Source organism: Oncorhynchus tshawytscha, linkage group LG28, assembly GCF_018296145.1.
Source record: "Oncorhynchus tshawytscha isolate Ot180627B linkage group LG28, Otsh_v2.0, whole genome shotgun sequence".
NCBI lineage: Eukaryota > Metazoa > Chordata > Actinopteri > Salmoniformes > Salmonidae > Oncorhynchus > Oncorhynchus tshawytscha.
In genome coordinates, this window is record NC_056456.1 from 30574542 (window position 1) to 30680171 (window position 105630).

The 105630-nt window shown below is 42.7% G+C and overlaps 5 protein-coding genes and 1 long non-coding RNA gene across 12 annotated transcripts; all 6 read right to left on the reverse strand.

Moving 5' to 3' along the window:
- Positions 1-13039: 13039 nt before the first annotated feature.
- Positions 13040-27569, reverse strand: LOC112244648 (segment polarity protein dishevelled homolog DVL-3). The gene is made up of 15 exons (XM_024412376.2): positions 26984-27569; positions 24031-24100; positions 21888-22009; positions 19453-19565; positions 19034-19166; positions 18825-18915; positions 18663-18732; positions 18336-18475; positions 18038-18114; positions 16123-16190; positions 15831-15980; positions 15415-15546; positions 15059-15226; positions 14733-14954; positions 13040-14231 (listed from the first exon to the last, which is right to left on the reverse strand). The coding sequence occupies exons 1-15, from the start codon at positions 27142-27144 to the stop codon at positions 13861-13863; spliced, it is 2088 nt and encodes a 695-aa protein (XP_024268144.1). The 5' UTR covers positions 27145-27569; the 3' UTR covers positions 13040-13860.
- Positions 27570-33138: 5569 nt separating this feature from the next.
- LOC112244649 (piggyBac transposable element-derived protein 4) lies at positions 33139-39249 on the reverse strand. Of its 3 annotated transcripts, none has more exons than XM_042307963.1 (4): positions 38537-39249; positions 38287-38372; positions 37525-37683; positions 33139-35815 (listed from the first exon to the last, which is right to left on the reverse strand). In XM_042307963.1, the coding sequence occupies exons 1-4, from the start codon at positions 38603-38605 to the stop codon at positions 33631-33633; spliced, it is 2499 nt and encodes an 832-aa protein (XP_042163897.1). In that variant the 5' UTR covers positions 38606-39249; the 3' UTR covers positions 33139-33630. The 3 variants fall into 3 exon arrangements, with proteins under 3 accessions (XP_042163897.1, XP_024268146.1, XP_024268145.1); XM_024412378.2 differs by having other exon boundaries at positions 38287-38365; positions 38525-39249; XM_024412377.2 differs by having other exon boundaries at positions 38287-38365; positions 38537-39248.
- A 4198-nt stretch (positions 39250-43447) lies between these two features.
- Positions 43448-62071, reverse strand: copb2 (COPI coat complex subunit beta 2). 4 transcript variants are annotated; one of them, XM_024412382.2, is made up of 21 exons: positions 61929-62071; positions 55131-55268; positions 54926-55012; positions 54644-54770; positions 54365-54513; positions 54083-54229; positions 53625-53724; positions 53328-53470; positions 52896-53095; positions 52488-52598; positions 52232-52320; positions 51908-52014; positions 51538-51681; positions 51284-51414; positions 48684-48891; positions 48334-48444; positions 47771-47985; positions 44994-45270; positions 44724-44801; positions 44277-44441; positions 43448-44118 (listed from the first exon to the last, which is right to left on the reverse strand). In XM_024412382.2, the coding sequence occupies exons 1-21, from the start codon at positions 61929-61931 to the stop codon at positions 44023-44025; spliced, it is 2826 nt and encodes a 941-aa protein (XP_024268150.2). In that variant the 5' UTR covers positions 61932-62071; the 3' UTR covers positions 43448-44022. The 4 variants fall into 4 exon arrangements, with proteins under 4 accessions (XP_024268150.2, XP_024268149.2, XP_024268148.2 ...); XM_024412381.2 differs by having other exon boundaries at positions 44277-44444; XM_024412380.2 differs by having other exon boundaries at positions 44718-44801.
- Positions 62072-70319: 8248 nt separating this feature from the next.
- On the reverse strand, positions 70320-75468 carry LOC112244607 (retinol-binding protein 1-like). Its single transcript, XM_024412333.2, has 4 exons — positions 75199-75468; positions 74533-74711; positions 71422-71523; positions 70320-70595 (listed from the first exon to the last, which is right to left on the reverse strand). Exons 1-4 carry the CDS (start codon positions 75269-75271, stop codon positions 70545-70547), a joined length of 405 nt encoding a protein of 134 aa, XP_024268101.1. The 5' UTR covers positions 75272-75468; the 3' UTR covers positions 70320-70544.
- A 5272-nt stretch (positions 75469-80740) lies between these two features.
- On the reverse strand, positions 80741-84548 carry LOC112244608. The gene is made up of 3 exons (XR_006080202.1): positions 83586-84548; positions 82915-83111; positions 80741-81803 (listed from the first exon to the last, which is right to left on the reverse strand). It is a non-coding gene; the product is annotated as an uncharacterized LOC112244608 (long non-coding RNA).
- A 4515-nt stretch (positions 84549-89063) lies between these two features.
- nmnat3 (nicotinamide nucleotide adenylyltransferase 3) lies at positions 89064-97216 on the reverse strand. Of its 2 annotated transcripts, none has more exons than XM_024412331.2 (5): positions 97146-97216; positions 95613-95758; positions 94444-94627; positions 92393-92478; positions 89064-90295 (listed from the first exon to the last, which is right to left on the reverse strand). In XM_024412331.2, exons 2-5 carry the CDS (start codon positions 95719-95721, stop codon positions 89880-89882), a joined length of 795 nt encoding a protein of 264 aa, XP_024268099.1. In that variant the 5' UTR covers positions 95722-95758; positions 97146-97216; the 3' UTR covers positions 89064-89879. The 2 variants fall into 2 exon arrangements, with proteins under 2 accessions (XP_024268099.1, XP_024268100.1); XM_024412332.2 differs by lacking the exon at positions 97146-97216 and adding an exon at positions 96865-97110.
- Between the last annotated feature and the right edge of the window lie 8414 nt (positions 97217-105630).

A 105630-nucleotide genomic window follows, 5' to 3' on the forward strand; every position in this document is an offset into this window, starting at 1 on the left:
CCTTTACCTCCATTATGTCACCTCATTTGCTCACATCGTATATAGACTTGTTTCTACTGTATTATTGACTGTATGTTTGTTTTACTCCATGTGTAACTCTGTGTTGTTGTATGTGTCGAACTGCTTTGCTTTATCTTGGCCAGGTCGCAATTGTAAATGAGAACTTGTTCTCAACTTGCCTACCTGGTTAAATAAAGGTGAAATAAAAAATAAATAAAAAATATTTAAAAACCCGTCAAAGCCTCTCGAACCGGTGATGCCAATTTAGCAATGTTGTTGTTAGATTTAGCAACTTTTCAGACTACCCTGGCAACTTTTTTTTCAAACAGCACCTAGCAACAAATTTAGCTACTTTAAAACATTTATTTGGAACTTTAGCAACTTTTGAAAAGTGACTCAAATTCTAAAATACACTTATTTTCCCTCTAAATGACACAAAAACGATTTTCTGTCACACACTCAGTCACAACACACGTGCCTGGTTGCAAAAGTGCATTGTGAGTGACGTCACCAGCAGGCGCTCAGCTCGTGCACAGGCAGCAGCAATTTCAGCAAATTGCAAGTCATTGTTGGCTGGCTGCAGCAGTAATAGTACGGGTTCGACGAGGCAAACCCAATGAATATAGTTGGTCACGAATGTTTGATCTTGAACAGAACTTACAACATCAATTAACATGTCTCAATCAAAATTGTGCAGCCAGAAGTACAGAAAAGAGTGGAAGTCTGTCTGTACCTGAACAAATGTCAAGTCATATTTTTTGTAGAGATGGCCAGTCAATTTGAGTAACGTTACTGTGTATTCTACGTAATGACGCAGTTTTACGTTATCACGCAATGACATCACAGCGTTATTTAGCAACTTTTAGCAACAAATCAACCTGCCTTAAGCAATTTACCCTGAAAATGAGTTGGCAACACTGTCTCGAACCCCTCACACAATCTCTCCCTATCTACATCATACAGCTCCCAAAATATCAACACATACTCCATCGTTTCCTCCCCTTAACACTCATCACACAGACCTGTTTCACATCCACAACGTGGCATTCAACCCTGTGTGCCCAGCGGAACCCATAGTCTACTCCACACAACTTCCTACATCCCATACTTCCCACCTGTCCTTTACTGACCAGTGCACAAGGTAAAATTGTCCCTACTAGCCTATTGTGTCACACTCGCAAATGCTTCACAATGTATTTCTTTGTAGGCTATAGCCTTAAAATAATTGAAATAACATAGCCTACATAATTAATTGTCGTTCCTTCTTAGGCTCCCTGCCTGGTTTCTGACCTATTTGGATTGCTTATATGTTGTTTAATATAACATGTAGCCTATTTGAAATGATGAGTGCTTATGGGGCGGCAGGGTAGCCTAGTGGTTAGAGCTTGGACTAGTAACCGGAAGGTTGCAAGTTGAAACCCCTGAGCTGACAAGGTACAAATCTGTCATTCTGCCCCTGAACAAGGCAGTTAACCCACTGTTCCTAGGCTGTCATTGAAAATAAGAATTTGTTCTTAACTGACTTGCCTAGTTAAATAAAGATACATTCACCTTTTCATGTTTATTAAATAACTTTTCATTCATGTCATATGGTTTGGTTTCAATACTTTAAAACCAAATGGTAGGTCCAGGTAGTCACACAAATAGATGGGTGTTGGTTAAATTGTGATTTTTATGAATTGAATGAATTTGGAGAGGCATTTTATTTTCTTTGAACAAGGAGGCAAGGAGGTGGAGGCCCCAGCGCACCACTGAGCGGGATTTCCAACTGCTCAATTCTGCTCATGTACCAGCATCCCACTAGCAGACCAATGATACTCCTTCTTCTTTGTTGGTATCATGGTGTTCACACATTTTTGTTTGTGCAGACCTCCACCTACAGTCAGGTAGTGTATGGTCAATCTCGTTACATTTTGTGATATGAAAATAGAAAGTGGAAAAAAGAAAAAAATTGCACCACCAACTAGCCAACACCTATACCACTATTTCATAAAATAACAATCCCTACCCCATTCCACTACTTTGACCCTAACTGATCCTAGGTTGGGATTATTTTGTTCAACACACCTTGTAACTCTTCTGCAGTTGTCCAGATGTATTACGACCATGTGATTAGTGATGGAAATGGCAGCTTCCGTGGATCTTTTGGAGTGGTAGGCAAAATGGAGTGGGTCAGTGTGCTTGGCATGTTGGCCTTGATGTGGGCCATGACCAGGCTCATGAAGCACCTCATGACACATCTGGACACCTATTTGAGAATGCTGTTCATTGACTACAGTTCAGCATTTGTATATCTTTTGTATATTTGACCTGTCATATGAGTATCTTTTTCTCACACAAATAGGATTCCCTCAACATTGTTAACAACCTTAAGTTAATACTTTGTAGCGCCACCTTTTGCTGCGATTACAGCTGTAAGTCGCTTGGGGTATGTCTCTATCAGGTTTGCACATCGAGAGACTGACATTTTTTCCCATTCCTCCTTGCAAAACAGCTCGAGCTCAGTGAGGTTGGATGGAGAGCATTTGTGAACAGCAGTTTTCAGTTCTTTCCACAGATTCTCGATTGGATTCAGGTCTGGACTTTGACTTGGCCATTCTAACACCTGGATATGTTTATTTTTGAACCATTCCATTGTAGATTTTGCTTTATGTTTTGGATCATTGTCTTGTTGGAAGACAAATCTCCGTCCCAGTCTCAGGTATTTTGCTGACTCTATCAGGTTTTCTTCCAGAATGATCCTGTATTTGGCTCCATCCATCTTCCCATCAATTTTAACCATCTTCCCTGTCCCTGCTGAAGAAAAGCAGGCCCAAACCATGATGCTGCCACCACCATGTTTGACAGTGGGGATGGGGTGTTCAGGGTGATGAGCTGTGTTGCTTTTACGCCAAACATAACGTTTTGCATTGTTGCCAAAAAGTTCAATTTTGGTTTCATCTGACCAGAGCACCTTCTTCCACATGTTTGGTGTGTCTCCCAGGTGGCTTGTGGCAAACTTTAAACAACACTTTTTATGGATATCTTTAAGGAATGGCTTTCTTCTTGCCACTCTTCCATAAAGGCCAGATTTGTGCAATATACGACTGATTGTTGTCCTATGGACAGAGTCTCCCACCTCAGCTGTAGATCTCTGCAGTTCATCCAGAGTGATCATGGGCCTCTTGGCTGCATCTCTGATCAGTCTTCTCCTTGTATGAGCTGAAAGTTTAGAGGGACGGCCAGGTCTTGGTAGATTTGCAGTGGTCTGATACTCCTTCCATTTCAATATTATCGCTTGCACAGTGCTCCTTGGGATGTTTAAAGCTTGGGAAATCTTTTTGTATCCAAATCCGGCTTTAAACTTCTTCACAACAGTATCTCGGACCAGCCTGGTGTGTTCCTTGTTCTTCATGATGCTCTCTGCGCTTTTAACGGACCTCTGAGACTATCACAGTGCAGGTGCATTTATACGGAGACTTGATTACACACAGGTGGATTGTATTTATCATCATTAGTCATTTAGGTCAACATTGGATCATTCAGAGATCCTCACTGAACTTCTGGAGAGTGATTTTGCACGCCCAATTTATCAGTTTTTGATTTTGAAATATCCAATAAATGTCATTCCACTTCATGATTGTGTCCCACTTGTTGTTGATTCTTCACAAAAAAATACAGTTTTATATCTTTATGTTTGAAGCCTGAAATGTGGCAAAAGGTCACAAAGTTCAAGGGGGCCGAATACTTTCGCAAGGCACTGTATAAAAAACTCAGCAAAATAAGAAACATCCTCTCACTGTCAACTGCGTTTATTTTCAGCAAACTTAACAGGTGTACATATATATATGAACATAACAAGATTCAACAACTGAGACATAAACTGAACAAGTTCCACAGACATGTGACTAACATAAATAGAATAATTTGGCCCTGAACAAAGGGGGGGTCAAAATCAAAGATAACAAACAGTATTCTATTGTCAGTAATCTCCTCCTCATGGACTGCACCATATTTGCCAGTTCTTGCTGTGAGAGATTACCCCACTCTTCCACCAAGGCACCTGCCAGTTCCCGGACATTTCTGGGGGGAATGGCCCTAGCCCTCACCCTCCAATCCAACAGGTCCCAGACGTGCTCAATGGGATTGAGATCCGGGCTCTTCACTGGCCATGGCAGATCACTGACATTCCTGTCTTGCAGGAAATTACACACAGAACGAGCAGTATGGCGGGTGGCATTGTCATGCTGGAGGGTCATGTCAGGATGAGCCTGCAGGAAGGGTACCACATGAGGGAGGAGGATGTCTTTCCTGTAACGGACAGCGTTTCGTTTGCCGGCAATGACAACAAGCTCAGTCCGATGATGCTGTGACACACCGCCCCAGACCATGACGGATCCTCCACCTGCAAATCGATCCCACTCCATAGTACAGGTCTCGGTGTAACGCTCATTCCTTCGGTGATAAACGCGAATCCGACCATCACCCTTGGTGAGACAAAACCGCGACTCGTCAGTGAAGAGCACTTTTTGCCAGTACTGCCCATAGGCGACATTGTTGCTGGTGATGTCTGGTGAGGACCTGCCTTACAGGCCTACAAGCCCTCAGTCCAGCCTCTCACAGCCTACTGCGGACAGTCTGAGCACTGATGGAGGGATTGTGCATTCCTGGTGTAACTCGGGCAGTTGTTGTTGCCATCCTGTACCTGTTCCGCAGGTGTGATGTTCGGATGTACCAATCCTGTGCAGGTGTTGTTACACGTGGACTGCCACTGCGAGGACGATCAGCTGCTCATCCTGTCTCCCTGTAGCACTGTCTGATGCATCTCACAGTACGGACAATGCAATTTATTTCCCTGGCTACATCTGCAGTCCTCATGCCTCCTTGCAGCATGCCTAAGGTATGTTCACGCAGATGAGCAGGGACCCTGGGCATCTTTCTTTTGGTGTTTTTCAGAGTCAGTAGAAAGGCCTCTTTAGTGTCCTAAGTTTTCATAACTGACCTTAATTTTCTACCGTCTGTAAGCTGTTAGTGTCTTAACGACCGTTCCACAGGTGCATGTTCATTAATTGTTTATGGTTCATTGAACAAGCATGAGAAACAGTGTTTAAACCCTTTACTATGAAGATCTGTGATTTGGATTTTTACAAATTATCTTTGAAAGACAGGGTCCTATTTTCTACAATGTAGAAAATAGTAAAAATGAAGTAAAACCCTTGAATGAGTAGGTGTGTCCAAACTTTTGACTGGTATGTGTTATGGCTTTACATTCCCTGCTATATTGTGGATCGAGAGTTACCTGTCTAACAGAACACAGATGGTGTTCTTTAATGGAAGCCTCTCCAACATAATCCAGGTAGAGTTAGGCATTCTGCATGGCAGCTGTCTAGGCCCCTTACTTTTAAAAATCTTTACTAATGACCTGCCACTAGCTCTGAGTAAAGACTGTGTGTCTATGTATGCTGATGACTCAACATTATACATGTCAGCTACCACAGCAAGTAAAATCACTGCAACACATAACAAAGAGCTGCAGTCCTGTTTCAGAATGGGTGGCAAGAAATAAGTTAGTCCTAAATATTTCAAAAACTCAAAGCATTGTATTTGGAACAAATCATTCACTGAACCCTAAACCTTGCAATCTCCATAGACACACATTGGCAGTAGAATGGCCTTACTGAAGAGCTCAGTGACTTTCAACATGGCACCGTCATAGGATGACACCTTTCCAACAAGTCAGTTTGTCAAATTTCTGCTCTGCTAGAGCTGCCCCAGTCAACTGTAAGTGCTGTTATTGTGAACTGGAAAGTTCAAGGAGCAACAACGGCTCAGCCGCGAAGTGGTAGGCCACACAAGCTCATAGAACGGGTCCGCCGACTGCTGAAGCGAGTAAAAGTAATCTGTCCTCAGTTGCAACACTCACTACTGAGTTTCAAACTGCCTCTGGAAGCAACGTCAGCACAATAACTGTTTGTCGGGAGCTTCATGAAATGGGTTTCAATGGCCAAGCAGCCGCACAAAAGCCTAAGAATACCATGCGCAATGCCAAGCGTTGGCTTGTGTGGTGTAAAGCTCGCCGTCATTGGACTCTGGAGCAGTGGAAACGCATTCTCTGGAGTGATGAATCACGCTTCACCATCTGGCAGTCCGACGAACTAATCTGGGTTTGGAGGATGCCAGGAGAACTCTACCTGCCCGACCACATAGTGCCAACTGTACAGTTTGGTGGAAGAGGAATAATGGTCTGGAACTGTTCTTCATGTTTCAGGCTCCTTAGTTCCAGTTAAGGGACATCTTAATGTTCCAGCATGCAATGACGATTCTGTGCTTCCAACTTTTTGGCAACATTTATTGGGAAGGCCCTTTCCTGTTTCAGCATGACAATGCCCCCATGCACAAAGCGAGGTCCATATAGAAATGGTTTGTCGAGATCGGTGTGGAAGAACTTGACTGGCATGCAGAGCCCTGACCTCAATCCCATCGAACACCTTTGGGATGAATTGGAACACTCACTGTGAGCCAGGCCTAATCGACCAACATCAGTGCCCGACCTCACTAATGTTCTTGTGGCTGAATGGAAGCAAGTCGCCACAACAATGTTCCCCACAACAATGTTCTAGTGGAAAGGCTTCCCAGAGAGTGGAGGCTGTTATAGCAGCAAAGGGGGGACCAACTCCATATTAATCCCATGATTTTGGAATAAGATGTTCAACGAGCAAGTCATGTAGTGTATATTTCGTCTCCAATGTTTATTGAAACCATAAATCCATTTGACAATGAGCACCTGTCTCTCACATACATAGTTACAATTGTTGGCTAACTAGCTAGCACATTTTTCCATATTATAATGAACAGAAATATAAACGCAACATGTAAAGTGTTGGTCCCATGTTTCATGAGGTGGACAAAAAATCCCAGAAATGTTCCATTTGCATAAAAATATTATTTCTCAAATATGTTTGCCACACATTTGCTTACATCCCTGTTAGTGAGCATTTCTCCTTTGCCAAGATAATCCATCCACCTGACAGGTGTGGAAAATCAAGGAGTGGAATAAACAGCATGATCATAACACAGGTGCACCTTGTGCTGGGGACAATAAAAGGCCACTCTAAAATGTGGAGTTGTCGTCATACAACACAATGCCACAGGTGCCTCAAATGTTGAGGGAGTATGCAATTGGCATGCTGACTGCAGGAATATTCAACAGAACTGTTGCCAGAGATATGAACGTTAATTTCACTAAACCTCCAACGTCGTTTTATAGGATTTGGCAGTACGTCCAACCAGCCTCACAACCACAGACCACATGTAACCACGACAGCTTAGGACCTCCACATCTGGCTTCTTCACCTGCAGAATCGTCTGAGACCAGCCACCTGGACAGCTGATGAAACTGAGGAGTATTTCTGTCTGTAATAAAGCCCCTTTTGTGGGGAAAAACAAATTCTGATTGGCTGATTCTGTCTCTCCAGTGGGTGGGCCTGGCTCCCAAGTGGGTGGGCATATGCCCTCCCAGGCCTGCACCCTTGCCCAGTCATGTGAAATCCATAGATTAGGGCCTAATGAATTTAATTCAATTGACTGATTTCCTTATCTGAACTGTAACTCAGTGAAATTGTTTTATGTTGCATTTATATTTTTGTTCAGTAAGGCATGACATCAGTCAAAACAAGACATGGTATGAAGAACAAGTTAAAACTAGCTGAAACGAGCCACCTGATTCCCCACACGGCAACTTCTTGTCATGTTGCTAGCTGTCAGGCCATCCAGAATGAACAACACAGACTTCTTCACCATTGAACCATGTGCATCGTCTTTGTGATGTTGTTAGCTATACATTGGCTCCCGAGTGGCGCGGCGGTCTAAGGCACTGCATCTCAGTGATAGAGGCATCACTACAGACCCTGGTTTGATCCCAGGCTGTATCACAACTGGCTGTGATCGTGAGTCCCATAGGGCGGCGCACAATTGGCCCAGCGTCATCTGGGTTAGGGTAGGGTTTGAACAACAGGGTAGGGTTTGGCCGGGGTAGGCTGTCATTGTAAAATAAGAATTTGTTCTTTAACTGACTTGTCTAGTTAAATAAAAAATATACTGTAGATGGTCAGGATACATGTTGGTGATATTTTGGAAAAATGTGTTTTAAACGTGCTTGGTTTAAATCACACGCTGCAATAAAAGACTGCTTCCGGGTGAGAAGATTCTTACTGGTTAATGATTTTCAAATCAAATCAAACTTTATTTGTCACATGCGCTGAATACAACAAGTGTAGACTTTACTGTGAAATGCTTACTTACAAGCCCTTAACAAACAGTTAAAGAAGAAGAAAATATTTACCAACTAGAATAAAATAAAAAGTAATAATAAAAAGTAACAACTAGAATAATAATAATGAGGCTATATATAGGGGGCACCGGTACCGAGTCAGTGTGTGGTGGTACAGGCTAGTTAAGGTAATCTGCACGTGTAGGTGGGGGTGAAGTGACTATTCATAGGTAACAAACAAACAGCGAGTAACAGCAGTGTACAAAAGTGGGGGGTCAATGTAAATTGTTCGGTGGCGATTTTATGAATTGTTCAGCAGTCTTATGGCTTGGGGATATAAGCTGTTGAGGAGCCTTTTGGTTCTAGACTTGGAGCTCCGGTACCGCTTGCCGTGTGGTAGCAGAGAAAACATTCTATAACTTGGGTGACTGGAGTCTCTGACAATTTGATGGGCTTTCCTCTGACACCGCCTATTATATAGTTCCTGGATGACAGGAAGCTTGGCCCCAGTGATGTACTGGGCCATTCGCACTACCCTCTGTAGCGCCTTACGGTCAGATGCCAAGCAGTTGCCATACCAGGCGGTGATGCAACCGGTCAGGATGCTCTCAATGGTGCAGCTGTAGAACCTTTTGAGGATCTGGGGACCCATGTCAAATCTTTTCAGTCTCCTGAGGGGGAAAAGGTTTTGTCGTGCCCTCTTCACGACTGTCTTGGTATGTTTGGACCATGATAGTTTGTTGGTGATGTGGACAACAAGGAACTTGAAACTCTCGACCTGTTCCACTACAGCCCCGTCGATGGAAATGGGGACCTGTTCGGCTCGCTTTTTCCTGTAGTCCACGGTCAGCTCCTTAGTCTTGCTCATATTGAGGGAGAGGTTGTTGTCCTGGCACCACACCTCCCTATAGGCCATCTCATCGTTGTCGGTGATCAAGCCTACCACTGTTGTGTCATCGGCAAACTTAATGATGGTGTTGGAGTCATGTTTGGCCACGCAGTCGTGGGTGATCAGGGAATGCAGGAGGGGACGTAGTACACACCCATGATGGGCTCCAGTGTTAAGGATTAGCGTGGCAGACGTGTTGTTGCCTACTCTTACCACCTGGGGCGGCCGGTCAGGAAGTCCAGGATCCAGTTGCAGAGGGAGGTGTTTAGTCCCAGAGTCCTTAGCTTAGTGATGAGCTTCGTGGGCACTATGGTGTTGAAAGCTGAGCTGTAGTCAATGAATAGCATTCTCACATAGGTGTTCCTCTTGTCCACGTGGGAAAGGGCAGTGTGGAGTGCGATTGAGATTGCGTCATCTGTGGATCTGTTGGGGCGGTATGTGAATTGGAGTGGGTCTATGGTGTCCGGGAGGATGCTGTTGATGTGAGCCATGACCAGCCTTTCAAAGCACTTCATGGCTACCGACGTGAGTGCCACGGGCGATAATCATTTAGGCAGGTTACCTTTTCTTCCTTGGGCACAGGGACCATGGTGTAGGTATTACATACTCGGTCAGGGAGAGGTTGAAAATGTCAGTGAAGACACTTGATAGTTGGTCCACACATGCTTTGAGTACACGTCCTGGTAATCCGTCTGGCCCAGCGGCTTTGTGAATGTTGACCTGTTTAAAGGTTTTGTTCACATCGGCTACCGAGAGCGTGATCACAGTCATCCAGAACAGGATGATCTTGTTCAGTTCGCTGAGTGCTACCTTGGTATTTGCTTGTGGCAGTAAACACAGCTGTGATAACACACGTAAATTCCCTCGGCATATAGTGGGGTCGGCGTTTAGCATCAGAAACTCCAGGTCGGGTGAACAGGAACTCGAGATGTTTTCAACTTCGGTACACCAGGAATTGTTAATGAGGAAACATAACCCTCCCTGCTTACTGTTACCAGAAGCCGCCGTTCGATCCATTTGGAAAATGGGATAGCCGTCTGGTTGAATAGCTGAGTAGACTGCATCATCCATAAGCCATGTCTCTGTAAAAACACACACAGCACTCCCTGATGTCCCTCCACGATTGAAGCCTTGCTCTGAGTTCAAAGTTTATTATCCAGCAACTGGACATTAACCATCAGGATACTAGGAAGAGGTTGTGTATGCCGTCTTTTCAGCCTAACTTGGAGTCTGCCTTTCATTCCTCTTCATTGGTCATCTTGGTCAGCAGCAACAGGTAAACACGCTGCGCATGGAACAAAGCTACAAATGTAGTATTCCTGATCTGGAAGGCTGAGATAAGTGTGTAGCTTCCAATTCATGATCTACAAAGGTTTGTCAGTCATAGAAAATTATTGCATGAACATGAGCAAGCAAAGTAAGAATTCATGCAAAAATAGCCATAAAAAAGCTAAGCAGAGGAAGCTAGGAACGGAAAGAGGCGGAAAGCAATCTAGGAAAGAAAATGAGTACATGCATTTTAGGCCTCAATCCCTCCACCCATTCTGCCAGTCACATTCTGTTAAAGGTCCCCAGAGCGCACACATCCCTGGGTCGTTCCTCTTTTCAGTTCGCTGCAGCTAGCGACTGGAATGAGCTGCAACAAACACTCAAACTGGACAGTTTTATCTGTCTCTTCATTCAAAGACTCAATCATGGACACTCTTACTGACAGTTGTGGCTGCTTTATGTGATGTATTGTTATCTCTATGTTCTTGTCCTTTGTGCTGTTGTCTTTGCCCAATAATGTTTGTGCCATGTTTTATGCTGCTACCATGTTGTGTTGTCATGTGTTGCTGCCACGCTGTTGTCGTCTTAGGGCTCTCATCGTGGTGTTTTGTCCTATATTTTTTATTTTAATCCCAGCCCCCGTCCCTGCAGAAGGCCTTTTGCCAGTAAATAAGAATGAATTCTTAACTGACTTGCCTAGTTAAAGGTTCAATAAAATTAAAATAAATGTGGTAGGGAGATGGGGTTAGTATTGGTTTTAGTCACAGCTACTTCAGTGTTGCAGCTGGATACCATTGGAAAAAGGCACGGTTGAACTGAACTGGGAACAGTCAAACTGCACCCTGAAGATAATCACATTGGTCATTTATTCTGTCTACTGGAAAAGGATAGCAAAATCAATATTGTTTCCAGGACATTCAATTGTATCCCTACATAATATAAGGATTCCACATTAGTTCCATATATGAATGTGTAAGATGGCACCGGAGAAGAAGGCAGCCGATAGTGCCCCCAGCCGATAGTGTTTTTTTGTTTGTTTATTTGTAACTTATGCAATCTCTATTGCACTTCACACTGCCCTTTCCCACCTGGACAAAAGGAACACCTATGTGAGAATGCTGTTCATTGACTACAGCTCAGCGTGTAACACCATAGTGCCCTCAAAGCTCATCAATAAGCTAAGGACCCTGGGACTAAACACCTCCCTCTGCAACTGGATCCTGAACTTCCTGACCGGCCGCCCCCAGGTGGTAAGTGTAGGTAACAACACATCTGCCACGCTGATCCTCAACACAGGGTCCCTCAGGGGTGCGTGCTCAGTCCCCTCCTGTACTCCCTGTTCACTCATTACTGCACGGCCAGGCATGACTCCAACACCATCATTAAGTTTGCCGATGGCACAACAGTGGTATGCCTGACCACCGACAACGATGAGACAGTCTATAGGGAGGTGGTCGAAGACCTGGCCGTGTGGTGCCAGGACAACAACCTCTCTATCTCAATGTGATCAAGACAAAGGAGAGGATTGTGGACTACGGGGAAAAGAGGACCGAGCACACCCCCATTCTCATCTACGGGGCTGCAGTGGAGCAGGTTGAGAGCTTCAAGTTCCTTGGTGTCCACATCACCAACAAACTACCATAGTCCAAACAAACTAAACCAGTCGTAAAGAGGGCACGACAAAACCTATTCCCCCCTCAAGAGACTGAAAAGATTTGGCATGGGTCCTCAGATCCTCAAAAGGTTCTACAGCTGTACCATCGAGAGCATCCGGACTGGTTGCATCACTGCCTGGTAAGGCAACTGCTCGGCCTCCGACCGCAAGGCACTACAGAGGGTAGTGCGAACGACCCAGTACATCACTGGGGCCTAGCTTCCTTCCATCCAGGACCTCTATACCAGGCGGTGTCAGAGGAGGCCCTAAAAATTGTCAAAGACCCAGACAGTTCTCTCTGCTACCGCATGGCAAGCGGTACTGGAGCACCAAGTCTAGGTCCAAGAGGCTTCTAAACAGCTTCTACCCCAAGCCATAAGACTCCTGAACATCTAGGCAAATGGCTACCCAGACTATTTGCAGTGCCAACCCCTCACCCCCTCTTTACACCACTGCTTCTCTGTTGTCATCTACACATAGTCACTTTAATAACACTACCTACATGTACATATTACCTTAACTAACCAGTGCCCCCACACATGGACTCTGTATCAATCCCCCCCTGTATAGTCTCGCTATTGTTATTTTACTGCTGCTCTTTAATTACTTGTTACTTTTATTCTTAACCTTATTTTTTATATTTTTTTTATACTGCATTGTTGGTTTAGGGCTCGTAAGTAAGCATTTCATTGTAAGGCCTGTTGTATTCGGCACATGACTAATAGAATTTGATTTGATGCTACAGCAGTCCTACCAACTTCATCTCAAAATATGTATCCTGGAACTGCATGATCAAGTCATGCTCCCTTAGCATTTTCCCTTCATAAAGTGTCATATCCAGACCTTTACATTTGGAAGCTTTTTGATGCAGTGGATCAACCAGTTAAAAGGAAGCTTAAACACACACACACACACACACACACACACACACACACATAATGTCCTTCCCCAGGCTTCTTGACACACACACAAAAACACATTAAAGTCATAAAACTATATTTATAAATAAAAACACATTTCTCAATAAAAGAGTAGTGACAGTTGGTAAGAAAACCTTTTTTCTCTCCACTGTACATTATCGCAAGACAGAGACACAAATATACCTCTGATTAACAGACAAATGTACTTTAACAATGAGTCTAAACTGGAAGCTCATGTTAAGTGTTGAAAAAGAAACTACATGTATCTGCAACCAGCTATGATAAACACAAGAGAACAGAAAGGGCATCAAGTCTCTTGTACTACATTTTCATAGTCAAACAAAGTCATACAAATAAAAGTCCATTTAAGATTAGTGTTAATTTTCTATTTCTTTCACTTTGCAAACATAAATCGGTTGTTAAGGGACCATTTTAGGTGAAAGAAAGTATGTAGGGAGGGAGGGAGGAAGCTTTTTTAACCTTTGTCTCTGATGGACTGGGGTTGGGGGGGACAGAGGACGTGCAGATAAGGAGAGGAAAGACAGAAAACAACAAATTAAAAACATCCATGTAGAAAAGCGCCGAGTCATCCTCAGCTGTTTCCCCGGCCTCCCTCCCGGTCACGACCCAAACACAACTCGCCTCACAGGGAGGAAACTGACAGGGGGTTTCTTCACTGAAGAAAGTAGAGCAGAAGAGCAAGAGGACATTTCCAGCAGGGTTGGGCTCAATTACATTTTAATTCCGCCAATTCAAAAAGAAAATGGAATTGATCCAACAATGATTTCCTAGAGACCTCCTCCTCCTGTCTGTCCCTCTCAGCACTAAACAAAACAATTCCTATCCACCATTTTGTGGTGTGCCTATGACATGACCTGCGTCACATGACATCGACAAAGAACTCGCCAGAGTTGCCGACGGCTATGCGCAGGGACTGGCGGGAGCCGGTGAGCTCTGGGGCAGCGTTGGCCAGCTCTCGGCCTGGGGGTGCTCCAGGGGCAGCTGTGGCCAGGTGGAGGGGCTGAGGGGGCAGGCCTGGGGGGGCATAGACCAAGCCGGGGCCGTAGGACAGTGAGTGGGCGCTTCGATGGCTGTAGGAACTGCGGGTGCTGCGCTCGCTAAGGGCCACAGAGCGCTCACTGGGGGCCCGATGGCTCCTGATCTCTGACTCGCTGCCACTACCACCCGACTTGTTGGAGCCCCCGGCGCCGCCTCTGCCCTCGGTCTTACTGCAGTTGGAGCCGCTGCTGCCTGGAGTCAGGGGAGGAAAACAAACAAAGTGTGTGAACATCCAACTATTTGTCCTTCATACATGACTGCAAATGTTTTATATGATTGACCGTGTGTACGTTCTGGCTTTGCTGCGTGCATGACTTGTAGATATATTCAAATTAATTTATCTATTAGAGCAACACTCCTGTATAATCTTAAAATCTCCTTGAGGTTTTTCTATATAATTTATTTACACTGTGAACACAAGTCAGGCCTGGTAGTGCTGATTCATGCCGGGGCCAACACATATCATTGATAGACTGGCCAATAAGTTCAAATGCGCCAGATAAATAGCTTTTAAATCAACAGGAAATATTGTTACTATTGTATTATGATGCAGTTTAATTATTTTTTACAATGCGTGTTAACTCAAAGTGTTGCATTGTCCTAGGCTGTAGTGTTGGTTAACTGAAACTAGCTCCCCATCTCTCTGTGTCTGGGTTTGACTGAATTCTGCTGGTGAGTCACAGCTTTCCTCACCGTCGCTGTGCTGGCTGCCAGCGCTGCCCGCCCCTACTCCCGGGAAGCCCTGGGGCAGGTCGGGTTGGGGCTGGGGGTTGTAGGGGTGGGCGATGGGGAACTGGTAGGGCAGGGCCATGGGCCAGGGGGCCGCCCCAGGGTGGGGCAGAGGGGGCAGGGTGTCCTGGTCCGACGCCCCTCCACTGGAGCCGTCGTGGTCTTGCAGAGACAAGTGGGCCATGTCTGAGAGAGAGACACAGAGAGAGGTCAAGAACATAAATGTTGTAGTTTCGGACTAGGGGTTGTTTTCAAACTAGGAAATATGAGGATCTACTGAAAACACTCACTGCCACAAAGGTCTCCGAAGATGTAGTAACACTGCTCGGAGAAGGTGATCTTGTTGACGGTGTGGCGGATGTAGCCGGCCTTGAGCAGGTTACTGGCGTACTTCCTGGCTTCCCTGCGGTCCGAGAAGCCCTCCACGTGATGGAAGAGCCAGTCCACGACATCTGAGCCTGGGAAGACACACACAATGAGTCTCGACACAAACATACACATTCAATGGCAATTAACCTACAAAAAAGAAAGTAAGAACACAGGGAATTTAGAAAGATATCTAGACTAAATGAGAAAGTGAAAAACCAGAGAACAGGAAGACAGAGGGGAAGATAGAGAGAGAGGTAGAGGAAAAGAGTGAGCGTACCAATAAAGGCATTGGCGATGGTGATCTTTAGCCACATCCTGTCTCGCACCTCCAGGCCCGACTCCGGGGAAGCCATGGCCTTGGCAACGGTTGCCATGTCGCTGTGGATGGACAAGTGGAAATCGTCGAAGCCTGTGAGGAGCAAATGGGAGGTGTGGGTTACTGGGTTTAGCCAGGGTAGTTACCATGGCTTACAGGTTTAGAATGGGACAGTGGGACTCTTTAGTTAGGATGCAGGTTTCCCCCAGTATGACAGTTGTGGGTACTTTTCAAAGATTAGTAGAACTTAAAAGGCATCACATTAGGATCTCGTTCACATACTAGACTGTTGATTGCTTCATGACGCAATAAAAACAAGAGGTATTTTAGAGTGTTTCCATGAGTTTTGATGGAACCCAGGTGTATGTGTGACTCACGCTCAGTCTCAGGGATGGAGCTGCTGATGGAGGAGCTGGTGGAGGTGACCGTGGTCATCGAGGGGCTCATGCCATAGGCAGGGTACACCCCCGTCATTGCTGCAGTGTGGGACACCCACGCAGCAGGGTCAATGGGCCGGATCGGCTCACCTGGTGGGAGAAAAAGGGGGTTAGAGGGATATAGTACACAGATATCATAAAACCATTCATAAAACCACCACAAATATTCACAAACATAAACATATTTTGAGTTGTGTGTTGCATGAGGAAGAAACAGCAGGAGAATACTCACTTCTAGGCAGAGCAAAGCAGCTCCGGGGGTTGGGGTCCCAACACTTAGCCACAGTCAGAGTGATGGGACTGTAAACAGAGTTCACACACACACTTAACACAGAGCTGGCTATGCACACAACACACATATAGAGTGGGGCAAAAAAATATTTAGTCAGCCACCAATTGTGCAAGTTCTCCCACTTAAAAAGATAAGAGAGGCCTGTAATTTTCATCATAGGTACACTTAAACTATGACAGACAAAATGAGAAGAAAAAAAAATCCAGAAAATCACATTGTAGGATTTTTTATGAATTTATTTGCAAATTATGGTGGAAAATAAGTATTTGGTCAATAACAAAAGTTTCTCAATACTTTGTTAAATACCCTTTGTTGGCAATGACAGAGGTCAAACGTTTTCTGTAATTCTTCACAAGGTTTTCACACACTGTTGCTGGTATTTTGGCCCATACCTCCATGCAGATCTCCTCTAGAGCAGTGATGTTTTGGGGCTGTTGCTGGGCAACACAGACTTTCAACTCCCTCCAAAGATTTTCTATGGGGTTGAGATCTGGAGACTGGCTAGGCCACTCCAGGACCTTGAAATGCTTCTTACGAAGCCACTCCTTCGTTGCCCGGGTGGTGTGTTTGGGATCATTGTCATGCTGAAAGACCCAGCCACGTTTCATCTTCAATGCCCTTGCTGATGGAAAGAGGTTTTCACTCAAAATCTCACGATACATGGCCCCATTCATTCTTTCCTTCACACGGATCAGTCGTCCTGGTCCCCTTGCAGAAAAACAGCCCCAAAGCGTGATGTTTCCACCCCCATGCTTTACTGTAGGTATGGTGTTCTTTGGATGCAACTCAGCATTCTTTGTCCTCCAAACACGACGAGTTGAGTTTTTACCAAAAAGTTATATTTTGGTTTCATCTGACCATACCATATATTCTCCCAATCTTCTTCTGGATCATCCAAATGCTCTCTAGCATACTTCAGACGGGCCTGGACATGTACTGGCTTAAGCAGGGGGACACGTCTGGCACTGCAGGATTTGAGTCCCTGGCGGCGTAGTGTGTTACTGATGGTAGGCTTTGTTACTTTGGTCCCAGCTCTCTGCAGGTCAATCACTAGGTCCCCCCGTGTGGTTCTGGGAGTTTTGCTCACCGTTCTTGTGATCATTTTGACCCTAAGGGGTGAGATCTTGCGTGGAGCCCCAGATCGAGGGAGATCAGTGGTCTTGTATGTCTTCCATTTCCTAATAATTGCACCCACAGTTGATTTCTTCAAACCAAGCTGCTTACCTATTGCAGATTCAGTCTTCCCAGCCTGGTGCAGGTCTACAATTTTGTTTCTGGTGTCCTTTGACAGCTCTTTGGTCTTGGACATAGTGGAGTTTGGAGTGTGACTGTTTGAGGTTGTGGACAGGTGTCTTTTATACTGATAACAAGTTCAAACAGGTGCCATTAATACAGGTAACGAGTGGAGGACAGAGGAGCCTCTTAAAGAAGAAGTTACAGGTCTGTGAGAACCAGAAATCTTGCTTGTTTGTAGGTGACCAAATACTTATTTTCCACAATAATTTGCAAATAAATCCATTAAAAATCCTACAATGTGATTTTCTGGATTTTTTTTTCTCATTTTGTCTGTCATAGTTGAAGTGTACTACCTATGATGAAAATTACAGGCCTCTCATCTTTTTAAGTGGGAGAACTTGCACAATTGGTGGCTGACTAAATACTTTTTTTGCCCCACTTATATAAGGCAAAGCTGCTAAACTTACACCTGTCTTTTTACAGACTGAATACAATACCAAAGAAAGTGAAAGTATAAAATACAACATTCTTTCTATGTCCTAAGACTGTGGTTGCAACTTGTGTGTGTTTGTAAATGTGCTTGTGAAAGAACACAGGTGTGTGTGTGTGAGAGAATCACCCTGGCTTGTGTACGATGTCCCTCAGCACTCGAACCGCATCGTCGTTGTTCATATTCTCAAAGTTGATGTCGTTCACCTGTTAGGAGTGAAGAGACAATGTCTGATCTGGTTCGTACGCATTAGGTTTCACCGTAGGAAATTGTAGCAAAACATGCATTTCTTATTGGACATATTCAGGTAGTTCCACCCTGTTTCAGTCCATTTAATGCATCATGAACTCAACCCTGAATACAACTACTTGATCACTCTGCTCCAATGTTGAATGGGGGCCACACATTTCTGGAGTCACAGACACACCTGCAGCAGCATGTCTCCGGGCTCAATGCGTCCGTCTGCAGCCACAGCCCCTCCTTTCATGATGGAGCCGATGTAGATGCCTCCGTCTCCCCTCTCATTGCTTTGCCCCACGATGCTGATGCCCAGGAAGTTATACTTCTCTACAAGATAGAAAGATAGAGGAGGCACATTGAGACAGTGTAGGATTTCTACTTCATATTTGTAGTTAATTAGTTAATAATCCAGTTTGTCAAAAAACGCTTTGAGAACTACGAACAGAGAGGACTATCCAAAGTTTTATTACAATTTATCAAGAAAAGTGAGAAACACAGCAACAGAAATACTTACCCATGTTCAGTGTAACAGTGATGATGTTCAGAGACATGGTGGAGTCTGTGATGCTGCTGAAGGATGAAGACTACAAAGAAGGAGCGGGAGACAAAGAAGCGCGATGAAAGACGTAAGGTAATTTACATATCAAAATACTGTGTGCGTGTCCGCCCATCTCACCCTTTCCATGTTGGACGTTTTGGGTTTCCGCCGGCGCCGGCGGTGTCGCCTCATCAGACGAGAGGAGCTCTGCTCTGTGGAACTGCTGAAGCTGGGAGGAGAAAGCCCAAAAGGGTCACAGTATACATAAGGCAAAGGTTCCCACTGGAAGGAGGCAAGAAAGTGGAGGTTAGACAAACGTTGCATGACGGTTTGGTGGAGGGCCTCACCGGCTGGTGGCGTCGTCGTCCTCAGAGTCGAAGCAGCTGGTGGACTCCAGCTCACTGCTCATGAAGGACGAGCAGCTGTCATATTGGCTCAGCTCAGCCCCTCGGCCCACTCGCGAGTAACCGTTCCTCCCACCTGCAGGGGGCGACACGGCACTCAGCGAAAGGCCTCACGCTATAGGCCCAGGCCCTAGGAACGTCATGTAGTTTGGATAACTATAAAGCTGGATCGGTTAAAATGGTGGTAATAGTTTCCCACTGCCCCTTGATAGGTGCATAATCCACCAAGCTTATCCAAAAACTGTCATTTGTCACATCATCCACTAGGAAGTGGACAGTAGAGCTAAGAGAGTATGTCAAAGAGGAGTGGAAGAGAGATGCTGAGTGAGTGACTAAGTGGAGGGGACAGACTGCTCTCAGACCAGGCTGGTGAGTGGGTTTCCGGCGCGGTCGCTCCCTCTCTCTCCTCTGGGACACCATTGAGCCCGTCTCAGTCTCGTTGTCCAACGAGTCTCGTCCACCTGTGGCCTTCCCACTGCAGTGCGACATGGCAAAACGGATGGAGAAAAGGATGAGGGAGGGGAGAAATTGAGAGCGGGTCAGAGGGGGAGAGAGAAAAGAGTGGCGTGTCACAAAAGTAATAATTATTCCATTGAGCAAAAAGTTGTGCTCACGGTTGTCATGGTTTTTAGGCAGATGAAGCACAAAAACATTATTTGTAAATTCACCCTGTCAATCTACAGCAACTTCAGAGCTGGTTTGATAGAGCTAGAGCACAGAATAATTTAGGAAATGACAAACACCATAAACTTGGTTGTTATGGCAGGCTTAAGTAAACATTGGCAAAAAATATATTTGTGGCCAGTAAGCACGTTAATGTGAGTAAAGTCATACCGTATTTTAAAGAAAAATCACAACAGCTATGATGTAAACAGGAAGTTCCGGTAAAAATTGTACATGCCATCAGGTAATTTGTTCGTTTGACATGGTGGGGTCTTTTTGTGTCTGTAAAATAATTATGCGAGAAATGTAGGTGGAAACACCTTTATGCACAAATATTGATACCATCATATCAAAGTAGACTTGGGAGTCAAGCGATTATATGGTGTTCTTTCATTGTGTCTGGAAGCTAGTAGGTTTTGCAGTTAGCGTTGGGCCAGTAACCGAAAGGTTGCTGGATCAAATCCCTGAGCTGACAAGGTAAAAATCTGCCGTTCTGCCCCTGAACAAGGCAGATAACCCACTGTTCCCCGGTAGGCCGTCATTGTAAATAAGAATTTGTTCTCAACTGTTAAATAAAAGGTTAAACAATAATATAAACAATAATATATATATATATTTTTTTCAATTGCCACCTTTAGCCAGTTAACTTGGGTGCTTGACTGCCGTTGTTCCGAGTGTTCTAAACCTCACAATGTCCACCTCGGTCACTCTGACCGCACCAAGAACAAAACGCTGTGAATTTATGAATGGGCCCAGAGTGCACTCTGACACTTTAGGGTGATTTTACAAACACACCCTAAGACATATACAGAGTCTTGGAGAGACACAAAAACACACTTATTCATAAGCACACATACAACTTCTCTTACACACACACACAACCAAAAAAATAACAGTCAAATAGATGTGCTGTCATGACTGTACTGTGATGATCCAGATGGGTCAGATCAGCTTTGCATTGGGTGACTTCAACCAAACCCTCTCTCACCTACAGAGGGGGGAGGAGGGAACTGGTGGTGGGGGGTTGAAAGCTCATACCCTGCTGTAAATAAAGGATTAGAACTTTCAGCTGTCTCCCTCTCCAAATTCACACAGGAGTGCACCTTTGTTTCACAGAGGTTTTCTCGACAAAACTCTAAAACATCCTAGAGCAAATACTGGAACAACATCATTAACATAGAACGTGGGGGATGGTCAGAGGCGATCTTAAGAATAATAATAATGTCATTTTGGTTGTCATTTTGTGACATCATTAAATATTGTTGTAAAGGAAATACTGTAACTTGGAAAGTCTACATACTACATGTACAAAGTGTCCATCCTCTACATTGTGTATGAAATAGGACAAACAGAGTGTTTTTGTTAAGAGAGGGATGTGATCTTAGAAACTATAAGAGGAAATTATTTCTATAACTTTGTACAGGTGAGTAGTCACCACCCCCTTGAGTGAGAATTAACATGAGACCAGAGAGGCGTTGAGCTACAGCACACCATCCAAAGTGGATCGAACTCTGAAATCTCAACAAGGTAGTCACCTCCCGGACAATCACTGGTATGGCTGATTAGCTATCCTAAGTATCTAGAAAAGTGAATTTATGTGGGAGCATTCTACTACTCTTCTTAAATCACCGTATTCTATTACTCTCATCACCAATGGGAACCATCGACACGGCTGGCTAGCCTATCTTTCTCCATCTCCTTTGTAACAAGCCGCCATATTGAGTCAGTCCACTAGGGACCCGTTTCTAATGTATTAAGTGTATATATTTTTCCTGTAGTTAGCTAGTAAATAAATAATTAAACTAACTTGTGTAGTACTGAATCATAAGGCTGGGTTTTTTGCAGATGCAGGAGGGTACGACTGTTCAGAATGATGATATGATACGAGGTTATGATTAATCCGTTGACTGTTTATGGAGGTGATAGCTAAAGACCCTTAGAGTATAATTTGGGACATGGTAACTTTCGTGGTGCCCAAATTCCTAATGAGTTAATTGTTACATGATTACTTTAAAAATCGGGTAACAAATAAACATAGTTGATTAGATAAATAACAGTCATCAGATTAATGAAAGTAAAGTCACAACAGTACATTGCGCATACATCTGAACAGGCACACACACACACAACTAACTGGTAGGATGGTGGTCTGGAGTCCCCGATGCCCCCTGTCCTCTCCAGGGGGGGTGGCGGCAGCTCCAACAAACTCTCAACCACCGAGCCCCCGTCTGAGTGAGCACCGTCCCCTGACACCAGCTGAGGACAGAGAGACCAACAATGAGACCCCAACAATCATGCACCCTCAAATTATTTGCATTCACTATACAGCTATTTTTAGAAATGCATTTTACAGCAAACCAGGCCTGTAGCCCCAAAGACCAAGCAGAGGCGACAAACAGACATACACTGGAAAATAACTACTAATAATTTGTAGACTGAAAATTGACTGCAAAAAGCCCATACATATGTTAGACTAAAACAATAATTTCAAACCTTGCTTACATTTGTATACAATCACGTGGGAATACTTGGGAACAGATTTCTTAAATTAAAATCATTTGGAGCTGATTTCCTGGTGTTTGTACAGTCTTATGTCCAACAAGGGGGTCAGAAAACTTGGGGGGCCAAATTAAACCACCCGGGGGTGTCAGTTGGGGAACCCTACACTAGTTGTTAATGTCTCCAAAACTAATTTCTCAGTACACACACCATTTCCTTCTTAAACAAACCACCCTTTCACTCCTCACTTTCTTTTGCCACTCTCTGTGATTTAATATTCTCATTAGGTGCAGTGAAGTTCTTTATTTGAGAGAGATGTCTATGATCCTGTGATTTCAGTTTGTCTTAATCAGAACTCAATTGAGAAAAAGAGGACAAGCAATGAGGTGCAGAAAAACACATCTCAGTCATGAAGACACACACTGGTCTGTGTGTACTGAGAATGTATGAGTTGGAGACAAACAACAAGTGTGTATTTGGAAGACAGCTAAAAAGATTGACGACAAGTAAAGAGAATGAGAAACAGTGCGTGTGTGTGTAATTAGGGCCGGGACGATACCAGTATTGCGATATTTTTTTCAATGGCAAAAATGAAAACACGAAGCAGATTAAACTCTTTGGTCTTTTAAATCCCCTGCTCTATGTATACTTAACAAAAATCTAAAAACGCAACATTGAACAATTTCAACAATTTTACTGAGTTACAGCTCATAAGAAAATCAGTCAATTTAAATACACATTTTAGGCCCTAATCTATGGAATTTACATGACTGGACAGGCATAGGTCCATCCATTTGGGAGCCAGGAACACACACTGGAGAGCCAGGCCCAGCCAATTAGAACGAGTTTCCTCAGTTTCATCAGCTGTACGAGTGGCTAGTCTCAGAATATCCCACAGGTGAAAATGTTGAGCGTCTTCACTGCAAGTAGATTGCATGTCTTAATAAAATATAATAAAAAAGTTTTATTTTTAAGAAGCCTGGTATGAATATCCTGGGTTGGCGTGGTTACACGTGGGCTGCGGTTGCGAGACCAATTGGGCATAGTGACAAATTCTCTAAAGGAATGTTGGAGGCAGCTTATGGTAGAGAAATAAACATTCAATTTTCTGGCAACAGCTATGGTGGACATTCCTGCAGTCAGCATGCCCATTGCACGCTCTTTCAAAATTGAGACATTGTGGCATTGTGTTGTGTGACGAAACTGCAATTTTAGAATGGCCTTTTACTGTCCCCAGCATAAGGTGCACCTGTGTAATGATCATGCTGTTTAATCATCTTCTTGATATGCAATACCTGTCAGGTGCATGGATTATCTTGGCAAAGGAGAAATGCTCACTAATAGGGATGTATACAAATGTGCGAACAAAATTTGAGAGAAATAAGCTTCCTGTGTGTATGGAAAATTTCTGGGATCTTTTATTTCAGCTCATGAAACCAACACTTTACAAGTTGAGTTTCTAGTTTTGTTCAGTATATAATATTGTGTGCTATAGCTAGAAAAAATAAATAGATATGACCCTGGAGGACAACATAATGTTGTTTGTTTCCAACATTAGGGCTGTATTCTTAAGTTAATTATGCTTTGTGTTGTTTCATTGCCACAATACTAATGAGTATCGCAATACTGGTATCGTCCCGGCCCTAGTAATAATGATATTATCAAACAAATGAGTGAGGCTCCTCCCCAGAGACAGAGTGATGCTCGGAGACAATAGCAGCCACAACAGATGGGTGTCATTGACACTTAAGACAAAGGTGGTGTGTGTGTGTGCTTACCCAAGATACCACACGACCATTAAAACAAGGGAGTTTGGCATTGTCATCAGATATCTCTTCTTTCACCACCCTGTGAGGAAAAGAGAGAACAACATTTACTCAACATGTGTACACAAATGCTGGTAAAGAATGCACTGACACTAGGGTGAAACACTCCCAGTCAACAACAGGAAAACCAACAGTCTAAAACATTTATTTTAATTTTAATAATAATAATAATAATTTGCTGCTTTAGGCCAAACCCACAAAAGGCATTCTAATAATTCACCTCACGGTAGAAACATATGGGCCAAGATCTAAGTCTCAATTTTGTTAAATTACTGCGCTAGCTAGTTCAATTACTAAGCTTTGATTTTCAACAATGTGTGTGTCGTGTGCGAAACAAACCTGCAGTGCCAAATTCCAATTTAGCCTGGTGTCAATAGAGCACATTATTTAGCAGGCCGAACATACATACATATACACAGTGCATTTGGAAACTATTCAGACCCCTTAACTTTGTTACGTTACAGCAATATTCTAAAATGGATCCAAAAAATAAACATCTCATAAATCTACACAAACACAATACCTCATAATGGCAAAACAAAAACTGTTAGACATTTATAAAAATAAACTAATATTACATTTACATAAGTATTCAGACCCTTTACTTAGCACTTTGTTGAAGCACCTTTAGCAGCCTTGAGGCTTCTTGGGTATGACACTACAAGCTTGGCACACCTGTATTTGGGGAGTTTCTCCCATTCTTCTCTGCAGATCCTCTCAAGCTCTGTCAGGTTAGATGGGGGGCGTCGCTGCACAGCTATTTTCAGATCTCTCCAGAGATGTTCGATCGGGTTCAAGTCCGGGCTCTGGCTGGTCCACTCAAGGACATTCAGAGACTTGACCCGAAGCCACTCCTGCTTTCTCTTGGCTGTGTGCTTAGGGTAGAGACAACAGGTCGTTGTCCTGTTGGAAGGGGAACCTTTACCCCAGTCTGAGGTCATGAGTGGAGCAGGATTTCATCAAGGATCTCTATGTACTTTGCTCCGTTGATCTTTCCCTCGACCCGGTCTCCCATTTCATGCCACTGAAAAACAACCCCACAGCATGCTTCACAGTAGGGATGGTATTGGCCAGTTCAATCTTGGTTTCATCAGACCAGAAAATCTTGTTTATCATGGTCAGAGTCCTTTAAGGCAAATTCCAAGCGGGCTGTCATGTGCATTCTACTGAGGAGTGACTTCCGTCTGGCCACTCTACCATTAAGGCCTGATTGGTGGAGTGCTGCAGAGATGGTTGTCCTTCTGGAAGACTCTCCCATCTCCACAGAGGAACCCTGGAACTCTGTCAGAGGCGCCATTGGGGTCCTTCAACAGTTCAGAAATGTTTTGGTAACCTTCCCCATATCTGCGCACCAACACAATCCTGTCTTGGGGCTCTGTGGACAATTCCTTTGACCTCATGGCTTGGTTTTTGCTCTGACATGCACTGTCAACTGTGGGACCTTATATAGACAGGTGTGTGCTTTTCCAAATTATATTCAATCAATTTAAATTACCACAGGTGGACTTCAATCAAGTTGTAGAAACATCTCAAGGATGATCAATAGAAACAGGATGCACCTGAGCTCAATTTCAAGTCGTATAGCAAAGGGTCTGAATACTTATGTAAATAAGGTATTTATGTTTATATCATTTTCAATTTTTGGCAAACATGTCTAAAGACCTGTTTTGGATTTGTCATTATGGGGTATTGTGTGTAGATTGATGAGGACATTTTTTAGAATAAGGCTGTAGTGTAACAAAATGTGGAAAAGGTCAAGGGGTCTGAAAACTTTCCCAATGCACTGCATCTCAGTGGTGCATTCAGTCCCATTGCAGACCGGTTTGAGATCAAATACATAACCTGTCCTGACCCTCAATCTGAAGAGTTGGACTTCTACCAGGAGCTCAATCTGGCAAAGCCCTTTGGGAGTTCCCCACCGTCCAGATAGACAGACCTTTTTTTTTTTTACCTTTATTTTACTAGGCAAGTCAGTTAACAACAAATTCTTATTTTCAATGACGGCCTAGGAACAGTGGGTTAACTGCCTGTTTAGGGGCAGAACGACAGATTTGTACCTTGTCAGCTCGGGGATTCGAACTTGCAACCTTTCGGTTACTAGTCCAACGCTCTAACCACTAGGCTACCCTGCCGCCCCGACCTAAGCCATTCTCTATAAAACAGGCCATTGAGGTGTTTCACTTTTTAAAAAACATTTTACTCAACGAAAGTATTCAACACTGATGTTACCCATTTCTGACATGCACTGTATTTTGAAACATCCAAACGCTCTTAAGGAACACAAGATCTATCCAAATCACCTTACTGATAAGTTTAAGGCCATTTTTAGTGATTAATGGGACATGGAATAATTTCCTTTACCATTTCACACACAAAGGGATGGCTTGTAAACTTGTCAGTGAACAACAACAGCGCATTCCCGAGAAAGTGACCGACCGTAATGTCCAACCAACCAGTCTACTGCATCCCTTTTTTTGACAACAACAGCAGGAGGAGAGAAGAGACTATTAACCTGGTCTGTTGGCCTTCTCCCTGATGTTAGCCACTTTACTGGCTATTATACAACCGATAGGTAACTAGATAGCCCACCTCTCTCAATTATCCATACTTGAATCTTGTGCAATAGGAAAATTGACAATGTTGCCTAGTTTCATAAATAATTTGAACGTTAGTTAGCTCAAATATATAACGGTTACAATAGCTAGCTAACTAACGTTAACTGTGTAATAATATTTTTTTGAAAGCGACGAATAACGTTAAAACAAAGGAATAAACGCAAGCCATGATTACCATGAAAACGTTGATTAGCTAACGTTAGCCAACCCGTTTTGACAAATTATAATTTAATTGTGAAAGAATAGTTAACGTTCCCGTAACAGACTGTTTAGATGCTAATAATGCTCACCCAAAATCGTCATCCATAGATTTGAAGAAGAACTTGTAGTTCGGTTTCTTCAGAACATTTTTGAAGTCTGCAAGTGTGACCCTGTCCGCAGGCACTGCCAATTTGACCAGGTAAGGTGTTTCCTGGTCGTCGAGGTGATATATGACTTTGGTCTCCCCCATTGTGGGCTGCTGGGGCGAGGCAGGCAGGGTACATCAAGCCGCGGTCCTGGAAGGCTCCCTTTCGGGCCTCGGCTCCCCGCGGTGCTGCGGTGATTCCCCCGGCTTTCTGGCCAGCCGGCTGGCTACCAGTTGTTATTTTGAATCCTTTTAACTCGCTACTGTAGCAACCTAACGTTAGCTAGTATTAGCTAGCTATTTAGAAGCACCTTGCTCCACAAAGGTTCAGCCAGACGAAGACTTTTATGTACCTGGATATTATGTTACCAATTTGAAAGGGCGCAACCTTCCAAATGTATCTACATTCCAATCTTGACTAAATGTGAATTTAGGCAGTCGTTGTTCACGCTAGCTGGCAGTTACTTTGTTGAATAAACACGAAGAATCCTTCCTCCTGAGTTCAGAATGCAGTCTACAACAAACAACCACCAACCCGAAAATAAACGTGCTCCCTCTACCGGAGAGGAGGAAAGAAAAAATAATCGCAATGGTTTTTCAAGGAATAACCTTACTTCGGGATTTTGGCAATGAAACCCGTTTTCTACTTCCCCAGAGTCCATAAACGAATGTATAAATGTTTATGTCTCTGCAAGTTAGAGGTAGTTTCGCGAGTCAATTCTAAATTGTATGTAGCTACACCACAGATAGAACAATGTCGAGACAGATATTTCACTGGATGTATAAATGTGTAGCATAAATTTGGAGGAAGCCCACTGGCCAGCAGTGGGAGAAGATGGAAAGAGATGGATTTTGGCCGATATTCTGAACATTTTATCATTGAGGAAACATTTGATCTCAAAACAGCTTTCTGTTCCCAAAACTATAATGTGTTATGAACAGAGTGGACTAAGTGTTGTAGACTTTACCCTTTGCAAAATACTTATAAAATCACATTGTTTAGGAGTGCAAAGGCGAATTTAGTTATTCCACATGCTCACTTCATAGAGGAGTTGTTCCCTAACGGAAATACGCAGATTATGCTAGAACGCGCCAATAGGATATTGTGCTTGGCTCTTTTATTTAACTAGGAAAGTCAGTTAAGAACAAATTGTTATTTACAATGACAGCCTATCCTGGCCAAACCCTAATCCGCTCTATGGGACTACCGTCTGACATTTCCTCATCTCCCACCGCTTCTAATGTGACTATCCTTGTTGCTTCTCCCTCTTTTTCCCCTGCCCTGCAACAAAGTTTCTCCCTGCAGGCAGTCACTGAGTCTGAGGTGCTAAAAGAGCACCTGAAACTTGACCCCCAAAAAACATCTGGGTCTTTTTTTCTTCTTTTTTTTGTTGACTCCTTTCCCCCAATGTCCTGGTATCCAATTGGTAGTTACAGTATTGTCTCATCGCTGCAACTACCGTACGGACTCGGGAGAGGCGAAGGTTGAGAGCCGTGTGTCCTCTGAAACACAACCCAGCCAAGCCGCACCGTTTCTTGACACAATGCACACTTAACCCAGAAGCCAGACACACCAATGTGTCGGAGGAAACACCGTACACCTGGCGACTGTGTCAGCGTGCACTGCGCCCGGCCCGCCACAGGAGTCACTAGTGCACGATGGGACAAGGACATCCCTGCTGGCCAAACCCTCCCCTAACCCGGACGATGATGGTTGATGCTTAATTATTAAACCCTCTTAGGCCTCACTCCCTCCTATCTGAGATATCTACTGCAGCCCTCATCATCCACATACAACACCCGTTCTGCCAGTCACATTCTGTTAAAGGTCCCCAAAGCACACACATCCCTGGGTCGCTCCTCTTTTTAGTTCGCTGCAGCTAGCGACTGGAACGAGCTGCAAACACTCCAACTGTACAGTTTTATCTCAATCTCTTCATTCAAAGACTCAATCATGGACGCTCTTACTGACAGTTGTGGCTGATTTGCGTGATGTATTGTTGTCTCTACCTTCTTGCCCTTTGTGCTGTTGTCTGTGCCCAATAATGTTTGTACCATGTTTTGTGCTGCTTCCATGTTGTGTTGCTACCATGCTATGTTGTTGTCTTAGGTCTCTTCTTTACGTAGTGTTGTCTCTCTTGTCGTGATGTGTGTTTTGTCCTATATTAATATTTTAAACTGTATTTTTACTCCCAGGCCCCGTCCCCGCCGGAGGCCTTTTGCCTTTTGGTAGGCCGTCACTGGTAATAAGAATTTGTTCTTAACTGACTTGCCTACTAGTTAAATAAAGTTTCAATAATTTTTAATTTTTTTAATCGGCAAGGAATAGGGAGGTTTTTTTTAGGATAAAAATAAACAGAATATAGCTATAAGCACAGGCAAAATCCTGGAGGAAAACCTGGTTCAGTTTGCTTTCCAACGGACACTGGGAGACAAATTCACCTTTCAGCAGGACAATAACCTAAAACACAAGGCCAAATATACACAGGAGTTGCTTACCAAGACGACATTGAATGTTCCTTAGTTTTGACTTAAATCGTCTTCAAAATAAAGACATGAAAATGTCTGTATAACAATGATCAACAACCAACTTGACAGACCTTGAAGAATGCAAATATTGTGCAATCCAGGTGTGCAAAACTCTTAGTGCCCGATTCCGACAGAGGAATTACACCTTTCTTACGCACCCCTACACACTTCTCAGTATTTAGTATTGACTTACCTTATGAAGGTGCATAATGGGCTTCGCAGGTGTTTCCCTTGCGTGTGCTGAATAAAATGTAATTCAACTGCTGAAAACCCTCCTTGCTGGCCAACAGAATTTGTCATGTTTATTACATTTATCTTAAGCCATCCCTTTAAATACAGTGTACCTTCAATTAGAATTTTGTTGACAGATTAGAATACATTGAGAGAATGGGTTCAGAAAATAGGCATCAATGAAAGAAAGCCATCCAGTTATATGCATATTCATCTCCGTGTTAATACCAACTGGTAAATTTAAAAAATAACAAGATTATTTTTGCACATTTTAGGGGTAGGAAAGTATATACACTGCTCAAAAAAATAATATTCTTATTAAATACTTTTTTCTTTACATAGTTGAATGTGCTGACAACAAAATCACACAAAAATTATCAATGGAAATCAAATTTATCAACCCATGGAGGTCGTGACTTGGAGTCACACTCAAAATTAAAGTGGAAAACCACACTACAGTCTGATCCAACTTTGATGTTATGTCCTTAAAACAAGTCAAAATGAGGCTCAGTAGTGTGTGTGGCCTCCACGTGCCTGTATGACCTCCCTACAATGCCTGGGCATGCTCCTGATGAGATGGCGGATGGTCTACTGAGGGATCTCCTCCCAGACCTGGACTAAAGCATCCGCCAACTCCTGGACAGTCTGTGGTGCAACGTGGCATTGGTGGATGGAGCGAGACATGATGTCCCAGATGTGCTCAATTGGATTCAGGTCTGGGGAACGGGAGGGTCAGTCCATAGCATCAATGCCTTCCTCTTGCAGGAACTGCTGACACTCCAGCCACATGAGGTCTAGCATTGTCTTGCATTAGGAGGAACCCAGGGCCAACCGCACCAGCATATGGTCTCACAAGGGGTCTAAGGATCTCATCTCGGTACCTAATGGCAGTCAGGCTACCTCTGGCGAGCACATGGAGGGCTGTGCGGCCCCCCAAAGAAATGCCACCCCACACCATGACTGACCCACCGCCAAACCGGTCATGCTAGAGGATGTTGCAGGCAGCAGAACGTTCTCCACGGCGTCTCCAGACTCTGTCACGTCTGTCACGTGCTCAGTGTGAACCTGCTTTCATCTGTGAAGAGTACAGGGCGCCGCCAGTGGCGAATTTGCCAATCTTGGTGTTCTCTGGCAAATATCAAACGTCCTGCACGGTGTTGAGCTGTAAGCACAACCCCCACCTGTGGACGTCAGGCCCTCATACCACCCTCATGGAGTCTGTTTCTGACCATTTGAGCAGACACATGCACATTTGTGGCCTGCTGGAGGTCATTTTGCAGGGCTCTGGCAGTGCTCCTCCTGCTCCTCCTTGCACAAAGGCGGAGGTAGCGGTCCTGCTGCTAGGTTGTTACCCTCCTACGGCCTCCTCCACGTCTCCTGATGTACTGGCCTGTCTCCTGGTAGCGCCTCCATGCTCTGGACACTACGCTGACAGACACAGCAAACCTTCTTGCCACAGCTCGCATTGATGTGCCATCCTGGATGAGCTGCACTACCTGAGCCACTTGTGTGGGTTGTAGACTCCGTCTCATGCTACCACTAGAGTGAAAGCACCGCCAGCATTCAAAAGTGACCAAAACATCAGCCAGGAAGCATAGGAACTGAGAAGTGGTCTGTGGTCACCCCCTGCAGAACCACTTTTTTTTATTGGGGGTGTCTTGCTAATTGCCTATAATTTCCACCTGTTGTCTATTCCATTTGCACAACAGCATGTGAAATTTGTCAATCAGTGTTGCTTCCTAAGTGGACAGTTTGATTTCACAGAAGTGTGATTGACTTGGAGTTACATTGTGTTGTTTAAGTGTTCCCTTTATTTTTTTGAGCAGTGTATATGAATCATTTAAAAAAATGTATGCACAAAAATACAGATTAATCAAAAATACAGTGGTTTAATTAATTCTGAAAATTGCCATTGTTATTTAACCCACGGTGATGGTGGAAGATTAGTGTACATAGAATTATAATAGGGAGAATAATGTACAATAGTAGTCTATACCCTCTATTGCCTGCACTAACCCTGGAACTGTGGGATGACACAGTCAAGTGTTGTGCCATGGGTCAGGATGAAACTATAACGGCTTGGTCTGCGCTCTGCTCCATAAATATTACGTATTATTTTAATGTTATAAACTGTTACTAATGATCCTCAGCAACAACCACATGGCCGTGACAGCATTTACAGAGGAAATTAAGCAAGTTAGGCTATACCAACTGAAGGGAACTAACAGTAAATTGGCAGTTAAATGTGTTATTAGGCCTACTGACAGTCGATACTGATAGTGGCTAATATTTAACACGATAGAAATAGGAAACAGAGAAAGCTGGGGTAGCATATAATTAAGACATTCGAGAGTGCCCATTGCTGTAAGTTAAAAGGCCATACAATTTCAATTCTGCGTAATGCCACAGCATTTCATAAAGTTCACTGTGGGAAAGTTGATATGCTTCAGTTTGCTGCCATATTACTGGTTTCACATCTGTCTCCACCGATTACAATATAAAATAGATCTAAAACACGTCATTTATATTTACAATTCCTTTATCCAAACAGATGACTCATTAACCTAATTCTTATCGTTATAAATTACAGTATATGGAGAATGCTGTCATTTCTATCGGAAAAATAAAGTTGATGCTTTTTCCACTTGAAACCTGCAGATTTGCTCAACATGGTTTCCCCTTGCTTAAAGGTGGTGGAATTATGAGGGAATTAAGTCAAGGTCAGAATACGGCATATCTATTGACACCTCTGCCACACCTTCATTTATTTGATCTCCACCAAGAACGAATAGCAAGTGAATAGCGTGCTATTCTCGTGCTTAAATTCAAGGTAGGAATACGCATAGAGAAAAGTGCATAAAAATGGAATAACATTCCATTTACACGCCCATAACTCAGGTAGGAATCAGGGCCTTTGAGACTTACCCAGAAAGACTCACAGGTGTAACCGCTGCCAGAGGGGATTCTAACATGTATTGATTCAGGTGTGTGAATACATATGTAAATTAGATATTTCTGTACTTAATTTTCAATTAATTTGCAAATATTTCAAAAAACATGTTTTCACTGTGCCATTATAGGTTAGTGTGTAGATGGATAAGATTTAAAAAAATATTTAATCAATTTTGAATTCAGACAAAATGTGGAATAAGTGAAGGGGTATGAATAGTTTCTGAAGGCACTGTATATACCAACTTTGCACACAGGCTTGGGGCAATATTAATCTAATACTTTTTTCTATTACGTCCCCATGAACTTGCAAAATATTGCCAAGTTGAACAACACTCTTCTATTACCTATTTCAGAAAGCTTGTAGTCCAGGGAAAAAACATATTTGCATCAGTCTGCTCATTGTCTTTAATCACATTCCATATTTTGAAGCAGTTTCTGGCAAGACTAACTCTGCAAAATAATCTAAATAATCATTGCACAAATGACACTTCATGTGTACAGTACATCTGTGAGAGATTTTAAGAGTGCTGGGATCATTCATGGGCACAAATATTAATAGAATAAACTAAAATAATAAAACAATACAAATAATAAGCCTAACCATAATAATAATAATAATCATTACCATAATCATCATCCCACTTGAGACCACTGATATTATCAGGGGAACTGAAAAGTTGTGCCAGAGACATTCTATTGAGCCCTATGCCATCCTCAGAACCGGAAGCAGTTCCTGTCTTCTATCATACAGAGCAGCGCCTGACAGGACTCAGTGCCAGTTGGTCTTGCACAGACAACAGTTCTTCCTGCCCACGATTTCTCTTTGAGAGATGTCAATAGTGGTTTGATCATTAGTGCGCACAGGATAGCAAAATAGTTTTACTGCCTGTTGTTCCTCAAGCCAAAATGGCATTTAATGAAACTCTGGGCCTGTTTTTGAGACTTGAACTCAATTTTTTTCCCCCCATATTCCATCCAAGGATGGGTAGGGTATGGGTTGTACTTTATATGCCTCTTGAAAACTTCTTCTACGAGATCCTTTTTATTCATGTGCCAAACTCTGAAGCAGTTTCTGTCTGGTATCATACAGAGTGCTACCTGACAGGACTCACACTGCCAGTTGGTCTGGCTTTCCTTGCACAGACAACATTTCTTCCTGCCGCTAGATTTTCTTTGAGAGGAGTCAACAGTGGTAGGATCAATTATGGGTACAGGGTAGCATGGTCGCTTCACTTCCACCAATTCCTTCTCTTCTTCTGGTTGTTCTTCCTCCTCCTCCTCCTCCTCCTCCTCCTCTGAAGACTCTTCTTCAGCCTCCTCCTGCTTACCAATGTCAGCAAGCTGCAGGCACAGCTGCTCCCTGAACTGCTTGTGGGTCATGGGCTTTTTCTTCTTCATCTGGGCCATGTCCTTCTGCAGGAGGAAGCTGTTCACCACAGCAATGTCTATAAAGTGGAAGAAGAAGGTCTTGTACCACTTCATGGTTTTGTGGGCCACACTGTAGCATTTGATAAGGGAATCAGACAGGTCCACACCCCCCATATACTTGTTGTACGGCTTGATTGCCTCTGGGACGGGTATGCACTGTGTTGTCCAGGATCCATTTTTGCTCTGTTTCCTGATTTTGACCTGCTCCCCTGCGAATGCCTTATGAATGGTGGTACACATGGTGACTGGTTGTGCGCCCATCCACTTGGTGAAGAGCAGCTCCCCATCACGGAGCCAGCGGATGGTTCCCTTCTCTGCTCGAGCAGGCATGCTGTTCTCTCGGATGCCCACACGGATTTCACGTATGGTTCCGCATGCTCCCAATTTCTTTTTGTACAGGTCACGGAAGAAAGTTGTGCTGGTGAAGAAGTTATCAACATAAATGTGGTATCCTGTGCCCAAGTAAGGCACCTTCAACAGGTTCATGGCAACATCATAGCTCTCCCCTTTGCCTGAAGCAGATTGGTTTTTGGTCATAAAGACATTGAAGTCGCAGGTGTAGCCATTTCTTGAATCTGCTAAAACATACAGCTTGAATCCATACCTGTAGGACTTGGATTTAATGTATTGTTTGAGGCTGTGGCGGGCCTTGGAGTGCACCATGCGCTCATCAATGGAAAGGTTCTGGAATGGGTGGTAGAAGGCTCTGCATGCTGCCAATATCTGGTCTTTTAGAGGTTTGATTCTCATGAGCCGATCATAGTCCGCAGTCCCCTTCTTCTTGTCGTTTTCCTCATCCTCTGCTGGGTCACTCATGTGCAGTGAATAGGTGATTGCCCGAAATCTTGTCATAGTCATGACTGTACAACAAAAAGGAAGGCAATATATTCTGTTTCGATTCCAGTAGTCTGATACAGTGTGTACATTCAGCAGACCCATATAGATTACAATGCTGAGGTATTTGTACATTTCCTCCACAGATACAGGTTTCCATGGTTCTTTGATTCCATGTTCTTGTCTTCTCTTGGCATTCTTGTTGGTGTTTGAGCAGAGTGTATCAACAACAGCATTACTGAAGAAGAGCTGGAAGAGCTCTAGAACAGTGTAGTTCTTTGAAGTGTCTAGCTGGGGTCCAGGAGTCCTAGCTGGTTCGAAAGGTAACCATTTATGCTCTTGGTCTGGTTCATCCTCAGTCCTCCACTTCCTCTTTGACCCACTGAAAAGAGGTGTGGCTGCATGAGCTCTGTTTTTGGATTTGGCAGGGCTGGGTGTCCAGGGGGGAGAGGATGGAGGCCTGGCCTTCCTTTGCGGTGCTGCTTTGGGGCTAGAGGTGAGTTTTGTTCTTTTTGAAGCCCTGCTCTCAATTACTTCTGTATCAGGGGGAAGGTCTTCTCCATCTTCCTCACTTGACTCTGAAGCTTCGATCTTAGGGCGAGAGGAGATGCCCCTTACCCTGAGCCGTGTCCTAATTGGAGGAGAGTCATCTCCCCCTCTAGTCTCTGTAACTTCTGTCCCATCTGGAGGGTATTCACCCTCCACTATAGTTTCTGTAACTTCTGTTCCATTGGGAGGGGATTCTTCCCCCTCCATAGCCTCTGAAGGTTCTGTCAGATAAGGAAGGTCTTCATTCTTATCTCTGAAAAACAATTAATAAAATAGAATATGATTTAGGTGGTGCCATACATATGAACAGCATCATTGTGACAATCTGGTTTCTATCAACTTACTTAGAGAAAGGTTGGGTTTGTTGATAAAATTACATATTTATGCAAATAATACTGAATGGAGAGCTTGACAGTCCATAAGGCCAATATGATAGATTTTCTAACCCGTTTAATATTGTTTGTTTACAAATACATTTTATACAGTTTAACTAAGCCCATGAGACATTAGTGTTATTTTTCAAGAATCAATAGGTATACACTACCGGTCAAAAGTTGTAGAACACCTACTCAAGGGTTATTCTTTATTGTTTACATTGTAGAATAATAGTGAATACATCAAAACTATGAAATAACACATATGGAATCATGCAGTAATCAAAAAAAAAGTGTTAAACAAATATTTTAGATTCTTCAAAGTAGCCACCCTTTGTCTTGATGACAGCTTTGCACTCTCTTGACATTCTCTCAACCAGCTTCACCTGGAATGCTTTTCCAAAGGTCTTGGAGTTCCCACATATGCTGAGCACTTGTTGGCTGCTTATCCTTCACTCTGCGGTCCAACTCATCCCAAACCATCTCAATTTGGTTGAAGTCGGAGGATTGTGGAGGTCAGGTCATCTGATGCAGCACTCCATCAATCTCCTTCTTGGTATTAATAGCCCCTACATAGCCTGGAGGTGTGTTGGGTCATTGTCCTGTTGAAAAACAAACCAGATGGGATGGCGTATTACTGCAGAATACTGTGGTAGCCGTGCTGGGTTAAGTGTGCCTTGAATTCTAAATAAATCACAGACAGTGTCACCAGTAAAGCAACCCCACACCATAACACCTCCTCTATGCTTTAAGGTGGGAAATACACATGCAGAGATCATCCGTTCACCCACCCCGCGTCTCACAAAAACACGGCAGTTGGAACCAAAAATCTCCAATTTGGACTCTAGACCAAAGGGCAAATTTCCACCGGTCTAATGTCCATTGCTCTGGTTTCTTGGCCCAAGCAAGTCTCTTCTTATTATTGGTGTCCTTTGGTAGTGGTTTCTTTGCAGAAATTCGACCATGAATGCCTGATTCATGCAGTCTCCTCTGAACAGTTGATGTCGAGATGTGTCTGTTACTTGAACTCTGAAGCATTTATTTGGGCTGCAATCTGAGGTCAAGTTAATTGCCGATTTCTGAGGCTGGTAACTCTAATGAACTGGTAACTCTGCATCTTCCTTTCCTGTGGCGGTCCTCATGAGAGCCAGTTTCATCATAGCACTTGATAGTTTTTGAGACTGCACTTTCAAAGTTCTTGAAATATTCCATATTGACTGACCTTCATGTCTTAAAGTAATGATGGACTGTCATTTCTCTTTGCTTATTTTTGATTTGTTTTAACACTTTTTGGTTACCATGTGTTATTTCATAGTTTTGACATCTTCACTATTATTCCACAATGTAGAAAAAAATAAAGAACAACCCTTGAATTAGTGGGTGTTCTAAAACTTTTGACTGGTAGTGAATATAATTAACAAACTATCACACTGGGTGTGGTAATTTCAATAAATAAAAATGCAAATGACTCAATATCAAAATGTGTAAAATGGGAGTTAGAACGTTAAAGATATTTAAGCAAACAATACTGAGTGGATGCTTAAATTAAAATGCTATCCACTCTGAATAATGTAATAGTTCAACTCACAGGTCCAAAAGTCGATCCAACTCCTCTTCAAAGATGGAATCTAGAAATGAATTGTTGCTGCCACATGCCTGAAATTCTCCATCAGAATTCATTTTTCCTGCTTCCTTTCCATTATCATCTTGAACAACGCTGCTGTTCTCAGGTTGCATTGCCTTCTTCCTGGAAATTAATTCAGACAAAAACAATGGAAATTAATTCACACAATTTAAGTGGGAGCCCAAGACTGGAGCACAGAGAAAACAATTGATCATATGATGCATGTTCTCAACTCATTAACTGTGTGTGCCATGTTTCTAAATGCCAGTAAATTGATCAACATCAAATGTGGAGAAGGGGAGCAAAGACTGGAGTCATATCAGATTTGTAGCTTGCAGCAATAGGAGTCAAGGTGCAGACAAAAATCACAAGAAAGTCAAGAAATATAGGTGTGACTCTCTCACAGGACCACCCTATGAAGGTTAAATGTAATGTATTTAATCAGCAAGGTATATTAAAATAGATCCATCTGCATTTAATAGTGAGGCTGTGACTCACTATCTTTCTTGCTGTTTTGTGCAATCATTGATAAAAATCAGCTTTTTCTCTGTTTGTGATAAAGGACTTTCATATAGTAATGCAGAACCATTAATTTGCATTAGAACACATTTTTGCATTTTATGTGACGTAATGGTTTTACATGGTCATTTTTTTGGAATACGTGTTCTTTGGGAGAAGTATTTTAACATGATTGCAATTTATATTAAAGTACTTCAGGCATACTACCTCTTATCGCATTCAGAGAGGGAGCGTTTGTCCTGCACCTCCTCCAGGTCCATCTTGGCTGTTTGTCCACGGGTTCTGCCTGAAGCCAAAACACATGATCGCAGCCATAACGTCATTCTACCAAACCCATATGGTTCCACAGCAGCACTTAGGCCTTTCAGTTATATATGCTTAATATTTACTTGTCTAACAGGTTACATAACCCAAACACCATCCCAAATTCTTACTAGATATGCACCTCCGTTATTACCTCTCTCTTCCGCCGCTGCTCAACACGGAGTTCGCACAACAACGCAAACAAAAACAACATATAGCACATACACACCAGCTAACAATTCTACTTCTTCTTTTTTGGTATTTTGACTGTCAGCAAACAGATGTAATAAGTACATGCCGCCACCTACTGTATTGCCTATGTATCAGCCTACTATTCGGAGGTATGAATTCATAGAGTACAGCAGTATGAGTCACAACACCCATAAAACCTAGCGGTCAAACAAGGAAATTGTTCCAATGAGGACTAAGTTTTGTGTAGACTTACCCTGGCGTGACGTTTTGATAACCAACTAAATCTCTCTAGGACAAGGTGATTTTTATCAGTATATTCGCCTGAATTTACCCCGACAAAAATGAAACGCTAGTTAGGCTATCATAAAGAACTACAAATGCCATGATGATCTGGACGAGACTGATGACCCGAGACAAAGGTAAGAATCTCTGGATTAACTATCTAATGTTAGCTACATTTTGTAATTAATAAATTAGCTACATTTATTTAAATTGGCAATTCTGTGAACTGCCTTGTGCACGTTTTAAATTGACACTATCTGTTAGGAAGGTGTCAGCTAGGGATGGCGGGCAGGAGCTCGCAGGGATTTGTAGTATTGCATTATGTCTACTTTGATACTAATTAGCACTTTCGATTTGGAGAGTAAGTAGTGCCGAATATATGGATAAAAGTCATCTTGTCCGAGAGAGATTTACATGGTTATTAACGTCATGCCAGGGTAAGCTATTAAAAAAAACACAGCCCTTATTTTAAGTGTTTCTAAAATTCCCTATGAGAACAATGAATGGTGGAAAAACGATTGGAACCATTTTGGTTCACTAGGTTTTATCGGTATTATGACACCTCCACTGTGGGGGGCTCTATTACACGTTGTAATACATAGATAAATAAATGCCCTACCAACTAACCCTGGATCCATTAAAAATTCACCACTATTCCACTACTTTGGCCCCATCTGATCCTACTCCAGGCCAGCAGCCTGTGAGGACGGAACACTATAGTTCAAAACATCATGTAACTCTTCTGCAGTAAAATCTTGTACACCAAAGTACTTCTCTGCAGCTGCCACCACAACATCTATCCTCTGTGATTTATGTTCCATTCCTGCGGTACAATTGACAACCATGGCCATGAATGCCAAAAAAAATAAATCTTATTGAAGCACACGATTGATCACTCTATTGGCCTCGTCCTACTCTTAGAATCCCTCACCCTGGATCTATCTTCCTCTCTTCACTGCCTTAGCAGTCGAACACCTTCTGTACTACTCTGATCCGGGAAACCTCAAACAGCCTTTCTCTCACCGGACACCTCTGATCTCCAGCACCATGGGTACCCCCACAGTTTACACGTACAACTTTTTCCACGGATACTAAACATTCCTTTGTCTCATGTACTCCTGCACACTTCTCACATCTAGGAATCTCTCTCCTTCACACTGCTGCCACATGACCATAAGATTGACACCTAAAACACCATAATGGGTTCGGGAAAAAAGCTCTCACGGGATACCTGACACATCCTAAATTGACTTTATCTGGTAAAGACATACATCAAAATGTAGTAGTACAGACAGTGTATTGTCTGTTTAACCACGCTCTCCACCGGTCTGCGTCACACCAAACGGCGGGTGTCAAAGACACCGGGAAACTTCAACTTCAGCTGACCTTCCTCAACACTTAACTTCACTCCAGTTATCACTCCTTTCAACGGCACCCTGCTCTGGAGAGGAAAGCAAGGAGCGCACGCTCCTACTGGACAGCAGAAATGCAAAAAAATCGACATGATTCTGCTTCAAGTCACTTTCACTGACCCAACATTCCCCAATCTCTTCTCCACATATGGATCTGCCAGATGTTACGGATCCATTGTCTCCAGACATTTCACTCTCACTGGGCCAGAATAGCTCTTCCAAAGGTTCTGTGTGATCCATATTAACTCAAAACATGTTCCACTTTTCTCCTTTTTTTCCTGTACGCGGTCCATGCTGTCCCACCCCACCCCACATCTTCCAGCGACCATACCGCCATCATCTTCTGCTTAATCAGATCTTCCAGAAGGCATGTGCATTCCACCATTCCATATTATTTACTTATATGTTCCACTTTTCAAATTTTTGTTGAACATTGCAGATTGAAATAACATGAATAGAGCCGATGTGATTCCTTATTCTATATGTCAGAGAGGCATGTTTGTGCTATTTCTATCTGAATGTTCCAAAGCGTTGCGTCCTGCTGAACAGGGGTGTAATCATTAGTCCAAAGAGTTGCAACGAAAATGAGAGTTGTCATGTAGTTCCCTCTCCGCGTTTTGTTCCGTTTGCTTTCGTTTAAGATAACATTTTGCAACAGAATCGGTGTAATGAATACATCCCAGCTCTTTGGGGTTGAAGAAAGCTGTAAAAACAGTGAATGTGTGCGTCTTTTATGGCCTTTGAATTATCTGTAATTTGTTGTTCTTGTGTTTGTATACTGGTCTTTTGTGGGGTGCAAATAACCTTGACCCTGGACAACACCCTGTTGTTCTCTGCAAACATCAAAGCAGTGACCCGCTCCTGCAGGTTCATGCTCTACAACATCCGTAGAGTACAACCCTACCTCACACAGGAAGCGGTGCAGGTCCTAACCCAGGCACTTGTCATCTCCCGTCTGGACTATTGCAACTCGCTGTTGGCTGTGCTCCCTGCTTGTGCCATCAATTTCATTTTTAGTTTAATTTAACCTTTATTCAACTAGACAAATAAAATCCCTGCAATTTATCCAGAACGCTGCAACCCGCCAGGTTTTCAACCCTCCCAAGTTCTCCCATGTCACCCCGCTACTCCTACTGGCTTCCAGTCTAAGCTCGCATCCACTACAAGACCATGGTGCTTGTAGTGGAAAGCAGCAAGAGGAATTGCCCCTCTCTCTCTTGAGGCTATGTTCAAACCCTACACAAGATCAATATGGGAGCTTTTTTGAGCTGCATATCTCACGTCTTCACTGTTCTTTCATGCTCAATGACGCACCATGGCCTCTCCGCTTATATTGGAGCAGTTTTGAATGATTTCATATGTGGTATGATTACTAGTTAGGATATTGCAGATCTGGACAACTATCCACCTACCACTATTGTCATTAAGAATGATGGATAGAGGGCAGGATAGGCACTGGTAGACTACATTGACCTGTGTGGTATAGTTAGCGGACAGGAAAGCATAGTGCATAAGGGAAGTTCCAAAACACCTTGAAATAGGAGAGAGATATACATGTTTAGGGATTATTATCCTACCTAGACTAGCCTACAACACTGCATTGCAATGAATAATTGAATTAGGCTATTGTTTACAGGTGAGTACAACATTTGACTCTAGGCATGTATACTGCAGGGAAATTGTCATTTGAATAAATGACACAAAAGCCCTGTGATTTTCTAGATTTCATTCCATATGCATCAGTTGTGGGTCTACTCTCAACAGTTTATAAAGTAGAGAAAGGCACAGTAGCAGCCCAGTCTGGCTGTATTTTAAGTTCTGACACTGGGGCCGGCAGGTAGCCTGGCGGTTAGAGCGTTGGGCCAGTAGCCGAAAGGTTTCTAGATTGAATCCCCAGCTGCCAAGGTACAAATCTGTCATCCTGCCCCTGAACAAGGCAGTTACCCACTGTTCCTAGGCTGTCATTGAAAATAAGAATTAGATCTTAACCGGACTTACCTAGTTAAATAAAATATAAAAATATATAGTAAAACCTGCAAAAGACCAAATGTGAACATGGGGAAAAAACGCACTACACCCTCTGCCCAATAAAAACAAAAACTCCCCAAAGCAAAAAAAAAAAAACAAAGTTAGACATTTCTTACTGTCCCTGTGTAGATAAATACCATTTATTGCATATTGTGTTTTAGTCAACCTATGGATAGTATTCATCTGAGCAAAATGATTGAAACCCAAAGGAAGTCACCATTGTATTTTAGATACATTTGGTCCACAAAAACTCTCACCACCATCTTCTTCTTGCATCCAACAAAAGTGCGTTTGGCCACGCCACCATTTCTTTCTTCCACTTCCTTTTGCTCAATCATGGCCGCCGTTGGCCACAACCTGGAACAGCACAAACACATCCCCGGCCTAAGTAGTTCAGATGATATCCCATACAGAAGGACCACAAACCCCATTTTCACTCATCCATGAAATCCCAAGTCATCTCGACATCTTGTTAATGTCAGAACATTGCAAGCCAAACCCTTCGCCGCTGATCTGGCCGCTATTCCGCTTGTTGTTCTAGCTAGTAGTAGCCAATGCTACCTGTGCCTCCGCAGGAACACAAAATGAAAACAATGTTGCTACTTTAGGCAGATAAAGCCATCTCCTTATTTGCTGTAGAACTCCGTCTGTGGCCATATCTAAGGTAGCTTGTTTGAACGATTTTATCTTGTTGAGAAACACCGGATTTTCAGATTAAAACGAAAATATAATCCTGAAAAGCTCTGTATAAAAGAGCGCGCCAAGAGACCATTGTGTTTAAAGCCAAGAGCAGACAAAGCTACACGTGTTTACTGAAAGTGTAGGATGAGCCACTTGAAGACGGAACATTTGAGATCGACTACATTGCAGTTAAGCTGCGCAGACACACACTACACTCTTTTAGACGTGGTTAATTGTTGAATCAAACGTTGAATCCGTGAGGGATTTAGACAAAAATATGATAACGCTAGTGTTCTACACATTTTTCGGAATATTCCACAATTGTGTGGCCTGCTGAACTGAAATAGATGTCGGTACTGCTTATATTTAGGTGCAGCTAATATTCTAAGAGGTGCAGGAACAAGCAGTAGAAAATGTGAGGTACTGGTACTCGGTAAGCCCCTGGTCAAGTCAAGCAGTGTATCTACTGGTCAAAGCGAAAACATACTTTATGATGGCTTACTGGCAAGTTATAATAATGGTTGCTTTAAAACAATTTGAAGTAACATTCAAAACCAGCTAGTTTTATACATGAGGAACGACAAATGAAGCTAGAAAACGGAGTTAACTATCAAGTCTACTGTGAAAGAACGCTGATAAACACAGCACAAATGAAATATTGAACTTTTTAGAGGTCAGTTTAAAAGCCAGCGTCTAATGATTACACCCCCGATGGATCAAAAAGGTCAAACTGACAACACCAGTGTTTGACATACATGTACATCATTTGCAATATATTTGGCGTAAATGAACACATACAGGGGTGAAAATATATAACTCAATGCACAGATAATTAGTGAAGGTCCTGGATGAAGTTGAAAAAAAATATGCTTTAAGATTCAAGACATGTATAACTCCTCTTTCTCTCGCCTGGGAATCAGCATCATAATCTACTTAGTCTTCCAAACACTGTAGGACAAAAATAACACAGGTAAAGTAAAAATACAAAAGTGGGTTTGGTCTCTTAAATAAATTGATAGCATGAATGAGAGAGAAGGGGGGGTTCTCAGTCATCCAGGAAGTCCTCGTCCAGGTTGATGTCCGAGGTATCAATGTCGTCCAGCTCCATGTTGTCCAGGTCGTCTTCAAGTTCGTCCAGGACCTGGGGAAGTAAACACACAACGTTAACACCTGGCCCATAACACAGCTAATGGTACTGATATTGCAATAGGGTATGTTCATACATCTTGATTTCTTCTCACTGGGTAAAGCACCTCACCTACTGAACATTTGTCTATTTCTAGGGAGGCTGTTGCCTACCTTGTCCTTCTGTGACTCAGATGAGCTGGGGCTTTCCTCCTCAGGTGCAACCTCAGGCTCTGCCTCCGAGGGGATCATGGCTACAGCCACGGGGGCCACTACCGCCGCCAACACGGACGCCATCACGCCTGCGGCCAGCATGGTCTCCTCGCCGCTGTCTTCAGCCTGCTGGTGGACGCACACACACAGACATGAGCAGGACTCCACACACAGTACACACCAGGGGTGTGAGATCAGTTTTTTTAACATCTCCCCTGTTTCCATCTATAATCCAGCCAACATGTGAGGGCTTTTCTAGATGTGAAACGCTACTCTTCCACGTCTAGGTATGTGATATCAAAAACATATTGTCTGTGTAGAACTAGAACTACAAAGCCTTTAATCAAGTTGGCTACCAATTAGTCTTTGTAGTGGAGGTTTCTGAGAAGAATGAAGACTGACCAGTACCGGTGTAGCGAGGGAGAGTGGGGCTCCTTTCGGCTCGTAGCCCGTGGCCTCCTCTAGTATATTACGTTCTTCATTGGGCTGGAGAAAAGAGACACGAGGAATGGGTGTTGTGTGTCAACGATCAGACAAAGACAGCAATGGATGAGATAAGGATGGAGAGAGTGGACTACTTCTGTGATGCAAATATGCATCCATAACTATCTTTCAGATGATGTGAACGTCAGATTATTCACATTTATTAGAGCTCCACCTCCAACCCCCACCACTCACCGTGATGAGAGGGTAGTTGGTGGCGGGCAGGGAGTTGCCCAGGCAGGTCTCACGGAGGAACTGCTCGGCCACGAACGACTCCTTCAGCCCGGGGAACAGGTTCTCATACTCAGTGGGGTCGGCCAGTGACTCAGCCGCCTTCTGGTTGACCTTGGCCAGGCTCTCCCTCCACAGCTTGACCACTCTGGACACCTGGCTGGGTAGGTAGGTGCGGGCCAGGAAGGCCGCCTCGGGCAGCCGGTTGGTCCGGATCAGCAGCTCTAGACAGTGGTCCAGTCTGAGGACAGACAGCCAGACACCAGTGTCAGAGAGAGGTCCAATACACTCCTACTAATCACATGTTCTATCATAAAGAGTAAAGTTATGTACTTTCCAAGAGCTTATTTTTGCTCATTGTTAGCTACAACAAGGAATGTCTCACTGACATGGATGAAGGAATAGCGCTGGTGACAGACAGATTCCATTGGTAATACACTGAACAAAAAAACTAAACAAATATAAAGTGTTCTCCCATGTTTTATGAGCTGAAATAAAAGATCCCAGAAATGTTCCATACACACAAAAAGCTTATTTCTCTAAACTTTTGTGCACACTTTTTTCATCTTTCAGCACGCTTATAGGGAAGGACATTCAACAAGCACAGTACTTACACAAATGACTAATGATTGGCTAAGAGAAATTGATGATCAATTGTGGAGGCTGTTTTGTTAGACTTCAGTGCGGCTTTGGACATTATCGACAATAGTCTGCTGCTGGAGTTGTAGTTTTATTTAACTAGGCAAGTCAGTTAAGAACGAATTCTTATTTACAATGACTGCCTACACTGGCCAAACCCAGACAATTCTGGGCCAATTGTGCACCGCCCTATGGGACTCCCAATCACGGCCGGTTGTGATACAGCCTAGAATCGAACTAGGGTGTCTGTAGTGACGCCTCTAGTACCGAGATGCAGTGCCTTAGACCGCTGTACCACTTGGGAGCCCAAGCCTCTCCAACATAATCTAGGTAGAATCAGGAGTTCCCCAGGGCAACTGTCTAGGCCCATTACTTTTTTCAATCTTTACTAATGACATGCCACTGGCTTTGAGTAAAGCCAGTGTGTCTATAGATGCGGATGACTCAACACTTTACTACATGTCAGCTATTAGAGCGACAAAGGACTGCAACACTTAACAAAGAGTTGCAATTAGTTTCTGAGTGGGTGGCAAGTAATAAGTTAGTCCTAAATTTTACTGAAACTAAAAGCATTGTATTTGGGACAAATCCTTCACTAAACCCTAAACTTCAACTAAATCTTGTAATAAAGGTGGAAATTGTGCAAGTTGAGGACACTAAACTGTTTGGAGTAACCCTGGATTGTAAAACTGTCATGGTCAAAACATATTGATACAACAATAGCTATGATGGGGAGAAGTCTGTCCATAATAAAGAGCTGCTCTACCTTCTTAACAGCACTATCAACAAGGCAGGTCCTACAGGCCCAAGTTTTGTCGCACCTGGACTACTGTTCAGTCGTGTGGTCAGATACCATAAAAAGGACTTTGACATGCTTATTATTATTAGCTCTCTATCTCTCCTTGCTCAACGTGGATGAGAGATTGACTTAATCACTGCTTGTATTTATGTGAGGTATTGACATGTTGAATGCACCAAGCTCTGTTTGAACTACTGGCTTACAGCACAGACACCCATCATTACCCCACAAGACATGCCACCAGAGGTCTCTTCACAGTCCCCAAATCCAGAACAGACTATAAAGAGCCATGACTACATGGAACTCTATTCCACATCAAGTAACTGATTCAAGCAGTAAAATTATATTTAAAAAAACATACAAAAAACACCTTATAGAACAGCGGGGACTGTGAATCAACACAAACAAAGGCAAAGACACATGCACACACAATAACATACACACATGATCACATGGATTTTGTACTGTAGATCTGTGGTAGTGGTGGAGCAGGGGCCTGAGGGCACACAGCGTGTTGTGAAACCTGTGAATGTATTCTAATGTTTATTATCTATGCAGTCACTTCACTCCCACCTACATGTACAGATTACCTCAACTAACCCGTACCCCCACACACTGACTCGGTACCGGTGCCAAGTGTATATAGCCTCGTTATTGTTATTCTTGTGTTACTTTTTATTTTAGTCAACCTGGTAAATATTTATTTTCTTAACCCGTCTTCAACTGCACTGTGGGGCTTGTATAGTAGGCATTTCACGGTAAAGTCTACACTTGTATTCGGCGCATGTGACAAATAATGTTTGATTTGATTTAATGTTGTAAATTTTATAAACTGCCTTAATTTTGCTGGACCCCAGGAAGAGTAGCTGCAATGGGAATCCAAAATAAATACAACATTGTTTTAGAGAATTTAGCAGTACGGCCAACCGGCCTCACAACCGCAGACCAGGACCGCCAGCCCAGGACCTCCACATCCGGCTTCTTCACCTGCAGGATCATCTGTGGGGGGAGGGGTGCTGAGGAGCATTTCTGTCTGTAATAAAGCCCCTTTGTTGGGAAAAACTCTGGCTCCACAGTGGGTGGGCCTATTGCCCTCCAAGTCCCACCCATGGCTGCACCCCTGCCCAGTCATGTGAAATCCATAGATTAGGGCCTAATGAATTTATTTCAATTAACTTAATTCCTTATATGAACTGTAACTCAGTAAAAACGTTAATTGTTCCATGTTGTGTTTATATTTTTGTTCAATGTAAATCACATGATGTGCTCCATCCACCTGCCTGTTCCCCTCTTCTGTACTCACTTCCCCTGCAGGAAGTAGGTCATGAATGCCACGTTGTTCTTGCCGTCCCGCTCGGCTCCCTCGGCCAGCTTGCCCACCATGGCGGCGTTGCCCGAGGCGGTGGCCAGCAGCAGCAGGCCGCCGTAGTCCTGGGCGTGATGAAGGCACTCCTGGGCCAGGCTAAACTGGCACTTACTGATGGCCAGCTCTGCCAGCTGCTTCCACTTCTGCTCCGACTGCCACCAGAGAAAACAACGGTTCTAATGTTTACATTCACGTTATACAGTACTGTCAGTTAGACGGATATCGTAGGAAGTTGAATCCTCACTTCAAGCTAAAACAATTACATAGTTAAGCATCGTTTAGTGCAGCTTAGCTGAAGAACAGTTAATTAATTTAATTTAACTACACAGACCATTCAGATCTAAATCAGATGTTGACTAAATAGATTTAAACCTAGAAGGTAGTCTTCAGTATTGAATAACTAATTGTAGAATGACTGACATATATTCATCTTTAGTCTTTGAACTCTTGTAGTGTGTGTGCAGTGATCTCTCCATAGCCTATTGTACTGTAGGTCTCACCTCTGCCTCCACAGCCAGCTGATAGGCGATCTTCAGCTCCCCCAGCTGCAGGGCAAGCTCAAACCTGTGCTCCGAGTCTGATGACACGGCCAGAGCCTGCTGCTTGAAGCCCTGGATGACCAACAATAACATATCAGTAAACATTGTAACATTTCATGCAAAGACACACAGTCAGTTCACACAACAGCAGCCACATAACATTTTTGTTTTGAAATGGAGAGCCCAGAAATGCTAGCATCCCATAGTCTAGCTAGAATTCCCGTTGCACCCCGGCTCCACCATAGGTTCAAAATACTACATTTTACTTCATCTATTCGCCTCACTTCCCCCGTGAACAGAAAGTTTCTGACCTGTTTCTCCAGGAAGTGTGCTACGCGGGTCCTCTGCTCCTTGGGGATGGTGGGCAGCACTTTGTCGGCCATGCCAAAGTCCCGGCGCATCACAGCTGTCTGGTACTCCAGCACAGACACCAGTAGGGAGTAGCTGACGATGTTCAGCTCCTTGTCACCCAGGTACAGGCGGTCGTCCTTGGGGATGTAGCCCAGGAGGTACATGGTTCTACGGATGGAGCAGATAGACCATATGTAATAGGGATTTAAAAGGAAACTGATCACACTTTGAGATGGCGTTCTAGGACTGGTTTCCAATGCACAGATAAAGCCTAGTTGTCGACTAAAAAGCATGCTGAATGAAGGAAGATCTTTTCATAGGAAGATCTTTTTAGTCCAGGACTAGGCTTAACGTGTAACTGACAGCGTTTTAGCAACGTGAAATCTGATACAAATCTGTTCATATACACCAGGGAAGAATATGATGCCCCTTTATTTATTGGACATTTTCTGAGCACTTTCATAGAATGTTTGGGAATGATGTAGAGTAAGGCATTCTACAGCAATATATAGTGAGAAAGCGTCCGTGCGTATGGACAATTAATAGACACCGCAGTAAATAAAACCTAATAAAGATGTCGGCCCTGTCCTGGACCAGACTCTACACAGACCGGTGCGCCATAGACAATCAGAACTACAATAGGCATATGCAAATAAGCCATATGGGCCTGCCATCACTCACTTTCAACTGGACTGTGTGTTTACAGGCAGTAGGGCCTGCCATCACTCACTCTGAACTGGACTGTGTGTTTACAGGCAGTAGGGCCTGCCATCACTCACTTTCAACTGGACTGTGTGTTTACAGGCAGTAGGGCCTGCCATCACTCACTTTCAACTGGACTGTGTGTTTACAGGCAGTAGGGCCTGCCATCACTCACTTTCAACTGGACTGTGTGTTTACAGGCAGTAGGGCCTGCCATCACTCACTCTGAACTGGACTGTGTGTTTACAGGCAGTAGGGCCTGCCATCACTCACTTTCAACTGGACTGTGTGTTTACAGGCAGTAGGGCCTGCCATCACTCACTTTCAACTGGACTGTGTGTTTACAGGCAGTAGCAACAGTGCGACTTTAGACCATTAAAAAGCATTTGCACAAGCCACAAAATAGACCTGAATGGGTTTCTGCAGTAATGTAAATACCACAGGAGTCCTCTTATATTTGGGAACTTTACGGTCCTACTGATCAAACCACCACGAACAGGTAGGCTCTCTTCCTCCCTAAAATCAACAACAAAAGTTAGCCAGAGCAAGATGAGCTCAAATCTAGAGTGACAAACCCTCTTCTTCAGCTTAAAGTTGGCCGTCAAAATTGCACTGATAAACGATGGGGAAAAGTAGCTTGCCCCTCTGCAGCTTGCCAGCCAATGCAAGCTTGTCCCAACCCACATTTTGCCAATTGAATGGGAACTGCCTGCCTGCCCATTTGATCAATGCCAAATACATGATTGACAACTAAGAGATATTCATTCTGTGGAGAATAGTTGTTCAAGGTCAGCATAGCTAGCAAAGCAATTCACATTTCTTGCTAGCTAACCAAAGGACACCTGCATCTTTAGCTGTAGCCTCTGAAAAACGGTGAGGGGGAAAAAGTTAGTCACTCACCCACTTGTCCAATGACATGACATCCTCCCAGCAGCTAGCTAACTAACATTGATCTCTGTATATTTAGCTTCCTAAATAGATACGCTAGCCTATTAGGCATGTTATGACTGACTTGTGATCATTGCCCTTGCTAGTTTGATTATATTGACATTCCCAGCCTTAGTTACATTCATACACTTTTGTCCCAAAAAATGTAGTAATTGAAAGTGAAACAGTGCATCCCAAGTGGGTGGAGGCAGCAAATAATGTACCAGGCCAGCTTCCATTTATAACCTGATAAGAATGTATTATATTAATTAATTATAATAATCATGTTCTGAACAACATCCATCTATTCTGCAAACTATGTCTTACTGTACGTCTTGGAAGTTTTTGTTGGTTTTGTAGCATAAACTGGGAATGTGATATTTTTGGCTGTTATGACGGTCTGTTTGATATCTGCAAAGTAGTTAAAACGCTGTCAGTTCCACTTTAATCTCTGTCCAGAACCAAAAAAATACACTTAGGTTGTTGAGTAAGTTAGTGGGCCCCCCCATTTATTCAGTTCAGTTATTTGTTGGATAGTCTTGTTGTAGAATGAATGTCAATGTAGCCCAAGCACATATGCTGCTTTCAATGCAAAAGGACTTGACTGATTCAAATGTTGCCCTAAAGAGGACACTAGTGGGGACTTTTGGCTTTACATTAGCTGACATAACACAAACAGGTTATTGTTTCTGGTCTTATACCCCCAACACCAGTGCTTACACAGCCAGCAAGACAGGGGTCGCACTCAAAGCAGCACTAAGCTCCACGTATTCTTCAACTCCAGTCTCTTACTCCTGGATCGTATTCACTATGAACCAAACAGAGAAGGACCTACCTCAATTTGCCCAATAAGAAATATTTGTTTTTGTTTTCTGTTGCAAAACGTATTGCTATGCTGTGCTCTAATAAATATAACCCTGGTTCGCCGTACCTGTCCAGGTGAGCGATGGTGACAATCTCTCCCCCCACAAAGTAGTTGAGTCTGTTGACAGAGCTGGTGTAGATGAAGCAGTCTCCCACCCATAGGCCTGTCTTCACCACCTCCTGGATCTCCCCCTGGACCTGGAGGATCAAAACAGACACAAAATGGCCGACAGATTAGGGAGGAGGAAGGGAGGTGGGTGTTCACTGGTGTTATGTTGTCGAGGGCACCAGAGCATTTGCCTGTCACACACACACACACACCTCAAAGGCGTCTTCGATGCCATCCTCGGTCACTCCCTCGTTGTTCTCTTGGGAGGCGGCTACTTTCTCTGACAGGTAGCGCAGGATGAAGAAGGAATCCTCTGTGGCTATACACACCAACTCCCCTGAGTCTGACCAGAAGATCTACAAACAGAGAGAGAGGGAAAGAGAGAGGAGGATGCAGTGCTATCTCATGCTTCGCTTACAGTCCTGATGTCATGATGATGAAAATGTCATATGCACATTTCTATCAATACGATACTGGGTAGAAAAGCAAACATTCACCGAAACAGACCCTTGTTTACATGCTAGGATGCTCCTGTACATATCTATATTCTGATAAAGGTGCTATTTTCTCAACAGTACTCACATGTTTGGGCTGGATCTCGACGCGGCGGATCAGCTCTGTGTTTTCCCAGTCATAGAAGGCCAGACCGTTCACTGACCTGACGCCTAGCAAAAAGCCTCCATAGATACCTGCAGAGAAATTTATATCAGGGTCATATTAATTGGGCACCAGTTGGAAGAAAACATACTGAAACAAATATGGACTACCTGGATTTGTCCAATAAGAACGTTCATTTCATTTTCTGTTTTCATTACCTGGCGGGTTCCATCAAAACTGTCATAACAATTTGTTTGCAGTATCTTTGTTCACACTGCTAAATACCTGGGCCGGCCTTCTTCCACTTACCTTCAGCACCAAAGTCTGGCTTGAAAGACTTCTTCTCCTTGAAGTTCTTGAAGATTTTGACCACACTGTTGCTTTCCCTGATGGCATACCTATGACAAGACAGACCATGGACATTTGTGAGTGACAGAAAGTAATCATCCATTCTTGGAAGAAAATAAATAAAATCACACACTTTGATTGGTTATTAAATTAAAATATATAAAGCTAAATCCCAATGGCTGTGAATGAATTGTAGGGGTGTGTGTGATGGACTCACTCGGAGGAGTCGTGTGCCCAGACAAACTCCTGCGCTGAGCCGAAGCTCTTGTTCCTCAGGGCCATAGCAGTGTAGATGATGTACTCTCCGTCTCCACACACCACAACAAACCTGGCAACACAAACAACAATGCATATGAATTAGAGAGGGGCTCTATAAAACTTCCAGATTTTCAATAGACTCTGAAGTTGAGGTGTGTTTGGAGAAATAGCAATTTCTGGAGATGTGGAACACGTTTTAAAGTGTGTGTGTGTATGTGTGGGGGGGGTCCATATGTTTTCTTGATATAACATTTGAAAACAGCTTTGCCTTTAAAGGTGTGGCACACAAATATGCAGTTGTTGTGCAAGACATTTGAATATATTCCCTGAATAGCTGACACGGGAGTCCAATGCAGTGCGGACTGACCTTCCGTTGGGGTTGTGCTGGATGGTCTGGGGGTAGATCTCACAGCTGCCCATGTCTTTGACGGCCAGCGGCAGCCTCTCTCCATCCTTGATCTCCGTGTCGCCCATGGCCTTCAGGTTTGCCTGCTGTACCTCCGAGTGCTTGGCCCAGATGATCTTCCCACTGGTGTCCATGGACATGGCTGGCTCCTCACGCCCCAGCTACAGATCACAGGAGAGGATGGAATAAAGTACCAAGGCTTTCAGGAGCGCAGAGATGTCACTGAGTAGTTGTTTCAACATAGAAAGGTAGTTAAAGAGTACGTGTGCAATATGTACAAACCAAAATTCTATCAAACTCAGTGGAAACCCATCAGTGTGAATTTTTTCCCTTTTTTTCTTGAGTTTGACTCTTATGCAAAAATATATAGTCATTGACGTTTCTATTGAACACCTTGATGATGATGCTGCCTTCGTCGTATCCCAGCGCCACGTTGTTGGAGCCTCTCAGGCCACACACACACCACACGCGCTCCATGCCGTAGTTCAGCGTGCTCTCCAGACGGTATGTACTCGAGTGCCAGATACGCACAGTGCCTAAGGAACCAGAGAATGTATTTAAAAAAATATTTTTTTGACTTGTGTGCATGTTTTTATCCAGAGTGGAGCAAATATATCTGCTCACCAACAACAGAAGAAGTACTTTCAGAGGATCAGAATATGATAGAGTGTGTATAAGGAATTTCCTCACCGTCCTCTGAGCCTGTGATGATGATAGGCAGCTCTGGGTGAAAGCTGACACACGACACATTCTGGGCGTGGCCCTCCAGGGTCTGCACACACGTCTTGTTCTGATGGGAGGAAATAAAGAGAGAGAGTCTCTGCTACAAACATCTACAATACATATTTTTTCTTGGTGAGAGACAAGGGGACGAGAACGGTCAGCAAGACTAAAATAGTCATGCACAAACACACAGTCCACTAACCCCGCCTCCATTGAGTAGGTGAGGCACAGGACAGCACTCACCCTTAGTAATGCAGTAGTGAATGGATGCTTTGCATGGTGTCTTACTGCATTTACTACTGAGTTACACAGAATTTGGCCATGCTCATCTACATATAAATCCGAATCTACTACAGTAGAATGTCATGTCACTGCTTGTTATGATCTGGAAGTGGCTACATTGTTTCATCCCACCTCTGTCTTACCTGGTAGTCCCAAATCTTGACCAGACGGTCATCAGCACCTGATATGAGGTATGGCTTGTCCCCTCCACTGTAGTAGTCAATGCAGTTGACTCCTTTCTCATGGCCCTCAAGGGTGAAGTTAGGAGAGGAGGAGCCCAGCTGCCACACCTGGGATAAGACAGACCATGTGTCAGAAAAAAAACAACACTCACAAACAACACTCTATGGTTGTTGTAAGCACACAACTTTTGTTAAGCAGTCATCACACACACACACACACACACACACAATGTCTGGTGTTACCTTGATGGTTCTGTCCAGAGAAGCGCTGGCAAACTGGTTGTTGTCTTTAGGGTTGATGACGATCTGCATGACGTAGTGTGTGTGGCCCTCAAACACCTGACTGCAAGACCACTTCTTCTCCCAGTCCCACAGCTTGATTAGCATGTCGTCTGGACACACACAGGAAGTAACAGTCACTTAATATCATACTTGTGTGACAGAGAATGAGTTTGTGCATTTGACACAAGTATAAAAAGACGGGAGTCAAAAAAAGAAAAAGAAGAGTTACTGATTGCGCACCACTGCTTGTGAGGATGTAGGGCTGGGTGGGATGCACGGCGATACAGCGGATGTAGTCAGAGTGGGCCTCAAACATGTGGACCCTCTCCAGGGTGTTGTAGTTGAACACACGGATCTGCATGTCATCCTACAGAGAGGAAGGAGGAAAGACATTGCAAATGCAGTGAGCACGTAATCTCCATTCTACAAGTCAACACAAAGTGGTGGAAGATAAGATAGACCATCAGTAGTTCTCGTTTCTCATTAGATGCTTGTCCTGAATTTTAAATCAGCATCACTCACCGCTCCAGTTATGACCCAGTTCTTCCTGGCTACAAACTTCGATGCTCTCACTGGAAGGTCACACACTTCGAAGGTCTTCACCAAGGTCTGGATTGGAGATATTTACAAATCGTACATTTTAATTGCATATACGTTTCGCTTTGAGTTGTTTAACTCCATGGTGCAAGTACTCAACATCAAACTGGAACCGTGTGTGTTTGTTTACCTGTGTTTCGTGGTTCCAGACACAGACACTACCATTGTACAGGCTGGCCAGCATCCACGGCTCGGTCGGGTGGAGGTCCACGCTCTTCACACGGTCTGACCGAGCTGTCAGCTTCCGCTTGATGTCCAGCCTGAGAGGCTGTGAGACAGATGAGATGCTGTCAAGTCAATCCAAATAAACTGACAGAGCAGTGTACTGATCTGGGGTGTAATCATTAGTCCAAACAGTTGCAATTTGCAACGAAAACTAAAGTCTATATTGGACAAATTCAGGTAGGCCCCTCCACGTTTCATTCTGTTTGCTTCTATTAAAGAAACGTTTTGCAACAGAATCGGCTTAATGAATACACCCCAGATTGCAGATCATAGCTAGTTTGCAAGCTAACGTTAGCTAATGGTGATAAAACTCTAGCTAGTACACAATTACTAATCCTTCCAAAATCCCCCAAAATGTAAACACAGCACAGTAGCTAGCAATGCAGCTACCGTACCATCAAATAAAAACATTTTACATGCAAAATGTAGAGAGATGGCTAGCTAGATAAATATTGACTACAATATTGGATATTGATTACTGCATTGTTGGGTTTAGAGCGTGTAAAAAGGGCATTTCACTGGAATTATGCATGTGACATTAAACTTGAAACTGCTCACGTGTAACAGTAGTAGGGAAATGTGATATGTACTGTAGCTAGCTAACGTTAACTAGCTTAATTAACTAGCTCCGAGGACAAGAGCATCATTGCCAAAGGATAGCTAGACAAAAGGCTTCTTAACAGCTTCTACCCCTAAGCCACAAGACTCCTGAACAGCTAATCAAATGGCTACCCATTTTTACACTGCTGCTACTCTGATTATTATTCATGCATAGTCACTTTACCTCTATCTACATGTACAGTACCAAACAAAAGTTTGGACACACCTAATCATTCAAGGGTTTTTCTTTATTTTTACTATTTTCTACATTGTAGAATAATAGTGAAGAAGTCAACACTATGAAATAACACATGTGGAATCATGTAGTTGTAACCAAAAAAAGTGTTAAACAAATCTAAATATTTTATATTTGACATTCTTCAAAGTAGCCAGCCTTTGCCTTGATGACAGCTTTGCACACTCTAGGCATTCTCTCAACCAGCTTCATGAGATAGTCACCTGGAATGCATTTAAATTAACAGGTGTGCCTTGTTAAAAGTTAATTTGTGGAATTTCTTTCCTTCTTTTAATGTGTTTGAGCCAATCAGTTGTGCTGAGCCAATCAGTTGTGCTGAGCCAATCAGTTGTGCTGAGCCAATCAGTTGTGCTGAGCCAATCAGTTGTGCTGAGCCAATCAGTTGTGCTGAGCCAATCAGTTGTGCTGAGCCAATCAGTTGTGCTGAGCCAATCAGTTGTGCTGAGCCAATCAGTTGTGCTGAGCCAATCAGTTGTGCTGAGCCAATCAGTTGTGCTGAGCCAATCAGTTGTGCTGAGCCAATCAGTTGTGCTGAGCCAATCAGTTGTGCTGAGCCAATCAGTTGTGCTGAGCCAATCAGTTGTGCTGAGCCAATCAGTTGTGCTGCGACAAGGTAGGGTTGGTATACAGAAGATGGCCCTATTTGGCAAAAGACCAAGTCCATATTATGGCAAAAGACCAAGTCCATATTATGGCAAAAGACCAAGTCCATATTATGGCAAGAACAGCTCAAATAAGCAAAGAGAAACTTTGAAAGTTTCTTCAAGTGCAGTCGCAAAAACCATCAAGCGCTATGATGAAACTGTCTCTCATGAGGACCACCACAGGAAAGAAAGACCCAGAGTTACCTCTGCTGCAGAGGATAAATTCATTAGAGTTAACTGCACCTCAGATTGCAGCCCAAATAAATGTGTCAAGTTCAAGTAGCAGACACATCTCAACATCAACTGTTCAGAAGAGACTGCGTGAATCAGGCCTTCATGGTCAAATTGCTGCAAAGAAACCACTACTAAAGGACACCAATAAGAAGACTTGCTTGGGCCAAGAAATACAAGCATTGGCCATTAGACCGGTGGAAATCTGTCCTTTGGTCTAATGAGTCCAAATTTTTGATTTTAGATTCCAACTGCCGTGTCTTTGTGAGATGCGGAGTAGGTGAACAGATGATCTCATGGAGGAGGTGTGATGGTGCTTTGCTGGTTACAGTATTGTTGATTTATTTAGAATTCAAGACACACTTATCCAGCATAGCTACCAGAGCATTCTGCAGCAATGTGCCATCCCATCTGGTTTGCGCTTAGTGGGCCTAACAATTGTTTTCAACAGGACAATGACCCAACACACTTCCAGGCTGTGTACGGGCTATTTGACCAAGGAGAGTAATGGAGTGCTGCATCAGATGACCTGGCCTCCACAATCAGCCGACCTCAACCCAATTGAGATGGTTTGGGATGCCTTGGACCGCAGAGTGAAGGAAAAGCAGCCAACAAGTGTTCAGCATATGTGGGAACTCATTCAAGACTGTTGGAAAACCATTCCAGGTGAAGCTGGTTGAGAGAATGCCAAGAGTGTGCCAAGCTGTCATCAAGGCAAAATATAAAATATATTTTGATTTGTTCAACACTTTCTTAGTTACTCTACATAATTCCATATATATGTTATTTCATAGTTTTGATGTCTTCACTATTACCCTACAATGTAGATAATAGTAAAAAATAAAAACCCTTGAATGAGTAGGTGTGTCAACTTTTGACTGGCACTGTAAATTATATCCAGCTCAGGGCTCCAGCTATGCGTTTGGTTTGCTAACTTTCTAGCTAAGTGGCTATCTTGCAAGATCAAGCTTCTTGGTTACATCAGAGACAATCAATCCCCTCTTGGATCAAGATCCCTAAATTAGTTTTGTTCTTAAAATAAATATTATTATTTTATTGTTATTCTTTACGTTTTGACAGTAATAGCACCTTGTGTGTGCACTGCCAGTAATACCTGTATGTCCTGGTACAGGAACGGTATGAAGGTATTCAAATATGGATACAGCCCAACCATAGAAAATAGTACATCTGTTGATGCTCATCAAACGACTTGTACGATCAAAGTTAGCATGGAGTCAAATATACAGTAAGTCAGTAGCAGAGAACAGATAATGGAGTTAGAGGCAAGATGTTCATTATCTTGACTGGTACTGTACCCCAGCACATTGACTCTGTACCGGTACCCCCTGTATATAGCCTCGCTAATGTTATGGTTTTGGCAAGTCGGTTAGGACATCTACTTTGTGCATGACGCAAGTACTTTTTCCAACAATTGTTTACAGACAGATTATTTCACTGTATCACAATTCCAGTGGGTCAGAAGTTTACATACACTAAGTTGACTGTGCCTTTTAACAGCTAGGAAAATTCCAGAAAATGATGTCATAGCTTTAGAAGCTTCTGATAGGCTAATTGACATCATTTGAGTCAATTGGAGGTGTACCTGTGGATGTATTTCAAGGCCTACCTTCAAACTCAGTGCCTCTTTGCTTGACATCATGGGAAAATCCAAAGAAATCAGCCAAGACTTCAGAAAAATAATTGGAGACCTCCACAAGTCTGGTTCATCCTTGGGAGCAATTTCCAAATGCCTGAAGGTACCACGTTCATCTTTACAAACAATAGTATGCAAGTATAAACACCACGCAGCCGTCATACCACTCAGGAAGGAGACGCATTCTGTCTCCTAGAGATGAGCGTACTTTGGTGCGAAAAATGCGAATCAATCCCAGAACAGCAAAGGACCCTGTGAAGATGCTGGAGGAAACAAAAGTATCTATATCCACAGTAAAACGAGTCCTATATCGACATAACCTCAAAGGCCACTCAGCAAGGAAGAAGCCACTGCTCCAAAACCGCCATTAAAAAAGCAAGACTACGGTTTGCAACTGCACATGGGGACAAAGTTTGTACTTTTTAGAGAAATGTCCTCTGGTCTGTTTGACCATAATGACCATCGTTATGTTTGGAGGAAAAAGGGGGATGGTTGCATGCCGAAGAACACTATCCCAACCGTGAAGCACGGGGGTCGCAGCATCATGTTGTGGGGGGTGCTTTGCTGCAGGAGGGACTGGTGCACTTCACAAAATAGATGGCTTCATGAGGCAGGAAAATTATGTGGATATATTGAAGCAACATCTCAAGACATCAGTCAGGATGTTAAAGCTTGGCCGCAAATGGGTCTTCCAAATGGACAATGACCCCAAGCATACTTCCAAAGTTGTGGCAAATTGGCTTAAGGACAACAAAGGCAAGGTATTGGAGTGGCCATCACAAAGCCCTGACCTCAATCCCATAGAAAATTTGTGGGCAGAACTGAAAAAGTGTGTGCGAGCAAGGAGGCCTACAAACCCGACTCAGTAACACCAGCTCTGTCAGGAGGAATGGGCCAAAATTCACCCAACCTCCTTTTGGAAGCTTGTGGAAGGCTACCCGAAATCGGCCATTCCGATTAATCGGTCGACCTCTAATTCTGACATTTCACATTCTTAAAATAAAGTGGTCATCCTAACTGACCTAAGACAGGGAATTTTTACTAGGATTCAATGTCAGGAATTGTGAAAAACTGAGTTTAAATGTAATTGGCTAAGGTGTATGTAAACTTTCGACTTCAACTGTATTTGTTATTTTTTTATTGATTTTTTACTTTTTATTTTTGTAAATACTTTGACACTTATTTTTCTTAAAACTGCATTGTTGAGACAGGCTAGCCACTTCGCTGATCCTCAACACAGGGGCCCCACAAGGGTGAGTGCTCAGCCCCTTCCTGTACTCCCTGTTCACCCATGACTGCGTGGGCATGCACGCCTCCAACTCAATCATCAAGCTTGCAGACAAAACAACAGTAGTGGGCTTGATTACCAACAACGACAAGACAGCCTACAGGGAGGAGGTAAGGGCACTTAGAGTGTGGTGTCAGGAAAACAACCTCACTCAACGTCAACAAAACAATGGAGATGATAGTGGACTTCAGGAAACAGCAGAGGGAGCACCCCCCTATCCACATTGACAGGACAGCAGTGCAGAAGGTGGAAAGTTAAGTTCTTTGGCACACACATCACAGACAAACTGAAATGGTCCACCCACACAGACAGTGTGGTGAAGAAGACACAACAGCGCCTCTTCAACCTCAGGTGACTGAAGAAATTTGGCTTGTCACCTAAAACCTTGACAAACTTTTACAGATGCACAATTGAGAGCATCCTGCCGGGCTGTATCACCGCCTGGTACAGCCACTGCACCGCCCACAACCGCAAGGCTCTCCAGAGGGTGGTGCGGTCTGCACAACGCATCACCGGGGGCAAACTACCTGCCCTCCAGGACACCTACAGCACCCGACGTCACAAGAACCCCAAAAAGATCATCAAGGATGACAACCACCTGAGCCGAGGCCTGTTCACCCCGCTACCATCCAGAAGGCGAGGTCAGTACAGGTGCATGAAAGCTGAGACCGAGAGACTGAACAACAGCTTCCATCTCAAGGCTATGAGACTGTTAAATAGCCATCACTAACACAGAGAGGCTGCTGCCTACATACAGACTTGAAATCATTGGCCACTTAAATAAATGGATCACTAGTCACTTTAATAATGCCACTACTAATGTTTACATATTTTGCATCACTCATCTCATATGTATTTACTGTATTTTATACCATCTTTTGCATCTTGCCTATGCCACTCTGTCATTGCTCATCCATATATTTATATATTCTTATTCCATTCCCTTATATTTGTGTGTATTAGGTAGTTGTTGTGGAATTGTTAGGTTACATGTTGGGACTAGAAGCACAATCATTTCCCTACACTCGCAATAACATCTGCTAACCATGTGTATGTGAACAATAAAATTTGATTTTTGGTTAAGGGCTTGTAAGTAAGCATTTAGAGCGTTGGACTTGTAACTGAAAGGTTTCAAGATCGAATCCCCAAGCTGACAAGGTAAAAATCAGTATTTCTGCCCCTGAACAAGGCAGTTAATCCACTATTCCTAGGCCATCATTGAAAATAAGAATTTGTTCTTAACTGACTTGCCTAGTTTGATAAAAGGTCAAATAAAATAAAATGTCACTGTAAGGTGAAATACCTTCTGTATTCAGAGCATGTGACAAATACAATTTGATTTGACTTGATTATCCTTGCTACTTAGCAAGTGTTTGGCTAGCTATCATCATTCCCAAAATATAATAATGCATTGGAATAGTTTAGACACAAGGACGAACAGCACTACCGCACCTGTTGTCTCGACCTCTGAATTCTCGGCTATGAAATGCAAACTGACATTTACTCCTGATATAACTTACTGACCTGTTGCACCCTCTACAACCAATGTGATTATTATTATTTGACACTGCTGGTCATCTATGAACACCGTATACTCTTATAATCTCCACCAGGTACAGCCAGAAGAGGACAGGCCACCCCTCAGAGCCTGGTTCCTCTCTAGGTTTCTTCCTAGGTTCCTTCCTTTCTAGGGAGTTTTTCCTAGCCACCGTGCATCTGCATTACTTGCTGTTTGGGGTTTTAGGCTGGGTTTATGTATAGCACTCTGACATCTGCTGATGTAAAAATGGCTTTATAAATTCAATTGACTACCGTTAGTAGGTGAACAATTTGTGAGCTAACTGACTAGCAACAGGCCTAGCTTGTTTTGCTAGCTATCGTTACCTTAGCTAGCATGGCTAGCATGTCTCAATCACTACCGCGCCGTCTTTACTGACATAAACTGGTCACATGTCACCAAACATTACAATTCAGACTACATATCTGTACGTAATATATAACTTTCAACATTGAATGTAAACTTATCTCACCATGTTTGATCCCTGGATTGTCTCTCTTTATGTGAATGAATTACGAATAATTACAGTCGGTGCTGCGTTTTCTGTGGACGGACTGTCGAGTAGTGACGTGGAACTCATGAAACTTCCTGAAACTGCGTGCGATGCTAATCGATGACGTGTGGTTTGGGGTCGTGGCACTTTTTCCAAGGTGCACTGCTGTAGTTTACCTATAACTTTGTTAAAATTACTATTTCGAACATAGCATATACATGTTGTGCACATTAAGATGTTTCTGCAGTTTATAAACATGTTCAGACGGTTATTTCCCGAACTAAATTAATCACTGTGATGGCCCAAATTCTAGTATACTTGCTGCATTTGCCCTGTAACTCATCTTTGTAAGACTGGTGTTCAGTCCAGGGTAGAAAGCATACCCACTAGTTTATGTTCCTAATCCTATATGGTTTAGGAGTCTTCACTGTGTATCAGCTATGGCCATATGGAATTGTCTTTGACCAGGTAGTAGTTTCTCAAAGTTGTTTATGCCAGCTGGGACCAGCAAGCTATGGTCCCTCTTGTGTCAGGGCTTTTTCTGCTTGGGGGACCGCTCACATTAAAACTAGAACTGTAAAACTGACTCCGTTGTAAATGAACTATCTCAGCACATCCCTCAGACTGACGCTGGCCAATGACACAGAGGTTAAGAAACACTGGGCTATACAAATGAGTCTAATAAATGATCAGCCAGAGGGACGTTTAGCAAATAATAGTGGGTTGCCATGATCAACTTTGAGAGGTTTTAGGCTAACACATGACGGATTCATTTCTATGAAAAGACTGACAACATTGTATTAGAGTTATGGAAGATTTGCCCAACAAAAACAAGATATATAAGGCTAAAAAGAGGGAACAATAAACAATGCTTTATTCAGATTTGCTTGTGTTATGATATGAGTTTGAAACAGTATGACAAAAGAAAGTGGTGAATCCAGTAACTTATATCCAGATGTCCTTTATTATGTTTTCTTAATGTTTAAACACCTACAAGCAGACTATGTCCTCACAGGTCAGTTTCTGTGAATTCAGATAATACATCTAAAGTGTCTGAGGTCAGATATCAATTTTTGTATTGGGAGCTTGGGCTGCCATCTTCCTCAACTTATCTCATTCCCTTTGAAGAAACAGGATAGGTCTAGGTCTAGTCCTGGTCGATCAGTGCAAATGAAGGAACGAATCATTGAGATGCTACCTTGGAATGGCGTTCTCCTGTCAGTCTGTAAAATAAGCTGCACATCCACTTATATCCTGCAGGCGGCGATATCTCTATGCTGTTCATCAGCTCCTGAGGAAGGTGCAACATTTCGATAACATTCAGATACAGTAGAAGTGACATGTTCTCTGTCATGCACAATATGGAATAATTTCAGGTCCACATTAATACTTCTATCTGCAATGTTAAGGATAGAGATGCTATACTGCCATTGCTTATACAGTATAACTATTATGAACATGATCGTTCCAGTGCTTCCACCCACAGTTGGCATTTTCCCCCTTCTGGGCACACAGTTTGTCCGCCTCCCCCAACACAAGAGCCTGTTAAGATACAGTAAAATATATAGTGTTTAAAAAAATATATTGTTTCAATGTCTCTCTATAAAGGAAAACACATGTGTAAAACAAAAGGGAAATGCTATTATCCAAGGGCTGAGGACAGGAAAATAAGTAATCAATGAAGTAGAAAAATAGAAGAAGAAGAAGAAGAAGAAGAAGAAACAGAAAAGGAAGATGAGGATTAGATGGAATGATCTGAGACGATGTATTTCTTTTTATTTCTTTGCTACATTTTTAGCAGTTTTACTTTAGTGCCTTATAGGATGCATGTTTTGGAATAATTGTATTCTGTGTAGGCTTCATTCTTTTCACTCTGTCAATTAGGTTAGTATTGTGGAGTAACTACAATGTTATGAATCTATTTTACATTCATCTTTCAGTTAATACTGCTGAAGATAGTATCTAAATGTAATATATAGTAGACCTGCATATTGGCACACTAAATAGTTACAATACAGCATATTGGCACACTGTACAGTTGCAATACAGCATATTGGCACACTAAATAGTTACAATACAGCATATTGGCACACTAAATAGTTACAATACAGCATATTGGCACACTAAATAGTTACAATACAGCATATTGGCACACTGTACAGTTGCAATACAGCATATTGGCGTGGTAGTGCACACTGTACAGGCACTAGTATGTATGTGATAATAAAATATATTTGACATTTTTTCTCATCCTTCTCTGCAGATGGATGGAAGAATATTATACTGTATATACCATAGTGGTAATCCATGGAGATAATGGAGAAAAGAATCATCCTCAGTGCTTTCATGTATCCTCAAAGTTATCACTGCTCTCCAACTCTGATTTGCCATTGAAGTCTGCTGGCGTGTTGGTTCTGTTGAATGGTTAACCTTTGGCTGAATCATATGTGAATGTGTAAAGTGTCCCAGTCTCTTTATATATCAGCCAAGGCTGAGGGCAGAGTACTATTGCTAAAATAGTCGAATGCTATGGCGATAGGGGGGAAGAGACGCCAGATGGCCAGTCCGCTCCTGATCCTTTCGGCTTTAATGAGAGAAGAAATATGGCAAAATCACTGGTAAGACGATATTGGTGCCATTTTTTGTATCATTCTATGTTCTACCTCACTGACTGCCCCGGTAGTGTTCACACCAGTAAGCCATCCATAAAAATTACTCTCTCATTTTTAAAGGGGGCAAATGGGGAGATACTGATAATGGGATTTATATGTTCATATGAATGATTAGAATATTCCACCCTGAAACCATATGATTGTATGAAATTGATTAGAATCATGATGAAATTGATTAGAATCATGATATTATTCTAATGATGTGTGTGGTTTTAGTCAGTAGAATTATATATCCGTGTGTATAGTTTATGTCTCTTATAGTATCTTAAAAACAGACTGCCGACCTTGGCTGGGGCCACTGAGAGTTCTTCCCAGGGTCTCCCTATCCTGAGGGAGGATGGGGAGTAAGTCTCACGTATTCCCCTAATCTTTGTCGGCCGGGTAGCAGGACATTGTGTGCTAATGTTAGTGTGAATGTGTGTGCCTATGTTAGTGTGAATGTGTGTGCCTATGTTAGTGTGAATGTGTGTGCATGAGAAGCCAGTATAAAATGAATCGTTTTGTTCAACAGACCAGCGCTCTCGTAAATAAACTTTCTGACTATCGTAGCTGGGCCTCCGTCTGTTTCATTTCAACCAGTTTCTTACAAAATTCTGGGTTTCAGGCTGAATAGTTAATTGAATTGGGTTTATGAACATTGAGAACATAATTCTCGTAACAGATACATAGCGCCAATTCTCACACGCACGCACACACACGCACGCACGCACGCACGCACGCACGCACGCACGCACGCACGCACACACACACACACACACACACACACACACACACACACACACACACACACACACACACACACACACACACACACACACACACACACACACACACACACACACACAGGACAGATGGGCAAACAGTTCATCGACTGAATCTGCACCGTTGAGAGTTTTTCCTTTTCTTTCTTGTCCCTTGCATTTATTCTGCTCAAACATCAGGCTATTGAGCTTTGAGCATGCAGGTTGATCAAGTTCAAAATTTGCTTGAAATTGTGCTGAATCTACCATACACACTACTGTTACTAGTTACTACAGTTACTAGTTACTGTTACTACTGTCTAGACACACCTTGTAACAGACTGCTGGCCAGGGCATGTGAGATTTGGTTCTGGGTTCTGAGATTAAACTTCTACAAACACACACAAAAAACAGTCAGGCTTAAATAACAGGACAAAAGCCAAAGCCAAAGCTTTTGCTTGCTGATAATCCTCTTCAGGGGCGGACTGGGACCAGAAATCAGCTCTGGCATTTCTAACACACCGGCCCATTTTTGTCCCATGAGACTCCCACGACGGCCCATTTTATTAATTGAGACCCCCATTATTAGCCAGTTAATTATCATTTTAGACAGGCCCACTAGGCAAAAAATGGACCAGAAGAAATATGGCAAAATCACTGGCGTGGCTCATTGTAAGACAATATTGGTGACATTTTTTGTATCATTCTATGTTCTAACTCACTGACTGCCCTGGTAGTGTCCACACCAGTAAGCCATCCATCAAAATGACTCATTTAAAAAAAAACTTTCCTCATCTCAACCCATAATTCTCATTGCCTCAACGTAACGTGATACTCACATCACCCTGTCTTTTATGTTTGTGCTCATCGTCATGGTGAAGTTTCTATGGCAGAGATTTAGCGATTCTAGCAGACAAGACAACTGGGTGAGAGTATGTAGTGTGTAAGAGGATATCAGAGACACCCAGACACCTACAATCACTAAATTACCGTTTAGGAAAATGAAATTAAAGCATTATCATCACCTCTCCAAGGATTATTGGCTTATCTACACAGTACCTACAGTGCCTTCTGAAAGTATTCATGACCATTGACTTACTCCACATTTTGTTGTTGCATCCTGAATTCAAAATGGATTAAATAGATTTCTCACCCATCTACACACAATAACCCATAATGACAAAGTGAAAACATGTTTTTAGAAATATTTTGAAAATGAAATTGTCACGGTTGTCGTCTGGAGATAGAGAGGAGGACCAAGATGCGGCGTGGTAAGTGTTCATCATTTTAATGGGAAAACGGAACACTACAAAACAACAAAGTGACATCCGTGAAGCTAATGAATAATCGTGCTGACACAAACACTACACATAGACAATCACCCACAACGACAAAACAGGCTACCTAAATATGGTTCCCAATCAGAGACAATGACTAACACCTGCCTGGCGGGCGGCTCTGGCAGCTCAGGACAGGCGGGCGGCTCTGGCAGCTCAGGACAGGCGGGCGGCTCTGGACAGGCGGGCGGCTCTGGCAGCGCTGGACAGGCGGGCGGCTCTGGCACCGCTGGACAGGCGGGCAGCTCTGGCAGCTCAGGACAGGCGGGCGGCTCTGGCAGCTCAGGACAGGCGGGAGACTCTGGCGGCTCAGGACAGGAGGAAGGCTCTGGCAGCACTGGAGAGGAGGAAGCACCTGTAGGCAGAAGACGGAGAGACAGCCTGGTGCGGGGGGCTGCCACCGGAGGGCTGGTGCGTGGAGGTGGCACTGGATAGACCGGACCGTGCAGGCGCACTGGAGCTCTTGAGCACTGAGCCTGCCCAACCTTACCTGGTTGCATGCTCCTGGTAGCCAGGCCAGTATGGCGAGGTGGAATAGCCCGCACTGGGCTGTGCTGGCGAACCGGGGACACCATGCGTAAGGCTAGTGCCATGTACGCCGGCCCAAGGAGACGCACTGGAGACCAGATGCGTAGAGCCGGCTTCATGGCACCTGGCTCAATGCCCACTCTAGCCCGGCCGATACGAGGAGCTGGAATGTACCGCACCTGGCTATGCACCCGCACCGGGGACACCGTGCGCTCCACAGCATAACACGGTGCCTGCCCGGTCCCTCTGGCTCTCCGGTAAGCATGGGGAGTTGGCGCAGGTCTCCTACCTGGCTACACCACACTCCCCGTGTGCCTCCCCCCAATACATTTTTGGGGCTGACTCTCGGGCTTCCAACCGCGTTGCCGTGCTTCCTCCTCATACCAGCGCCTCCCCACCTTCGCTGCCTCCAGCTCTGCTTTGGGGCGGCAACATTCCCCTGGGCACAGGGTCCTTTTCCGTCCAACTCGTCGTCCCATGTCCATGAGTCTTGTGATGCTGGCCGCTGGCCAGGGGCCGCTGGCCGCTAATATTACAAGTGCCCTTCCAAGAAGCCTCAAGGTCATTGGACACAGATTAAATGAAGTCAAATCATGTTATATGTACAGTAGCTCTGATTGGACTGATCATGTCAATATCTTACTTTCAAAGTCTTAGCTAGCAGTCATTCATCATCATGAATCAAGTCAATAATCTACTGGCAAATCCTTTTTAATTCTTGTCATATGAAGAGAAATAATGAAGATAAATTATAGATAACACGAATAGGTGCTCATCGGCCATTGGACATAAAGATTACACAACAAGTTGGAAATCGCAAATTCAACAATGAGTCATTCGGAAGGAATCAGTTGCTAACTGCAAGCATTGCAAAGCAACCACTAACGTTAGCCTTATTCCATTCAATGGAGTGACTGTGTGTTTTTTCCCCGAGTTCCCACCATAAATCCAGAGAATGCCAGACTTCAATGACAAAGTCTGATGACAAAATTTGCCCACAAAGGACTGCTGCGCTACCTTCACAAGGTGAGTCCAAAAATGTCTTGTTTGCTGCTGCATAAACAATGCAATATGCAAGGGATATATGTATACTGTAGCTAAGAAAGTAATACTAAGTGTATGTTGTGTAGTAAGCTGTTAGTAGACCATGTGCTTCACCATAATAATTTGGTCTATTTTCACCAACGCAGTATTGTAAACACATCGTTCGTGGCCCGGTGTGTGCTTGTTTGCCAACTTTTTTCTACTGCTTTGACATTGCTACTGGTAGTAGTGGTGGCACTTGGCTTGCACGTGCAAATTCAGCACACACAACATTCTATAATAGAATTGTGTTATTTGACGAGTCAAATTAAAAGATGATTTAACATGACGTGTATCTTTTTTGACAGGCAAAGAACCAAACGGCATTCAATGTGCCTCACCCTAATAATTTGGTCTATTTTCACCTCTTAATTTCACCTACTGTTCTAAATTGGTGGTGCACATGTAGCCTATATTCTGTTTTAGAGAAATGTAATCATTGAATATTGTAAGAGCTTTCATTGTCTGTTTATATGCCTCCTTTATTTACCCTACGGTTCTGACTTGTTGTACAGAGAGTACACTGTAAGAAAGGCCCATGTTCGGAATCCTATCTCTGTACATTTCAAAAGTGCTGAACAAATAGTTATATTGACTGTTGACCACGCATCAAGGCCATCAGACTGCTACACAGCAATCACTAACTCAGAGGCTGCTGCCTACATAGAGACTCAAATCACTGGTCACTTTAATAAATGGATCACTAGTCACTTTAAACAATGCCACTTTAATAATGTTAACATATCTTACATTACTCATATCGTATGTATATACTGCACCTTATACCATCTATTGTACCTTGCCTACGCCGCTCAGCCATCGCTCATCCATATATTTATGTCTACATATTCTTATTCCATCCCTTTAGTTTTGTGTGTATTAGGTAGTTGTTGTGGAATTGTTTGATTACTTGTTGGATATTATATATGTCATTCCCTTATGCCATAGTTTGTACATCTCAATTTTCATAAGAAACTACATTTGTTTAAGCAAGTCAGCCATATCAGCTATGTTTTTTAAAAGGCAATAAATGAGGCTGAATTTACTATTTTGCTGCCAGACAAGGCTCCGCTGAAAGCCAAGTGTAGCGGTGGTAAGGTGTTGGGACTCTGCTGTTGGGACAGCTTTATGTAGGCCCTAACATTTTGTGGGCACCGTTTGTCACAGTTATAGTGACTTTGCTGGCATGCATCCCACCTTCTTTTTTTTTGCCCCAACAAGATTTACATGCTAAAATCGCCAGTGCAGCTGACTAAGCAAAGTAAAAAGGTATGAGAAGGCTAGTGATGATAACTGTTTGATAGATTGCTTATGGGCTGCTCATTGAATGATTGATTATGTAAACCAGAATTTGTGGGAATAGACCACGTAAAGCACTTTGTGAAAACTGTTGGGCTTTATAGATTCAAATGTATTGATTTGATTGGTTTAGCCAAAATGAGTGATTACCTTTTTTCTTCTCTCTCCATGTCTGTCTGTCTGTCTCCAGAGGTCTATCTGTCAAGGTACTTTTAAAATCCCTCGGGATGATCAAATGTAAGAGTGGATTTTTTTGACACAAAGAGACAAACTGTGGATTTTTTTAATTACATTTTTTACATTCAATTTCATGAATCCAACAAATAATCCACTTGTCTTTTTCATATCCAGTTTTCCTGGTTACGTGATCACTGCATCTTCTTACATTTATTTGTATTATTTACTTCACTCTTTTCTATACAGATTTTTCATTTCTTTATGTATCCTAAAATGTAGCATCCAAAGTTTGTGTGTTTGTATTAATTTCACTGCTTCTCTCATGGCCCAAATATTAGTTGACTTTACACTGAAACCTTCCTTGGTAGTGGTCAAGCTTACCACCAGTTATCAGTCCGGTGCATCATCAGAGATTGAGGCACTAATCACAAAGCCTACCACACCTACTGCAGTGCAAATGCGTACACACACATATAACATGTTAATCAATAGAGCACCCGCCCTGAGACAGAGTTACAGTACAGTGATGAACAGTTGTTTTCCTTTTTGTTACATCTCCCCTGTTGTGGATAGTTTGAGTGGGGCAATGTAACAGTCTTGATGGAATTAAATGTAAAAGGATGGATGGAAATAAAGAAGAATGGATGGATGGGCAGACAGATGATTACAAAAGGGGTTCTCTGTCACAGGCTTGGGTCATGTTCATGTATGTCTTGCCCTCTCAGGCCGGGTGCGCCGTTCTGTTGTTCCAGTGCTGGTTTAGGTTTTCTGGAAAGCCTGCTTGCACACAACTCCACAAACTCTCAGCTCCTGCAGAGAGAACAGAAGGTAAAATTATGTTCCACCGAGAGAGTGAACAGGATTTCTAATAAAATCCCTTTGATTAATTATTTATTTGTTTGTGCAGAGAGAGACAAATAAATCATTATCATCATTAATTGAGGTAAACAGCTGTGAAGACATCAAAAATGGTTGCAGTAAATCAATCCCCTCTATGGAGAATAACCATACGCAAAGCACTTGTACTTGCAGTTATATTTCTAACCACCAGAGGCCGCGGTTGTTCAGTGATCCGGGGTTTAGTGACTCCAGGGAGCCGCTTTGCTAATGAATAATTTAATGGCCAAAGATTGCGAACATCTGTTGAAATCACGGTGACTCAATACGTTGGCAGTCAAATGCCTTGTATTTAGCTTTAATGACAATAATCATAGCAATGAAAATCGGTAATGACAAGGTAATGAAGTCATTGTAGAGGTCAGTAAATGTACTAATGTTTGTGTATGGGTTGATCAGGGGTGCACTATAAAAGGGCCAATTCTCTGAAGGGTCCTTAGACTCGATCCCTATCCACAAAGTTTCTGAATTTAATCATGCAGTATTTCCCCCGGTGGTTCATGTTTTGTTCAAATCTTGTTTATAAGGTTACCAAAGCCAGAAACCAGCTATATTTGAACAAAACTGAATCATACAAAAACAATGCAAGTTTTAATCTCTGCTATTTTTTCTATAGCCTATCCATCTATATCATTTAAAAAAAATGTATCACCTGATCTGAGATATGTTGTGACAAAAAGTGAAATCAGGAACTGAGGAAGTAGACTTGCATTCAAATGACATGAATAGACTCTCTTACCAAATAAAGCTTATCTCCCTCCACCCAATGGGTCCAGCCTCGGCCCTCCTTCTCTCCCTTCTGAACACACACCAGCTTGTCCCCCTCCCATGAGATAGTTGTCTACATGAAGAGAGGAGAGACACCATTATGCATTCTACTGTCAGTTAGGAGCATGACCCACCCACACGCACACAAACACACACAGAGGGTGCATGACCATATGTAGAACAACTTACAGGGAACACACATGCAGACAGAAGCTTGCAAACAAACACACACTTTTCTCAGCAGAGCAAAAATAACTTCTGTTGAGTTTACCATTACAAGATGGAGAAAATAATATGCTAAAGGACTTGAACGAGATCTTCTTCCCATGTTGTTGAAGTCACCAAGTTTCACGTTTTTTTTGGTCACATGCACAGGATACAGCAGGTGTAAAACAAAAGAGTGAAATGCTTAAGTTGAGGAGTTGCGAGCTCTTTCCCAACAATGCACAATAAAAAGGTAATAATACCGATAAAAATGAAAAAAAAGACAAAAGAGAAACACGAGAATGCAGGTCAGTGCAGTGCCTGTACCGTTATCACAACCAGCTACTCCACAGAGAGTCAACCATTTTGATATGACCACTTTACCCATCAGCATTTTAAAAACACTACACCAAGCCAGTTCATATTCATACCAACAGGAGCATTCCAGTCCTAAATCATTCTGACTAATAAATTATATATATATATATATATAATATTATATATATATATATATATATATATATATATATATATATATATATATATATATATATATATATATATATATATATATATATATATATATATATATATATATACATACATACATACATACATACATACATACATACATACATACATACATACATACATACATACATACATACATACATACATACATACACAATACTGACCAGATATTATACACACCAGCTCTTTCATGACATAAACAAGTCAGGTGTTAATTGTAAATAGTCATAAAGGTATAGTAAAGAATTTATGAATTGGACTCACAAATGGTAAATTAGAACATTAAATAGTTATCCCAGTGGTCAATAACAGATTACGTAATTTCATTCCCTGATTGTAGCCCACTCGCAGCAGCGCACAAGGTGATGGCTAACATGCTGACCACACATGTATGACCACACTTGTATGCTCTAGTCGGCTGGCCCTCGCTACATATTCGTCACCAGACCCACTGGCTCCAGGTCATCTACAAGTCCATGCTAGGTAAAGCTCCGCCTTATCTCAGTTCACTGGTCACGATGGCAACACCCATCCGTAGCACGCACTCCAGCAGGTGTATCTCACTGATCATCCCTAAAGCCAACACCTCATTTGGCCGCCTTTCGTTCCAGTTCTCTGCTGCCTGTGACTGGAACGAATTGCAAAAATCGCTGAAGTTGGAGACTTTTATCTCCCTCACCAACTTCAAACATCTGCTATCTGAGCAGCTAACCGATGGCTGCAGCTGTACATAGTCTATCGATAAATAGCCCACCCATTTTTACCTACCTCATCCCGATACTGTTTTTATTTATTTACTTTTCTGCTCTTTTGCACACCAATATCTCTACCTGTACATGACCATCTGATCATTTATCACTCCAGTGTTAATCTGCAAAATTGTAATTATTCACCTACCTCCTCATGCCTTTTGCACACAATGTATATAGACTCCCCTTTTTTTTCCTACTGTGTTATTGACTTGTTAATTGTTTACTCCATGTGTAACTCTGTGTTGTCTGTTCACACTGCTATGCTTTATCTTGGCCAGGTCGCAGTTGCAAATGAGAACTTGTTCTCAACTAGTCTACCTGGTTAAATAAAGGTGAAATAAAATAAATAAAAAATAAACAGCTGGCGTTATGTTATTCAATCATTTGATCCAAACTCGGTTCTATTTTTGACGCTTGGCTCGCTGCAAGTCCAAACTCTCACACCCCCCTGATTGGTTTTTAGGAACATATACCCACGTCAGTGATTGAAAAAGAACTGAGGTCCACACTCCAGTCCAATTGGTGGTGGTAATGAACCTTAAAGTTGGTTGCCAACTGCCATATAAAGTCCACAGAAGAAGAAGACGCCTGAAGGAGGAGAGATTACTGGGAACGAACTAGGTTTCCCCTTTTATCTGTGGATTAATTGTCGGAGTAGAGAACACACAATTTTGTGTGACTCTAAATGGGTTAAATTTCTAAAAACAGGACGTTGTGAATATCAGGTAAAATAACAACCCAATGTTTATATCCCAGGACAAATTAGCTAGCAACAGCAAGCTAGCTAGCTAAATGACCATGAATGTTTCATGTGTTTTGACCTTTCGCCAAATTAATATAGCTGGTTCAGATTTCAACCTGGTTGTCCTGATCGCGTCTGGTGTGGATGGGTAAAATCAACATGCGCACGATGCCGCACTTGCGTGCCCGATCTAGTCAGCATGTAATGGGCTTGGAAAGTAATTTGCCTACAAATTACAAGGGCAGTTCGTTTTGAGGCGAAGAATATGCAGATCAGAATCAATTCTCAGAGATCCCTCCTAGGGAGTGGGCCATTTCATTACGTTTTTCACTCACCACGTTTATTCTAAAAATGTCTGTCCTCACTCTGGTACCCTGTGGACAAACATTAAGAATAAACTACGTGGTGAGTTGATGCCTATTCTGCAGCTAGTTAGCTAGGTGAAGTGATCGTGCTACTTTGTATGCGTTTTTTGTTGGCAACCTTGTACTTTACGAAGTTTTTGGAACAGATTCCTGTTGGAACGTTCCACAAATTACACCCACCCTCTTTAGCCTTATTCAACTGATTCCTTCTGAAGCAGCAATCTACCGTTTCCCCCTCAGTGTCAACTCAAGGCCCATTGTATTCATAGTTGTAATTCAGTCATGTGTGGGTAAGCACATAGACTGCCATTTGGATCTGAGAGGGCATTTGATTGATCAAATCATACTGAGACATCACATTTACTCTTTGTTCTCATGCAGTCTATATCCAGAAATATGTTTTGTCCAAATAAAAATGTAGTTTGAATGTACAACAGACTCACCATGCATTTTCTGAATGTGTGATGGAAATGTTTTTGTCAACTCACCATGCATTTTCTGTCATCGACCCCTGACAGATCCTCTTCAAACTCCTTGCCAACATGGAAATCCATGTTGTAGTTCTTAAAGGTACTGAGGGTCTTGATGACCATGTGATCACCATCAACACTGATGTCTTTGTCAGTCTTCAACAAGTTGGCAATTTTCCTAATGGCAACATTTACATCTGTGTGATGGATGTGTACCCAAGGAAAGAAGAGCGAGAGTTTAATACTAATGACCAGTAAAGGCTCCCCAAACATCACACTCATTCTCTCCTACCCCTTTAAAAAAAAAAATGCTTTAAGTGAGAAGTAGGCACTATTCAGTAGGATCCAACATATAACTGGATCCAACTCAGTAAATTCTGTCCTCTTTTTGGACATCCTTTGAATTTTTTTATTTTTCTTAAACTAACATTTTGGAGAGGATTCAAAATGACAACCGATATGTCAGTAACCGTACGTATCTACCAGTGCTCATAAACCAATTTTCAGCTATAGCCTTCTATTTGTCAGTATATTCAGTGTGGTAATGTTAGCTATAAGCCTGGTTTAGGTTTTGATTGATGCCTAGAGCCCAAATATTGACCGCAGTGCCAGTATCTTCGAAGAATCATCCACGTTCGAGTCCCCGCACACCACAACTCCATGAAAGATGTTGGAACAACTCACCGAGGGCTTTCATGTACTCCTCAAAGTTGTCATTGGAGATCATTTTCCAATACCCATTCAGGTCAACTGGCATATTGGCTGTGTGTTTCTGGTTTCCTTATTTCCAGTGAAAAGGGTAAAGGAGATCTGATACCGCTGTTAACTTGCAATCGAATGTCGGACCGCTGTCCATACCTCCAATTTTAACCAGAACCACTTTAATCCAATTACTTTTTTGAAGAATTGGAACTCCGCTAATTCATTCCCTTCCTCTGTCGCTGATCCACTACCTCATCTCACCCCCAATCCAACCTATGCGTCCCTGTCCAAACTGTGTATTTGGGTGAAGAGCCTACACCAATTAACAATTAACGCATGAGCTATTTTGAGAGTGCTTACTTGAAAGTACTTCTCGCTGTTGTGGGCGACTGCTCTGACAGCTCTGAGTCACCCAGTGTGACATCAAATGGAGAAGGATATAGAATGGGTAATGAAGAGCTCAATGTGTTCTGCCAGAATAGAGGCACCTGCTTACATTGAGAGGAAGAATAGAGATGCAAAATCTGTCATCTCTCATATTCAGAGAAATATGACAAGAATTTCTTCAAATATTTAGGCTACTTATTTATTCTTCACCATGTGGCATTATTTATTATGACAAAGTAAATTAAATGGAAAATCCATCTGTTCCATGAGAGGTGCCTAGCCTTATGGGGCAGCAGGTAGCCTACTGGTTAGAGCATTGGACTAGTAACCCATAGGTTGCAAGATTGAATCCCTGAGCTGACAAGGTAAAAATCTGTTGTTCTGCTCCTGAACAAGGCAGTTAACCCACTGTTCCTAGGCAGTCATTGAAAATACGAATTTGTTCTTAACTGACTTGCCTAATTAAATAAAAGTAAAATAAATGGGGGCCCTAAGTGATATTTGGTTAGTGCCACCCACTCTTGGCAATGGATACTTTTCCCACTGCGCGCACACTAGTTGAATACACGTTGTTTCCACATCATTTCAATGAAATTACATTGAACCAACAGAATATACAATGAATTAACGACTGTGCCAGTGTGTTTTTTGTAGTGGTAAAGTACATTTTCTGCAATTCAAAACGTTGCAGTTTTAAAACCAATTTCATGCAATTCTACTAATTTTGCCATGGGGCGGAGAGAAAATGTAATAGTTTCCCCACATGCTTCAAGATGTCTACCATTGTCCCTGTACGCAAGCAAACAAAGGTAACCTGCCTAAATGATTATCGCTCTGCAGCCCTCATCTCTGTCAACATGAAGTGCTTTGAGAGGCTGGTTAAGGACCATATCAGCTCCACCTTACCTGATACTCTGGACCCATTACAATTTGCATATACCAATCCAACAGCATCTTGACCGGCTGTATCACCGCCTGGTATGGCAACTGCACCGCCCTCAACCGTAAGGCTCTACAGAGGGTTGTGCGGACAGCCCTTCAGGACATTTACACCAGGCGGTGTATGAGGAAGGCCTGGATGATCGTCAAGGACTCCAGTCACCCAAGCCACGGATTGTTCACTCCGTTACCATCTGGCAAGGGGTATCGGAACATTGGAGACTATTTACACCGACTCTCTCACACACACACTCAACACCGCTGTTCTATTATATACTATTTATTTAACTGCGTGACCAATACACTACCCACTTTATATTTGAAAATAGTTATACTTGACATAGCACATTCATCATCTATACTGTACATATCTGTTTATTACTTGTCATTCAGTACTACCTTCTAATGATTTGATATTTTCTATTGGACTTTTTATTATTGATACTGATTATTGTACTGCAATGTTGAGGGAGCTAGCACGCAAGCATTTCACTGCACCTTTTATACATGCTGTAAACTGTACGTGACAAATCAAAGTGATGTACTGGGCTGTATGCATGCACTCCCCTCTGTAGTGCCTCATGGTCGGAGGCCGAGCAGTGGCCATACCAGGCAGTGATGCAACCGGTCAGGACGCACTCCATGGTGCAGCTGTAGAACTTTTTGAGAATATGGGGACCCATGCCAAATCCTTTCAGTCTCCTGAGGGGGAAAAGCTTTTGCCGTGCCCTATTCACAACTTTCTTGGTGTGTCTGGACCATCACCTCATGTTTCAGCATGATAATAATGCATGGCCCCATGTAGCAAGGATCTGTAAGCAATTCCTGGAAGCTGAAAATGTCCCAGTTCTTCCATGGCCTGCATACTAACCAGACATGTCACTCATTGAGCATGTTTGGGATGCCCTAGACCGACATGTACGACAGCGTGCTCTAGTTCCCACCAATATCCAGCAACTTCACACAGTCATTGAAGAGTGAGACAACATTCCACAGGCCACAATCCACAGCCAGATCAACTCTATGCGAAGGAGATGTAACACACTGCATGAGGCAAATGGTAGTCACACCAGATACTGACTGGTTTTCTGATCCACGACCCTATGGCCTAATGAATTATGGCCTAATGAATTTACTTCAATTGACTGATTTCCTTATACAGTATGAACTGTAAATCTTTAAAATTGTTGCATGTTGCATTTATATTTTTGTTCAGTGTGTTAATTTAAGGTTAGGGTTAAAGTAAGGGTTAAAATCGCATTTTAAGAAGATAAATTATTGAAATAGGAGAGGCATATAACATTGTGGCTGTCAAAAAAATGTAAGCCAATTAACATGTCACTCACATAAACTTTGACAGCCCTACTCTGTCACTAACCGATAGTCATGGGGGTGTTACGAAACCAATAACTAGCCTGATTTTGCTGCACTCATTATGTCTAGGGGTCTTAGGCCAAGCTGTAACCTTATTTGATGTGTGCATAAATGTGAGACTTAAGCGTGTGACCAGGTGTTGAATGCACCTGATCACATTATTCATATGTTCATGGTGACAAAATAAATCTGTACAAAAACCAAACTACAAAAAGGCATGCCCAACTAAAGAGGTTAACTAACACATAGAAACAAACAAAAGTCCGGCTGATAGGTTTCCTGACACCTCTCTCACCTCTCTCACACTGAGGCCCAATCATCTCAATTGCTTGCACCTTCGGAATTATCTATGCTTCCTGGAAGAACACAGCCCTCACCCAGTTGGTGCTGCCACTATCTCCTAACACTAACCTTCCCCCCATATCATAACACTGGCAACTATAATTCAAACAAAAAGCAAGGCATGCTGGGAAATATGTAGATAAGGTATAATAAATTCTCAAGTTGAATTGTATGTTCACTCAACCTAAAATTCAAAATTGAGTGAACATACAATTAAACATAATAATGTACATGTACAGTATGCTGGTTCAGATTTATGCCCAACTAGTGAGCAAACTCACAATCCTTTTGCAGCTGGTTACCTTTCAATGGTATGTTGAATCAACATATTGTTTTTTTACAGTGCAGGAATATACCCTCCCTTTGCAATTCTAGTCACACTGTACAACACAACTAACCCTGAGCATTCTGAATCCATTCCATAATCCATTTAATTCAATATGTGACTTTCAGGGGCTTACATGAGTAATCACCATGCCACTAACTTTTGAAATCCCCTGGGGATGAGCAGTCAATATAAAAGGTAAGAGTGGACTATTCAGATACAAAGAGAAATCAGCTGTGACTTGAATAGTTAAAAAAAAAATTGGACACTACAATTCATGAATCTGACTAATAGCAATACTGTTCTTTTTTAGATCCAGTTTTTCTAGTTGTTTGATCACTATCTTCTTACATTGATCTCTTTTTTTGTGACCATTTTTTTTGTTGGGTGGGGGCTACATGTACAACACAAATTCATATAATTTAAGTATTCTTTATACTCCTAAGTGCAGATTGGAATGTACAAGTTATATCAATTTGTAAATATTGCTTGAATATTGTAGATCAGATGTGTGGTCTTTCCTTTGTGAATATAATTTCAGCTAATGCTAGCTGGTTATTCACTGTGTCAGGAGGTGTTTCATGTATTTTGTATAGGGCATGCAGAGAGTAGAGTGATCTGTGGTGACTGTATTGCATGATGTGCTCTTTCCCTATCAGATAATAAACTCGCTATCTGTGCTGTTTCCCTATCAGATAATAAACTCGCTATCTGCAAAAGGTGGCTCTACAAAGTATTGACTTTGGGGGGGTGAATAGTTAAGCACGGCCGTTTTTTTTGTTGTTGTCTTATTTCTTGTTTGTTTCACAATAAAACATATTTAGCATCTTCAAAGTGGTAGGCATGTTGTTTAAATCAAACGATACAAACCCCTCAAAAATACATTTTAAATCCAGGTTGTAATGCAATAAAATAGGAAAAATGCCAAGGGGGTGAATACTTTTGCAAGCCACTGTAAACAAGATGGCTGATGATTCAGATACACTGGGCCTGATAGCCATCCGTCACATCTTCTGTTGCCTGTGCATTTCCTTTTCATTCTTTACCTCTCTCACCCACACTTACACTCTGCTGAAACCCTCCTTCTTACTGGTCAAGTTCACCGTCAGTTTTCAGTCCGGCGCATCATCAGAGATTAAGGCACTAATCGTAAAAAACATGTTCATCAAAGGAGCACCCGGCCGCCCTGAAACAGAGTTACAGTACCACTGATGAAAATGATTTTTTATTTCACCTTTATTTAACCAGGTAAGCTAGTTGAGAACAAGTTCTCATTTACAACTGCGACCTGGCCAAGATAAAGCAAAGCAGTGCGACACAAACAACAACACAGAGTTACACATGGAATAAACAAGCATACAGTCAATAACACAATAGAAAAAAATAAAGTCTATATACAGTGTGTGCAAATGGCATGAGGTTAGCAATAAATAGGCCATAGCAGCAAAGTAGTTACAATTTAGAAATTAACACTGGAGTGATAGAAGAGCAGATGATGATGTGCAAGTAGAAATACTGGTATGCAAAAGCAGAAAATGAAATAAAAACAATATGGGGATGAGGTAGGTAGATTGGGTGGGCTATTTACAGATGGGTTATGTACAGCTGCAAAGATTGGTTAGCTGCTCAGATAGCTGATGTTTAAAGTTAGTGAGGGAAATATAAGTCTTCAGCTTCAGCGATTTTTGCAATTCGTTCCAGTCATTGGCAGCAGAGAACTGGAAGGAAAGACGGCCAAAGGACATGTTGGCTTTGGGGGTGACCAGTGAGATATACCTGCTGGAGCCCATGCTACGGGTGGGTGTTGTTATCGTGACCAGTGAGCTGAGATAAGGCAGAGCTTTACCTAGCATCAACTTATAGATGACCTGGAACAAGTGGGTCTGGCGACGAATATGTAGTGAGGGCCAGCCGACTAGAGCATACAGGTCGCAGTGGTGGGTGTTATAAGGGGCTTTGGTAACAAAACGGAAGGCACTGTTATAGACTGCATCCAGTTTGCTGAGTAGAGTATTGGAAGCTATTTTGTAAATGACATCGCCGAAGTCGAGGATCGGTAGGATAGTCAGTTTTATGGGGGTATGTTTGGCGGCGTGAGTGAAGGAGGCTTTGTTGCGAAATAGGAAGCCGATTCTAGATTTGACTTTGGATTGGAGATGTTTAATATGAGGCTGGAAGGAGAGTTTACAGTCTACCTAGCCAGACACCTAGGTATTTGTAATTGTCCACATTCTAAGTTAGAACTGTCCATAGTAGTGATGCTAGTCGGGTGGGAGGGTGTGGGCAGCGAATGGTTGAAAAGCATGCATTTGGTTTTACTTGCGTTTAAGAGCAGTTGGAGACCACGGAAGGAGTGTTGCATGGCATTGAAGCTCGTTTGGAGGTTAATAATAAACAGTTTTCCATTTTGTTAGGAAGCTACATATACATCACCCTTGTTGTGGATAGTTTGACTTTGGTGGGGCAAGGCAACAGTCTTGATGGAATGAAATAAGGAAGGATGGATGAAAGGATGGATTGATAGACGGATGTGTGCAATAGGTGGTTCTCTGTCACAGGCTTCGGTCGTGTCCGTGTCTCTCTTCACTCTCAGGTTGGGGGTTGTGTCCGTGTCTCTCTGCACTCTCAGGTAAGGGGTACCGTTCTGTTGTTCCAGGGCTGGTTTAAGTGTTCTTGAAGAGCTGTTTGCACATAGCTCCACATGCTCTCAGCTCCTGCAGAGAGAACAGATTTTTTAGAAATCCTTTTAATTAATTATTGATTTGTTTGTGTAGGAAGCAAAAAATACCCACCCATTAATTGAGGTAAACAGCTGTGAAAATGTATTTAAAAATCCTCTATGGAGAATAACCATAGTCAAAGCACTTGTACTTGCAGTTCTATTTCTAACCATCAGAGGCCACTGTTGTTCATTGTTCCGGGGATTAGTGACTCCTGTGAGCCACTCTGCTGATGAATAATTTCATGGCCAATGATTGCAAACATCTGTTAGAATCACTTTGACTAAATAATATGGCAGTCAGATGCCTTTTACCACAGGATTTTGGTGGAACCTTAATTGGGGAGGACGGGCATGTGGTAATGGCTAGTGCGGAATAAATGGAAAGATGTCAACAACATCATATACTTGGTTTCCATGGTTCCCATGTGTTCGATGCAATTCCATTCGTTCTGTTCCAGACATTATTATGAGCCGTTCTGAGGCTGAATTGAGGCTGTTCTGTGGACAGAAGGGGGTGGAACTCAATATTAGGAAGGTGTTCCTAATGTTTTGAACATTGTGTATACAGACAGAAACATGCAACCACACTTCTCAGCAAAGTAAAATAACTTTTCATATATTGTTCAGAGTACAGGAGCAAATAATATGTCAAAGGACTTGAATGAGATCAGAATGTGAGGATAGGCTGACATTGATTTTTGTATTTATATTTATTATGGATCCCCATTAGCTGCTGCACTCTTCCTGGGGTCCAGCAAAATTAAGGCAGTTTGTACAATTTTAAAACATGACAATACATTCACAGATTTCACAACACACTGTGTGCCCTCAGGCCCCTACTCCACCACTACCACATATCTACAGTACTAAATACATGTGTATGTGTGTGTAGTGCGTATGTTATCATGTGGGTGTGTGTATGCATGTGTCTGTGCCTATGTTTGTGTTGCTTCACAGCACCCGCTGTTCCATAAGGTGTTTTTTTAATCTGTTTTTTAAATAACATTTTACTGCTCAAGTCAGTTACTTGATGTGGAATGGAGTTCCATGTAGTCATGGCTCTATGTAGTACTGTGTGCCTCCCATAGTCTGTTCTGGATATTGGGATTGTGAAGAGACCTCTTGTGGCATGTCTTGTGGGGTATGCATGGGTATCCGAGCTGTGTACCAGTAGTTTAGACAGCTCGGTGCATTCAACATGTCAATACCTCTCAAAAACAAAAGCAGTGGTGAAGTCAGTCTCTCCTCTATTTTCAGCCAGGAGAGATTGACATGCATATTATTAATATTAGCTCTGCGTACAGTGGGGCAAAAAAGTATTTAATCAGCCACCAATTGTGCAAGTTCTCCCACTTAAAAAGAAGAGAGAGGCCTGTAATTTTCATCATAGCTACACTTCAACTATGACAGACAAAATGAGAAAAAAAATCCAGAAAATCACATTGTAGGATTTTTAATGAATTAATTTGCAAATTATGGTGGAAAATAAGTATTTATATATCTATATTGATGCTGTTATCTATATCAGTCTATATCCAGAAAGATGTTTTGTCCAAATAAAAATGTAGTTTGAATGTACAACAGACTCACCATGTTTTTGTCAACTCACCATGCATTTTCTGTCATCGACCCCTGACAGATCCTCCTCAAACTCCTTGCCAACATGAAACTCCTTTCCAACATGGAAATCCATGTTGTAGTTCTTAAAGGTACTGAGGGTCTTGATGACAACGTGGTCACCATCGTGACTGATGTCTTTGTCGGGCTTCAACAAAGTGGCAATTTTCCTAATGGCAATATTTACATCTGTGTGATAGGTCCCCAAGGAAAGAAGAGAGAGAAAATAGATCAACACAGGAGGAGCAGGAAGGCTACACTAATCTATAGCCCAACGTCACACTCATCCTCCCATTTCTGTAGCCTATAGGCTTTAACTGGATCCAACTCCCGGAAATCTTTTTGGCATACTTTGTAAATATGAGGCACTTTCGAAACCATTATTTTAAGTGACACAATGGTCAGTATCTACACCAGAGTGGTCCAATAAGAACACTTTCAAACTACTAAATGTTATATCCCTATATATGTCTCTAAATATTCAGAATAGTAATGTTCGCTAGGTCTATAGTTAGGATTTTGAATGATGGCTAGAGCTCAATATTGAACCCATGGCGCAGTGGTCCGGCAGGTATCCTTGCGCATCATCCATTTTGACTGAAGTTTGAATCCCCGTCATTAAGCGCAAACCACCCATAAAATACTTTTTGTGGGACAACTCACCGAGGGCTTTCAAGTACTCTTCGAAGTTGTCATTAGAGATCATTTTCCAATACCCATTCAGATCAACTGGCATATTGTCTGTGTGTTTCTAGAGTCCTTACTTCCAGTGAAAAGGGTAAAGGAGATACGATATCGCTGTTTACTTGCAATCGAATGCCGCACCGCTGTCCATACCTAAACATAACCCCTTTAATCTGATGATTTACTAGTATTCATTTTTTTCCTACAACATTTTGAGCCTCCCTCCACCGCTGAACCGCCTACTCACCCCCATGCATCCCGGCGCAAACCGCGCATTCAGAACAAGGGCACATAGTCTATCAATTAAACCTCGTCCCCAGCCCATGAGAGCAGGCTGGGAACGACATAATATATAAATGATATCACAGTATTGTTTAATACACGTTTCTGATTGGTTAGAAGAGCATTCTAGAATGAACATTAAATCCAGATAACGGGACACCTTTCAATATGCGCCTACAGATGCAGACCGTACTTGCTACAAAGTTACAACAAGATAAACTAACAACTAAACAAACCGAAATGGGATACATTGTAAACGCAGGTCCAACGACGAAAAAAGCTAGCTACCTAGGCATTGATTGGTTTTTGCAGAGACATATTGTTTTGGAGCATCTGGTGAACTAACGTGGTGAGTGATCAACATGCATTTCTCTGGTCCCTACTGTTGCAGTCATGACGCAAGAGGCACTCTGCTGTCAAATCCTCCCACATGTTTCTAGGTTGACCAGCTGTTTTCAGCAACTGTTTTTTTTAATTCGGCAGATTTGCTAGCAACAAACTATTTAGCTAGTTAACTATCCTAGTGCTTGATATGCAATGCGATCCCCAGTCCCGAGTGGCCTGAGAATAAGGGAAACTTTTCTAGCTCTTCCAGGCAAAATCGGGCATTATCAGCGCATTGTTATGGATTTATCCAAATGAACGTCAATAGAAAACAGATACTCGTTATTCTGGCGGCGGAGGTCGTGACTATGTTAGCCGTAGTTAGCTGGCCATCTAGCAAGCAAGTGTTAAGGGACAGGTCGCAATTTACTGGGGGGAAGGGGTGGTTCAAAATAGGGGAGGGTTGTCAACTTAATTTTTTGCTTTGGGGAGGGTCGTGTGTTTTTTTTATTGGGCACATGGGAGGGTAGTGCATTTTTTTTTCTGGTTAACGTTGGCTCTGTTGCAGGTTTTCCAATATAATTTCCATCCTAGCCACATTTCCTCAGTTGCTTGCATGCGCCTCCCCAATATGAAGGTGTTTTTGTACTTCCCTTATGCACTACACTTCCATGTGCCAACTTTTATTATGAACTACTAATAAATTCGAGCCCAGAATGCTGATTGGCTGAAAGCTGGGGTATATCAAACCATATACCACTGGTATGGCAAAACATTTATTTAGACTCTTCTAATAATGTTGGTAACCATGGGGGTTAGCTTGGGGGCTGAGGGCTGTATTCAGGCACTCCGCATTGTGTCGTATTTAAGAACAGCCCTTAAATCAAATCAAATGTATTTCTAAAGCCCTTTTTACATCAGCAGACGTCACAAAGTCATTATACAGAAACCCAGCCTATAACCCCAATGAGCAAGCAATGCCGATGTAGAAGCACTGTGTCTAGGAATAACTCCCTAGAAAGGCAGGAACCAGGCTCTGAGGAGTGGCCAGTCCTCTTCTGGCTGTGCCGGGTGGAGGTTATAAGGGTACATGGCCATTAAGGCCAGATTCTTCTTCAAGAGCTGTGGTATATTGGCCATAACACACAGACAGCTGTGTGTTATGTGTTTGCTATTAGTTGGTTGTGTTGTACTTACCAGTACCCAGTGTTCGCGAGGTCCAACATGCCAATCAACCTGCTATCTGCCAATCCCGGGAATGCCTGGAATGTTCGGATGCCGGGCATCCTGGTGGTTGACGGAGTGGCGTGGAGGGGGGTTGGGCAGGGGGATGGAGCATTGGAAGTTAAGACCAGGTTTAGCCATTGTTCTCTCTCTTACGTCTGGCCTTCACAAGAGAAGGTCACGGTTGTATTACAGGGTATCCTTCATTTATTTGGCGTGGGCTATGGCAAAACAGTAGCCTGTGTGAAGTTGGGTTAATAAACAGTCAATTCGTAAACTCAAACCTCTGTCTGGACAGTTGTTCCTTTATGACCTAGTCAGGTCATTACAATAAATTTTCAATATGAATAGACAAGAACAGATAGGCAGTGAACATGCCAGGTGCATCATTGCGCATGAAAGAACAGTGAGGACATGAAACACTCAGCTCAAAAAGCTCCCCTATTGATCTTGTTTATGGACAATGCAATTATCCTTCCTAGACTATAGTAGCTTACAACACCACAATGCAATGAATAATTGTTTTCAAGTGAGTACAAAATTATACTCTAGGCTGCAGTGAAAATGTCATTTGAATAACGATGCAAAAGCCCTGTGATTTGAATGTTTAATTCCATTTGGATCAGTTGTGGTCTACTCTCGACAGTTTCTAAGGTCTAGAAAGGCACAGTAGCAGGCCAGTCTGGCTGTTTTTTTACTTCTGATACTGAATGCGCTGTCTGTATCAGATAATCATTCTCCCAAGTCCTCCTAAAATAATGTGGCCACATACAGTGCCTTGCGAAAGTATTCGGCCCCCTTGAACTTTGCGACCTTTTGCCACATTTCAGGCTTCAAACATAAAGATATAAAACTGTATTTTTTTGTGAAGAATCAACAACAAGTGGGACACAATCATGAAGTGGAACAACATTTATTGGATATTTCAAACTTTTTTAACAAATCAAAAACTGAAAAATTGGTCGTGCAAAATTATTCAGCCCCCTTAAGTTAATACTTTGTAGCGCCACCTTTTGCTGCGATTACAGCTGTAAGTCGCTTGGGGTATGTCTCTATCAGTTTTGCACATCGAGAGACTGACATTTTTTCCCATTCCTCCTTGCAAAACAGCTCGAGCTCAGTGAGGTTGGATGGAGAGCATTTGTGAACAGCAGTTTTCAGTTCTTTCCACAGATTCTCAATTGGATTCAGGTCTGGACTTTGACTTGGCCATTCTAACACCTGGATATGTTTATTTTTGAACCATTCCATTGTAGATTTTGCTTTATGTTTTGGATCATTGTCTTGTTGGAAGACAAATCTCCGTCCCAGTCTCAGGTCTTTTGCAGACTCCATCAGGTTTTCTTCCAGAATGGTCCTGTATTTGGCTCCATCCATCTTCCCATCAATTTTAACCATCTTCCCTGTCCCTGCTGAAGAAAAGCTGGCCCAAACCATGATGCTGCCACCACCATGTTTGACAGTGGGGATAGGGTGTTCAGGGTGATGAGCTGTGTTGCTTTTACGCCAAACATAACGTTTTGCATTGTTGCAAAAAGTTCAATTTTGGTTTCATCTGACCAGAGCACCTTCTTCCACATGTTTGGTGTGTCTCCCAGGTGGCTTGTGGCAAACTTTAAACGGCACTTTTTATGGATATCTTTAAGAAATGGCTTTCTTCTTGCCACTCTTCCATAAAGGCCAGATTTGTGCAATATACGACTGATTGTTGTCCTATGGATAGAGTCTCCCACCTCAGCTGTAGATCTCTGCAGTTCATCCAGAGTGATCATGGGCCTCTTGGCTGCATCTCTGATCAGTCTTCTCCTTGTATGAGCTGAAAGTTTAGAGGGATGGCCAGGTCTTGGTAGATTTGCAGTGGTCTGATACTCCTTCCATTTCAATATTATCGCTTGCACAGTGCTCCTTGGGATGTTTAAAGCTTGGGAAATCTTTTTGTATCCAAATCCGGCTTTAAACTTCTTCACAACAGTATCTCGGACCTGCCTGGTGTGTTCCTTGTTCTTCATAATGCTCTCTGCACTTTTAATGGACCTCTGAGACTATCACAGTGCAGGTGCATTTATACGGAGACTTGATTACACACAGGTGGATTGTATTTATCATCATTAGTCATTTAGGTCAACATTGGATCATTCAGAGATCCTCACTGAACTTCTGGAGAGAGTTTGCTGCACTGAAAGTAAAGGGGCTGAATAATTTTGCAAGCCCAATTATTCAGTTTTTGATTTGTTAAAAAAGTTTGAAATATCCAATAAATGTCGTTCCACTTCATGATTGTGTCCCACTTGTTGTTGATTCTTCACAAAAAAATACAGTTTTATATCTTCATGTTTGAAGCCTGAAATGTGGCAAAAGGTCGCAAAGTTCAAGGGGGCCGAATACTTTCGCAAGGCACTGTATGCTCCTAGCAGGCCCAGTTATTCAGGAGAGCTTAACACCCACACTGCCTTCTCTCCAATCCGAGCGGCTATTCCTTGCGCACCTAGAACACTTCAACATAGCCAAAATATTTATCAATTCATTTTAAAATGTATTACCTTCTATATGTGGCATAAATACAAGGGCTACAGTAGCAACTCCCTATTCAGGTAGGATGCAATTTTGAAACTTAAATGTATTTCTAATAACTTGTTTTATCCTTATTATTGTATATCATTTATTATTGTAAGCCCCTATTTATTCATAGAACACTTTTTTTTTTAAATACGCAAAACCTGTTTTGTTTAATTCTGTTGAGACATTTTCATTGGCTAAATTACATTCCATCAGTCTTTTTAATTGTGTGCTCCATATTTAGTTTAAGCTAGGTTATATGTAGGTCTATATATGATATATATGATTCTAATTCTGTAATTTTGTGTATAGTATGCACTTGCAGTTATTGATAATTACTGCAATAATGTTTAAACCAGTTCACAATTGTTGTATTTCAATTCAGTTGAGACATTTTCTTAGGCCAAATTAAGTTCCAACTTATGGTGTTTGCTGCAATATAATGGCCTGTTCTTACTTTATGTTCCATATAAACAATGGCTTGACTTCTGATATTACACTCAAGTTTACAAACTTTTGTTAAGGTTTGGTGTGGTTATTATTAAGCTTTAGCTACTGCAAGCCTATGTTATGAAGGCAGTTGCTCCAACTGACTCAGACAGTTGAACTTGAGGTGAGGAAGAATGTTTCAGGCCTACCAGTGATAAAACATGCAGGGAGAGTGAGCTCCTCTGTGGTTCCTCTCGGTGAACCCTCAACCTTCTGGCCCATAGTCCTGCGTGGCATCGACTGTGCCACAAAAGCATGCTGAAGTGTCAAAGTCTATATCCACGTTTATAAACACAGGGTTGCTACATTTGTTATTTGTGGGCATAAACATTATTGAAAATATTTTTACGTTGGGGCGGGGGTGCTTTTTTTTTTAATGACCCCATAAATTGTACAACTCTGCTAATTCGATTAGGCCTAGCTGTGTTTTAAGCTGACCAACCAGTCTTGAAATGCATTTGCACAGTGGCCATATAAAACAGTGCTAAGTGTTGGCCTATCGGTAACATAAACCACGTTTCCATCCAGTTTTCATGCGAGTAAAGTCATACTGTATAAAAAAAAGTAATGACAGCCGTGATGGAAACAGAACGTTTTGGTACAATTTTATGAATACCGACAAATAGTTTGTTCATTCGACATGGTGGGTGGGATCTTTTTGTATCCGCAAAATGAATTACGCAAGGAATGTGGAGGAAATGCCTTCATGTGCAAATAGTGATATCATCATCATATCGAAGTAAACTTGGAGTGGTGTGTGTTCCTCCCACTACAACTCAAGAAAGCATACAGTTTATTAGGCTACAGTTATGATGAGCTTCACAGGGTGTTGAAAGTGCACGGTGATGAGCTTGATGGTCATTTCCAATAAATATCGAGGATCTTATTCTGGTGTCATGATGATCGATGCTTGACTGCCTTTTGCCCCAAAAAATATTCTCGCTCTTATCCATAATAATCTGATCATGTAGACTAGCCAACCAGCACATACCCGCACTGTATCTACGGGCTGTTGGGGGTGATGATCGCATCTCTTCCAAAACAGATTACATGTCAGCAATAGTTTAGGAGCATCCTAAACTAGTCCAGTTTACTACAATCCACCACGTCAATCACAATTCTCATCTGGTCTCTCGTCATCTGCACTGCTGCACAAATGTCTTTGCTGTTACATCAAGTTTGCCAACACTAACAAATTAGTATAAATCTGCTTTATAAAAAAGGCACCCACTGATGGAAAAACATTGTGCGTGTGGTGTGCCACATATTCAACTGAGATGACAGAAGTGAACTAGTTATGGGCCACATGGCCTGTTCTTGCACAGTCAGTAGATGTATCTGCTATTGGCACATTAATATGCTTGCTTCCATCAATGAAGGCCAATGGCAGCCTCTCAGTTAATCATCCAGAGTTTTCACAGGCATCTCTGTCTGCTTGGTAAGAGGCCTCAATAGCACATCCTTATTCTTCAGCTCACTATCCCCGGTATAGAGGTTGTACTGGTGGATATACTTGATGACAGAATCTGGGAGGAGGTACTTGACGCTGAGGCCTCGTCTCAGGGCCCGCCGGACCTCTGTGGCGCTGGTCTCGTTGCGGACCCACTCGCGCACTAGGAAGATGTTTCGCCAATGGCGTGAAAGTGTCTCCGACTCGTGCACGGCGAGCTCAGGCTCCAGGCCCCCCCGGCTGACACAGACCAGGCCGAAGCGGCCCGCCACCTCCTCCACGTGGTCGTCCAGCCACAGGCCCGGCACCTTGAAGGTGTCCAGGAAGTCAGCTCCGCACAACAGCTTCAGCCTGGGAGAGGAGCCTGAGAGAGGGTCAAGAAAAGGAAGCATTGGTGAATGGCGGCCTTTACACTGATGTCTCCCCTGGTCTCCACCCCAAAGAGATTTGGATGTGGCCATCATGTTGAAGTAAACATGAAAGCTATGGTTTTAATTGGTTTGCTGAGAGTTAGTTATTCATTTGTTTTGCTGATTTCTTTTTTTCTACTGCGGTAAACCATGTAATCCATCCCTCACTAGAATGAGCCATTTTCTTCATAAATATAGGTGTTAACCAGAAGTAACCCCATGCCAGCTGACTACCAACACAGTACGACATAACTGAGCATTCTGATTACATCCCTAAATCCATTTAATTCAATATTGTATTTCCCGTGGCACAAACCTTCCGAAGCGCGCGTGAACAAAAGCTAATGCTCTTTATCTGCGTTCGCTAGCACTGCAGTGTAATAATAACACGTTAAGCACAGGAACACTATATGGGATTGTGAAAATCCATTACCCTTCTTTGTGTAAGCGCTTGTTGTAAAAAAAGTGACAGGACATGAATTTTGGGATTTGGAGTCATGATTTGTGCAGATAAACCATGGTAACCTGTATGTATTGACAGCGTGTTGACCAAACCCTGGAATGACAGACAGTTCATGAGTAGATTAGTCTCATGATTAAACTGACAATGAACAAAGAAATAAACCGTTTAATATAGAAGTTTAGTGTGTCATGAGAACTACAGATTTCGGTCTTAACCTGGAACTACATACACCACACATGGAACTCAGTAACTAATCTCAATTCGTTAATGAATTTCATGTGTGGTATCTCAATTAGTTAATGAATTTCATGTGTGGTTTATGTAGTTCCAGGTCAGACCGAAAGCTGCTCATGACTACCTAAACTTCTAGAGCTCTGCCTCCATTTTGTCCAGGTTTATGAAGCGCTTGCACCTCTTCAGCGTTTGCACTTTTTTTAAAAGGGGGGGGATAGGCATTGGTTTACCATTTATGTTTTATTCCCTGCTACACTTCAACATAATGTCCAACACTCATTTTTGGGGAGAAGATGCTACAGCACTCTGGGATTAGGGAAATTCTGATAGAGTTCTATCTGATATATCCACCAGCCTTTGATAGGAATGGTGTGCGTGTGTGTGACTGGCTCCATTTACATGGTCTTCCCTGGTCCACCCGGTAACCTTCATAATGATCTGTTCATGCCACACCAACCCCCTCATCCTCTAAACATCATTAGCTTTAATGAACATGCTGCTTCCATAGAGCTGATTTCATAGAGCTGAATGTGTAAAAGGGATAAAGGATTACTTAGATGCTTTAAGAGGAAAAAACAGATCCTATACATATTTCAACCTAAATAAGATTCAAACTAGGCTATTAACGAGTGAGTAAAGGACACCAGTGCCAAGGTAGAGGTTTATAATTAAGAGGATGATTGCTGTTTATTATCTATGCAGTCACTTTACCCCTACCTACATGAACAAATTACCTCCACTAACCAGTGCCCCCGCACTTTCAATCGGTACCGGTACCCCCTGAATAGAGCCTCGTTATTGTTGTTTTATTGTGTTACTTTTTGTTTGATTTTTTTAACTTCATTTTATAAATATTTTCTTAACTCTTTTTCTTGAACTGCATTGTTGGTTAAGGGCTTGTAAGTAAGCATTTCTCAGTAAGGTCTACTACAGCTGTTGTATTGGGTGCATGTGACTAATACAATTTGATTTGATTTGCAGCCCAGTTGGTGCGGAGAGAGAGAGAGAGAGAGAGGCCCAGTTCCATTTCAGTCCACTTCCCATAAAACAGAATTGTGTTGAGTGTTGAAGGCCAATTTCAACTGTTGTTAAATACGTCTCATGTGGTTGTTCAAGTGTGAGTACAGCTAATTTGATTTGTTCTTTCAACTACTTTTATAGTTGATTGATAACTTCAAAATACTACTTGGATCGCCATGGGCCCACAAAGGGACAGGTAAAGAGCAGCACGCATCTCCAGAGCCACACGTTGCAGACCTCTGACCTCTCTAATCCTTTTAGATCTTTGAACATAAAAGGAGAAGGGGCTAGAATGGGCCTATGCTACAGAGTGCAAGGTCAAGGAGGGTCTTACTTGTGAGATGATGGGGGTTTGTGGTTGGACCACTGTCCTTCCCTGTGCCCTCTTGGTACTGCTTCAGTATCCGACCATAATGGTACCTGCCAGCAGGACAATGCAAAGGGAGATGACATATGACAAATGCAAAGAAAACCAGTAAAGGAATATGCTGTTGAGAGCAAAAGCCTCTTACAGATGTTCTAGAAGATTTGTGTTTTGGGTTACGTGATCCCATAGGTTTCAACAGCCCTGCTCCAATATGGACAACAGGCCACTTGATGGCTTTAATCAGACAGCTCGCTCAACAAGCAGACAGCTCGCTCAACAAGCAGACAGCTCGCTCAACAAGCAGACAGCTCGCTCAACAAGCAGACAGCTCGCTCAACAAGCAGACAGCTCAACAAGCAGACAGCTCGCTCAACAAGCAGACAGCTCGCTCAACAAGCAGACAGCTCGCTCAACAAGCAGACAGCTCGCTCAACAAGCAGACAGCTCGCTCAACAAGCAGACAGCTCGCTCAACAAGGGAATTTGTCAGAGCAGAGGGGACAAGGAGAGGGTTGTATAATGCATCACAAGTGGGAACAGCAATTCAGCTGCATGTGCATTTATGTTTGTGTGTGTGGGTGTGTGTGTTTATGTTCGCACGGGTGCACATAGTCATTGAGTACATATAACTAAATGCATGTCATGTTTATGTGTAACCCTAAATGAAAGGTTGCTGGTCCATTTATGTGACTTGTAAATCAAATCAATAGTGAGTGCCATTGTGGGAGATAAACACTCAATATCCCACACATGTAAAGTGGAGGTAACTTTCTGTATAGTTTCAACTGGTTGATCAATATCAAATGCAACTGTGTCCCACATCCACTTAATCACTATGGCAACATGTTACAATAGCAACAAACTCAGCCAGCAGCAAGGGCTCTGACCCCAGGAAAGACCCAGACCTGGTATGGGCCCCATGTTGCCGCAATATCCCTGGAATCTCTGGCATCGCAGCCTTAAATCTGAGGTGGTTTCTGGCACAAAGAACATTTGGCATGGAGCAGCAACAGAGGGGATTTTTACCCAGGGAGCTCTATTGCCAGCTAATGAAGAGCGAAAGAATGAGGGTTGGGAAGTACGACATGGGAGGACATAAACCAAGGCTCCGGACCAGTGTACACCTGGTATTACAATGTTATTGGATGTTGTTCATATTCAGTAGAATTGGATGTTTATGGAGACGTGTAGAATAGAGTACATGCATTGTGATCGGATCTGATGGACCACAACAGTCATGTAAATGTAGTTGTAACGGTCTTCAGATGAAGTGGGAAATTCTGATCATGAACGTGGACAGTTGAGGCATGATGTGACATCATGTTGGGAGACATTTTAATACAGGGTGTGGATGCAAACTAAGCCCTTAATGAGATTGATAATCCTATCACAAATTATTTAGACAAAGTTATTTTTAATGTCAGGTCTAGACGGGATCTGTCTGGCTGAAAAGGAGGATGAAGCTCTGACTGGCAGATTCTATTAAGTCTTTCTGCATGCTGAGATGCTTTACAAAAGGGAATTAGACATTTTTACAACGTGATTATTTCATGAATAAAGTAGAGCTGAATTGAAGGATTTTGTAAGTAAAACCCTATTATTGGAAATAAAAAACATCCAGTAAAAGATACCATGGTTAGTTTAAGGTATTGACCACTTGTAAACACTAATGTTTGAGGTGGAATCCTGACCTATCAGATCTTAGATAAAAGCTCTGAATCCTATTGTGTTATTTTTAACAAAAACACTTAAAGTTATGAAAGGGTTACACTCAGCGGCTAACTTGCATAGTGACGACTGTGGTGCACATGACCAGTGGCATCACAAGGCAATGCTGATTCCACAAAATCTCTAATAACATCATTTTTTTAATGTACTGTAGTTCACTGCTCATCAAAGCAGTAATACACCTCTCAAAACGTTTCTTCAGAGAGAAGCCATTTTGGGGCTGTGATTTACTAGTAGTTACTTAATCAATTAGTTTAAAGGTTGAAACTGTGAAAATGTGTGACTCCACACCTCATTGTGACCACTGTCTCTGTCCAGTCGGGCTGCTGGCTCTCCCAATCGTCAACGGAGACCCAGTCTGAACTCTGCAGTGCCAGCCTCGCCATAGCGATGCGGTGCTTGGCCAACACCAGGCCCTGCTTGCCATAGCCGTCACTCACCGGAGACACAATCCCGCCCACCACCTGGAACTGACCTGAAATGGGGTAAATCATTGGTTGATGAGACTCTTGATCCTCCCCACTCTCTGACATTGGGCAGATTGGATTATACTGAGTCACGGGTCACCGGTCTATGGCCCGTGACGTGATCGGGCAAAAGCAGTGACTGAGGAGCACCCTCCTCAAATCTAACAGTAATCTGCGCCGCTGGGTCATGTTGTCAACAAGGAAGCACGGTGCATCATCCAGAAACATACAACATATCTTTTCCATAAAAATATGTTTGAAAATGTTAAAATAGTTTTCATTGAGAAGGCAGCTAAAGCGTCTTTATCTAAAGCAATCACTTTTGCATGTGAAAACACAGAATCCTACTCATTACTCGACGTGCTTAATTTACGTCACTTTTGTTTTGAGCCGACTTCACCGTGGGTTTTGAACGGGGCACCTGGCTCAAGCCCAGGACGCAGCCCGGTTCCAGAATGAATGCAATGAACTTTCACCCGGTGCAAAACACACCTAATTGAATCCCCTCAATGCTATATTGTCTTCCTTATTGCACCATTTTCCCAAGTCTACAACATGGGAAAATATAACAAAGCTTTAGTCACCACGCAATTTAATACTATACAGCTTATTCTGTACAATGTTTACATTCTCACAGGTCAGCTGAAATCTTATGCCCCCAGGGTCCATGGGAAAATAAGAACATTATTTATTCCAACTGAAGTGCAGTACTGTTTATTTGGTCTATATAAATAGACTAAATGTGTAGGCTCATGTCAAGGCACAAGGTGTAAAGTAGTGTGCAAGGAAGGCACAGCTCTATCTGTACAGATGACAATTGATACTTAACCACAATGTAAATGCTCGTGAAAGCTTCACAGAAACCCTTTGGGGGACTTCTACCTTCCACTGTCCCGTAATCACACTGACGAAATAAACAGACAGGTGCATAATACAAGTCTAGGAGGCAACACGAACATAACAAATTAATATAGGGTCTCTATGGTGCACGACCTGTCTGGTGCAGGTGATCCCTAGCCAGCTCGAACAGCCGCATGTGCTGGTTGGTGATGGGGTTGAAGGAGCCGCAGGCCAGGAGGACCAGCGGAATGCGGGCAGACATCTTTGTTGTCTCAAACCATGGTCACCCCCACAGAACACTGAAAGGCAGCAGAACACGGAATTAGAGATGAATGGGAAATGTATTCAATAACACCAGCAATGCTGATAATATACTGTAGCAATGCCTGAATAAACAGAATACTTGATGCAGATTATCTCTCATAGGTGGTCAAAGTACTGAAGGGCTTAAATTGACATTTAAGGAGGTTTACCAGTGTGGACAAAATTTGAGGTATGAATCATGGTAACTACGATGTGATATTTGGCTTATTGAGGTAGTAGCTATATAGAATTTAGCTATATTGAATTGGAGTGTGACCAGTGGTGGAAAAAGTACATGATGGTCATACTTGGGTAAAAGTAAAAGATACCTTTAATAGAAAATAACTAAAGAAAGTCACCTTGTAAAATACTACTTGAGTAAAAAGTATTTGGTTTTTAAATATACTTAAGTATCAAAAGTAAATGTAATTGATCAAATATACTTAAGTATCAAAAGCAAAAGTATAACTCATTTCCATTTACTTATATTAAGCAAAACCAGACACTACCATTATCTTTTTTTTTACAGATAGCCAGGGGCACACTCCAACAGACATAATTTACAAATGAAGCATTTGTGTTTGTTTAGTGAGTGTGCCAGATCAAAGGCAGAAGGGATGACCAGGAATGTGCTCTTGATAAGTGCAGGAATTTGACTATTTTCCTGTCCTACTAAGCATTCAAATTTTAACAAGTACTTTTGGGTCTTAGGAAAAATGTGTGGAGTAAAAAGTACAATATTTTCATCAGGAATGTAGTGAAGTATAAATAGTCAAAAAAATAAATAGTAAAGTACAGATACCCCAAAAACTACTTTAGTACTTTAAAGTATTTGTACTTAAGTACTTTACACCACTGAGTGTGACATAGCTACATACAAGGTACATTTTCCAACGAATACTACGGAACGCGTCAAAAAACATTAACGAGGCACTTACAGGTAGTCTCGCAAGGCTACAGCGGAGACCCCTCGCGTACAACTTCTATGATAGTTTTAATTTGTTCTAATTTAAACTGCACATGCCGGAAAACGCGACTGGTTATTCAGCTACAATAACAGTCAAAACTATTTTCAACAACTAGCTAGTCTTTTCTTGCTTACCCAGCATCGTTGAGAACCTTTGAGGTATGGCAATGCGAGACTAGTAGCTACCTAGTCCGTTCAACCCAGTCTGCCTTATATAAAGGGTAGTTGGCGGTATGTATCAGGCGGCTACAGGTGATTTGACATTGATACCGGGCTAGCTAGCAGTAACCAGGCAAGCTATAATTAACACATCGAATGTCTTACTATGATTATGCTATCTTATATAATACAAAGAAATGACATATTAATTCAAATATTTTAACGCCAATGGTAGCTACAACCAATAACATCGTTACCTTTTCCCACTTGTACTACTTTGTTTGCGTAAGGTTCTTGTGTTACACTTTTTGTCTTCCCCAGCTTGGAAAAACGTTGTATAAAGGTTCTGTAGTGGTATGGTACGATAGTGACAACTAGCGGCAAAAATAGAGAACTGACGTTATGTTATTTGTTTTCATGCCGAAAGAACACAAGGTGTTTGAGGTCTGCGTTCTTCACATGAAACTGAATGCCAAAGTTCTACACATCAAGGAAGTAAACATGTGTTTGTTTCTGTTCAAACAGCTGACACAAAGCTCAGACACCCATACATACCCCACAAGACATACCACCAAGGGTCTCTTCACAGTCCCTAAGTCCAGAACAGACTGGGAAACATGCAGTACTACATAAAGCCATGCAAGGAACTGTCTTCCACATCAAGTAACTTAAGCGAGACCTAAAATCAGATTAGTAAAAACAGATAAAGCAACACCTCATGGCACAACGCGGACCGTAAAGATACACAAGACACACAAACACTCACATACGCACACACACTTTTACAGACACATTGAAATGTTGTGGTATTGCATTATTTTACATAGTACATTTGTAATATTAGAGTAATAATGTGTTGTATGATGTATTGTTTTATTTATGATGTAGGCTGTTGGTTGTGTTTTGGTGTGATGTAACTATTTGAACCCTGTTTGGACCCCAGGAAGAGTACATTGCCTTCAGAAAGTATTCATACCCCTCGATTTATTCCACATTTTGTTGTGTTACAGCCTGAATTCAAAATGGATTACATGTATTTTTTTCTCCCTCATCTACAAACTATTCCCATAATGACAAAGTGAAAATATGATTTTCGAAAAATTTGCACTTTTATTGAAAATTAAATACAGAAGTACCAAATTTACATAATTATTCACACCCCTGAGTCAATACATGTTAGAATCACCTTTGGCAGCAATTACAGCTCTGAGTCGTTCTGGGTAAGTCTCCAAGAGCTTTGCACACCCGGATTGGGCAACATTTGCCCATTATTCTTTTCAAAACTCTTCAAGTTCTGTCAAATTGGTTATGATCATTGCTAGACAACCATTTTCAGATCTTCAAGTAGATTTAAGTCACAACTGTAATTATGCCACTCAGGAACATTCACTGTCTTGGTAAGCAACTCCAGTGTAGATTTGGCCTTATGTTTTAGGTTATTGTCCTGCTGAAAGGTGAATTCATCTCCCAGTGTCTGGTGGAAAGCAGACTGAACCAAGTTTTCCTCTAGGATTTTGTCGGAGCTTAGCTCCATTCTGTTTATTTTTCATCCTGAAAAACTCCCCACTCCTTAATGATTACAAGCATACCCATAACATGATGCAGCTACCACTATGCTTGAAAATATGGACAGTGGTAATCAGTAATGTGTTGTATTGGATTTGTCCGAAACATAACCGTTTGTATTCAGGACGAAAAGTTAATTGCTTTGCCACACTACTTTAGTGAGTTGTTGCAAACAGTATGCATGTTGTGGAATATTTTTATTCTCTACAGTCGTCCTTCATTGTGGACTGAATACAATGTTGTTGATCCATCCTCAGTTTTCTCCTACAACAGCCTTTAAACTCTGTAACTACTGTATGTTAAAGTCACCATTGGCTTCATGGTGAAATCCTTGAGTGGTTTCATTCCTCTCTGGCAACTGAGTTAGGAAGAAGGATGCCTGAGGGACCTTACATAGAATTGTATGTGTGGGGTACAGAGATGGGGTAGTCATTCAAAAATCATGTTAAACACTATTATTACACACAGAGTGAGTCCATGCAATTTATTATGTAACTTGTGAAACAAATCTTTCCTCCTGAACTTATTTAGGCTTGACATATCAAAGGGGTTGAATACTTATAGACCCAAGACATTTCAGCATTACATTTTTAATTAATTAGGACAGTTTTGGAAAAACATAATTCCACTTTGACATTATGAGGTATTGTGTGTAGGCCAGTGACCTAAAAAAATCTAAATTTAAGCAAATTTATATTCAGGCTGTAACACAAGAAAATGTGGAAAAGTCAAGGGGTGTGAATACTTTCTGAAGGCACTGCAGCAGCTGCATTAACAGCAGCTAACAGGGATCTGAATAAATACTACATTCTAAAAATACACACTCTCTCTCCCTCTCTGTCTCTCTGTCTCTGTCTCTCTGTCTCAATTCAATTCAAGGGGCTTTCTTGGCATGGGAAACATATGTTAACATTGCCAAAGTAGATAATATGCAAAAGTGAAATAAACAATAAAAATGAACAGTAAACATTACACTCACAGAAGTTCCAAAATAATAAAGACATTACAAATGTCACATTATGTATATATACAGTGTTGTAACAATGTACAAATGGTTAAAGTACAAAAGGGAAAATAAATAAGCATAAATATGGGTTGTATTTACAATGGTGTTTGTTCTTCACTGGTTGACCTTTTCTTGTGGCAACAGGTCACACATCTTGCTGCTGTGATGGCACACTGTGGTATTTCACCCAGTAGATATGGGAGTTTATCAAAATCGGGTTTGTTTTGAATTCTTTGTGGATCTGTAATCTGAGGGAAATATGTATCTCTAATATGGTCATACATTGGGCAGGAGCTTAGGAAGTGCAACTCAGTTTCCACCTCATTTTGTTGGCAGTGTGCACATAGCCTGTCTTCTCTTGAGAGCCAGGTCTGCCTACAGCGGCCTTTCTCAATAGCAAGGCTATGCTCACTGTCTGTACATAGTCAAAGCTGTCCTTAAGTTTGGATCAGTCACAGTGGTCAGGTATTCTGCCACTGTGTACTCTCTGTTTTGGGCCAAATAGCATTATAGTTTTCTCTGTTTTTTTGTTAATTCTTTCCAATGTGTCAAGTAATTATCTTTTTGTTTCCTCATGATTTTATTGGCTCTAATTGTGTTGCTGTCCTGGGGCTCTGTGGGTGTGTTTGTGTTTGTGAACACAGCGCCAGGACCAGCTTGCTTACTCTTCTCCAGGTTCATCTCTCTGTAGATGATGACTTTGTTATGGAAGGTTTGGGAATCGCTTCCTTTTAGGTGGTTGTAGAATTTAACGGCTCTTTTCTGGATTTTGATCATTATTGGGTATCGGCCTAATTCTGCTATACATGCATTATTTGGTGTTCTACGTTGTACACAGAGGATTTTTTTTGCATAAATCTGCATGCAGAGTCTCAATCTGGTGTTTGGTCCCATTTAGTGAATTCCTGATTGGTGAGCGGGCCCCAGACCTCACAACCATAAAGGGCAATGGGTTCTATAACTGATTTAAGTATTTTTAGCCAGATCCTAATTTGTATTTCAAATTTGATGTTCCTTTTGATGGCATAGAAGGCCCTTCTTGCCTTGTCTCTCAGATCGTTCACAGCTTTGTGGAAGTTACCTGTGGCGCTGACTTTTAGGCCATAGTTTTTTTTGTGCTCTAGGTCAACGGTGTTTAGATGGCATTTGTAATTGTGGTCCTGGCGACTGGACCTTTTTTAGAACACCATTATTTTAGTATTACTAAGATTTACTGTCAAGGCCCAGGTCTGGCAGAATATGTGCAGAAGATCTAGGTGCTGCTGTAGGCCCTCCTTGGTTGGTGACAGAAGCACCAGATCATCAGCAAACAGTAGACATTTGACTTCAGATTCTAGTAGGTTGAGGCCGGGTGCTGCAGACTTTTCTAGTGCCCTCGCCAATTCGTTGATATATATGTTGAAGAGGGTGGGGCTTAAGCTGCATCCATGTCTCACCCCACGGCCCTGTGGGAAGAAATGTGTGTTTTTTGCCTATTTTAACCGCACACTTGTTTTTTGTGTACATGGATTTTATAATGTCATATGTTTTTCCCCCAACACCACTTTCTATCAATTTCTATAGCAGACCCTCAAGCCAAATTGAGTCAAACGCTTTTTTGAAATCAACAAAGCACGAGAAGACTTTGCCTTTGTTTTGGTTTGTTTGTTTGTTTGTCAATTAGGGTGTGCAGGGTGAATACGTGGTCTGTCGTACAATAATTTGGTAAAAAGCCAATTTGACATTTGCTCAGTACATTGTTTTCACTGAGGAAATGTACGAGTCTGCTGTTAATGATAATGCAGAGGATTTTCCCAAGGTTCCTGTTGATGCATATCCTACGGTAGTTGTTGGGGTCAAATTTGTCTCCACTTTTGTGGATTGGGATGATCAGTCATTGGTTCCAAATATTTGGGAAGATGCCAGAGCTAAGGATGATGTTAAATAGTTTTAGTATAGCCAATTGGAATTTGTTGTCTGTATATTTGATCATTTCATTGAGGATACCATCAACACCACAGGCCTTTTTGGGTTGGAGGGTTTGTATTTTATCCTGTAGTTCATTCAAGGCAATTGGAGAATCCAGTGGGTTCTGGTAGTCTTTAATAGTTGATTCTAAGATTTGTATTTGATCATGTATGTTTTTGCTGTTTGTTCTTTGTTATAGAGCCAAAAAGATTGGAGAAGTGGTTTACCCATACATCTCCATTTTGGATAGATAATTCTTTGTGTTGATGTTTGTTTAGTGCTTTCCAATTTCCCCAGAAGTGGTTAGAGTCTATGTATTCTTCAATTACACTGAGCTGATTTCTGACGTGTTGTTCCTTCTTTTTCCGTAGTGTATTTCTGTATTGTTTTGGTGATTCACCATAGTGAAGGCGTAGAGACCCGGAAAACCTGAGCCTATGTTTTTAGTTGGACAGGTTTCTCAATTTCTTTCTTAGATTTTTGCGTTCTTCATCAAACCATTTGTCATTGTTGTTCATTTTCTTCGGTTTTCTATTTGAGATTTTTAGATTTGATAGGGAAGCTGAGAGGTCAAATATACTGTTAAGATTTTCTACTGCCAAGTTTACACCTTCACTATTACAGTGGAACGTTTTGTCCAGGAAGTTGTCTAAAAGGGATTGAATTTGTTGTTGCCTAATAGTTTTTTCCAAACTACATTCCTTCCATCTATAGCGTTCTTAATATTACTCAGTTCCTTTGGATTTAATGCCTCATGATTGAGTATTGCTCTGTTCAAGTAGAATGTGATTTTGCTGTGGTCTGATAAGGGTGTCATTGGGTTGACTGTGAACGCTCTGAGAGACACTGGGTTGAGGTCAGTGATAATGTAGTCTACAGTACTACTGCTAAGAGATGAGCTATAGGTGTACCTACCATTGGAGTCCCCTCAAAGCCTACCCTTGACTATGTACATACCCAGCGTGCGACAGAGCTGCAGGAGTTGTGACCCGTTTTTGTTGGTTATGTTGTCATAGTTGTGCTTAGGGGGGCATATGGGGGAGGGAATGCCTCCAGGAAGGTGTTTGAGGAATACCAAACAGGAAGGTGTTTGTCTCCCAGTGTGCTGAGAGTGTCAGTTTATTGTCCGGTTCTGGCATTTAGGTCGCCACAGACTAGTACATGTCCCTGGGTTTGGGAATGATTGATTTCCCCCTCCAAGATGGAGAAGCTGTCTTCATTAAAGTATGGGGATTCTAGTGGGGGGGATATAGGTAGCACACAGGAGGACATTTTTCTCTTTTAAGATCATTTCCTTTTGAATTTCTAGCCAAATGTAAAATGTTCCTGTTTTGATTAATTTAATGGAGTGAGTTAGGTCTGCTCTATACCAAATTAGCATACCCCCTGAGTCCCTTCCCTGTTTCACACCTGGTAGTTTGGTGGATGGGACTACCAGCTCTCTGTAAAAGAGGGCAACCAGTGGGTCCGTCTCCTCTATACCAGGTTTCTTGTAGGATGACAATGTCTGTATTTCCGATTTCTTTGATGAAGTCCAGGTTCCTGCTCTTTAGGCCAAAGGCAGATAACCCCAGGCCTTGGATATTCCAGGATGAGATAGTGAAGGCTTTGTGTTCCATAAAGTGTCCAATGGTCTATCTCTATCTCTCTCCTCTTGGCATGGGTCTCTCTATGTAGGTATCTCAGGGATCTCCTGCAGATCTGGGAGGGTGTCTCGCTGGTCTCGCTGGTCTGGGTGGGGTGTCTATTGATCTGTGCTCCTGTGTGTGAAGTGTTGGATGCGTTTGAGCGATGTCCTTTAGAGTCCGGGCAAAGGTGGGGCACTGCTGCCTTGTAGGAGTGGACCTGGTCATAGAAGGCTGTTCAAGTCCAGGGGTGGAGTGGTGGGCCAGACGTTTGGTTTTGAGAGCACAGTCACGGGAAATACTACATTTACCCGTATTGTGGCGGGGTGGGAGTCTTTAGTGGTAGCAGGGTGAGATAACCACTTGTGCGTTGGGAAGGTAGAAGAAGCCTTTTCAATCCTCCCTCTCTCTCTCTCTCTCTCTCTCTCTCTCTCTCTCTCTCCAGGCTCTTTCTCTCTCTCCAGGCTCTCGCTCTCTCTCTCCAGTCTCTCGCTCTCCAGTCTCGCTCTCCAGTCTCTCGCTCTCTCTCTCCAGTCGCTCTCTCTCGTCTCTCTCTCTCTCCAGTCGCTCTCTCTCGTCTCTCTCTCTCCAGTCGCTCTCTCTCGTCTCTCTCTCTCTCCAGTCGCTCTCTCTCGTCTCTCTCTCTCTCCAGTCGCTCTCTCTCGTCTCTCTCTTTCTCCAGTCGCTCTCTCTCCTCTCTCTCTCTCCAGTCGCTCTCTCTCTCTTCGTCTCTCTCTCTCTCCTCTCTTCTCTTTCCGCTCTCGCTCTCCTTCTTTCCGCTCTCGCTCTCTCTCTCTCTTTCCGCTCTCGCTCTTCTCTGTTTCCGCTCTCGCTGCTCTTTCCTCTCTCGCTCTTTCCGCTCTCGCTCTCTCGCTCTTTCTGCTCTCGTCTCTTTCTGCTCTCGCTCTTTCTGCTCTCGCTCTTCTCTTTCCGCTCTCGCTCGCTCTCTCTCCGCCCCGCTCGCTGCTCTCTCTTTCCGCTCTCGCCGCTCTCTCTTTCCGCTCTCGCTCGCTCCCTCTTTCCGCTCTCGCTCGCTCTCTCTCTCCAGTCTCTCGCTCTCTCTCTTTCCAGTTTCGCTCTCTCTTTCCAGTCTCGCTCTCTCTCTCTCTCTCTCGCTCTCGCTCTCTCTCCAGTCTCGCTCTCTCTCTCCAGTCTCTCGCTCTCTCTTCTCTTCTCTCGCTCTCGCTCTCCAGTCTCTCGCTCTCTCTCCAGTCTCTCTCTCTCTCCTCTCCAGTCTCGCTCTCGCTCTCTCAGTCTCTCTCTCTCTCTCAGTCTCTCGCTCTCATCTCTCTCCAGTCTCTCTCTCTCTCTCTCTCTCCAGTCTCTCGCTCTCTCTCTCTCTCTCAGTCTCTCTCTCTCGCTCTCTCTCTCCAGTCTCTCGCTCTCGCTCTCTCTCTCTCTCTCTCTCCTCTCTCTCCCGTCTCTCGCTCTCTCCTCAGTCTCTCAGCTCTCGCTCTCCAGTCTCTCGCTCTCTCTCCAGTCTCTCGCTCCAGTCTCTCTCTCCAGTCTCTCGCTCTCTCTCTCCCTCCCTCTCTCTCTCTTTCCCTCTCTCTCTTCCTCTCTCTCTCTCTCTCTCTCTCTCTCTCTCTCTCTCTCCCTCTCTCTCTCCTTTCTCTCTCTCTTTCTCTCTCTCTCTCTCTCTCTCTCTCTCTCTCGTCTCTCTCTCTCTCTTCCTCTCCCTCTCTCTCTCTCTCTCTCTCTCTCTCTCTCTCTCTCTCTCTCCTCTCTCTCTCTCTCTCTCTCTCTCTCTCTCTCTCCTCTCTCTCTCTCTCTCCCTCTCTCTCTCTCCCTCCTCTCTCTCTCCTCTCTCTCTCTTCCTCTCTCTCTCTCTCTCTCTCCCTCTCCCTCTTCCTCTCTCTCTCTCTTCCTCTCTCTCTCTCTTCCTCTCTCCCTCTTCCTCTCCAGCTCTCTCTCCCTCTCTTCCTCTCTCTCCCTCTCTCCCTCTCCCTCTCCCTCCCTCTCTCTCTCCCTCTCCCTCTCTCCCTCTCTCTCTCTCCCTCTCTCTCTCTTCCCTCTCTCTCTCTCTCTCTCCTCCTCTCTCCCTCTCTCTCTCTCTTCCGCTCTCTCTCCTCTCTCTCTCTCTTCCTCTCTCTCTCCTCTCTCTCCTCTCCCTCTTCCTCTCTCTCTCCCTCTCCTCTCTCTCTCTTCCTCTCCCTCTCCCTCCTCCCTCCCTCCGCTCCCTCTCCCCTCTCTCCCTCCCTCCCTCCCCTCTCTCTCTCTCCCTCTCCCTCTCTCCCTCTCTCTCTCTTCCTCTCTCTCTCTTTCTCTCTCTCTCTCTCTCTCTCTCTCTCTCTCTCTCTCTCTCTCTCTCTCTCTCTCTCTTCCTCTCTCTCTCGCTCTCTCTTCCTCTCTCTCTCTTTCTCTCTCCCGCTCTCTCTCTCTTCTCTCTCTCTCTCTCTCTCCTCTCTCTCTCTCTTCCCCTCTCTCTCTCTTTCCTCCCTCTCTCTCTTCCTCTCTCTCTCTTCCTCTCTCTCTCTTCCTCTCTCTCTCTTCCTCTCCCTCCCTCTCTCTTCCGCTCTCTCTCCCTCTCTCTCTCTCTTCCTCTCCCTCCCTCCCTCCCTCCCTCCCTCCCTCCTCCTCTCCTCCCTCCCTCCTCTC

Coding starts and splice junctions, on each gene's coding strand:
- LOC112244648 (XM_024412376.2), bottom strand. CDS start 27,144: ATGGGGGAGACCAAAGTCATATATCACCTCGACGACCAGGAAACACCT. Junction 22,010..24,030: donor ATGGTCGTGTGGTATCTTGG/GTAAGCACACAC, acceptor CTCTGTCCTCAG/CTGGTGTCAGGGGACGGTGC. Junction 14,955..15,058: donor CTTCGGAGACCTTTGTGGCA/GTGAGTGTTTTC, acceptor TCTCTCTCTCAG/ACATGGCCCACTTGTCTCTG.
- copb2 (XM_024412379.2), bottom strand. Junction 53,471..53,624: donor CATCACAGGCTCAGAGGACG/GTGAGGAAATTC, acceptor CTGGTTCCTTAG/GCACTGTGCGTATCTGGCAC. Junction 44,802..44,993: donor CCAACTACCCTCTCATCACG/GTGAGTGGTGGG, acceptor TCTTTTCTCCAG/CCCAATGAAGAACGTAATAT.
- LOC112244607 (XM_024412333.2), bottom strand. CDS start 75,271: ATGCCAGTTGACCTGAATGGGTATTGGAAAATGATCTCCAATGACAAC. Junction 74,712..75,198: donor GGAGTACATGAAAGCCCTCG/GTGAGTTGTTCC, acceptor TCCATCACACAG/ATGTAAATGTTGCCATTAGG. Junction 71,524..74,532: donor TCGATGACAGAAAATGCATG/GTGAGTTGACAA, acceptor CTCTTCATGTAG/ACAACTATCTCATGGGAGGG.
- LOC112244649 (XM_042307963.1), bottom strand. CDS start 38,605: ATGTGCTATATGTTGTTTTTGTTTGCGTTGTTGTGCGAACTCCGTGTT. Junction 38,373..38,536: donor AGCAGCGGCGGAAGAGAGAG/GTAATAACGGAG, acceptor TCATGTGTTTTG/GCTTCAGGCAGAACCCGTGG. Junction 35,816..37,524: donor TTGGATCGACTTTTGGACCT/GTGAGTTGAACT, acceptor ATTGTTTTTCAG/AGATAAGAATGAAGACCTTC.
- nmnat3 (XM_024412331.2), bottom strand. CDS start 95,721: ATGTCTGCCCGCATTCCGCTGGTCCTCCTGGCCTGCGGCTCCTTCAAC. Junction 94,628..95,612: donor GGATCACCTGCACCAGACAG/GTCGTGCACCAT, acceptor ACCCCATTTCAG/GTCAGTTCCAGGTGGTGGGC. Junction 92,479..94,443: donor GAGACAGTGGTCACAATGAG/GTGTGGAGTCAC, acceptor TCCTGCTGGCAG/GTACCATTATGGTCGGATAC.